The sequence below is a fragment of the Engystomops pustulosus genome, chromosome 5 (genome assembly GCF_040894005.1).
Source record: "Engystomops pustulosus chromosome 5, aEngPut4.maternal, whole genome shotgun sequence".
In the NCBI taxonomy this organism is placed as follows: domain Eukaryota; kingdom Metazoa; phylum Chordata; class Amphibia; order Anura; family Leptodactylidae; genus Engystomops; species Engystomops pustulosus.
The window spans coordinates 18,202,745-18,346,923 of record NC_092415.1 but is presented as its reverse complement, the minus strand read 5'-3'; the positions used below and the strand labels follow the sequence as shown (position 1 = coordinate 18,346,923).

General features: G+C 45.2%; 2 protein-coding genes across 3 annotated transcripts; both read left to right on the top strand.

The window, feature by feature from the left end:
- Positions 1–43,581: 43,581 nt before the first annotated feature.
- On the top strand, positions 43,582–106,559 carry COLEC10 (collectin subfamily member 10). 2 transcript variants are annotated; one of them, XR_011855660.1, is made up of 8 exons: positions 43,582–43,691; positions 54,099–54,265; positions 65,626–65,697; positions 76,762–76,833; positions 87,025–87,078; positions 87,786–87,881; positions 103,819–104,274; positions 104,335–106,559. XR_011855660.1 is itself a non-coding variant. In XM_072151278.1 (7 exons), the coding sequence occupies exons 1-7, from the start codon at positions 43,675–43,677 to the stop codon at positions 104,208–104,210; spliced, it is 870 nt and encodes a 289-aa protein (XP_072007379.1). In that variant the 5' UTR covers positions 43,582–43,674; the 3' UTR covers positions 104,211–104,327. The 2 variants fall into 2 exon arrangements, 1 of the variants encoding a protein (XP_072007379.1); XM_072151278.1 differs by lacking the exon at positions 104,335–106,559 and having other exon boundaries at positions 103,819–104,327.
- Positions 106,560–119,221: 12,662 nt separating this feature from the next.
- Positions 119,222–139,468, top strand: MAL2 (mal, T cell differentiation protein 2). The gene is made up of 4 exons (XM_072151277.1): positions 119,222–119,492; positions 128,897–129,067; positions 136,099–136,251; positions 139,077–139,468. Exons 1-4 carry the CDS (start codon positions 119,364–119,366, stop codon positions 139,146–139,148), a joined length of 525 nt encoding a protein of 174 aa, XP_072007378.1. The 5' UTR covers positions 119,222–119,363; the 3' UTR covers positions 139,149–139,468.
- Positions 139,469–144,179: the final 4,711 nt, after the last annotated feature.

Here is a 144,179-nt window from a genome sequence, read left to right as displayed (position 1 = left end):
TGTAAGCCATGTGTACATGATGTGTAAGCCATGTGTATGTGATGTGTATGTGATGTGTATGTGATGTGTAAGTGATGTGTAATCCATGTGTATGTGATGTGTATGTGATGTGTATGTGATGTGTAAGTGATGTGTAAGCCATGTGTACATGATGTGTAAGCCATGTGTATGTGATGTGTATGTGATGTGTATATGATGTGTAAGCCATGTGTACATGATGTGTAAGCCATGTGTACATGATGTGTACGTGATGTGTATGTGATATGTGATGTGTACATGATGTGTAAGCCATGTGTACATGATGTGTAAGCCATGTGTATGTGATGTGTATGTGATGTGTATGTGATGTGTAAGCCATGTGTACATGATGTGTAAGCCATGTGTATGTGATGTGTATGTGATGTGTATGTGATGTGTATGTGATGTGTATGTGATGTGTAAGTGATGTGTAAGCCATGTGTACATGATGTGTAAGCCATGTGTATGTGATGTGTATGTGATGTGTATGTGATGTGTATGTGATGTGTAAGTGATGTGTAAGCCATGTGTACATGATGTGTAAGCCATGTGTATGTGATGTGTATGTGATGTGTATGTGATGTGTAAGCCATGTGTACATGATGTGTAAGCCATGTGTACATGATGTGTACGTGATGTGTATGTGATATGTGATGTGTACATGATGTGTAAGCCATGTGTACATGATGTGTAAGCCATGTGTATGTGATGTGTATGTGATGTGTATGTGATGTGTAAGTGATGTGTACATGATGTGTAAGCCATGTGTATGTGATGTGTATGTGATGTGTATGTGATGTGTAAGTGATGTGTAAGCCATGTGTATGTGATGTGTATGTGATGTGTATGTGATGTGTATGTGATGTGTAAGTGATGTGTAAGCCATGTGTATGTTATGTGTATGTGATGTGTATGTGATGTGTATGTGATGTGTAAGTGATGTGTAAGCCATGTGAACATGATGTGTAAGCCATGTGTATGTGATGTGTATGTGATGTGTATGTGATGTGTAAGTGATGTGTAATCCATATGTACATGATGTGTAAGCCATGTGTATGTGATGTGTATGTGATGTGTATGTGATGTGTAAGTGATGTGTAAGCCATGTGTATGTGATGTGTATGTGATGTGTATGTCATGTGTACATGATGTGTAAGCCATGTGTATGTGATGTGTATGTGATGTGTATGTGATGTGTATGTGATGTGTAAGTGATGTGTAAGCCATGTGTACATGATGTGTAAGCCATGTGTATGTGATGTGTATGTGATGTGTATGTGATGTGTAAGTGATGTGTAATCCATGTGTACATGATGTGTAAGCCATGTGTATGTGATGTGTATGTGATGTGTACATGATGTGTAAGCCATGTGTATGTGATGTGTATGTGATGTGTATGTGATGTGTATGTGATGTGTAAGCCATGTGTACATGATGTGTAAGCCATGTGTATGTGATGTGTATGTGATGTGTATGTGATGTCTATGTGATGTGTATGTGATGTCTATGTGATGTGTACATGATGTGTAAGCCATGTGTATGTGATGTGTATGTGATGTGTATGTGATGTGTATGTGATGTGTAAGTGATGTGTAAGCCATGTGTACATGATGTGTAAGCCATGTGTATGTGATGTGTATGTGATGTGTATGTGATGTGTATGTGATGTGTAAGTGATGTGTAAGCCATGTGTACATGATGTGTAAGCCATGTGTATGTGATGTGTATGTGATGTGTATGTGATGTGTAAGCCATGTGTACATGATGTGTAAGCCATGTGTACATGATGTGTACGTGATGTGTATGTGATATGTGATGTGTACATGATGTGTAAGCCATGTGTACATGATGTGTAAGCCATGTGTATGTGATGTGTATGTGATGTGTATGTGATGTGTAAGTGATGTGTACATGATGTGTAAGCCATGTGTATGTGATGTGTATGTGATGTGTATGTGATATGTGATGTGTACGTGATGTGTAAGCCATGTGTATGTGATGTGTATGTGATGTGTATGTGATGTGTAAGTGATGTGTAAGCCATGTGTATGTGATGTGTATGTGATGTGTATGTGATGTGTATGTGATGTGTAAGTGATGTGTAAGCCATGTGTATGTGATGTGTATGTGATTTGTATGTGATGTGTATGTGATGTGTAAGCCACGTGTATGTGATGTGTATGTGATGTGTATGTGATGTGTATGTGATGTCTAAGCCATGTGTATGTGATGTGTACATGATGTGTAAGCCATGTGTATGTGATGTGTATGTGATGTGTAAGTGATGTGTAAGCCATGTGTACATGATGTGTAAGCCATGTGTATGTGATGTGTATGTGATGTGTATGTGATGTGTATGTGATGTGTAAGTGATGTGTAATCCATGTGTACATGATGTGTAAGCCATGTGTATGTGATGTGTATGTGATGTGTATGTGATGTGTAAGTGATGTGTAAGCCATGTGTATGTGATGTGTATGTGATGTGTATGTGATGTGTATGTGATGTGTAAGTGATGTGTAAGCCATGTGTACATGATGTGTAAGCCATGTGTATGTGATGTGTATGTGATGTGTATGTGATGTGTATGTGATGTGTATGTGATGTGTAAGTGATGTGTAAGCCATGTGTACATGATGTGTAAGCCATGTGTATGTGATGTGTATGTGATGTGTATGTGATGTGTAAGTGATGTGTAATCCATGTGTACATGATGTGTAAGCCATGTGTATGTGATGTGTATGTGATGTGTATGTGATGTGTATGTGATGTGTATGTGATGTGTAAGTGATGTGTAAGCCATGTGTACATGATGTGTAAGCCATGTGTATGTGATGTGTATGTGATGTGTATGTGATGTGTATGTGATGTGTAAGCCATGTGTACATGATGTGTAAGCCATGTGTATGTGATGTGTATGTGATGTGTATGTGATGTGTATGTGATGTGTATGTGATGTGTAAGTGATGTGTAAGCCATGTGTACATGATGTGTAAGCCATGTGTATGTGATGTGTATGTGATGTGTATGTGATGTGTAAGTGATGTGTAAGCCATGTGTACATGATGTGTAAGCCATGTGTATGTGATGTGTATGTGATGTGTATGTGATGTGTAAGCCATGTGTACATGATGTGTAAGCCATGTGTACATGATGTGTACGTGATGTGTATGTGATATGTGATGTGTACATGATGTGTAAGCCATGTGTACATGATGTGTAAGCCATGTGTATGTGATGTGTATGTGATGTGTATGTGATGTGTATGTGATGTGTAAGTGATGTGTAAGCCATGTGTACATGATGTGTAAGCCATGTGTACATGATGTGTAAGCCATGTGTATGTGATGTGTATGTGATGTGTATGTGATGTGTATGTGATGTGTAAGTGATGTGTAAGCCATGTGTACATGATGTGTAAGCCATGTGTATGTGATGTGTATGTGATGTGTATGTGATGTGTAAGCCATGTGTACATGATGTGTAAGCCATGTGTACATGATGTGTACGTGATGTGTATGTGATATGTGATGTGTACATGATGTGTAAGCCATGTGTACATGATGTGTAAGCCATGTGTATGTGATGTGTATGTGATGTGTATGTGATGTGTACATGATGTGTAAGCCATGTGTACATGATGTGTAAGCCATGTGTATGTGATGTGTATGTGATGTGTATGTGATGTGTATGTGATGTGTAAGCCATGTGTACATGATGTGTAAGCCATGTGTATGTGATGTGTATGTGATGTGTAAGCCATGTGTACATGATGTGTAAGCCATGTGTACATGATGTGTACGTGATGTGTATGTGATGTGTATGTGATGTGTAAGCCATGTGTACGTGATGTGTATGTGATGTGTAAGCCTTGATAGTCCGCAGGCGCTTAGCCGTGGGGCTAATGACTGCCTGCAGGTTCAGGCGTGAAAATTTTGCAAGGTTTTCAGCAGGTGCAGCATGGCCCCTTTAAGAAAAGTTTGTTTATACCCTGGGTACATGGTCTACGTGACTGGGGGTGGGCTACAGGTGTGGGTGGTATCTAGGGGTGGGCAAAAGTGATAAAGCAGGCTGCAAGCCTGAGCTCACCCTCTTTCCTGCGGATCTTCCCACCCTCCCTTCCCTACTTGTAATCATATCCAATGTCACAGCTGGCGGTTTTTATATCGGGTATGTGACCTACATGCCCTCTAGAAGGCGGGCTCACGGGTGCCCGGGTTTATTTGTTATATGTTACAATGCTACTCTACGAGTAGGAGTTACTTATTATAAGTTTAATAAAGCTGTGGCCGACTCTCTAGTCATCATACCACAAAGTTTAAGGTTAAAACGTGTCTGTGGTCTTTTTTGGCTGAGTCAAAAGGGGACATTTGGGTGGGCCTATCTGGGTTTTGGGGAAAGGATATGCAGGCAGTCATGTGTATGTGATGTGTACGTGATGTGTACGTGATGTGTAAGCCATGTGTACGTGATGTGTATGTGATGTGTAAGTCATGTGTACGTGATGTGTATGTGATGTGTAAGCCATGTGTTCATCTTGTAGCTTCGGCCTATGGGAATTATTTGTACATCCACGTTACATCCTTGTATAAGATGTTTAATGAAACCGGATCCCAATTTCCTGCTGTTATATTACACTCTGAGACATGGACTCGTCAGGATTAGAAAGATCATGAAGAGGAAAACAAGGAAATCTAATTACAAGCGGGAATTACTGAGAATTACTGAGGGAAATGAGACTCATCCGTGACCTTTATAAGAAACTTTTGCTTTCATTTTTTACTTTTATGCTGTGCTTACAGTATATTACATTCACATGAATGTGATACGTCCTGGAACATTTGGGAATAGATTGACAACTGGGTGGAACCAAAGGGGTGTGTCCCTACACAGACTTAAGTGTCCTGCACATGAACATTGTATTCGCCCCTGCTGGATCGCACACTTCACATGAACATACTGGGGACTGATATCCTACAGCACCATTTGCAGCTGGATATCGGTCCCCATTGATGCCTATACCACCTGGTCGCATGCACGGATATAGTGTACATCCTATATTTCGCTGTGTTACAGCGCCAGCGACTTAATTCTGGCCCATTGTTGCACTGAAATGATCACAATCTATAACCATCTGTGAGGAGTTGAGTTCCTGCCTCTTATTAATCACCTTACTTTTGGCGCAGTTTAGGCGCAATGTTAGATTCAGGCTCTTTGATGTGATCCTTCTACAAGCTCCTCTCTGCTTCTCTCCCGCACCCCAGCATCAGAATGACCCTCATAGCAGCACCCAGATGTGTGACACCCTACACCCAGTGACCTCCTCAGCAGTGGCTTCTCCTGGAGGGGATCCCCCAGCGCTGATCTTTTGATGCCCCCCTGTAATTCTGGCCAGTATCCTCCTTAGACACCAGTGTGATCATCCTGCTACACAGGGGACACTTCTCTGTACTGTCTGCAGCTCCAACAGACTTCTCTTCTATCCTGCTACATGGGGACACTTCTCTGTCCTGTCTCCTCCCAACTCACTTCTCTCCCAATCTCCCTGTTCTTCTGTCCTGCTACACAGGGATACTGCTGTCTGGAGTTCCCACACAATACTCTTCTATCCTGTTACACGGGGGACACTTCTCTATACTGTCTGCAGCTCCCACACACTTCTCTTCTATCCTGCTACATGGGGACACTTCTCTGTCCTGTCTCCTCCCAACTGACTTCTCTCCCAATCTCCCTGTTCTTCTGTCCTGCTACACAGGGATACTGCTGTCTGGAGTTCCCACACGATACTCTTCTATCCTGTTACACGGGGATACTTCTCTGTACTGTCTGCAGCTCCCACACACTTCTCTTCTATCCTGTTACACGGGGATACTTCTCTATACTGTCTGCAGATCCCACACACTTCTCTTCTATCCTGCTACACGGGGATACTTCTCTGTACTGTCTGGAGCTCCCACACACTTCTCTTCTATCTTGTTACACGGGGACACTTCTCTGTACTGTCTGCAGCTCCCACACACTTCTCTTCTATCTTGCTCTGAGCTTTTACTTTTGCAGATTGTTTTTAAATAGAATGTTGTGAACTGTAAACAGAGGGAGGGCGGGGGCTCTCTAAACAGACGCTTCATGATCCCTATGTGCTATGAGATGCTGTGTGCTGACAATTAGTGGTGGGAATTCCGGCTCTTCTTAGTGAGCGGGCTCTTTTGGCTCAGCTCACTAAGAAGAGCCCTCTCTTCTGTCTCCAGAATGGCTCCCTATTAAATATATAATAGGGAGCCGCAGTCCAGTCAATCATCCCATTCCACACCACTTTTAACCCGATTGTATTGGGGTAAAGGGGGCATGGTGAGCCGGTTAGGGACGGGGTTAAGTGAGCCATCGGTTAACTGAGGAAAGTCTGCTCCTGTCGTTCACAAACAAGAACTGGCTCTTAGAGCCGGCTCGTTCGCGAACGACACATCACTACTGACAATGTGCTTAGATTATCTGGGTACAAGGTTTGCATATACTTTTATTTGGCTTCTGAACATTCACTAGTGTCTGACACATAGAAAAAGAGAGATGAGACGAATCAGAGATGAGAGATGATGAGATCCATGATATGGATATAACACACAATGACAGTCTTCAGTACTGCTAGTTCAGTGATATCACGCACAGGCAGCTCTGCTGTACCTCCTTCCCCTGATTTAAAGATCTTATCTTGCCTGTAGCTTGACACTATTCACGCTGCTATTTGCCGGCAGGAAGTGTGAGAGTTTGAGTGTATTTCTGAGCTGGTCTTGTAATGCAGAGGGAGGGGCACGAGGCAGAGAGAACTGCAGTGTGCAGACATGAGAAGCTATTCATGAGATGAATCTACCCTGCTAGACCCTAAAGTCAGAAGATTTACGGTCAGATCCCAGGGCAACCAAAATTGTATACACCAAGACTGATTCCATCAATTCTCGAATAACGAGCCCCATTGAAGTCAATGGGAGACTCGAGCATTTTTCAAAGGGGCCATGGTTTGGGAATAAAATGTGTTATTTAATTGAAAAAGAATGTCTTCTGATAAGTTATCAGATGTATGCAAACATCTGCAATCTATTCTTCACTGTTCTGCGAAGAACAGTGAAGAATAGAATAAAAACAGTGAACACAGGATCATTTAAAGAGAACCCGTCATGCAAAATAACCCCCTAAACGAAATATATTTTCATAAACTGCCATTAGAGAGCATTGCCTCTATCTCTTCATAGTCCCTCTACATGCCTGTAAACCTAAGCAATGAGGTCCTAAAGCTGTATGCAAAAGACCTGTGAAATGTCCAATGAAGCATTAGCATATTCAAGCTGTCCACTCTATTCATGAGTGGGAGGCACAGCCACACCCCCAGTGCATGACTGACAGCCTGTATAATGATGTGAGGCTGTATAATGATGTGCTTCCTGGTGCTGGTGGCCACGCCTCCTGCAGCCTGTGTGTGTGTATAGGAGAGATACAGCCGCTCCAGGCAGCCATGTTACAGCAGAACATGTCAGATTCATGTGTAGCTGATGTCTGTGTCTCTCACCTGTATATTAGGAGGATGCAGCATGTCAGCAGATGCAGCACACACACTAGCCATGCTTTACTATACATTACACACAGTCAAGAGCAGGGGGAGGAGAGGGGAGGGGGAACAAGGGTGACATCACTGCCTCTGACCATGTGACCAGCCTCATTTACATGATAAAGAATAGATGATTTTACAATGAATAATGTATGAAATAACTAGATAAAGGCTGGGATGGGATCCTTGTGAGCTGCTCCAACAGGTAGAGGTGACAGGATAAGTGACACAGACCTGATGACAGGTGTCCTTTAAGTGAAAAACGCAGTGAAAAACACAGTGAAGAATAGATTGCAGATGTTCGGTACATCTGCTTACTTGTCGGGAGATACGCTGTCCCGGGATCTGCTCCTCTTCTTCCACTGAAGTCTCCCCGATGCTTCTGCGCTGCTCCCCGATGTCTCCGTGCTGCTGCTACCTGGTGTCTCCGTGCTGCTGCTCCCCGGTGTCTCCGTGCTGCTGCTCCCGGGTGTCTCCGTGCTGCTGCTCCCCGGTGACTCTGTGCTGCTGCTCCCCGGTGTCTCCGTGCTAAGCAGATGTGCCGAACATCTGTAATCTATTCTTCACTGTGTTCTTCACTGTGTTTTTCACTTAAATGATCCTGTGTTCACTGTTTTTATTCTATTCTTCATTGTTCTTCACTGTGTTTTTTTAATTAAATGCTCGATCTCGAGCAGGGGAAATACTCGTCCGAGCAACGCGCCGTTTCGAGTACCTTAATACTCGAACGAGCATCAAGCTCGGACGAGTATACTTGCTCATCTCTAAACAGGATAAGTGTTGTGAGCACGGTCATTCTTCTCTGGTCCCCTATGCAACTGATGACGACCTACCTGTAGAACCTGAGTGAAGTTGCCCCCCCCTCCCACCTTGTTCAAATCAAACAAAATTGGTGTCAAAAGTTTGTGCTACGTTTGTGTTGGTTTGTGCAGCAGAAATTTTTGTTTGTGCCGCTATCGTTTTTAAGATATTAATGTAAGTTTCCAGAGGTCAGCAGAGGTCAACCCCCCCCCCCACATTGCCCAAATCAAACAGAACTGGTGCCGAACAATTCTGCTACGTTTGTGCTGGTTTGTGCTGCTCAAATTTTTGTTTGTGCTGCTTTTGTTTTGAATATATGAACACAAAATTAAAGGTCAAAAGTTCAATCAGCCCCCCCCCCCCCACATTAACTGAATCAAACAGAACTGGTGTCAAAAATTTGTGCTACGTTTGTGCTGGTTTGTGCAGCAAAGATTTTCATTTGTGCCGCTATCATTTTTACGGTATGTTCAGGTGTTTACATAGGTTAAGGTGTTTAGGATGAACTGGTAAAAAACAAACCTAGTGACACTTCCCTGGTTTGATCACCAGGGGGAGCTAGCAAACACATTGCCCTTTGGAAGAAATGAACTCTGATGGAACCTCTGGAAAAAAGTATGAGCATATTAAAAATGATAGCGGCACAAACAACAAAAATTTTTTGCTGCACAAACCAGCACAAACGTAGCACTAACATTTGACACCAATTTTGTTTGATTCGGTTAATGTGGGGGGGGGGGGGGGCTGGTTGAACTTTTGACCTTTAATTTTTTGTTTATATATTCAAAACAAAAGCAGCACAAACAAAATTTTGAGCAGCACAAACGTAGCAGAATTGTTCGGCACCAGTTTTGTTTGATTTGGGCAATGTGGGGGGCTCTGATGACCTCTGGAAACTTTCATTAATATCTTAAAAACGATAGTGGAACAAACGAAAATTTCTGCTGTACAAATGTAGCACGAACGTTTAACACCAATTTTATTTGATTTGAACAAGGTGGGGGGGCCAACTTCAATCAGGTACCTGTAGAATGTGTCATAATTAATGGATCATCATCGTGGATGCACCGGCCAGTCCATCTTCTATACACTGGAGGGGTTGGAAGCTAAGGCTCTGTCAAGTGTATAGCAGTATTACTGAGGAATAGGAGCTAAGATAGAGTCCTCTGTGACACTATACAGTAGATGGAACCTTCTTCTTCCTCGTTTTGGTTCTAGGACCGCACAATCGGTCTTAGGTCTAGGTGTTGGATCCCAGTCAATAGATCCAAGATCCAAAAGAGCAGAAAACTCCTTTAATGGTCAGCTAGTTATTGGTTCAACTAACAGCTCCCCAATGGAGGTTAATTTAGGTGAAAGTTCTTTGACCGGTAGCATTGTTAGATGTCGGGCCAACTGGGTTATATCCAACAAGTTTCTCAGCCTTCGCGGAGATATATTACAGAGCTTGTGCAGACAATTGAATCCTTGCCATGTGTGGAGTAAGCACCCACAACCCTACTTTACATCTTTGGCCTAAAATATAACAAAGAACCCAAAGAGATTTATTCGTAAACGGTTGAGTAATTTTCCCACCAAAATATTCACTTGTTTTGTGATTCTTTCTTTGTCGTGGAATCCAAGAGGCAACGGGCAAAAAAAACTCGATGTCTTTGACTCATTTTCCGGCTGCGCCCTAAACCTTCCCACGTTAAACAGCAAAGTTATTCTGCAGCGATGAGAACCTATAATTGAAGTCTATGGCACCAAGACACAAAAGCCAAATAATTTTGCCAAAAAAAGCTGCAAAATCAAATATAACGCAAGTCCACCTACCAGTGCGGCTGTATTAGGACATCTCACACGTCTGGGTCTCGCCTCTTTCACTCTCACATGTTTTGCTCATTACCGGGAATCTGTCCTATGCTTGACTTATAACCAAACTGACTGAAATAGAAGGTAGGAAACGAAGACCGCGACCAAAGAGGAACGCCAAAAATAACCCATGATGGGCGTATGGGGATTTTAATTAATAGGGAAGGCCACATTAAAGAGGGGGTAAGAGCATAATTAAAAGCTACTATGTATAATGGGGGCATCAATGAGAGACCAACTCTCTCAACTTTCCTAAATATAGGAAAGGTATTTTGATGATTATTTTGCAAATGTTATGATTTGGAAAGGAGGTTCAATAAATGGTACAATTCAAAAAGTCTCAAACTTGCACTATTTATCCTCCTCGGAACATAGTGGACCCCACAGGAGCAGTAGTGGATTATAATATAGGCGGCTCCAAATTTTATCTTGAGAAGGACCTTCACCCATGATATCCTCATACATCTGTTCATGCTCTCAATTCACATGTACACAAGAGCCATTCCAGAACCTTTGAAGGTCATCCAAAGGTCCTGAACCGCAGATTGAAAGGAGCAGAAGGGACACATCCTCCATTCCCCAAGAAGCTGATTCTGGTACCAGATGTAGGAAGTGACTCCAGACTTGTAGGGGATATAATATTCAATCAGTCTCGGCACAGGAGAAACTAAAGTCCAATGTAAAGTTTTGGGAGAGAGAGAGACAAAGTGGTTGATGCCACGAGGACTGTGTATATATTGTAGGGTTTCGGGGTAACTTAGCATCAAAGGTAGAAGCTTCTGGACCTTACAGGCGACTTTTGTCGTGCTGAGCACCAAAAACAGTAACGTAGGAGCTTGTAGCAATCCAAAAGAAAACGGCTTTATTCAGCTTTACAACATTTACAGGAACACAAATAATAAACAGCTTAGCCTCTACATAGGGCACTAACTCACTTCTCGAACCCTAACTCCCTTCTAGGTTCAAGGAACACTGCTGGGGTTCCTCCTCAGCGCTCTGGCTCTTAGTGAGCTCAAACAAAACAATGTCCTTACTGGATCCCAGTCCTTTTTGGACAGACCACCTGTCTGTCTCCAACTGGTCCCAAGTCCTCCTGCTGACTGCAGGACACACAGCACTGGCCGGCTGTGAGCTCTCCCTCTGGAGAGCCAGGGATGGGAGTGGTCAAGGTCCTTTTCAACCCTGGTTGTGGGTCACTCTCCAGCGCCCCCTAGGTGCACACTCTTACAATATGCAGAGGGCAGCATGGTGAGAACAGAGAAAGGCTGAAGCTTTCAAATGAGGCAAAGGCACAGGTACATATACATGCAGAGACATGTCTCATGGAAGATTTTTTTTATTGAAAAGTGGCCAATCCCTTTAACTACATCTGGTGGGGTCAGGTTTGGCTCAATCCAAGGCCCCAGAAGTCAAACTAAAGCCAACCCAATTAGGAGGCTTTTAGGATTTACTTCCTAGGCGTTGATGGGGGTCACATGTCACATGTAATCAGTAGGAGAATAAGTTCCAGGTCTACCCAAGGAAACTGGAAACTGCAGACAAAAGGGGAGTGGAAAGCTGGAAAACATCCACTCATTTGGGGGACAGGTGTCACGCCCTCAACCAGTTTTAACTATTGGCCTGTCCTAAGTCTTGGGTGACCCCACTTACGCCAGAATGAAAATACAGGCAGTCCCTGACTTAAGGACATCCAACTTACAGATGACCTCTAGTTACCCCTAGGACCTCTCGTCCTCTGGTGAAAATCTCTGGATGCTTTACCATAGTCCCAGGCTGCAATGATCAGCTGTAAGGTGTCTGTAATGAAATTTTCTTGATAATCCATGATCCTTGGCAGCACAAAATATTGAAATTCCAATTGTCAATGGGACAAAAAATTTTTTTGTCTGGAGCTACAATTATAAAATATCCAGTCCCGACTTAAGAACAAATCTTAACCCCTTAACGACTTGGCCTTTTTTAGTTTTTTCACTTCCATTTTTCACTCCCCAACTTTTTTATTTTTCCACATAAAGAGCTCTGTTATGGCTTATTTTCTGCGTAACAAATTGCACTTCGTAGTGACGGTATTCAATATTCCATGGCGCGCACTGGGAAGCGGGAAAAAAATTCCAAATGCAGTGAAAATGGTGAAAAAACACATTTGCGACACTTTCTCGTGGGCTTGGATTTTACAGCTTTCACTGTGTGCCACAAATGACATGTCTAATTTATTCTTTGGGTCGGTACGATCACGTGGATACCAAATTTGTATAGGTTTTATAATGTTTTCATACATTTAAAAAAATTAAAACCTCCTGTACAAATTTTTTTTTTTTTATTATGCCATTTCTGGCGGCAATAACTTTTTCATACTTTGGTGTACGGAGCTGTGGGTGGTGTCATTTTTTGCGACTTTTGATGGCGTTTTCATTGCTATCATTTTTAGGACTGTGCGACCTTTTGATCACTTTTTATAAATTTTTTTATATTTTCCAAAATGGCAAAAAAATGCCATTTTTGACTTTGGACACTATTTTCCGTTACGAGGTTAAACGCAGTGAAAAACCGTAATTATATTTTGATAGATCGGACATTTTCGGACGCGGCGATACCTAATGTGTTTATGATTTTTACTGTTTATTAATATTAATATCAGTTCTAGGGAAAGGGGGGTGATTTGAATTTTTAGGTTTTTTTATTATAATTTTTTTTTTTTTAACTTTTTTTAACTTTTACTATTTTTCAGACTCCCTAGGGTACTTTAACCCTAGGTTGTCTGATCGATCCTACCATATACTGCCATACTGCAATATGGCAGTATATGGGGATTTTAATGTGCTGATAGCACATTGTAATGAATGGGTTAAAACGAGACTGCTTCGGGCCTTAGTGAGACCCGAAGCTGTCATGGCAACGGATCACCGCTCCCCGTGACGTCATCGGGGAGCGTCGATCCGCGGCAAGATGGCGGCCTTTTTGGAGCCTCCGGCAGCATTGCCGGCGGCGATCGCCGTGAAAGCACCCGCGATCGGTGCTAGCACCGATCGCGGGTGTTACCGGTAAGCCTTTGCTGCAATATGCAGCAAAGACTTACCGGCTATGGAGAGGGCTCGGCCCGCGAGCCCTCTCCATGCACCGGGACCCGGCGCGTCGGGAAGGGGTTAAGAACCGATTTTATATGTAACCCAAGGACTGCCTGTATGGACCTTTTTGGGGTATGTTCACAGATGGGTAGGGGTCCCCTATTTTTGTGACAATTGTCCACCCCCCCCCACCCCCCCCCCAGTTATTTTTAGAGAAGGTTCCACCATTAGTTCTGGTAGGAACAAACAGTGGGACAGGCTGTGCGTCACTAGAGTCCTCGGCGATCCGCTCAAGGAAATTTGCAGACCGCGGAGGACACCAGCAGTACCGCTGTGATTCGCGGCACTGCACTGCACATACACCGATTGTAATTGACAGGGGGGATCGAAGTCAGAGGCGCTGTCAGGTAAATCTCGGGTCGCGTGTCGCTTTGCGACTGAGGCTGCCGGCTGAGATAACCTCTCGTCGCGCTATCTCTATGATCCAGCTTTGAAACCAGGTGTGATTCTAACGCTGTCCCTCTGATGTTATATCCCTATGCTATGGCCATGGATACTGAACGTATGTCCCAACACGTGTTTCACCGGGATTACCCGGCTTCTTCTAGGGGCGGGGGCGGCCGGGTTCGGGTGCCTTTTATATTGAAGTCCGTGATTGACAGCTTCATTGACCAATTAGGTTTGGATGTTGATTCCATATATGAAACAAAATAGCGAGAGTTTATTTGTTGTGAATTATTATTGATGTACTCATTAAGTATTACACAAGTGGTATGTTTCCTATTTCTGTTATATTTTTGTATAATGGAGCGAGTTACTGCTCCAGCTTTTTAAATAAATTCTTTGTATTTGTAGATGAAAATATCACTCTTTTTGTGCATTACTGATTGACGGAGATTAGAGTGATCTTTAAGACATCTGTATGTAGCTTAATTTTATCAAATATACTTGACATCGAAACGTCTAAATATCTGATATTCAGGTGTAGAATAGATCTAATTTTCTAAGTGGCGATTTATTATGAACGATTTTTGGTTTTGGGGTAGAGAATACGTTTACAGGAAGCAACCAAAGCCAAAATTGGCTAAAGAGGCCTAAATGACAATTTTGGCTTTGGTTGCTTCCATTCCAAAAAGCCTACGTGTGTATGTACCCTCTATGTCATCATATCACCTGTATCTATGTATCTATAGTTCCCTGTAAAAAGGTATAAAATATCATAAAAACATCTGGAAAGATTTGTACCATTACACCACAGCTAATATTCTCAATTTAAGCAGAATTCTTCATCATCCATAAAACAAGAACATAATCAGAAATTCATCGATATTTGTGTGAATTTATTTCGCGGACAATGACACAAGCTGACACCTGGGACCAGAGTCTAATTATCACCCCGTCTTCACCAGAGCCCACCGCAAAGCGGGTTGGATTTGCGGCAGCGTGGTACCACCAGGTCGTTCCACAGGTGCGACTTTGTCCGCGGTGCCAGCCAAGGCGAGGTAAAGAAATGGACGGTTTGTTGTCAGGGATAGGCAGGAGGTCAAGACAGGCGGCACAGGTTCAGGGACGGAGGCAGAGCAGAAGGTCAGGCCTGGCAGCGGAGGAGCGTAAACGGGAACAGGTTCAGGTCACAACGGGAAGTAAATATACTGATGCAAGGCAAGGAAACACGTTTTATCGACAGCATAGAGCACGAAGATTCGGCAGGGTGTACAGGGAAAGGCAAGGTTAAATGGTCTTCTGGGAAATGGCCAGCGCCAATTTCCCCGAAGACCTTTTCTGGCCCTGTAAATCGCACTTACAAGCACCGGGAAGAAGAAGGTAAACTCTGGCGGACCTCAGCGGGGAAGTGACAGATGCAGGAACTCGGACGCACGAGCTACGTGAATTGCGCCAGACTTCGTCTTCGTCGGACCATGCGGATCGGGGATCGCGACAGGACCGGGTAAGTAAATTTGCCCCAATGCAAATTTGTGTGTACTCACCGGGTCTTGAGTACACACAATAATTAATGCTATTCTGTGTAGTGCCTTTATAATACTATTACTATATTTGGCTTACATATAGTTAACACTGCATTAGTTTATTGTGTATTATTGTATTTACACTCCCATCAAGTACCAATACTGTATACAGGAAACATAAAACTGTAATACCAAAATATAGTATTGGATGCAATAATTTGACAATGAATATAGAGCATTTCTCCATCTGTCCTTCCTTATGTAGTATAAATGTGAATCAGCATTGTGTAATACAGAATTCCCCCTGCGGGGGAGCTGTAGGGCAGTAAGACACCTGCTAATGATTGTGGGTGGCAGTGTGATCGGCTTACAGTGACCCTTCTAGTGCTGTTGCACCTTCTCTCCAGGAGGCTTATAATTACCATCCCATTATACGTGTATATGTGATATTCTAGGTGGTTTTGTGATCTACTGTACATACAGTAAGTTATTTGTAAAGAAATCACTTTGGGATTTTCCAAATATGAATCATGTCCCCCACCTGATACCCGCCATTCACAGCGATGCACCAGTGACTCAGTGTAATGCGTCTTATACTTTTAATTCTGAATTTAATCCGTGTTTTTTTTTCATTCCATGGACCTTGTGGTTTTGTTGTTTGATGGCTGCAGAGTACAGGAAGCCGTCCTCCTCCTCCTCCACGTGTTCTCAGCTGCTCGTAATGGACAGAAATTGCTCGCTCGCCTTATTCCACCAACTCCGAGATTTGATAGAATATGTGAGCTCATAAGATGACGAAAATGATCTGTGTTTACTAAAAAATTAGGTAAAAAATAGAGATGAGCGAACATGCTCGTCCGAGCTTGATGCTCGTTCGAGCATTAGCGTACTCGAAACTGCTCGTTGCTCGGACGAATACTTCGCCCGCTCGAGAAAATGGCAGCTCCCGCCGTTTTGCTTTTTGGCGGCCAGAAACAGAGCCAATCACAAGCCAGGAGACTCTGCACTCCACCCAGCATGACGTGGTACCCTTACACGTCGATAGCAGTGGTTGGCTGGCCAGATCAGGTGACCCTGGGATAGACTAGCCGCTGGCCGCGCTGCTCGGATCATTCTGTCTCTGGATGCCGCTAGGGAGAGAGCTGCTGCTGGTCAGGGAAAGCGTTAGGGTGTTCTATTAGCTTACTGTTAGGCAGGAGTGATTCTCCAAGAACCCAACAGCCCTTCTTAGGGCTACAATAACGTTCTACTTTTTTTTTTTTTTATTTGCATCTAGTACCATTTTGTGAGGAATTAGCAGGGGGACTTGCTACCGTTGTGTTTAGCTCTTAGTGACACACATATCCACCTCAAACACCAAAGTGGGAAAATTTAGTAGGGGTTGGATTTCAATTAGGCACAGTCTGCCATTTGTCCTTTTTTATTTTACGTTTATTTTGTTTAATAACTCAGCGTCATCTCATCTGGCATAGCAGTGTGCTTTCATACTTGGCTAGAAAATAGCCATAGGAGAATACAAACGGCTTACTTACGCCTACAGTAGCGTTATATATTTGATTTCTGGTTGATCTGCTGGTGGCTGTACTTGCTGCAGTGCATCTACTAGCCAATTGTGAGCAATTTGTAGTGAGACTTGCGACCGCTGTGTTTTGCGCTTAGTGACGCACATATCCATTGCAAAGACCGAAGTGGGAAAATTTAGTAGGGGTTGGATTTCAATTAGGCACAGTCTGCCATTTGTCCTTTTTTATTTTACGTTTATTTTGTTTAATAACTCAGTGTCATCTCATCTGGCATAGTAGTGTGCTTTCATACTTGGCTAGAAAATAGCCATAGCAATAGGATAGCATCGTTTGGGTTTAAAAACTCAAAAACACACAAAAAAAAAAAAAACACAAAAAAAAGTTAAAAAAAAATTAAAGCTATAACTCTCATTTTAAAAATGTTTAACCCGAGGGCTAGGGGTAGAGGACGAGGGCGGGGACGTGGGCGTCCAACTACTGCAGGGGTCAGAGGCCGTGGTCCTGGCCGGGGTGAGACACCACCAGCTTATGAGGGAGCAGGGAAACGCCGCAGAGCTACACTCCCTAGGTTCATGTCTGAAGTTACTGGGACTCGTGGTAGAGCACTGTTGAGGCCAGAACAGTGCGAACAGGTGATGTCGTGGATTGCTGACAATGCTTCGAGCAATTTGTCCACCAGTCAGTCTTCCACGCAGTCCACCCATGTCACCGAAATCGCCACTCCTCCAGCTCCTGCACCTCAGCCTCCTCCCCCCCAGTCTGCCCCCTCCCAGGAAAATTTGGCATTTGAACCGGCATACTCTGAGGAACTGTTTTCTGGACCCTTCCCACAGTCACAAACCACTTGTCCGGTTGCTGCTGAGCAATTTTCCGATGCTCAGGTTTTCCACCAGTCACAGTCTGTGGGTGATGATGACCTTCTTGACGTAGTGGAAGTGTGTAAAGAGGTGTCCGACGATGAGGAGACACGGTTGTCAGACAGTGGGGAAGTTGTTGTCAGGGCAGGAAGTCCGAGGGGGGAGCAGACTGAGGGATCGGAGGATGATGAGGTGACAGACCCAAGCTGGGTTGAGAGGCCGGGTGAACACAGTGCTTCTGAGACGGAGGAGAGTCCTCGACCAGAACAGGTTGGAAGAGGCAGTGGTGGGGCCAGACGGAGAGGCAGGGCCAGAGCTGGTGCATCAGCGCCAAATGTGTCAACTAGTGAAGCTCCCGTGGCGAGGGCTCTTGCGGCGAGGGCTAGATCTTCAGAAGTCTGGAGGTTCTTTAAGGAAACACCGGATGACCGACGGACTGTGGTGTGCAACATTTGCCAAACCAGGCTCAGCAGGGGTTCCACCACTACTAGCTTAACTACCACCAGTATGCGCAGGCATATGAATGCTAAACACCCCACTCAGTGGCAACAAGCCCGTTCACCTCCGGCCGTGCACACCACTGCTCCTTCCCCTGTGTCAGCTGATAGTCAGCCCCCTGCCCAGGACCCTGCCACAAAAACCCCATCGTCGCCTCCACGATCCTCCACAGCATCCACCAGCGTTCAGCTCTCCATACCCCAGACGCTGGAGCGGAAACGCAAATATAGTGCAATCCACCCGCACGCCCAAGCCCTTAATGTGCACATCTACAGATTGCTTAGCCTGGAGATGCTGCCCTATAGGCTAGTAGAGACCGAGGCCTTTCGCAACCTCATGGCGGCGGCCGCCCCTCGGTATTCGGTCCCCAGCCGCCACTACTTTTCCCGATGTGCCGTCCCAGCCCTGCACCAGCACGTGTCAGACAACATCATCCGTGCCCTGACCAACGCCGTTTCTGACAAGGTCCACCTGACCACGGACACGTGGACGAGTGCTGCCGGGCAGGGCCACTATATATCGCTGACGGCACATTGGGTTAACTTGGTGGAGGCTGGGAGCGAGTCTGACCCTGCGGCTGGTCATATACTGCCGACGCCGAGGATTGCGGGGCCTACCTCGGTCCAGGTGTTTCAGGCCTACTATGCCTCCTCCTCCTCCCACCCCTCCTCCACCTCCTCCTCCGAACTACCATCCGTGGGCACGGCGCCATCAGTCGGTAGCTCTAGGCACAGCAGCAGTGCCGTCGCTAAGCGACAGCAGGCGGTGCTCAAACTGCTGAGCCTAGGCGATAAAAGGCACACCGCCCAAGAGCTATTACAGGGCATCACGGCGCAGACTGATCTGTGGCTGGCACCGCTGAACCTGAAGCCAGGCATGGTTGTGTGTGACAACGGCCGTAACCTGGTGGCGGCTCTGCAACTCGGCAGACTGACACATGTGCCATGCCTGGCCCATGTGTTAAATCTGATAGTTCAGCGTTTCCTCAAGACATACCCCAATCTGTCAGATTTGCTCACGAAGGTGCGCCGCATCTGTGCGCATTTCAGGAAGTCCAGCACAGATGCTGCCACTCTCAGGGCAGCGCAGCGCCGCCTCCAACTGCCCGCTCACCGACTGTTGTGCGACGTGCCCACGAGGTGGAATTCAACACTGACCATGTTATCCAGAGTTTACCAGCAGCGCCGAGCGATTGTAGACTGCCAGATGTCAACTTCCACCAGAACTGGTAGTCAGGTCAGTCAGCTTCCTCAAGTCTACAATGAGGAGTGGACGTGGATGTCTGATATCTGTCAGGTGCTGAGTAACTTTGAGGAGTCAACACAGATGGTCAGTGGCGATGCCGCCATCATCAGCCTCACCATCCCGCTGCTTGGCCTGTTGAAAAACTCTCTGATCAGCATGAAGTCGGAAGCTTTGCGCTCGTCACAAGAGACGGGGGAAGAAGATTCCCTTGTTGATAGCCAAAGCACCCTCAGGTCTGTTTCTCAGCGCATATCGGAGGAGGTGGAGGAGGATGAGGAGGAAGAGGAGGAGAATGTTGGCGAGACACAAGAGGGGACCATTGTTGAGTCCTTCACTGTTCAGCGTGTATGGGCAGAAGTAGAGGAGTTGGAGGAGTTGGAGGAGGAGGAAATGGACAGTCAGGCCAGTGAGGGGAGTGAATTCTTACGCGTTGGTACTCTGGCGCATATGGCAGATTTCATGCTAGGCTGCCTATCCCGTGACCCTCGCGTTCAAAGAATTTATTCCAGCACCGATTACTGGGTGTTCACTCTCCTGGACCCACGGTACAAGCAAAATCTTTCCACTCTCATCCCTGCAGAGGAAAGGAGTGTGAGAATGCATGAATACCAGCAGGCCCTGGTGCACAAGCTGAAACAGTATTTCCCTTCTGACAGCGCTAGCGGCAGAGTGCGTAGTTCTGCGGGACAAGTAGCGAGGGAGAGTAGGCGAGCAGGCAGCTTGTCCAGCACTGGCAAGGGTACGCTTTACAAGGCTTTTGCCAGCTTTATGTCACCCCAGCAAGACACTGTCACCTGTCCCCAGTCTCGGCAGAGTAGGGCTGATCTTTACAGAAAGATGGTGAGGGAGTACGTAGCTGACCATACCATCGTCCTAAATGATCACACAGCTCCCTACAACTACTGGGTTTCAAAGCTGGACATGTGGCACGAACTGGCGCTGTACGCCTTGGAGGTTCTTGCCTGCCCTGCCGCTAGCGTCTTGTCCGAGCGGGTTTTCAGTGCAGCTGGTGGCATCATCACCGATAAGCGTACACGCCTGTCGACTGACAGCGCTGACAGGCTGACGCTCATTAAGATGAATAAAGCCTGGATTTCTCATAATTTCCAATCTCCACCAGGTGAAGGAAGCTCAACCTGAATAATTTATCCACTCCTCCTCCTCCTCATTTTCCTCCTTCTCCTCCTCTTTGTACAGTAAAGCAGAGGAAACTGGCTATTTTTTGACAGGGCCCACTGGCTCTAGCTATAGTACTTTATGCATTTAATTTTTCTGGAGGGCCACCTACCCGGTCCTCTGTTTTAAACAATTTTTGGGAGTGCCACATACAGGCACTCAATCTATTCAATTTTTCTGGAGGGCCACCTACCTGCTCCTCTGGTTAGAAAAATTTTTTGGACTGCCACATACAGGCACTCAATCTATTCCATTTTACTGGAGGGCCACCTACCTGCTCCTCTGGTTTGAAAAATTTTTGGGACTGCCACATACAGGCACTATCCAAATTAAATTGTCTCCATAGCAGCCTCCACACGTTGTCTCCATTGCTACCTCCAAAAGTCGTCCATATAGCTGCCTCCATACATCGTCCCTTTATCAAACGAGGTGTGTCAGGCAGAAATTTGGGTTGTTTTCATGGATTCCACATCAAAGTTGTTAACTTTGTCGCCACCCAGCTGTGTTATCCACAAAATATACTGACAAACTTTTATCATTTACCAATATTATTTCAGCGCTTCTTGCGCATCTGTTTACATTCCCCTCACCCGGCATATCCTAAACTTATAAGAACGCTACTACACTTGATCTTATACAAAAGGTTCTTAGAAGTGCTGTTTGGGGAGTAGCCTAGAGACAGGGGCTTGGATTGGCGAAAGCTCGCCTGGCAGCGGAGCACCAGCTCCATGCGCATCAGCCGCTTCTTGCGCATCTGTTTACATTCCCCTCACCCGCCATATCCCAAACTTATAAGAACGCTACTACACTTAACTTGGTGCAGGCTGGGACCGAGTCTGACCCTGGGGCTGGTCATATACTGCCGACGCAGAGAATTGCGGGGCCTACCTCGGTCCAGGTCTCAAAGGCCTACTATACCTCCTCCCAACCCTCCTCCACCTCCTCCTCCTCCGAATTACCATCCGTGGGCATGGCGCCATCAGTCGGTAGCTCTAGGCACAGCAGCAGTGCCGTCGCTAAGCGACAGCAGGCGGTGCTCAAACTGCTGAGCCTAGGCGATAAAAGGCACACCGCCCAAGAGCTATTACAGGGCATCACGGCGCAGACTGATCTGTGGCTGGCACCGCTGAACCTGAAGCCAGGCATGGTTGTGTGTGACAACGGCCGTAACCTGGTGGCGGCTCTGCAACTCGGCAGACTGACACATGTGCCATGCCTGGCCCATGTGTTAAATCTGATAGTTCAGCGTTTCCTCAAGACATACCCCAATCTGTCAGATTTGCTCACGAAGGTGCGCCGCATCTGTGCGCATTTCAGGAAGTCCAGCACAGATGCTGCCACTCTCAGGGCAACTGCTGAGCCTAGGCGATAAAAGGCACACCGCCCAAGAGCTATTACAGGGCATTCCACATCAAACTTGTTAACTTTGTCGCAACCCTGCTGTGTAATCCACAAAATATACTTGCAAACTTTTATCATTTACCGATATTATTTCAGCGCTTCTTGCGCATCTGTTTACATTCCCCTCACCCGGCATATCCTAAACTTATAAGAACGCTACTACACTTGATCTTATAAAAAAGGTTCTTAGAAGTGCTGTTTGGGGAGTAGCCTAGAGACAGGGGCTTGGATTGGCGAAAGCCCGCCTGGCAGCGGAGCGCCAGCTCCATGCCAAGATCCAACTAACATAGTTTTAACTGCAGCACCTTTAATCTACTACTAGTTCACTGCCTCCATACATGGTCCCCTTATCAAACGAGCTGTGTCAGGCAGAATTTTGGGTTGTTTTCATGGCTTCCATGTTAACTTTGTCGCCACCCTGCTGTGTAATCCACAAAATATACTGGCAAACTTTTATCATGTACCGATATTATTTGAGCGCTTCTTGCTCACCTCCTTTGGTTCCTCTCTGCCACCCATTGGTTTGAAGCCTGAGTCCATTTAGGGTATGTCGCCATGACACTCTCTAGCCTGCTGCCGCTGCCTCTGCATGCCGTCCCCTATAGTGTCAGGGTCAATTATTGGATGTTTTAGATGCTATCTAGCTTCATTCTGTCACTCTGTCATGGCCATGCTGTTGCCCATAATTTTGGCATAATGTTGCGATTATGCAGCCTCAGAGGCATCCATGCATGCTGCCCCTGCTGTTTCCTGTCCATTTCCGTGGTGTTTCCATCCTTTTCTGAGGTTCCCAGGTGTTTGGCCAAGCTTCCCTGTGCAGAGCCTTGGTCCCCTTGAAAAATGCTCGAGTCTCCCATTGACTTCAATGGGGCTCGTTATTCGAGACGAGCACTCGAGCATCGGGAAAAGTTCGTCTCGAATAACGAGTACCCGAGCATTTTAGTGCTCGCTCATCTCTAGTAAAAAACATTAAATTGTCTGAAAAATGTGTCCGTTCTGGTGACGTTGAAAGTTATTCTGCTTTACTATCACACTATGTACTTTTTTCAGTTGTTACCCTTTTGTTTTATCCCTCCAGCTATATCCTTGGTAATGTTCAGCTGAAAGAACCTTTTTGGGGGGCACTTGTTTTTTGCAGGAAATATTTATTTTCTACTGTCATCATGTAAAATTCACTTTTATACACGGTAATGCTGAAACAAAATTTCGATAGTCTATTTATTTGTTTTTTATGTTTTTTATGCACTTGTTTCAAATTATGCTCATGGGGGTGTTAACAAAGCCCCTCCATGCTGCAGATTCACAGGCTACTACATTTTTTTAAATTAATTATTTGTCTGGTCTGGGGTCTAAATTATTATTTGTCTACATTATTTGTCTACATTTTTATTAAATGGGAATCTTTTATTATTAAAAGATCCCTGGGATCTTCATTATTATGAATTGTCTGGTCTGAGGACTTCATTATTATTAATTGTCTGGGGTCTTAACTATTATTAATTGTCTGGTCTGGGATCTTCACTATTATTAATTATCTGACGTCTTTGTTATTATTAATTGCCTAGCCTGGGGTCTTCATTATTATCAATTGTCTGGTCTGGGGTCTTCATTATTATTGTCTGGGATCTTCACTAATATTAATTGTCTGGTTTGGGGTCTTCATTATTATTGTCTGGGATCTTCACTAATATTAATTGTCTGGTCTGGGGTCTTCGTTATTATAAATGGTCTGTTCCAGGGGTCCTCATTTTTATTAAATGTCTGGGTATTCGTTATTATTAATTGTCTGGTCTAGGGTCTTCATAATTGTCAATTGTCTGGGATCTTCATTATAATTAATTGTCTGGTCTGGGGTCTAAAATATTACTAATTGTCTGGGGTCTCCGTTATTATAAATTGTCTGGTCTGGGGGTCTTCATTATTATTAATTGTCTGGGATCTTCATTATAATTAATTGTCTGGTCTGGGGTCTCCGTTATTATAAATTGTCTGGTATTCGTCATTATTAATTGTTTTAGATCTGCCTTATTATAACTTGTCTGAGGATCTTCGTTACTATTATTTGACGGGCCTGGGGACTTCATCATTATAAATTGTCATGGGGTATTCGTTATTATTAATTGTCTGGTCTGTGGCCTTTGTTATTAATTGTCTGGTTTGAGATCTTCATTATTATTAAATGTCTGGGGTATTCGTTATTAATAATTGTCAGTCTGGGGTCTTCGTTATTAGTAATTGTTTGGTCTGAGGTCTTCATTAGTATCAATTGTCCAGTCTGGGATCTTCATTCTTATTAATTGTCTGGGATCCTCGTTATTATATTTTGTCTGGTCTGAGGTCTGTGTTATTATTAATTGTCTGGTCTTGGGTTTGCATTATTACCTGTAGCCTGTATTAGGGTCCACATTATTATTGTCTGGTTTGGGGTCTATATAATTGTCTGACTGACGGTGGTATATTTGTTTTGTGCTTTACCCTTGTTGGGTAGTTGTCGGTTCTTTACTGATGGCCTCGTGCACACGACTGTGTGTACAGTACATGCCGCAAACAGAGGAAAGTTTGTGGTCCGTATTGCACTGGAGGACACTGCGTCCATGCCCATAGGAACTTATGGTCCATATGGGCAGGAATAGGACCTGCTCTATAATTAGTTGTGTCCCTAAGGCCTTACGGAAACGGATCCCTTTTTGAAAAGCTATATAAAACCAGTATGAATATACAGATAGTGTATAGGGTAAGTCAATAATTAGTTTGAGGTGTCTTCTGTAACATTAAGGCGACATACATATGAGATTTTGGGGGCCAACATCCAGCCACTGCACTGTTAAAGAACATTGAATCTGAAGTAGTTGACTCCATATTTCTGTACTAGGTGGAAACCACAACGGTGGTGGTCTCCATTAAGAATGGATGGTTACTAGAGATGAGCGAACACTAAAATGCTCGGGTACTCGTTATTCGAGACGAACTTTTCCCGATGCTCGAGTGCTCGTCTCGAATAACGAACCCCATTGAAGTCAATGGGAGACTCGAGCATTTTTCAAGGGGACCAAGGCTCTGCACAGGGAAGCTTGGCCAAACACCTGGGAACCTCAGAAAAGGATGGAAACACCACGGAAATGGACAGGAAACAGCAGGGGCAGCATGCATGGATGCCTCTGAGGCTGCTTAAACGCACCATTATGCCAAAATTATGGGCAACAGCATGGCCATGACAGAGTGACAGAATGAAGCTAGATAGTATCTAAAACATGCAATAATTGACCCTGACACTATAGGGGACGGCATGCAGAGGCAGCGGCAGCAGGCTAGAGAGTGTCATGGCGACATACCCTAAATGGACTCAGGCTTCAAACCAATGGGTGGCAGAGAGGAACCAAAGGAGGTGAGCAAGAAGTGCTCAAATAATATCGGTACATGATAAAAGTTTGCCAGTATATTTTGTGGATTACACAGCAGGGTGGCGACAAAGTTAACATGGAAGCCATGAAAACAACCCAAAATTCTGCCTGACACAGCTCGTTTGATAAGGGGACCATGTATGGAGGCAGTGAACTAGTAGTAGATTAAAGGTGCTGCAGTTAAAACTATGTTAGTTGGATCTTGGCATGGAGCTGGCGCTCCGCTGCCAGACGAGCTTTCGCCAATCCAAGCCCCTGTCTCTAGGCTACTCCCCAAACAGCACTTTTGTATAAGATCAAGTGTAGTAGCGTTCTTATAAGTTTAGGATATGCCGGGTGAGGGGAATGTAAACAGATGCGCAAGAAGCGCATGATGCGCATGGAGCTGGCGCTCCGCTGCCAGGCGAGCTTTCGAAAATCCAAGCCCCTGTCTCTAGGCTACTCCCCAAACAGCACTTTTGTATAAGATCAAGTGTAGTAGCGTTCTTATAAGTTTAGGATATGCCGGGTGAGGGGAATGTAAACAGATGCGCAAGAAGCGCTGAAATAATATCCCTAAATGGTAAAAGTTTGCCAGTATATTTTGTGGATAACACAGCAGGGTGGCGACAAAGTTAACAACTTTGATGTGGAATCCATGAAAACAACCCAAATTTCTGCCTGACACACCTCGTTTGATAAAGGGACGATGTATGGAGGCAGCTATATGGACGACTTTTGGAGGTAGCAATGGAGACAACGTGTGGAGGCTGCTATGGAGACAATTTAATTTGGATAGTGCCTGTATGTGGCAGTCCCAAACATTTTTCAAACCAGAGGAGCAGGTAGGTGGCCCTCCAGTAAAATGGAATAGATTGAGTGCCTGTATGTGGCAGTCCCAAAAATTCTTCAAACCAGAGGAGCAGGTAGGTGGCCCTCCAGTAAAATGGAATAGATTGAGTGCCTGTATGTGGCAGTCCCAAAAATTGTTCAAACCAGAGGAGCAGGTAGGTGGCCCTCCAGTAAAATGGAATAGATTGAGTGCCTGTATGTGGCAGTCCCAAAAATTCTTCAAACCAGAGGAGCAGGTAGGTGGCCCTCCAGTAAAATGGAATAGATTGAGTGCCTGTATGTGGCAGTCCCAAAAATTCTTCAAACCAGAGGAGCAGGTAGGTGGCCCTCCAGTAAAATGGAATAGATTGAGTGCCTGTATGTGGCAGTCCCAAAAATTTTTCAAACCAGAGGAGCAGGTAGGTGGCCCTCCAGTAAAATGGAATAGATTGAGTGCCTGTATGTGGCAGTCCCAAAAATGTTTCAAACCAGAGGAGCAGGTAGGTGGCCCTGCAGTAAAATGGAATAGATTGAGTGCCTGTATGTGGCAGTCCCAAAAATTCTTCAAACCAGAGGAGCAGGTAGGTGGCCCTCCAGTAAAATGGAATAGATTGAGTGCCTGTATGTGGCAGTCCCAAAAATTCTTCAAACCAGAGGAGCAGGTAGGTGGCCCTCCAGTAAAATGGAATAGATTGAGTGCCTGTATGTGGCAGTCCCAAAAATTGTTCAAACCAGAGGACCGGGTAGGTGGCCCTCCAGAAAAATGGAATAGATTGAGTGCCTGTATGTGGCAGTCCCAAAAATTGTTCAAACCAGAGGAGCAGGTAGGTGGCCCTCCAGTAAAATGGAATAGATTGAGTGCCTGTATGTGGCAGTCCCAAAAATTCTTCAAACCAGAGGAGCAGGTAGGTGGCCCTCCAGTAAAATGGAATAGATTGAGTGCCTGTATGTGGCAGTCCCAAAAATTCTTCAAACCAGAGGAGCAGGTAGGTGGCCCTCCAGTAAAATGGAATAGATTGAGTGCCTGTATGTGGCAGTCCCAAAAATTTTTCAAACCAGAGGAGCAGGTAGGTGGCCCTCCAGTAAAATGGAATAGATTGAGTGCCTGTATGTGGCAGTCCCAAAAATGTTTCAAACCAGAGGAGCAGGTAGGTGGCCCTGCAGTAAAATGGAATAGATTGAGTGCCTGTATGTGGCAGTCCCAAAAATTCTTCAAACCAGAGGAGCAGGTAGGTGGCCCTCCAGTAAAATGGAATAGATTGAGTGCCTGTATGTGGCAGTCCCAAAAATTCTTCAAACCAGAGGAGCAGGTAGGTGGCCCTCCAGTAAAATGGAATAGATTGAGTGCCTGTATGTGGCAGTCCCAAAAATTGTTCAAACCAGAGGACCGGGTAGGTGGCCCTCCAGTAAAATGGAATAGATTGAGTGCCTGTATGTGGCAGTCCCAAAAATTCTTCAAACCAGAGGAGCAGGTAGGTGGCCCTCCAGTAAAATGGAATAGATTGAGTGCCTGTATGTGGCAGTCCCAAAAATTGTTCAAACCAGAGGACCGGGTAGGTGGCCCTCCAGAAAAATGGAATAGATTGAGTGCCTGTATGTGGCACTCACAAAAATTGTTTCAAACAGAGGACCGGGTAGGTGGCCCTCCAGAAAAATTAAATGCATGAAGTATAGCAAGAGCCAGTGGGCCCTGTCAAAAAATAGCCATTTTCCTCTGCTTTACTGTACAAAGAGGAGGAGAAGGAGGAAAATGAGGAGGAGGAGGAGGAGTGGATCAATTATTCAGGTTGAGCTTCCTTCACCTGGTGGAGATTGGAAATTCTGAGAAATCCAGCCTTTATTCATTTTAATAAGCGTCAGCCTGTCAGCGCTGTCAGTCGACAGGCGTGTACGCTTATCGGTGATGATGCCACCAGCTGCACTGAAAACCCGCTCGGACAAGACGCTAGCGGCAGGGCAGGCAAGAACCTCCAAGGCGTACAGCGCCAGTTCGTGCCACATGTCCAGCTTTGAAACCCAGTAGTTGTAGGGAGCTGTGTGATCATTTAGGACGATGGTATGGTCAGCTACGTACTCCCTCACCATCTTTCTGTAAAGATCAGCCCTACTCTGCCGAGACTGGGGACAGGTGTCTTGCTGGGGTGACATAAAGCTGGCAAAAGCCTTGTAAAGCGTACCCTTGCCAGTGCTGGACAAGCTGCCTGCTCGCCTACTCTCCCTCGCTACTTGTCCCGCAGAACTACGCACTCTGCCGCTAGCGCTGTCAGAAGGGAAATACTGTTTCAGCTTGTGCACCAGGGCCTGCTGGTATTCATGCATTCTCACACTCCTTTCCTCTGCAGGGATGAGAGTGGAAAGATTTTGCTTGTACCGTGGGTCCAGGAGAGTGAACACCCAGTAATCGGTGCTGGAATAAATTCTTTGAACGCGAGGGTCACGGGATAGGCAGCCTAGCATGAAATCTGCCATATGCGCCAGAGTACCAACGCGTAAGAATTCACTCCCCTCACTGGCCTGACTGTCCATTTCCTCCTCCTCCAACTCCTCCAACTCCTCTTCTTCTGCCCATACACGCTGAACAGTGAAGGACTCAACAATGGTCCCCTCTTGTGTCTCGCCAACATTCTCCTCCTCTTCCTCCTCATCCTCCTCCACCTCCTCCGATATGCGCTGAGAAACAGACCTCAGGGTGCTTTGGCTATCAACAAGGGAATATTCTTCCCCCGTCTCTTGTGACGAGCGCAAAGCTTCCGACTTCATGCTGACCAGAGAGTTTTTCAACAGGCCAAGCAGCGGGATGGTGAGGCTGATGATGGCGGCATCGCCACTGACCATCTGTGTTGACTCCTCAAAGTTACTCAGCACCTGACAGATATCAGACATCCACGTCCACTCCTCATTGTAGACTTGAGGAAGCTGACTGACCTGACTACCAGTTCTGGTGGAAGTTGACATCTGGCAGTCTACAATCGCTCTGCGCTGCTGGTAAACTCTGGATAACATGGTCAGTGTTGAATTCCACCTCGTGGGCACGTCGCACAACAGTCGGTGAGCGGGCAGTTGGAGGCGGCGCTGCGCTGCCCTGAGAGTGGCAGCATCTGGGCTGGACTTCCTGAAATGCGCACAGATGCGGCGCACCTTCGTGAGCAAATCAGACAGATTGGGGTATGTCTTGAGGAAACGCTGCACTATCAGATTTAACACATGGGCCAGGCATGGCACATGTGTCAGTCTGCCGAGTTGCAGAGCCGCCACCAGGTTACGGCCGTTGTCACACACAACCATTCCCGGCTTGAGGTTCAGCGGTGCCAGCCACAGATCAGTCTGCGCCGTGATGCCCTGTAATAGCTCTTGGGCGGTGTGCCTTTTGTCGCCTAGGCTCAGCAGTTTGAGCACCGCCTGCTGTCGCTTAGCGACGGCACTGCTGCTGTGCCTAGAGCTACCGACTGATGGCGCCGTGCCCACGGATGGTAGTTCGGAGGAGGAGGTGGAGGAGGGGTGGGAGGAGGAGGAGGCATAGTAGGCCTGAAACACCTGGACCGAGGTAGGCCCCGCAATCCTCGGCGTCGGCAGTATATGAGCAGCCCCAGGGTCAGTCTCGGTCCCAGCCTCCACCAAGTTAACTCAATGTGCCGTCAGCGATATATAGTGGCCCTGCCCGGCAGCACTCGTCTACGTGTCCGTGGTCAGGTGGACCTTGTCAGAAACGGCGTTGGTCAGGGCACGGATGATGTTGTCTGACACGTGCTGGTGCAGGGCTGGGACGGCACATCGGGAAAAGTAGTGGCGGCTGGGGACCGAATACCGAGGGGCGGCCGCCGCCATGAGGTTGCGAAAGGCCTCGGTCTCTACTAGCCTATAGGGCAGCATCTCCAGGCTAAGCAATCTGGAGATGTGCACATTAAGGGCTTGGGCGTGCGGGTGGGTTGCACTATATTTGCGTTTCCGCTCCAGCGTCTGGGGTATGGAGAGCTGAACGCTGGTGGATGCTGTGGAGGATCGTGGAGGCGACGATGGGGTTTTTGGGCCAGGGTCCTGGGCAGGGGGCTGACTAGCAGCTGACACAGGGGAAGGAGCAGTGGTGTGCACGGCCGGAGGTGAACGGGCTTGTTGCCACTGAGTGGGGTGCTTAGCATTCATATGCCTGCGCATACTGGTGGTAGTTAAGCTAGTAGTGGTGGAACCCCTGCTGAGCCTGGTTTGGCAAATGTTGCACACCACAGTCCGTCGGTCATCCGGTGTTTCCTTAAAGAACCTCCACACTTCTGAAGATCTAGCCCTCGCCGCAAGAGCCCTCACCACGGGAGCTTCACTAGTTGACAGTGGCGCTGATGCACCAGCTCTGGCCCTGCCTCTCCGTCTGGCCCCACCACTGCCTCTTCCAACCTGTTCAGGTCGAGGACTCTCCTCCGTCTCAGAAGCACTGTGTTCACCCGGCCTCTCAACCCAGCTTGGGTCTGTCACCTCATCATCCTCCGATCCCTCAGTCTGCTCCCCCCTCGGACTTCCTGCCCTGACAACAACTTCCCCACTGTCTGACAACCGTGTCTCCTCATCGTCGGACACCTCTTTACACACTTCCACTACGTCAAGAAGGTCATCATCACCCACAGACTGTGACTGGTGGAAAACCTGGGCATCGGAAAATTGCTCAGCAGCAACCGGACAAGTGGTTTGTGACTGTGGGAAGGGTCCAGAAAACAGTTCCTCAGAGTATGCCGGTTCAAATGGCAAATTTTCCTGGGAGGGGGCAGACTGGGGGGGAGGAGGCTGAGGTGCAGGAGCTGGAGGAGTGGGGATTTCGGTGACATGGGTGGACTGCGTGGAAGACTGACTGGTGGTGGACAAATTGCTCGAAGCATTGTCAGCAATCCACGACATCACCTGTTCGCACTGTTCTGGCCTCAACAGTGCTCTACCACGAGTCCCAGTAACTTCAGACATGAACCTAGGGAGTGTAGCTCTGCGGCGTTCCCCTGCTCCCTCATCAGCAGGTGGTGTCTCACCCCGCCCAGGACCACGGCCTCTGACCCCTGCAGTAGTTGGACGCCCATGTCCCCGCCCTCGTCCTCTACCCCTAGCCCTGGGGTTAAACATTTTTAAAATGAGAGTTATAACTTTTTTTTTTTTTTTACTTTTTTTTGTTTTTTTTGTGTTTTTTTGTGTTTTTTGTTTTTTTTTGTGTTTTTTGTTTTTTTTTGAGTTTTTAGAACCAAACAATCCTATCCTATTGCTATGGCTATTTTCTAGCCAAGTATCAAAGGAAGCACACTACTATGCCAGATGAGATGACACTGAGTTATTGCTGTCAGGTTCGCTAGGGAGATTGCTGGGACTTCCGGTTCTTCTGGTGGTACCAGAAGCGTTCTCCGAACCCCGGCGCGTATCCGCGCAAACTCCACCTCTCGTCCTGGGCAGCGGCTGCTAAGATCTCGCGCTGTCTAGGAGTGGCTGGGACTTTGAACCTCTGCTTGGTGCCTGGTTGTTCTGCACCATGAGGGGTTAATTCCCAGATGCTGTCCAGCTCCTATCAGGTTGTGGAGGTGGAGTTCTGGCTGCATAAATTGCAGCTTCACTAGTCACCTGTGCCAGTGTTTGAAATCTCTTTCTCCACTTGCTTGCTGCACTAGGTTGTATTGCTCTGTATCTGTATTGTTGTTACCTCGGCTAGTTTTTGACATTGACTATTTGCTTACTGACTTTGCTATTGACGTACCCTCCCGTTGTGACTCCGGCTAGTTTACTATTCTTTTGTGTTTTATGTTTGTCAGTCTGTTTGTGATTCCCTTCCCCCACTTAAACCAGTGTATTCCGAGTCTTCAAGTAGTCGCCCCACGGTTTAGCGTGGGGGGGCTATAGGAAGGGACAGAGGCTGGGGCAAGCTCAGGGCACACTATCCCCTGTCTTTTGTGTACCCAATCCTAACAGAAACACTGGCCACTCACAGGTCTGCATCCTGTATCCGACCTGCTACATTCTCTCCTCCCATGGAGCCTTTGTCAGCTGTGGTCGCTCAGGTCCAGACCCTAACTCAGCTTGTTCAGGATCTAGCTTCCCGTCTCCAAATTCAGGAATCTATGCAGGTTCCACGGCAGACATCACCGCAGGATCCACTGCCACCCACGCCTGAACCTAAGGTTCCTCTCCCTGACGTGTTTTTTGGTGACCGTAAGAAATTTTTTTCATTTCGGGAGGGCTGTAAACTTTACTTTTCTTTACGCCCTCGTTCATCGGGCACAGAGATTCAAAGGGTGGGCGTGGTAATTTCCCTGTTGCGTGGGGATCCGCAAAATTGGGCTTTTTCTCTCCCACCTGACTCTCCATCCCGTTCTTCTCTTGACGCTTTTTTTTCTGCTTTAGGCCAGATTTATGACGAACCTGACCGGCGAGCACTTGCAGTTTCCCACCTTAGATCTCTGTGTCAGGGAAAACGGACAGCAGAAGATTATTGTGCCCAGTTCAGACAGTATGTGACTGACTCGCAATGGAATGACTGCGCCCTAAAAGACCAATTTATGTCCGGACTGTCAGACCGAGTACAGGACTTAGTCTTAGCTTATGCCGAGCCTCAGACATTAGATGATGCTATGATTCTGGTCATCCGAGTTGATCGTCGCCTAAGATCCAGGCGATCACCTCGGGTGTCCTCTGACTGTCAGCCAGCGGCCAATCTGTCTCCGGGTAGTCCAGAATTGGAATCCATGGAGCTGGATAGCATCTCTCCTGCACAGCGGAAGCAACATCGACTGAGACGTCATCTTTGTTTCTACTGTGGAAGTCCTTATCATCTGGTCAACACCTGTTCCAAGAGGCAGCAGCAGGAAAACTTCCGCTCCTAAGCAGTAGTCGGGGGGACTGCTTAGGAGCTCAGGTACTCCCAATTGTGTCTAGAATGTATTTACCTTGTACTATTAAGTTTCAGTCTGTTTCCTGCACTGGTCGCGCCTTTTTGGATTCAGGTGCTGCGTCTAATTTAATTGATTATAATTTTGTCTCTCAGTTTCGCATGTCATTGATTCCATTGTCCACTCCTATCCAGATGTCGGGTGCGGATTTGACCCCTCTACAGGCAGGGTTGATTAAATTCCGAACCCCGCAGATAAAACTTATGGTAGGAGCTATGCATGTAGAATGGTGTTCTTTCCTAGTTATGGAAAACCTGTCTGAAAATGTCATTCTTGGTCTACCCTGGCTCCGGATCCATAATCCGGTAATTAATTGGGAAACTCTGGAGCTGGTTCATTGGGGTCCTCACTGTAAGGATCACCTGTCCAGAGTTTCATTATGTACAGTAGTGGCGGAAGATCAGAGTCTTCCAGGTTTTCTCTCTGATTTCTCAGATGTGTTTTCAAAACCCTTATCCCAAGTACTTCCTCCTCACAGGGAGTTTGATTGTAAAATTGACCTTCTTCCTGATGCTAGATTGCCAAAGGGTCGTATATATAACCTGTCGGTACCTGAACGGGAGGCACTGAAGAGTTATATTGATGAGAGTTTGGCAATCGGACATATCCGTCCTTCTGAGTCGCCCACTGGGGCCGGGTTCTTTTTTGTTGAGAAAAAAGATGGTGGTTTACGGCCGTTTATTGATTATCGAGAATTAAACAAGATAACGGTAAAAAACTCAGGTCCTCTCCCCTTGGTCCCGGATCTCTTAAATCAGGTTTCTGGGGCCCAAGTTTTCTCTAAATTAGATCTCAGAGGGGCTTATAACCTGATTCGAATCCGGGAAGGGGATGAGTGGAAAACCGCATTTAATACACCTTTGGGACACTTTGAATACCTGGTTATGCCCTTTGGTTTGAGTAATGCCCCAGCGGTTTTTCAAGGGTTTATGAACTCCATCTTTCATGATTACATCGGTGTGTTTATGGTGGTTTATCTAGACGATATTTTGATTTTCTCTCCTGATATGGTTTCTCACCAGCAACACCTCCGCCAAGTACTTACCAGGTTGCGCAAAAACCACCTCTTCGCTAAGCTGGAAAAGTGTGTTTTTTGCGTCCAGAAGGTTTCCTTCTTAGGTTATGTTGTGACTCTCTCTGATGTACAGATGGATCCGAGTAAGGTTCAGGCGCTCACGGACTGGGTTCGGCCTACCAATCTTAAGGCCCTACAACGTTTTTTAGGTTTCGCTAACTATTATCGGAACTTTATAAAGAACTTTTCCGTGATCGCCAAACCCCTCACGGATCTAACCCGTAAGGGTGCTGATCCGAACAATTGGTCCCCTGCCGCTTGCTCAGCGTTTGAAACTTTAAAAGCGGCATTCTCGTCAGCCCCAGTCTTGGTTCAACCTGACCTCTCTCTACCGTTTGTTGTGGAGGTGGATGCCTCCGAGGTAGGAGTAGGTGCAGTGTTGTCTCAGGGGTCTTCCACTCTCACCAGACTTAGGCCCTGTGCATATTTCTCTAGAAAGTTTTCCTCTTGTGAGAGGAATTATGATATTGGTAATCGAGAGCTCCTTGCCATTAAGTGGGCATTTGAAGTCTGGCGACACTTTTTGGAGGGAGCTCTTCATCCGATCACTGTGCTCACGGATCATAAGAACTTAGTATATTTGGATACTGCTAAACGCTTGAACTCACGTCAGGCTAGGTGGGCCTTGTTTTTCTCTCGCTTCAATTTTGTGGTCACCTACCGACCTGGGTCAAAAAATGTGAAGGCTGATGCCTTGTCCCGTAGCTTCGGGACTCCTGAGCTTCCAGAGGCTACTGACAGTAATATTTTGTCTCCAGGTGTTGTGCTGGCAGCTGTCTCCTCCCACCTCTCCTCTCAAATTTTAGCAGGACAAAGATCTGCACCTAAAGACCTTCCGGAAGGCAAATTATTTGTTCCTCTTTCTTGTCGTTTGAGAGTGTTGGAGGAGACGCATTGCTCGGTGTTGGCTGGTCATCCGGGAATGCGGAGTACCTTGGATCTCTTGAAGAGAAGTTACTGGTGGCCTCACATGACTAAGGATGTGCACGCATTTGTCCAAGCCTGTCAGGTCTGTGCGCGAGGAAAGACTCCCAGGAGACGTCCTGAGGGGCCTCTTCTTCCGCTTCCAGTTCCCACCAGGCCGTGGTCTAAAGTGTCTATGGATTTTGTCACTGATCTGCCAGCATCTCAAGGCTGTTCAGTGGTTTGGGTGGTAGTGGACCGTTTCTCTAAAATGGGACACTTTGTTCCATTAAAAAAGTTACCTTCAGCTGAAGAATTAGCTGAATTGTTTATACAGAATATTGTACGCCTCCATGGTATACCAGATGATATTGTGTCAGATAGGGGCGTACAATTTGTTTCCAAATTTTGGCGAGCATTTTGTTCTAGACTGGAAGTTAATTTATCGTTCTCGTCGGCGTTTCACCCTCAGTCTAATGGTCAGTCCGAGAGAATGAATCAGGAAATGATTCAATATCTGCGACTCTTTGTCTCGGACAGTCAGGACCAGTGGGTGAAATTCCTTCCGTTGGCAGAATTTGCTATTAATAACCACAGTAGTTCGTCCACACAGGTATCTCCGTTTTTCTGCAATTATGGTTTTCATCCTCGTTTCTCTTTTTCATCTGTGCCTGTCTCTAATATTCCTCGAGCGGAAGCTATTACATCCAAGTTGCGCACGCTCTGGTCACAGGTTCGGGGGAATATTCAGAGGGCACAAAATTCTATGGTCCAACAAACTGAAAGAAGGCGCACTAACTCCGATACGTTTGTGGTGGGGGATAAAGTGTGGTTATCCACGAAAAACCTTAAATTGAAGGTCCCCTCTTTGAAGTTTGCGCCCAGGTTTGTGGGTCCGTTTGTTGTTACGCATATTGTTAACCCGGTTTCCTTCAAGATTACACTTCCAGCAGGGTGGCGGGTCCATAACACCTTCCATAAGAGTCTTCTGAAGCGCTATGTTGAGCCTGTTTTGCCTCTTTCTGACCCTCCTTCTCCATCTATTGTGGAGGGGAATCTGGAATTTGAGGTGGAAAAGGTGGTGAATTCCAGATGGGTAGGTAACTCCCTGCAGTACCTGGTCCATTGGAAAGGTTTTGGTCCTGAGGATAGGTCTTGGGTTCCGGCTAGGGATGTTCATGCTCCACGGTTACTCAGGTTATTTCATCAGACCTACCCTCAGAAGCCATCTTTAAGATCTAGGGGTCCGAAGGCCCCCCGTCAGGGGGGGGGTACTGTCAGGTTCGCTAGGGAGATTGCTGGGACTTCCGGTTCTTCTGGTGGTACCAGAAGCGTTCTCCGAACCCCGGCGCGTATCCGCGCAAACTCCACCTCTCGTCCTGGGCAGCGGCTGCTAAGATCTCGCGCTGTCTAGGAGTGGCTGGGACTTTGAACCTCTGCTTGGTGCCTGGTTGTTCTGCACCATGAGGGGTTAATTCCCAGATGCTGTCCAGCTCCTATCAGGTTGTGGAGGTGGAGTTCTGGCTGCATAAATTGCAGCTTCACTGGTCACCTGTGCCAGTGTTTGAAATCTCTTTCTCCACTTGCTTGCTGCACTAGGTTGTATTGCTCTGTATCTGTATTGTTGTTACCTCGGCTAGTTTTTGACATTGACTATTTGCTTACTGACTTTGCTATTGACGTACCCTCCCGTTGTGACTCCGGCTAGTTTACTATTCTTTTGTGTTTTATGTTTGTCAGTCTGTTTGTGATTCCCTTCCCCCACTTAAACCAGTGTATTCCGAGTCTTCAAGTAGTCGCCCCACGGTTTAGCGTGGGGGGGCTATAGGAAGGGACAGAGGCTGGGGCAAGCTCAGGGCACACTATCCCCTGTCTTTTGTGTACCCAATCCTAACAATTGCCTAATAGAAATCCAACCCCTACTGAATTTTGCCACTTCAGCCTTTGCTATGGATATGTGCGCCACTAAGCGCAGAACACAGCGGTCGCAAGTCTCACTACAAATTGCTCAGAATTGGCAAGTACATGCACTGCAGAAACTAAAGCCACCAGCAGATCAACCAGAAATCAAATATATAGAACGCTACTGTAGGCTTCAAGAAGCTGTTTGTATTCTCCTATGGCTATTTTCTAGCCAAGTATCAAAGGAAGCACACTACTATGCCAGATGAGATGACACTGAGTTAGTGCCTAATAGAAATCCAACCCCTACTGAATTTTCCCACTTCAGCCTTTGCTATGGATATGTGCGCCACTAAGCGCAGAACACAGCGGTCGCAAGTCTCACTACAAATTGCTCAGAATTGGCAAGTACATGCACTGCAGAAACTAAAGCCACCAGCAGATCAACCAGAAATCAAATATATAGAACGCTACTGTAGGCTTCAAGAAGCTGTTTGTATTCTCCTATGGCTATTTTCTAGCCAAGTATCAAAGGAAGCACACTACTATGCCAGATGAGATGACACTGAGTTAGTGCCTAATAGAAATCCAACCCCTACTGAATTTTCCCACTTCAGCCTTTGCTATGGATATGTGCGCCACTAAGCGCAGAACACAGCGGTCGCAAGTCTCACTACAAATTGCTCAGAATTGGCAAGTACATGCACTGCAGAAACTAAAGCCACCAGCAGATCAACCAGAAATCAAATATATAGAACGCTACTGTAGGCTTCAAGAAGCTGTTTGTATTCTCCTATGGCTATTTTCTAGCCAAGTATCAAAGGAAGCACACTACTATGCCAGATGAGATGACACTGAGTTAGTGCCTAATAGAAATCCAACCCCTACTGAATTTTGCCACTTCAGCCTTTGCTATGGATATGTGCGCCACTAAGCGCAGAACACAGCGGTCGCAAGTCTCACTACAAATTGCTCAGAATTGGCAAGTACATGCACTGCAGAAACTACAGTCACCAGCAGATCAACCAGAAATCAAATATATAGAACGCTACTGTAGGCTTCAAGAAGCTGTTTGTATTCTCCTATGGCTATTTTCTAGCCAAGTATCAAAGGAAGCACACTACTATGCCAGATGAGATGACACTGAGTTAGTGCCTAATAGAAATCCAACCCCTACTGAATTTTCCCACTTCAGCCTTTGCTATGGATATGTGCGCCACTAAGCGCAGAACACAGCGGTCGCAAGTCTCACTACAAATTGCTCAGAATTGGCAAGTACATGCACTGCAGAAACTAAAGCCACCAGCAGATCAACCAGAAATCAAATATATAGAACGCTACTGTAGGCTTCAAGAAGCTGTTTGTATTCTCCTATGGCTATTTTCTAGCCAAGTATCAAAGGAAGCACACTACTATGCCAGATGAGATGACACTGAGTTAGTGCCTAATAGAAATCCAACCCCTACTGAATTTTCCCACTTCAGCCTTTGCTATGGATATGTGCGCCACTAAGCGCAGAACACAGCGGTCGCAAGTCTCACTACAAATTGCTCAGAATTGGCAAGTACATGCACTGCAGAAACTAAAGCCACCAGCAGATCAACCAGAAATCAAATATATAGAACGCTACTGTAGGCTTCAAGAAGCTGTTTGTATTCTCCTATGGCTATTTTCTAGCCAAGTATCAAAGGAAGCACACTACTATGCCAGATGAGATGACACTGAGTTATTGCCTAATAGAAATCCAACCCCTACTGAATTTTCCCACTTCGGTCTTTGCTATGGATATGTGTGCCACTAAGAGCTAAACACAACGGTAGCAAGTCCCCCTGCTAATTCCTCACAAAATGGTAAAAGATGCAAATTAAAATAAAAAAAGTAGAACGTTATTGTAGCCCTAAGAAGGGCTGTTGGGTTCTTTGAGAATCACTCCTGCCTAACAGTAAGCTAATAGAACACCCTAACGCTTTCCCTGACCAGCAGCAGCTCTCTCCCTAGCGGCATCCAGAGACAGAATGATCCGAGCAGCCAACCACTGCTATCGACGTGTAAGGGTACCACGTCATGCTGGGTGGAGTGCAGAGTCTCCTGGCTTGTGATTGGCTCTGTTTCTGCCCGCCAAAAAGCAAAACGGCGGGAGCTGCCATTTTCTCGAGCGGGCGAAGTATTCGTCCGAGTAACGAGCAGTTTCGAGTACCCTAATGCTCGACCGAGCATCAAGCTCGGACGAGCATGTTCGCTCATCTCTAATGGTTACCAATTACAGCTTTTGCCCGATACAAGGACACTGACTGAACCAACCGCTTCCGAATCTGTGACCCTGTATGAACAATTCAATGAGCACAAATCAGTACGTGGGCCATTTAAAGCTGCGTCATATCTGATTTTAGTACAAGTTCACCGCCTGTTATTGGTTTCCAATCTACAGTTCTGCCAGTAATGACACGTCAACCACACACTCTTGGTCTGTCGCCATCCACCTGCGTTCGCGTACAGTCATTTCTTCCTATGTTGCTGCTAAAGACATTGAATTCCAATAATTGTTGTGTTTTTTTGGTAAAAATGAGACTGTTTAGTTATAAGTCAATGACCTGAGATGGAAAAAAGATTAAGTGAAGATTTGATGAGAAAAACACAAAGTATTCAAGAAAGCACACGAACAATGAATGAGAGAACAGCCAGGGTCTACTATAGGCACAAGACTAGTTAAAGAGATGATTTAGGATTGGTAAAACATGAAGCCTTTCCTGGGAGGTCAGGGCAGGGGTAAAAATATTCCACCACCATTAACTTTCTCTGTTAATTGCTAGAAAACCTTTGAGCCCCCTCCGGTACCAGGAACCATGTCTCTTCACCAGCCGTAGCAATGTTCACACATACTTTATACCTCAACATATATAGTATAGTTTCTTGGTGTTTCTTGGTGTTGCCTACTAGGGGATCCTATATCCCTATTCAGGAATGAGACATACTTTATAAATCTAGTGTCCAGTAGAGTCTGGGATTTCAATGCCACCTTATGGTGTCCAAGAGAATTGCTATAAATTGCTCAAACTACAGTATTTTTATGGTGTCTGAATTTGGATCAATGATTCGAAGACTTCAAAGTCTGATAATGAAGGATCTGTCTAATGATGGACAACTATGGATACCAAGGGATCTACCACTGGTCATTACATTATGATAACAATCATGTTGCTCAATGGACTCAACAACACCTTGAAGTACAAATCCATTCAGGGTCACAATGCCACGGCTTTTCATAGGTTGCAGTATACACATGGAGGACAGATGTGCAGAAAAGAGGTAGGAGATGAGGAAGATGAGAGATGGATGCAGAAAGAAGGTGGACGCAGAAGAATGAAAGCATTAGAAAGATTGACATTGAATTGAAGCAGAAGAAGAAAGGTTGACATTAAGTGGAAGCAGAAGGCTGGTGGAGTTTGGATGGTGGCAAAAAAATAGGGGACATTGGGTGAAGGTGGAAAAGAGGTGGACATGTTTTGGAGGAAGAAGAGAGGTGGACATAGGATGGAAGCAGAAAAGAGGAGGACATTTCAGAAGAAAGGTGGACATGGGATGGAAGTAGAAGAGAGGTAGACATGGGATTGAGGCAGAAGAGAGATGGACATGGGATGAGATAGAAGACAGGTGGACATGGCAGAAGAGAGGTGGACATGGGATAGAAGTATAAGAGAGGTGGACATAGGAAGGAGGCAGAAAAGAGGTAGACATGGGATTGAGGCAGCAGAGATGAGGCATGGGATGAGGCAGAAGAAAGGTGGACATTGGATGGAGGTAGAGGAGAGGTGGACATGGGATGAAGGCAGAAAAGAGTGGGACGTGGCAGAAGAGAGTCGGACATGGGATGGAGGTAGAGGAGAGGTGGATATGGGATGAAGGCAGAAAAGAGTGCGACGTGGCAGAAGAGAGTCGGACATGGGATGGAGGTAGAGGAGAGGTGGACATGGGATGAAAGCAGAAAAGAGTGGGACGTGGCAGAAGAGAGGTGGACATGGGATGGAGGCAGAAGAGAGGTGGACATCAGAACGATGTGGGGAGGACATCAAACAAAAGCAAAGAAAACTGGTGGACATGAGGTGTAAAACAGACCCATTAGATAAAAAAACCCTTCTCAATTGCAACTTAAAGAATACTTTGCATATTTGATGCTAATTAATTATCCCAAATTGTAAGAATTTCCCCTTTTAAACTATCATTTCCTTCTAGCTGTTTAGAAAAGTTTCCTCCACGAATTGCTTTCACAGTAATTTTTCTCAGGAATTTGAGGTTGTTGATTCTCTCCCTCATAACGGAAGAAAATCAATTTCAGAGTTGGACAAATAGGTTTATAAAAATAAATTGCACACAATTTGCGCGGACGCCTCGTAAAATTATTATGCTGCTGTTATTTTTCAAGGGTCAAAATTTCATGTGGACCAAAACATCCGTCACGTTGTGATAGTTTTTTTTTCTGCTTGTAGTATGTGTAATGAATTGCAGCGTGATTTATACCAGAGGAGCCGCGCCAAACTTGACCACTACATTCCTTACTAGAAAGCATATAGGAATGTATCCGAGCGCTTCCATCTTTTTTCAATTATCCTCTCGGCCACTAAATGATGTAAGTGCTGTTCCTTAATAGGACTCTCTGTCTTCTCAAAGCCTTGATGTATGTACTTGGAGCGTACTTTCCACTCTTATGGACACTTCAGTTTCTTTGCACAATAGTATCCTCCTACAGAACCAGCTACAGAGTCCATAGTATAGGCTTTGAGTGCCATCTGACCTAAGTGGGCCCCAAGCCCCCATAGGAGTGGTACATGGCAGCATACACTCCCTCTACTTCATACTGCTATATTATTATGAGTCATAATCTCCTGCTGCAGCTCCTCCTATTCATCAGTGCTCAGACATGTAAACAAAGATCCACAGAAAGTTTGCAGACAGCTGTAAAGTAAGTAGCAGGTATGCAGAATCACTGAACATTCATTAAGGCTGTAAACGAAAATGGAAAACTTATGTACAAAAAAGTGGCCAACTCCTTTAAGATACCGTGATGTTTAGTTTCATAGTTTCTAGAAACATGCTTTTGTGTCATATCAAAGATAAGAATCTAATTTTTCAGAAGGCATCAGGCGGGTGGTTCTGTGAGCTACAGAACCAAAGATACAGGAAGCTAAAGAAACAGGCAGAAGCTGGATCTTTATCTTCAGTTCATACAACTATACAACCAAAGATAGGGGCATCTAAAGCTCCACTCCCCCTTTGGCCGCTAAACTTGACTATTTCGAGTGCTCCCTTAGATACAGGTGGAGAGATGCCATGCTGGTGTGGTCACTATCCATCCAAGTATAAAGGGGTGAAGGCAAATAGCCTCAGCGAGAGGCGGATTAACACTGCCATGGACCCTGGGCTGTATGAATATTATAGCCCCTTCAAGTCCAGTCCCAGAATCAAGCTTCTTGGGGAATGGAGGATGTGTCCCCTTCTGTCTGCTTTCAATCAGCGATTTCAGGTCCTTTTGAGGACCTTCAAAGGGCCTTCCTGAAATGGCCCTTGTGTACATCTGTTTTGAGAGCATGAACAAATGGATGAAGATTGCATGGGTGAAGGTCCTAGTCAGTATAACATTTGGTGTGTGATTTAGGTGGCCATGGGCCCCGTAGAAGGCTTGGGCCCCGGGCTACTGCCCAATCCACATGTACTATCATCCACTACTGGCATCAGCTACTTTCAGCACTTAAGTGATGAAGGCTACAGGTGCACTGCACACTCTCTGCTCAGCCTTGGCAGGATATAGGGCCACCAGAAAATAGGTCTTTAAAAAGGGTATTTTCTACAATTACAAATAAAAACACAGAAGAGGAAAATTTCACATATAAAATGAAAAAGAAAAAACACATATACAGGGCATAAAACATAAAAACTTATATTAGGGCCACATATATCAGGGGCCACATATATCAGGGGCCACATATATCAGGGCCCACATATATCAGGAGCCACATATATCAGGGGCCACATATATCAGGGCCACATATATCAGGGCCACATATATCAGGGGCCACATATATCAGGGCCACATATATCAGGGCCCACATATATGAGGGGCCACATATATCAGGGCGACATATATCAGGGCCATATATATCAGGAGCCACATATATCAGGGCCCACATATATAAGGGGCCACATATATCAGGGCCACATATATAAGGGGCCACATATATCAGGGCCACATATATAAGGGGCCACATATATTAGGGGCCACATATATCAGGGCCACATATATCAGGGGCCACATATATTAGGGGCCACATATATCAGGGCCCACATATATTAGGGGCCACATATATCAGGGCCACATATATCAGGGGCCACAAATATCAGGGGCCACATATATAAGGGGCACAGTGGTCACCTCATGAGGTAAGTCCTTCAGAGTTTTGTACTTGGTGACTTCTCTTCTATCCGGAATCTCACAACTTAATAGAAACTGTTAGTAAAATAGCCGAATGTTTTTCCCCTAAAAGTATAAATCCTGCCAGACTCTTTCTGCTTATTTAACAAATGACTGTTCTGAGAAGTGAAAGGATCTCTTCTCCGATGTCTGGCAAGAATAAAGGTGTCAACATCGCAAGGAGTAAGAAGCTGAACTTCACTGCCGGAGCCGATGGCCGACGTCTCAGGGTGAGTCTTCTAGAACTTCTCAGACTTTTACAATGTTACGGGGTAATTAATAATAACCTGGGTCATATCAAGAGATTGTCCTGTTATAGGGCACCCCCAGCACCCGCTACATGCAGAAACCATCGGAAAATGCAGATATGGCTACAGGAAAACATCCACTTCTGACTACACACAGTCAGGGGGGGAGGGGGAATTAATGTATATTAGCAATGAGGACTATAAATGTCTCTATAGGTCTTGTAATAACTGTATATAGTAGAGACTATCATTGTGCTGTTTGTGGAGGTTCCCCCAACAATGTGAAGCATTAGAAGGATATAGCATTTGGGAACTCATTGCTTTAATGACATAGCGCCCTCTTAGAGGCTGTGCCTGGTACTGCAGCTTCGAATAAATCCAGTGAGTAAGGATGAACTGCAGTACGCGCCAAAATCCGATCGCGTGCGCCAAAATCCCCCGTTAAATGCGGCGCAAAACGAAAACCCAACGAAAATGCGCTCCGCAGACCCTTAGTAAATGAGCCCCACTATATATGTATACAATGCTTAGACAAATGGTACACTATACCCAAATGAATAGTATGCATACCCAGATAAAGAGCATACAATAATCAGATAAATAGTACTCTGTGATCAGATAGTAGACAATGACCAGATAAATAGTACTCAATGGGGCTCATTTACCGAAAGTGCATTGTCTGACGATGACGCACTCTGCCGCGATTCACTAAGATCATGCGCCCGATATCCTGCATGTGTCGCTTCCCCGCTCAGGTCCACAGGAGTTCACCTTCTTCTTCCCGGTGCATGTAAGTGCATTGTCTTGTGACACAATTTGAAAGTTAAATCCTGCGCTCAGTCCGAGTCAGTCGGATCGCCCGACGGCCCACCCCCCGATTTCTATTGCCTGCAAGAAGCTCAGCTGCGCCAAAATCTGATCGCGTGCGACACATTTACTTACCTGGTCCACGAAGTTCCCCAAAAGTGCGACACGATCCCCTGTTAAATACCTGTCACAGCGGCACAAATCCCAAAAACTTCAAAAATCCGACAAAAGTGCTTCCATGGACCCTTAGTAAATAAGCCCCATAGTATAATGTGCATACCCAGATAAATGGTCTGATAGTAGACAATGACCAGATAAATAACAAACATCACCAAGATAAAGAGGACACAATACCACGAAAAATAATGTAGCCAATGGAAATTAAGGGGGTAAATTTATGAGAAAATAAAAGCTTTACAGTTTGGTCTCCCAATAACCTGGTCATGTCTGGTGATAGGAGTCCTGCCTCCTGTGGGGCACCTGACCAATACTGAGAGTAAGAAACCCTTTCAAACCAAAGCTGATCTCATGGTGTCTCCATAAACTGTACCTACACATTCCTTTGTCTCATCCAGTGTCTGACAATTGTCAACCCCATTGTGAGCCGCGTTCCCGGGGCACAGTCTCTAGTTCTGTGACACTGTCTATGGGGGCATGTTTTGAAATGTTTTTAGGGACACTCCTCTAGTACTGGTTATAGAGGCACCATCGGCACCAGGGGGTTTATAGGGGCACCACCGGCACCAGGGGCTTTATAGGAGACCTTTGGCATCAGGGGGTTTATAGGGGACCTCCGGCACCAGGGGATTTATAGGGGACCTTTGGCATCAGGGGGTTTATAGGGGACCTCCGGCACCATATTAGGGCACCATCTGCTACTGTGTAGTGAGGACACTTCTTATTACTATTCATAGGGCACCTTCTGGTACTGTTAATAGGGGGCACTCCCCTGGTACTGTTAATAGGGGGCACTCCCCTGGTACTATTTATGGGGGGAACTCCCCTGGTACTGTTTGTGTGAGAACATTTCAGTAAATGTTTACTGGGGGACACATTTTTGGCACAGTTTCTAGGGGCAGCGTCAGGTCATTTTGCAGGGGTACATTCCCCTGGCACTGTTCCCCGAGGGCTCATTACTTGCCAATGTTATCAGGACACTCATCTGATACCTTCCAGCAATGTTAATGGGGGACAAGCCTCTGGTACTGTTTTGGGGAGCACATTACTCACACTGTTGATCAGAGACACAAGGATACTCCAATGGCACAAGAGTTTTCCTCTTCTAGCAATTTTTTATTGGGGCTCTTTAATACATATTTACGCCACCACTTAAGTCATTTGGAAACTCCTCTACCAATGTTTATGGGCTACACTTCTGCTAATATTTTTTGTGGACTTTTTGCTCACCCTATCTTTTGAGTAAAGGAAAATTACAATAAATAGATTTTTCTTATGCCGTACAGTGGTGGCGAAGGTGCACCAGCTATGAGGAAAGTCGAGCCTCTGGCCTCAGGCAGCATTGACTGCAAGAAGCTGGGGCGGCAGCATCAGGTGCACAGTCAGCAGGCCCTGACAATAAAAATTTGTGTCTCTTACCATCTGATGTCAGCGAGGGTGTGAGATACAATGGGGCACATTTACTTACCCGGTCCAGTCGCGATCCAGCTGCGCGTTCTCCGACGAGAATTCGGGTCTGCCAAGATTTACTAAGGTCCGTGCGCCCGATATCCACCAGGTGTCGCTGCTGCTCCGAGGTCCCCCGCAGTTCACCTGCTTCTTCCCGGTGCATGTGAGTGCTTGATCTTGCGACACAAATTCTTTTTTAAATTCCGCGCTTTTTCCGAATCTGTCGGGTTGTCCGACGGCCACACCGCCCGATTTCTGTCGCATCAAAGCCGGCCCCCGTTGTGCCAAAATCCGATTGCGTGCGCCATAATCCTGGGGCAATTCAGGGCAGATTGGAAATCTTCGGGAAACCCGACGAAATTACGGGATTCGGACCCTTAGTAAATGAGCCCCACTATGAAGAATCCAACTACTAAAAAAATAACCTGATTTATTACTATTGGATGCGCTGGAGGGGGCCAGGATTTACTAATAGCCTCAGGCGGCAGAGATTTTAGATTCACACCGGCGGTCAATATTGAGTGTTGCCGGCACTTGTGGGTGGGGGTTTCTGTGCAGTGCACTATGGGACATGGTCACCATAATTCTCCCTTAAGCTATATCTGGCAGGATTTTGGAAGCTCGGAAACAAATCCTAGGTTTGGGATATATTTTGCACATGGTTGTTCTGAAAGTCTGGAAATCGTAAACACTTCAGAGAACACCCTGCACTTTCATCTTTATTTAGCCGGCCAGCAGGGAGTTCCCTCCGGTGGTCACCAGCAAATTGTTTTGGTTTCGTGGAGCCAGGACTCGTAGGGCAGAATATTACAGAAGATGGGGACGGCGAGGGAAGCGCTCAGCTCCTGGATATAAAGTACAAAGACTTCTTCTCCTCTGCTTCTGCCCACATGAAAAAAACCCGGCAATTTCTTATTCTTCATCGCGTCAACTTTTTCCTTCCGAGGTGAAGGTTTCGTGTCTGTAATAATGAAACTCAAGATACAAGATTTAGTCACCAAACCGCAGGCTATATATTGTGTGAAATCCAAGTACCAGAAGTGCAGATCTATGGACAGAAAGGGCAATGTTTTTGCATCATGGAAACCAGATGGTACAAAATAAGGTTACAACCTTTCAGCAAGCGTGAGCATGTAGTACAGCAGCCTGCATGATGTATTGTCCCTGGTGAGATGTGGAATCAGACCTTTGTGTGTGTTTTTAGTAGCAGAAGGACTTTTCTCCAATGCATTGAGTGTCCTCAGCACAGCGGTGTGATCAGAGTAATCAGAGCTTACATACACACATCGTGCCGTGCACCTGTTTAACATAAAATAACCAGGGATATAACGAGCCGTGCACCTGTGTGACATCACACGACCAGAGATGTAATGAGCCGTGCCCCTGTGTGACATCACATGACGAGGGATATAACGAGCCGTGCACCTGTCTGACATCACATGATCAGGGACATAATGGGCCGTGCACCTGTGTGACATCACATGACCAGTGATATAACGAGTCGTGCACCTTTGTGATAATCACATGACCAGGGATATAACAAGCCGTGCACCTGTGTGACATCACATGACCAGGTATATAACGAGCCGTGCACCTTTGTGATATCACATGACCAGGGATATAATGAGCCGTGCACCTGTGTGACATCACATGACCGGGTATATAACGAGCTGTGCATCTGTATGACATCACATGACCACGGATATAACGAGCCGTGCACCTGTGTGACATCACATGACCGGGCATATAACAAGCTGTGCATCTATGTGACACCACGTGACCAGGGATATAACGAGCCATGCACCTGTGTGACATCACAAGACCAGGTTTATAATGGACCGTACACCTGTGTGATTTAACATGACCAGGGATATAACGAGCCGTGCACCTGTGTGACATCACATGAAGTGGTATATAATGAGTCGTGCACCTGTGTAATTATCACATGACCAGGGATATAACGAGCCGTGCACCTATGCGACATCACATGACCAGGGATATAACAAGCCGTGCACCTGTGTGACATCACATGACCAGGGATATAACAAGTTGTGCACCTGCGTGACATCACATGACCAGGGACTGGTTTCTTGTAGCATGCTTCTAAATAGAATGACAGCGAGTATTTTTACTGGAAGTGGACAACCCCTTTAATGGTTTGTTCTTATTTGCTTCCATATCCAGGAGAATTTCCAGTAAATCGGCCTTTGCAGCCGCTGTATATAGCTGCTGTATGTATTGTTAGCGGAGTATATATTAGTAGTCTGGGGATAATTTGTGGTTGTGGTTATGGAGCCTATAAAAAAGAGACTTTTACAGAATTTTGGGAACTAATATGAATCATCAGTTACCTGCATGATGTGCCATCGGCTCGTGTATATAAATCATATGGCTCTGGGTCTGTACAGCGCCCTATACTTAGCTGTCGGGGGCTGAGTCATGGCGGACTTGGCTCGGAGATGAGTGGGAGATGCCAGGACTTTGATCTCGTCTCTTGTGAATGGACGTTCTCACCAGTGACAGTGACTGGGGGGGGGGGGGGCGCACAGTTATTTCGGATATGTGAAATTATACAGGGAGGACCCTACAAGTCACACAGACCAGTGACTAAGACCTTTATAACAGACCCTCGCACGCCCACTATTATCCTTTGCTATTTTAGATTCTTATTTCACAAGACATTAATTGGGACTAAAATAAACTTTCCCTTACATCATAGATGGTGAGTTTTTTAGGGAGGCTGTAGCTCTGGTAGGGGAATGACTTAACATTTGGTGCCGTGTGTCGTCTAGGCACGACCTATCATGGGGTTAAATCTATCAGTATACCGTATTTTACGGACTATAAGGCGCACCGGATTGTAAGGCGCACCATCAATAAATGCCTGCCAAAACGTCTAGGTTTATATATAAGGCGCACCGGATTATAAGGCGCACCTGATTATAAGGATGAATGACCAGCAGGTGGCAGACCTGTGCACAGCTCAAGGCAGCTGTTGTCTGTAAGTACGGATCATATGTATGGCGCACTGGACTATAAGGCGCACTGGACTATAATTCAAAGGATTTTTTGTGCGCCTTATAGTCCGAAAAATACGGTATATCAATTATTTTCTAGAATTTCCTGTATACTGTGCTATTCATATGCCATAAATATTTTAGATGGGATACACCCCTGTAACTGGAGTCTATCCACAGTTTTAGTGTATTCTTATAGGGGTGTGATAAATGGATCTATATTGCTGGATTGGAGCTTCTCCAAGTGCACTGGGTTAGTGTCCTCACACTGCTGTGCTCCTTGCTCTCAGCAGACAGTGTTAGATATTGTCCCTGTAGATATGTACAATCATAGTTTTTTGTATAATGTTAATAGCAGCAGGACTGTGATAAATGAATTTATATTCCAGGATTGTAGATTCTCCAAGTGCACTGTGGGGGCATGTCCTCACACTGCTGTTCTCTGTGCTCTCACCAGACAGTGTTGAATATTGTCCTTGGAGAGATGTGTGATCAGACCTTTGTGTATGTTGTTAGTAGCAGCAGGACTGTGAAATGTGGATTTATATTCTTGTAGATTCTCCAAGTAGCAGCAGGACTGTGAAATGTGGATTTATATTCCTGTAGATTCTAAAAGTGCACTGGGGTTGTGTCCTCACATTGCTGTTCTCTGTGCTCTCAGCAGCGTTAGATATTGTCCCTGGAGAGATGTGTAATCATACCTTTGTGTATGTTGTTAGTAGTAGCAGGACTTTGAAATATAGGTTTAAATTCCAGGATTCCAGGATTGTAGCTACTCCAAGTGCACTGGGGGTGTGTCCTCACACTGCTGTGCTTTAAGCTCTTTGAAAATAGTGTTAGATAGCAACCCAGAAGAGCGGGGTAATCATACTTTTGTGTGTGTTGTGTGCAGCAGCAGGACAGTGAAATATGGATTTATATTCTAGGATTGTAGCTTCTCGAAGTGAACTGGGTCCTCACACTGCTGTGCACTTGGCTTTTTACAAAGAATTGCACTGCCCGTGATACCCTGAAAAGAGGCAATACAGACAGTTATGAAAAATATAGATTAACAATTCTATTGTACTACTGTATTATAATCTCATTAAAGCCATGTTAATAGAAGGGCAGATAAGAAAATATTTAAAGGGGACCTGTCACCAATTGAACACTAGTGAATGATACATTTCATGTCATTGCTGCTGTTTCCCTGATCAGTTTGGTGGTTGTTGTCTTAAAATCCGTCCATCTGTTCCAAAATTGAGTCCCCTGGAAGCTTGTATGTGAATAAGGTCATACTAACCAAGGGGGTGGTAACCTTTTATTTATAAACAGCACATGGGGACACGCCCAGAGGAATAAAAGGTTACCGCCCCCTTGGATAGTATCAGGTAATTCACACACAAGCCTCCGGGGGCCATATCTTTGGTACAGGTGGATGGATTTTAAAAATGCCAAAAACACCAAACACCAGTTTTCTTTAAGATAATTTCCTTTTGCATAATTATCATTTAGTACCTAAAATAGATACAGTGTAGGGTTTAAACTGGTAGGGGGCACATTTACTTATCCGTCCTGCGCAATCCCCAAAAGTGCATTGTCCAACCGGAATGCACATCTGCCGCGATTCAAGAAGATCGTGCGCCCGATATCCTGCATGTGTCGCTTCCCCGCTCAGGTCCCCGGAGTTCACCTTCTTCTTCCCGGAGCATGTAAGTGCTTGGCTTGTGACACAATTCTAAATGTTAAATCCCGCGCTCAGTCCGAATCAGTCGGATCGTCCGATGGCCCGCCCCCCGATTTCTGTTGCATGAAAACCGGCGCCGATGCGCAAAATCCGATCGCGTGCGACACAATCCCCTTTTAAATACATGTCCCAGCGGCGGGATCCCCAAAAACACCTGAAAACCTGATGGAAATGCGGCCGCGGACCCTTAGTAAATAAGCCCCAATGTGTAGGACCCAAACTGATCCAGGTGCAATTGCTCTGCAATATACATTGGGGCTCATTTACTTACCGTTCCTTGGAATTCACAGAAAGTGCATGGTCCGGTGATAATGCACTCTGCCGCGATTCACTAAGATCGTGCGCCCGATATCCTGCATGTGTCGCTTCCCCGCTCAGGTCCACCGGAGTTCACCATCTTCTTCCTGATGCATGTAAGTGCTTGGCTTGTGACGCAATTTGCATTTTAAATCCCGCGCTCAGTCCGAATCAGTCGGATCGTCCGATGGCCACGCAGACACCTGTTAAATACCTGTCAAAGCTTCACAAACCCCGAAAACAGCGCAAAGTCTGACGACAGTGCAGCGTGTGGCCCTAAGTAAATAAGCCCCATTATATGACCTTGATGTGCCATTAATGTCTTTCATCAGGGAATTTTGGAATATATATTTTTTCTTTTTCTTAGCATTTTGTTCCCGCTTTAGTTATCATTGACTCGGAGCCTTGGCTTTCAGCCAAATACATCAACTCATGTTCTACTGTATTGGAATAATGTATTCATGATATTGTACATGAATGTTTTTATTGCTTTTATGTCTTTGTTTTTCTTTCCATCTGACGTGAGATTTCTCTTACACCGATACTAGAAATATCTTTCGTATAATTATCGGTAAAGCGGTAGTTGGGGTTATTCATTATTATGGAATAGTAAAATCCCCCGAAGAAGAGTCCATTTTGGAGATAAGTAGTGTAAACAGCAGCGGCTGAGGAATGTATTCATGTTTGGAAGCAGAAACATTCGCTGATGTGCTGAGCAGTGGGAGATCTCTCCACCGAAACTGAGCTCTAACCCTCTGCCATGGAGACTAGGAACATATTTTTGAGGAACCCGAGGACATGTTTGGCCCAGATTTTAAGTATTCATAAAAATTATTGACGCATATCATTTTTGTAATTATGTACAAAATTGAATGGCTTATTATACATGATTATTTGTAATGTAATGTAATTAAAGGGGCTGTCCAGTCACAACAACTTAGCCCCTATCCATAGGATAAGGACCAACTTGGTGATCGTTGTGGGTCTCCGCGGTGAGACCCCTACTGATCATAAGAATGGTGGTTTGTTGTGTATCCACTGTACTTGCTTATCTCCATCCTATAGACATATCCACAGACATATCCTCTGTCCATAGACATGTCCTGCCGTGCAGTAAGTTGTCCCCTGTCCTGTGGATAGAGCCTACCTTGTCGTGACTTGACAACCACTTTAAAGGAGGTTTTCCAGGAATCTTGAAAACCCCAATGGGGCCGACAAAGGGACAACAAAGAAAGTGAAGTCCCCTGGAAAACCGAAGTGAGGTCCCATGGTCCGAGGAGGCCACTCATTGAGTGCGTTTTCATATAGTAAAAAACGCATGCGTTTTTGTCCGGTTTTCCGAATTTGCGCAATAAAAAACAGACGCATTATTTAGCGCATGCATTTTTTTACGATCTGAAAACGCACTTAGTAAAAACGGCCCAAAAACGGCTTAAAAACGCCACGTGTGTCCAGAACTTTGAGAAAACCAGAGGTCCTGGAGACATGCGGAAACAAGGGTAAGTGTAGCTCTCCGACCCCATTCCGATTCATGAAAAACCCTTTTAACCTGATTTTTATTTGAGTTTTTTAAATATATTTTTAAGTTGTGCTTTACAGCAACTTGACACAAAAGATGTATAAGTGCAACACATACTAAATCCAACGCTTTACCCTTTAGGAACCTTTTAGTTAGGAGGTCTAGAATACTACTCCCTAACAAAGTTTTATTATTTTCTGGTGCCAAAACTTTAAATTGCTTGAGTGTCCTGTGGAAGAGCGTGTAGTGCACATGGTACTCACCAGCTCTACTTCCCACATTGTTAATCAACTGGTCTGGAGAGCATTGGCTACAACCCAACTAATTGTGGGAACCTCAGGTCCACAAAAAAACTGAATTGGCTTGTGTGATTGAAAAATCCTCACCTGGTGTGTGATACAGATATATATGGTACAAACATTAAAAATATTTCCTAAAAGTCCTGTACCATGTTTTGGATATTTCTCTTAGCCCTATCTACCTGTATCAGTGGCTACATTGTCGAGATTCCATGTGGTGAAGGCGGTGGGGTCCTGTGTAGAGATGAGCAGACCCAATGGTCGGGTTTGGGTTCAGCCACCTGATCCGGACATATTGCCAGAATGGTGGACGAACAGCCAATCCAGCAAATTGATGCCCCTAGCAACTAGCCATGGCTATGATTGGCTAGGAAGACATAGCCATGGCTAGTTGCTAGCGGCGTCAATTGGCTGTTTGTCCACCATTCCAGCAATATTCCCAGGATCAGGTGGGTGAACCTGACCATTGTGGCATCCTTAGTCCTGAGTCTTGAGTAAGAAGGGACCCCAACTACCTGTGTTGTCCCATGACAATATATAATAAAATATTTCCAAAAAATGTGAGGGGTGCACATACTTTTACCCTATACAAATATCTCTATAGCATTTGGGCCCCTCAAACTCAAGATCCCTCTATTAGTTATAGCTAGGCCCCATCTTACTGAAGATCCGGCCTTCCATGTGAGTTGTGGTTATACTTTACAGCAGTCAACTTGACAATTTATTTTCTACCAGCCCAGTCGCCTTCATCGAACAATCGTAATCGCTTCAAAACACAAAAAAGTTTATCTAATTCTGCCCAAAGCTAAAACATATCACCTGACGTCCAATTTACCATTTTCTAGAAGACACTTTTACACTTTTACAATAAAACTTTCTATTAAAGATCCGAAAGTTGAAGCCGCTCAGGAAAACGGTAATTATCGTATTTTCCCACATACTTGTATCCGCAGCAGCAAATGCTCCATCATGTACAGATTAATGAATATAAACATCTGTCAGGCTGAGATAACCACTCCTGACACTGAGCAGACTGCTGGAAGATAATGTGTCGGCCATAATTGGTTAACACTAATTACTTGTCTCTCTTACAAACAGCTCCTCGGAAAGAACATATCTCAGAAGCGTCTCCAACATGTTGTGTCGAGTGACTCTATGTGTTTCTCTGCTTCTCTTCCTCCCGAGGGACATCTACTCTTCCGAGGCCGAGAACCGATCGGCTTCAGACGTCTGCTCCACGCACACGATTCTACCTGGACCCAAAGGTGAGATACCGACATTTCTGATCGGGGCGAATACTAATGTAATAGACTACTGTAAGGTCGGAGAGGAAAATCGGAAGTCAACTTTCATGGGTTTTCAGGTCTAGTCTTACTTCAAAATTGATGTTCTATCAAGAATTTGTAAATCATTTGTTTATTATATATTAGTACTGTCATATATAAAGATATTGTAGAGTAGAGTTTGTAGATATTGGGGCTCTTTACTAAGGGTACGAATGCCGCACTTTCATCGGGTTTCGCAAATATTTCTGTTTTGCGCCGAATTGCCCCAGGATTTGGGCACACGCGATGGGATTTTGGCGCATCGGCACCGGGTTGCACGCAACAGAAATGGGGGGGGGGGGCAGGCTGTCGGACAACCTGAAGGATTCGGACAAACCGCGGAATTTAAAAAACGGATTTGTGTCGCAAGATCAAGCACTTACATACATCGGGAAGAAGCAGGTGAACTCTGGTGGACCTCGGCACAGCACCGACAGATGCAGGAACTCGGACGCATGAGGTTAGTGAATCGCGCCGGACCTGAATCCTCGTCAGACAACGCACCGCGGGATCGCGATGGGACCAGGTAAGTAAATTTGCCCTATTGAGTCTCATCGATGGTTTTACAAAATTCTGTAGATTACAATATGGAGATTCTGGTTTTATATATATTAGTGGTAAACACTTTGGAAGATTATTCTTTAGAGGGATTTTAGATCGAAACCACCAACAATTCCGTTTTTGACACGGCTTTAAGCCTCCTATGATACCATCTAGAGATCTTCATGACCATCATGATGAAAAGGACTCTTCATTTGTTGGGGACCTTGGACATGAGCATTGCTAGGAATGAGGACTACCAAGTTATGTAGGGTACTTGGAAGTCACCCTACCCTGACCATGATGTTAATATATACAGTAGTGGTGTGGCCCAAAATTCAATCTTTGCCCCAGGTGGTGATAAGTTAAGCTTTGACTGTAATACTCCATTGTTTGACATATTTCCTTATATAGCGTCTTTAACTAAAAGGGTTGTCCCACCATGTGACCGGTTACCTTTCCACAGTGTTCACTTGCTAGGAGATCCATTGTGGGAACCATAAAATCACAACATTGGGGGTAATCCAATTTACAAGGAGCATGTCCCCTAAGGTAGATGATTGCTCATCTATTGGTGATTGGATCACCATCTACCATGGATGACCATCAATCTTCTCAAAAGGTTCCTCTTCTTGTGATCGGTGGGGGACACCATGATGTAGTCAGGAGGTGAATATCAAAAAATTCTCCTATTTCTTTACTCTGAAAGGAGAATGATTCTGTAGTTCTTGATGAAGACCACCCTATATGTCCTCAGGAGCCCTACTTTAAGGCTGGGAAACAGAGTTGAGTAAATATTTATGGGGAAAAAAAATTAGATGTTTTTGAAGACAGTATCCAGCACATGACTGTGTAAAATCTTGTGCCAGCCGCTCCCACTCACATATCAGCCAATGCCCTGCAGGACTTCCTCAGCACCAATGGGAGATCCAGTAAGGCCGGTTCCCTGGGTGACCAGAATGTTTTCTCAGTTTTATAATGAGGGCAAAGCTTTGTTATCTTAGGTTTTAGGTTTCTTGTGCTGTTTTGTAAGTGGTTGGACTGGCACTGGCTATTTAATTTTTGAGGAAGAAGAATATCTCAGAAGTTTTCTATGGTTGTCTATACTGGGCGTCCAGAACAATACTTTTGTATATACTGCTTTGAAAATCTGAAAAAAAATGAATTTACGGTAAATGTAAGAGCAAAAATGTCTCCAAAAAGATGGCGATAGGAAAATAATTGAGATTTTCTCTATACAGGCGGTCCCCTACTTAAGGACACCCGACTTACAGACGACCCATAGTTACAGACGGACCCCTCTGCCCACTGTGACCTCTGGTGAAGTCTCTGGAAGCTTTACTATAGTCCCAGATTGCAATAATCAGCTGTAAAGTGTCTGTAATGAAGCTTTACTGATAATCCTTTGTCCAGTTACAGCAAAAAAATTTTAAACTCCAATTGTCACTGGGGCAAAAAAAATTTTTGTCTGGATCTACAATGATAAAATATACAGTTTCGACTTACATACAAATTCAACTTAAGAACAAACCTACAGACCCTATCTTGTACGTAACCCGGGGACTGCCTGTATTAGTTTTTCTTCAGTAAAGTTGTAAAAATAGATATATTTATCAGGACCTCTGCGCCACCTCATGTTTTTCATGTGTGGAAAAAGTAGAACATTTTGAATTTTGAAAATCTAGAATTTTTCCAAATATCAGTTTTTTTCATAAATAAAAGCCACAAAAATGTTTCAGCTAACATGAAGTACAAAGTGTTCCGATATAACAATTTCAAAATCGCTTGGAAATGTTAAAGCGTTCCAAAGTTCTAACCACTTATAGTGACACAGGGCAGATTTGAAAAAAATGGGCCGTGTCAGGAAGGTGAAAAGTGGCTTCGGCGTTAAGGGGTTAAAACTTTTACACATTTCAGCAAATATTCAAGGTAATTTGCATTATCGTCAGACAATGCACTTTCGGTGAACTCCGGGACGGGGTAAGTAAATGTGCCCATTGGGGCAGATTTACTTACCCGTCGTGCGCGATCCCCGAAAGTGCATTGTCCGACTGGAATGCACATCTGCCGCGATTCACTAAGATCCTGCGGACGATTTCCTGCATGTGTTGCTTCCCCGCTCAGGTCTGCTGGAGTTCACCTTCTTCTTCCTGGTGCATGTAACTGCATTGTCTTGTGACACAAATTGAATCTTAAATCCTGCGCTCAGTCCGAATCGGTCGGATCGTCCGATGGCCCGCCCCCCCCCCCCCCGATTTCTGTCGCATGAAAGCAGCGCAGCCGCACCACAATCCATCCGCGTGCGCCACAATTTGATCGCGTTCCACACAATTCCCAGTTAAATACCAGTCAGTGTGGCGCAAATCCCTAAAACTTTGAAAATCCAGCGCGATTGCGCCAAAATCCGATCGCATGCGCCAAAATCCTGTCGGAATTCGGCGCAAAACAGAAAAATTTGGGAAACCCGGCGAAAGTGCGGCCGCGGAGCCCTTTGTAAATGAGCCCCAATGTGTTCTAAAATTAACAGAGCCGATTGTTTAGGGAAATATTTTAACCATAGAACACTTCAGGTAACACAACGATAGAAGTTGTAATTATACAAAAAATCCAGATGTAAAGTGAGTCCCACTTTACCCTCTATCACAAAAAGGCGGGGGTAGTAGTATCATAAACAACTGTAATGGTTGCGGTCACCTGGTTTTACGAATGATTCGAACTTTTAGACTTCTGACTAGCAAATGGCAACTATTGGAGCAGACAGGTTAAGCACAAATGTAGACAACGGGTCGTTATCGATGGGTAAGCAACAAGTTCATGGTGCAAATAGCAAGACCGAGACGGGGGAAGATCAAGTGACCCTCATGAGGCGATCACAATATAAATCCAAGACAAGATGCTCTCCAAGGGTTGATGCAGAAGAGAAGCTGTGATTCGGGAAAGGGAGGAGCTTTATCTCACAAATACACCAAGTGTCCGACTGGCACGTGTTGGGCCTACCTGAGATGGTGATCTTGAGCAGGGCCGGCTCCAGGTTTTAGTGGGCCCCTGGGCGACAGAGCCTTAGTGGGCCCCTCCGTGGGCCGCCCTCCAGTGGCCACACTGCCCCCCCTCCCCTGCGGACACACTGACTACCCCCCTTCCACCTGCGGACACACTGACCACCCCCCCTCCTCTGCGGACACACTGACCCCCTCCCTCCCCCTGCGGACACACTGAACCCCCACCCCTCCGCCTGCGGACACACTGACCCCCTCCCTCCCCCTGCGGACACACTGAACCCCCACCCCTCCGCCTGCGGACACACTGACCCCCTCCCTCCCCTGCGGACACACTGAACCCCCACCCCTCCGCCTGCGGACACACTGACCCCCTCCCTCCCCCTGCGGACACACTGAACCCCCCCCTTCCCCCTGCGGACACACTGAACCCCCACCCCTCCGCCTGCGGACACACTGAACCCCCCCCCCCTTCCCCTGCGGACACACTGAACCCCCCCCCCACCCCTCCGCCTGCGGACACACTGAACCCCCACCCCTCCGCCTGCGGACACACTGAACCCCCACCCCTCCGCCTGCGGACACACTGAACCCCCCCTCCGCCTGCGGACACACTGAACCCCCCCCCCTCCCCCTGCGGACACACTGAACCATCCAACCCCCCCCCCCCCTGCGGACACATTGAACCCCCGACCCCTCCCCCTGCGGACACACTGAACCCCCCCCCTCCCCCTGCGGACACACTGAACCCCCCCCTGCTGACACAATGACTCTCCCTGCTGACACACTGACCCCCTCCCCCCCCCCCCTCTCCCTGCAGACACACTGACCCCTTCCCTCCCCCCTCCGGGAAAGAAAAAAGAATTCACCTTTCCTGGTTCCCCTTGAGCAGCGCCTGCAGCACACGTGATCCGATGACGCATACCCTGCGGAGCGCCGCATCGTGAGTTTTAGATTCTGCCTCTATGCTGCACTCCCGACCAGCGCAGCATAGAGGCAGAAAAGTGATCGATCCGGATGGTGATCAATTGTACCAGTGTCTTATAGCGACACTGGTACAATTGATCCGGGCCCCTCCAGTACCCCGGGGCCCTGGCACTTGCCCGGGTTGGCCGGTTGCTGGCGCCGGGCCTGATCTTGAGGGCCCACCATAAAATACCATTAAAAAAAATCATATCATTTAGGATGTTTCATCAAAGAGATCTAATAATTTATAATATCAGATTTGTCCTATATGAAATAGATCATAATATCCAGTGATTACTCCATTCACTTCTAAATGAAGATCTTTGGGGCCCATTATAAAGTGTTAGAACCTGGGGCCCACCGAAGAATTCTCTGATGCTCTGGTGGGCCAGTCCAACACTGAATACAACACTGACTGTTTTCTGTACTTGCTCATCTTTATGGCAAGATGGAAGCAAGGTCCATAACATTTGGGTTTGGGTTACTTAGGAGCTGATTATACATGGGTGGGTTCAGAAGCTTCAGTCGATGACCTGGTTTAAGGGATCAATTGGGGAGTGGGGCCGGATTCTGTTCTGAATGCAGTAAACACTTTCGGTTTCCCCTGCTTTGTATCAAGCCGAGTTCCCCTTTAAACCTAACATTCTTACTCTTCAGTCTCCAAAACGCAGCGTCCAAACATCTCATACTGTGGGAGGCGGAACGTGCCAGGCGAGCCCACACTTCCTGGACAATATGTGATTCTGTTTCCCACATCCCGCAGAATTGTCAACCAACGTTCCTGTTCTGTGTCCTCTTTTATTCTTTCATCTGAGGAAAACCTATAATTTATAGAAAATTTTTATTTTGAATGTCCAAAATCCACAAATCCCCCCCCCCCCCCCATTAACTCATTGCTTCTCTTACCTCATAATATTTCCAGTAAACCGTCTTTTGGGATGGGGACATAGGAGATGTCCTGGTTTTACTCCGTGGAGATGACACCCTCCGGGGGAGAAAATAGATCAGGATGATAAAGTCACAGCACAAATAACTTTATAAATAGTGAAGAAGCAGAACTGAATGGGACACATTTACTAAGGGTCCGAATCGCATTTTTCTGAATCTTACCGTTTTACACCAAATTGGCTCAGGTTTTTGGCGCACATGATCAGATTGTGTTGCATAGGCGCCGGTTTTCATGCGTCAAAAATCGGAGGGGGGGGGGGGGGAGTGGCCGTCCGAAAACCGGACGGATCCGGAAAAATCGCGCTATTTATAAAAAAAATTGTGCTTACATGCACCAGAACTCCGGCGGACCTCGGCGCAACAGCGACACCTAGTGGATATCGGGCCCCAATGGGGCACATTTACTTACCCGGGCCTGTCGCAATCCAGCGGCGCGCTCTCTGACGAGGATTCGGAGGTTTCCGGGATTCACTAAGGTCGTGCGCCCGATATCCACCAGGTGTCACTGCTGCGCCGAGGTCCGCCGGCGTTCACCATCTTCTTCCTGGTGCATGTAAGTGTGTCTCAAGCGGCACTTTTTTTTTGTTAAAAGCATGATTTTTCCGAATGCGTCGGGTTTTCCGACGGACACGCCCCCTTTTTCGTTGCATGCAACCCGTCATCAGGTTTTATCTCACTAAACCACTATCCCCCTCAGGTAGGCGATGAAATGTCCTTTCTAGAATTCTCTCTTTTATGTGAAATCTCAGCCATTTACCGATAAAAAGTCAGGCAAATGTGACTCTTCTCACTTCATTTTCACAAGAGATGAGTCAAGTTTAGTGCCTGCAGGAGTAGTGTCACTTCAGAAGCCCCTCTCTTCTGTTCTATAGCACCTACAAACATGGTTTTTGTGTCATATTAAAGATAAGGATCTCATCTTTCAGACCACAGGCTTATGGATTTATGAGCTACAGAACCAGGGATAAAGACATAGTTGTAAATGCCAACTGCAGATAAAGATCCAGTTCCTGCCTATTTTTTAATTGCCTCTATGTCCAGTTCTGACCCTCACAGAACCGTAAGCTTGATGGGATATGAGAGAGAAAGATGTGATTTTTGTTGTTAATATAACACATAAAGCTTGTTTCTATGTATTGTAGAACCAAAGACAGTGGCTTCAGGAATGGCACTAATCCCTTCAACCCCTGAACTTGACTCATCTCATGGGAAAAAGGGATGAGAAGTGCCACATTTTCCTGACTTTGGAGAAGATTTTTTATAGGTAAATGTGTGAGATTTCACATAAAAGATGGCATTCAGAAAAGACTTTTCATTCTCTACCTGAGGAGCTAGTTGGGAAAACCTGATGACAGGTTCCCTTTAAATGGTACTTCAGTTTTTAATGTCGTAGCTGATTCCCCCTATCGAGACAGAACCATTTCCACATTATGTTATAGACCTTTTACAACCCAGAGTTATAGCATTTTTCTGAAACTACTTGTCAAAAATCTTTCTCAGTAGCAAGTGTGTGGAGTCTAACCTCTTCCTATCATTGCCATAGAACTGAGTCACCTGCATCCAGCCCTCACTTCCCATGATGCCTTGTGTACTCTCATGAAGAAAGTTAGCAAATCTAATAAGATTTCAATAAGTGAATCCACCGAGCACAGCATAGTCTGTACATATAGATCTTTATTGTAACTAGCCTGGGAGCTTTCATCAGGTGGAGGAGCACGGACCATGGAATAAGTAGTAGAAACCAGCAATGAAATTGTTACATTAAAATTGATAGTTTGTGCTGCGTGAGTACTAAGTGTTAACAACTTTGCTTTTGTGAAGATAGTTTCCAGGGAGAAGGGGCTGCAGAGCGGGAGAAAGAACGGAGAAACTGCTGCTCTGATGGGCTTAACTGAGGAGAATAGCAAGGAAACTGAACTGTTGGATGTAGGTAATGAAAGTAAAAGGGCAGAGTAGCCAGCATATTCTGGCAAATACTTTGTGGACCTAAACTTGTTCATGTATGGCCCATGGGAGTGTTGTAGGAGCCAATTATAGAATAGGTTATCAACATAAGATCACTTAGGGTCTGACACTCTGTGCCCCCAGCAGTCAGCTTTGAGTCAAGGACAGCTCCATTGTCTATGTAGTGGTTAATCTGTGTTACTGCAACCCAACTCCAATTCTTCTGAATGGTAGTAGAGCTGTACTCCTGGCTCTGTTCCGTGTGTGGATTCAGGCGTTGATGGCTGATCCTTGGTGGTCTCAGTAACCTACAGATAATTAATCTAAATAAACCATCCAGGGTCCCCTGTTTGCAGCCCCTCTGTCATTGTTTTGCAAGTGCCGCAAACTTGGGAAAAAATAAGTCCTGCTCAGCAGTGGATTATAATAAATACAGACAATTTGGGGAGGTAGCCCAGTGCCCAGGCCTTGTAGGGGGCCTTTGGCCACCCAAACCACCCACCAAATTTTATACTGAGAAGGAGCTTCATCCATGGAATCTTCATACACCTCTTCCTGCTCTTAGAGGGGTTGTCCGAGACCATAATAAAAACATTGGTGGCTAGGAGGGGGCTGCTTAAAAAAATAACATTTATTTACCTTCAAGGTCTCTCCCGACATCCTACACTGCTGTCTTTCCGGTCCATGCCCCTAGACACGGGAGCTACAATGCGCCCAGTTTCTGGCCACGGACATGGCGGCCCACCTCAGCCGGCCGGAAGCTGAGCGATGAACATAGCTTCCGTGCCGATGTTTGTTCACATAGAGCACAGACCAGAGAGATGGCATCGTGGGACACCGGGAGGGACCGTGGAGGTAAGTAAATGTTTATTTTTTTAAGCAGCCCCCTCCCGGGCACCAATGTTTTCTTTAGGGTCTCAGACAACCCCTTTAATACACATGTACACAAGAGCCATTTCAAACCTCAAAGGACCTCAAAGGGTCCTGAATCCGCAGATTGAAAGCAGGTCGAGGTGACTCGTCCTCCATTTCCCAAGAAGCTGATTCTAGTACCAGATGTAGGAGGGGATTCCAGACTTGTCGGGGATATAATATTCATACAGCCCAGGACCCATGGTGGTCTTATTTACCCCTATAATTTACAGCCTGGGCTGTCGGCTTATGTTCGAGGCTGGTGAATCCGTGGTCGTGGGCATGAGCCATTAGAAGCAGAAGGTGGCGTGAAACAATGGCTGGCACAGCGGCCGTGGGGCCTTATTGACTTCCCATTTCAGGAGACAGATCATATTTCTGCAATATCCCACAGACTTCTCAGGACACGGGTGACGTTCAAGACAAAAAAAATTCCGGAAAAAAACGTATTTACCCAAAACACATTCTTAGAATTTCTATCAAATTTATGTCAACATTTTTTCATTGTGTTTTGTCTTTTGATTCCAATGTTCGGTAAAAATCCCCAAAACCTTTAGATTACTTCACCCATCATAAAAATAGAACATTTCAGGTGCTTTCCTTCTAAAATAACAACATCTGACGGAATGAAATGTCTATGTAACAAAGGAGAAGCGCGGGTGATTCACAGCGGGACATTCTGTCTAGACGGAGGCCTGTCTTACGTGTCAGCACATACATCCCAAGTCAGGAGGCTTTAAAGGGAACCTGTCACCAGCTTTCACCCCATTAAACTACCACCCCCCGCAGGTAGGGGATGGAATGTCCTTTCTAGATTTCCCTCTTTTATGTGAAATATCACCTGTGGTCATACCGACCCAATGCATAAAGTAGAGGTGTCATTTGGAGAGAAAGTGAAAACCCAAATAGTAACTTGTTTTCAACAATTTCATCGTATTTGGAATTTTTTTTCCAGCTTCCCAGTAACTGGCATGGAATATGAAATGCTGTCACTAGGAAGTGCAGGTTGTCACACAAAAAACAAGTCCTCCTACAGCTCTGTAAACGGAAAAATTTAAAAAAAAAATTTAAAGACGGAGAATGAAAAATGATAACACAAAAAACAAAAATGGCTTGGTCCTTAAAGGAAACCTACCATTTGATGTGATGCAGTATGAAGCAAACATACCTTGAGAATGCTGTAGCTACACTGATGCAGGATCATATCTTGGTTAGTCCCTGAGCTGAGTGGTTTTGCTGATAAAACAGATATAACATTATGATAATGAAGCTCTGTCACTTCTATGGCTGCTCTGGCGCTTTCTTCCGCGCGTTTCCGGTAGCAGGAGAGTTTTTCTCTGCAGGATAGGATGATGCAATCACTATTCTCCCTGCCAGACAGAATAATCAATTGCTGCACCATCTCCCAGCTGCTGTGTATGAGTGATCCAGCTCAGGTTGATCAGTGCTTGACTAACCTGCATTTGTAATTACAAGCTCCCGTGTGTAATGTGTTTATCTTGGCAGCCATGCTGTCCCAGCTTTCCCAAGGTTATAATTGTTTTTTCAGCAAAACCAACTCAGGGATTAGGGATCAGGGACTAACCAAGATATGATCCTGCATCAGTGTAGCTACAGCATTCTCAAGGTATGTTTGCCTCATAATGCATCAAATCAAATGGTAGGTTTCTTTAAGGGGTTAAAAGAGTTTTGTAGCTTTCAGTTATATTTATGGTGTTCATTTTTCATTGTATCCTTCAGTTTCCTGATACAGAGATCCAAATCCCCTCCAAAGACTTAGCTTTACCGGTTACAGTAACATTGTGACTATCTGCAGCCACTAGAGAGGGATTACTGTATACACCGGAGTCCTCCGACCTCTGTTTGGAGGAAGATTGTTAACTTTTCATTCTCTCCATGTAGAGAATTTGAAAACAAGTGTAAAAAAAACTCCCAGTACATGAAGAAATTAAAGGCAGGCAAAAATGTATTTTTCAAAAACAGTTGAAAATGTTCACAAAAAAAGTAATGTTATACTGTCTCTACTACACGGTGGCTCAGTGGTTAGCACTACAGACTTGCAGTACTGGGGTCCTGGTTTCAAGGTCAACATCTGCAAAGAGTTTGTACGTTCTCTCTGTGTTTGCCTGGCTTTCCTCCGGGTCCTCCGGTTTCCTCCCACACTCCAAAACATACTGGTAGGGTGATTAGATTGTGAGCCCCATTGGGGACAGGGACTGATTTGGGAAAGCTCTGTGCAGCGCTGCGCAATATGTGTGCGCTATATAAATAAAGAATTACTATTATTATTACTTCCCACTTCCAATAGACACACACTGGTCGGGGCAATGATCCGCCTTAATCGCCGATTGGCTACCGGTATTTCCTGTGAGGGTATAGGAAACAGGAAGTAAAGACGGTCAGGGAATCCAGCAAGTATTGGATAGGGATGGATGAGTAGGAATTTTTTTTTTTAAATGTATCTGTTGTCTTAAAAAATAATGGGTTTGAATTGCAGGCAGAAAAGAAAATCATGCAGTTTAATGAATATGTGTCAACTGTAGATGTGAAAGAGGTCGTCCGGGATTATTTCTTTTTTAGTTTTTTTTTTGCAGGGGTTTATCTAAAGTTGCACAACTGCAGTGTTGACCGCAAGTTGGGGGCCTACGACAGTAGTTGAAAAATCATCGGCCTCAGCAGTACTGCAGCTGAGGCCGGTGTCTGGCTGCAGCGGGAGCCAAGTGTCCATGTGACATCGTGATGGGCGCCTTTAAGAATAAATGACAGAAGTCATGTGACATATACCTTTAAGGCTATTATCATTTCTCAGTGGGACGGATTGGAGGAAACTAATAACTTTCTGGAACATCCCCTTTAATTCTTCGGATGTGTGAGGGTCTCGTAAAATGATGGGATATTCTATAAATACGCAATCCCTTTTAGAAGATACATAAGTAAAGGAATTGTTATTATACATGATGCCATATATTGACCTGTTTGTCACTTATGTTATAGGTGACCCTGGTGGGAAAGGTGATACAGGCGAAACAGGAAAACAAGGAAAGGAAGGTCAGAAGGGGTTAAAGGGTAAGTGTTTTACTCCATTGCACCAGTTATTTTATATTGTACGTGTGGTGAGAGATCTTATTCTTACATTAAACCCATATATGTCCATCTGTGTCTATGTTGATTGCAGAAAGCATATGGGACAGCAGCGGGAGAGGATTGTTCTGGCCTTGATGGGGGCAGTGACCCGTCCACTGCTGTGAAAATGTTATGATAGACTAAAACATACCAGCAATGAAGACATGTAACCAGAGCAGGGGTGTAGAGTTAGAGAGACAGTAGTATATAATGTAATAAGAATGAAGAAAACAGCAGGAGAGGAGTATGCTGTCCTTGTGGGAGGCAGTGACCTGTCCACTGCTGTGAAAATGCAATGATAGACTAAAACATACCAGCAATGAAGATATGTAACCAGAGCAGGGGTAAGGAGTTAGAGAGACAGCAGTATATAATGTAATAGGAATGAAGACAACAGCAGGAGAGGATTGTTGTGGCCTTGATGGGGGCAGTGACCTGCCCACTGCTGTGAAAATGCTATGATAGACTAAAATATACCAGCAATGAAGATATGTTATCAGGAGTGTAGAGTTAGAGAGAGTCCTATAAGACAGCAGTGGGGGAGGAGTATGTTGTTGTTGATGGGGACAGTAATGTTGATGTAGACTAATATATACCAATAATGAAGACATGTAAACCATAGCAGGGGTGGCCATCAATTTGGAGCAAGAGAGTCGGACCTTCTTCTTTTCTTGGTAATTGTAGGTACAAACAGGTGGGGGCCTGCTGCACAATCTCATGATGTACACAGTGATGTCACAGTACAGGGATAATACACGCAGTGATATCACAGTACAGGAATAATACACACAGTAATGTCACAGTACCGGGATAATACACGCAGTGATGTCACAGTACAGGAATAATACACACAGTAATGTCACAGTACAGGGATAATACACACAGTAATGTCACAGTACAGGGATAATACACCCAGTGATGTCACAGTACCGGGATAATACACCCAGTGATGTCCCAGTACAGGGATAATCCACACAGCGATGTCACAGTACAGGGATAATACACGCAGTGATGTCACAGTACAGGGATAATACAGTGATGTCACAGTACAGGGATAATACAGTGATGTCGCAGTACAGAGATAATACACACAGTGATGTCACAGTACAGGGATAATACAGTGATGTCACAGTACAGGGATAATACACACAGTGATGTCACAGTACAGGGATAATACACACAGCGATGTCACAGTACAGGGATAATACACACAGTGATGTCACAGTACAGATATAATACACACAGTGATGTCACAGTACAGGGATAATACACACAGTGATGTCACAGTACAGAGATAATACACACAGTGATGTCACAGTACAGGGATAATACACACAGTGATGTCACAGTACAGAGATAATACACACAGTGATGTCACAGTACAGGGATAATACACACAGTTATGTCACAGTACAGAGATAATACACACTGCGATGTCACAGTACAGGGATAATACACACAGTGATGTCACAGTACAGGGATAATACACACAGTGATGTCACAGTACAGAGATAATACACACAGTGATGTCACAGTACAGAGATAATACACACAGTGATGTCACAGTACAGGGATAATACACACAGTGATGTCACAGTACAGGGATAATACACACAGTGATGTCACAGTACAGGGATAATACACACAGTGATGTCACAGTACAGAGATAATACACACAGTGATGTCACAGTACAGGGATAATACACACAGTGATGTCACAGTACAGGGATAATACACACAGTGATGTCACAGTAAAGGGATAATACACACAGTGATGTCACAGTACAGAGATAATACACACAGTGATGTCACAGTACAGGGATAATACACACAGTGATGTCACAGTACAGGGATAATACACACAGTGATGTCACAGTACAGAGATAATACACACAGTGATGTCACAGTACAGAGATAATACACACAGTGATGTCACAGTACAGGGATAATACACACAGTGATGTCACAGTACAGGGATAATACACACAGTGATGTCACAGTACAGGGATAATACACACAGTGATGTCACAGTACAGGGATAGTACACACAGTAATGTCACAGTACAGAGATAATACACACAGTGATGTCACAGTACAGAGATAATACACACAGTGATGTCACAGTACAGAGATAATACACACAGTGATGTCACAGTACAGGGGTAATACACACAGTGATGTCACAGTACAGGGATAATACACACAGTGATGTCACAGTACAGGGATAATACACACAGTGATGTCACAGTACAGAGATAATACACACAGTGATGTCACAGTACAGGGATAATACACACAGTGATGTCACAGTACAGAGATAATACACACAGTGATGTCACAGTACAGGGATAATACACACAGTGATGTCACAGTACAGAGATAATACACACTGCGATGTCACAGTACAGGGATAATACACACTGCGATGTCACAGTACAGGGATAATACACACAGTGATGTCACAGTACAGAGATAATACACACAGTGATGTCACAGTACAGAGATAATACACACAGTGATGTCACAGTACAGGGGTAATACACACAGTGATGTCACAGTACAGGGATAATACACACAGTGATGTCACAGTACAGGGATAATACACACAGTGATGTCACAGTACAGGGATAGTACACACAGTAATGTCACAGTACAGAGATAATACACACAGTGATGTCACAGTACAGAGATAATACACACAGTGATGTCACAGTACAGGGGTAATACACACAGTGATGTCACAGTACAGGGATAATACACACAGTGATGTCACAGTACAGGGATAATACACACAGTGATGTCACAGTACAGGGATAATACACACAGTGATGTCACAGTACAGGGATTATACTGTAGATTTTATAGCCGGGTGGATAAGTACAGCGGTTTCAGCAGCAGGGGAGGAGTGTGTTGATCTTACAGGAGGCAGTGACATAACTGCAGGTAACGTTGTGAGACCAGGACTGTACTGGGTGAGTATATGGTCAGGTAGTAACTAGAGATGAGCGAGCACTAAAATGCTCGGGTACTCGTTATTCGAGACGAACTTTTCCCGATGCTCGAGTGCTCGTCTCGAATAACGAGCCCCATTGAAGTCAATGGGAGACTCGAGCATTTTTCAAGGGGACCAAGGCTCTGCACAGGGAAGCTTGGCCAAACACCTGGGAACCTCAGAAAAGGATGGAAACACCACGGAAATGGACAGGAAACAGCAGGGGCAGCATGCATGGATGCCTCTGAGGCTGCTTAATCGCACCATTATGCCAAAATTATGGGCAACAGCATGGCCATGACAGAGTGACAGAATGAAGCTAGATAGCAACTAAAACATCCAATAATTGACCCTGACACTATAGGGGACGGCATGCAGAGGCAGCGGCAGCAGCGGCAGGCTAGAGAGTGGCATGGCGACATACCCTAAATGGACTCAGGCTTCAAACCAATGGGTGGCAGAGAGGAACCAAAGGAGGTGAGCAAGAAGCGCTCAAATAATATCGGTACATGATAAAAGTTTGCCAGTATATTTTGTGGATTACACAGCAGGGTGGCGACAAAGTTAACATGGAAGCCATGAAAACAACCCAAAATTCTGCCTGACACAGCTCGTTTGATAAGGGGACCATGTATGGAGGCAGTGAACTAGTAGTAGATTAAAGGTGCTGCAGTTAAAACTATGTTAGTTGGATCTTGGCATGGAGTTGGCGCTCCGCTGCCAGGCGAGCTTTCGCCAATCCAAGCCCCTGTCTCTAGGCTACTCCCCAAACAGCACTTCTAAGAACCTTTTGTATAAGATCAAGTGTAGTAGCGTTCTTATAAGTTTAGGATATGGCGGGTGAGGGGAATGTAAACAGATGCGCAAGAAGCGCTGAAATAATATCGGTAAATGATAAAAGTTTGCAAGTATATTTTGTGGATTACACAGCAGGGTGGCGACAAAGTTAACAAGTTTGATGTGGAATGCCCTGTAATAGCTCTTGGGCGGTGTGCCTTTTATCGCCTAGGCTCAGCAGTTTGAGCACCGCCTGCTGTCGCTTAGCGACGGCACTGCTGCTGTGCCTAGAGCTACCGACTGATGGCGCCATGGTAACGGATGGTAATTCGGAGGAGGAGGAGGTGGAGAAGGGGTGGGAGGAGGAGGAGGTATACTAGACCTTTGAGACCTGGACCGAGGTAGGCCCCGCAATTCTCTGCATCGGCAGTATATGACCAGCCCCAGGGTCAGACTCGGTCCCAGCCTGCACCAAGTTAAGTGTAGTAGCGTTCTTATAAGTTTGGGATATGGCGGGTGAGGGGAATGTAAACAGATGCGCAAGAAGCGCATGATGCGCATGGAGCTGGCGCTCCGCTGCCAGGCGAGCTTTCGCCAATCCAAGCCCCTGTCTCTAGGCTACTCCCCAAACAGCACTTCTAAGAACCTTTTGTATAAGATCAAGTGTAGTAGCGTTCTTATAAGTTTAGGATATGGCGGGTGAGGGGAATGTAAACAGATGCGCAAGAAGCGCTGAAATAATATCGGTAAATGATAAAAGTTTGCAAGTATATTTTGTGGATTACACAGCAGGGTGGCGACAAAGTTAACAAGTTTGATGTGGAATGCCCTGTAATAGCTCTTGGGCGGTGTGCCTTTTATCGCCTAGGCTCAGCAGTTTGAGCACCGCCTGCTGTCGCTTAGCGACGGCACTGCTGCTGTGCCTAGAGCTACCGACTGATGGCGCCATGGTAACGGATGGTAATTCGGAGGAGGAGGAGGTGGAGAAGGGGTGGGAGGAGGAGGAGGTATACTAGACCTTTGAGACCTGGACCGAGGTAGGCCCCGCAATTCTCTGCATCGGCAGTATATGACCAGCCCCAGGGTCAGACTCGGTCCCAGCCTGCACCAAGTTAAGTGTAGTAGCGTTCTTATAAGTTTGGGATATGGCGGGTGAGGGGAATGTAAACAGATGCGCAAGAAGCGCATGATGCGCATGGAGCTGGCGCTCCGCTGCCAGGCGAGCTTTCGCCAATCCAAGCCCCTGTCTCTAGGCTACTCCCCAAACAGCACTTCTAAGAACCTTTTGTATAAGATCAAGTGTAGTAGCGTTCTTATAAGTTTAGGATATGCCGGGTGAGGGGAATGTAAACAGATGCGCAAGAAGCGCTGAAATAATATTGGTAAATGATAAAAGTTTGCCAGTATATTTTGTGGATAACACAGCAGGGTGGCGACAAAGTTAACAACTTTGATGTGGAATCCATGAAAACAACCCAAATTTCTGCCTGACACACCTCGTTTTAATAAGGGGACGATGTATGGAGGCAGCTATATGGACGACTTTTGGAGGTAGCAATGGAGACAACGTGTGGAGGCTGCTATGGAGACAATTTAATTTGGATAGTGCCTGTATGTGGCAGTCCAAAAAAGTTTTCAAACCAGAGGAGCAGGTAGGTGGCCCTCCAGAAAAATGAAATAGATTGAGTGCCTGTATGTGGCAGTCCAAAAAAGTTTTCAAACCAGAGGAGCGGGTAGGTGGCCCTCCAGAAAAATGAAATAGATTGAGTGCCTGTATGTGGCAGTCCAAAAAACTTTTCAAACCAGAGGAGCAGGTAGGTGGCCCTCCAGTAAAATGGAATAGATTGAGTGCCTGTATGTGGCAGTCCAAAAAAGTTTTCAAACCAGAGGAGCAGGTAGGTGGCCCTCCAGAAAAATTGAATAGATTGAGTGCCTGTATGTGGCACTCCCAAAAATTGTTTAAAACAGAGGACCGGGTAGGTGGCCCTCCAGAAAAATTGAATAGATTGAGTGCCTGTATGTGGCACTCCCAAAAATTGTTTAAAACAGAGGACCGGGTAGGTGACCCTCCAGAAAAATTAAATGCATAAAGTACTATAGCTAGAGCCAGTGGGCCCTGTCAAAAAATAGCCAGTTTCCTCTGCTTTACTGTACAAAGAGGAGGAGAAGGAGGAAAATGAGGAGGAGGAGGAGTGGATAAATTATTCAGGTTGAGCTTCCTTCACCTGGTGGAGATTGGAAATTATGAGAAATCCAGGCTTTATTCATCTTAATAAGCGTCAGCCTGTCAGCGCTGTCAGTCGACAGGCGTGTACGCTTATCGGTGATGATGCCACCAGCTGCACTGAAAAACCCGCTCGGACAAGACGCTAGCGGCAGGGCAGGCAAGAACCTCCAAGGCGTACAGCGCCAGTTCGTGCCACATGTCCAGCTTTGAAACCCAGTAGTTGTAGGGAGCTGTGTGATCATTTAGGACGATGGTATGGTCAGCTACGTACTCCCTCACCATCTTTCTGTAAAGATCAGCCCTACTCTGCCGAGACTGGGGACAGGTGACAGTGTCTTGCTGGGGTGACATAAAGCTGGCAAAAGCCTTGTAAAGCGTACCCTTGCCAGTGCTGGACAAGCTGCCTGCTCGCCTACTCTCCCTCGCTACTTGTCCCGCAGAACTACGCACTCTGCCGCTAGCGCTGTCAGAAGGGAAATACTGTTTCAGCTTGTGAACCAGGGCCTGCTGGTATTCATGCATTCTCACACTCCTTTCCTCTCCAGGGATGAGAGTGGAAAGATTTTGCTTGTACCGTGGGTCCAGGAGAGTGAACACCCAGTAACCGGTGCTGGAATAAATTCTTTGAACGCGAGGGTCACGGGATAGGCAGCCTAGCATGAAATCTGCCATATGCGCCAGAGTACCAACAGCGTAAGAATTCACTCCCCTCACTGGCCTGACTGTCCATTTCCTCCTCCTCCAACTCCTCCAACTCCTCTTCTTCTGCCCATACACGCTGAACAGTGAAGGACTCAACAATGGTCCCCTCTTGTGTCTCGCCAACATTCTCCTCCTCTTCCTCCTCATCCTCCTCCACCTCCACCTCCTCCGATATGCGCTGAGAAACAGACCTCAGGGTGCTTTGGCTATCAACAAGGGAATCTTCTTCCCCCGTCTCTTGTGACGAGCGCAAAGCTTCCGACTTCATGCTGATCAGAGAGTTTTTCAACAGGCCAAGCAGCGGGATGGTGAGGCTGATGATGGCGGCATCGCCACTGACCATCTGTGTTGACTCCTCAAAGTTACTCAGCACCTGACAGATATCAGACATCCACGTCCACTCCTCATTGTAGACTTGAGGAAGCTGACTGACCTGACTACCAGTTCTGGTGGAAGTTGACATCTGGCTCTGCGCTGCTGGTAAACTCTGGATAACATGGTCAGTGTTGAATTCCACCTCGTGGGCACGTCGCACAACAGTCGGTGAGCGGGCAGTTGGAGGCGGCGCTGCGCTGCCCTGAGAGTGGCAGCATCTGTGCTGGACTTCCTGAAATGCGCACAGATGCGGCGCACCTTCGTGAGCAAATCAGACAGATTGGGGTATGTCTTGAGGAAACGCTGAACTATCAGATTTAACACATGGGCCAGGCATGGCACATGTGTCAGTCTGCCGAGTTGCAGAGCCGCCACCAGGTTACGGCCGTTGTCACACACAACCATGCCTGGCTTCAGGTTCAGCGGTGCCAGCCACAGATCAGTCTGCGCCGTGATGCCCTGTAATAGCTCTTGGGCGGTGTGCCTTTTATCGCCTAGGCTCAGCAGTTTGAGCACCGCCTGCTGTCGCTTAGCGACGGCACTGCTGCTGTGCCTAGAGCTAGCGACTGATGGCGCCATGCCCACGGATGGTAATTCGGAGGAGGAGGAGGTGGAGGAGGGGTGGGAGGAGGAGGAGGCATAGTAGGCCTGAAACACCTGGACCGAGGTAGGCCCCGCAATCCTCGGCGTCGGCAGTATATGACCAGCCGCAGGGTCAGACTCGGTCCCAGCCTCCACCAAGTTAACCCAATGTGCCGTCAGCGATATATAGTGGCCCTGCCCGGCAGCACTCGTCCACGTGTCCGTGGTCAGGTGGACCTTGTCAGAAACGGCGTTGGTCAGGGCACGGATGATGTTGTCTGACACGTGCTGGTGCAGGGCTGGGACGGCACATCGGGAAAAGTAGTGGCGGCTGGGGACCGAATACCGAGGGGCGACCGCCGCCATGAGGTTGCGAAAGGCCTCGGTCTCTACTAGCCTGTAGGGCAGCATCTCCAGGCTAAGCAATCTGGAGATGTGGACATTAAGGGCTTGGGCGTGCGGGTGGGTTGCACTATATTTGCGTTTCCGCTCCAGCGTCTGGGGTATGGAGAGCTGAACGCTGGTGGATGCTGTGGAGGATCGTGGAGGCGACGATGGGGTTTTTGTGGCAGGGTCCTGGGCAGGGGGCTGACTATCAGCTGACACAGGGGAAGGATCAGTGGTGTGCACGGCCGGAGGTGAACGGGCTTGTTGCCACTGAGTGGGGTGTTTAGCATTCATATGCCTGCGCATACTGGTGGTAGTTAAGCTAGTAGTGGTGGAACCCCTGCTGATCCTGGTTTGGCAAATGTTGCACACCACAGTCCGTCGGTCATCCGGTGTTTCCTTAAAGAACCTCCAGACTTCTGAAAATCTAGCCCTCGCCGCAGGAGCCCTCGCCACGGGAGCTTCACTAGTTGACACATTTGGCGCTGATGCACCAGCTCTGGCCCTGCCTCTCCGTCTGGCCCCACCACTGCCTCTTCCAACCTGTTCTGGTCGAGGACTCTCCTCTGTCTCAGAAGCACTGTGTTCACCCGGCCTATCAACCCAGCTTGGGTCTGTCACCTCATCATCCTCCGATCCCTCAGTCTGCTCCCCCCTCGGACTTCCTGCCCTGACAACAACTTCCCCACTGTCTGACAACCGTGTCTCCTCATCGTCGGACACCTCTTTAGACACTTCTTCCACTACGTCAAGAAGGTCATCATCACCCACAGACTGCGACTGGTGGAAAACCTGGGCATCGGAAAATTGCTCATCAGCAACCGGACAAGTGGTTTGTGACTGTGGGAAGGGTCCAGAAAACAGTTCCTCAGAGTATGCCGGTTCAAATGCCAAATTTTCCTTGGAGGGGGCAGACTGGGGGGGAGGAGGCTGAGGTGCAAGAGCTGGAGGAGTGCCGATTTCGGTGACATGGGTGGACTGCGTGGAAGACTGACTGGTGGACAAATTGCTCGAAGCATTGTCGGCAATCCACGACATCACCTGTTCGCACTGTTCTGGCCTCAACAGTGCTCTACCACGAGTCCCAGTAACTTCAGACATGAACCTAGGGAGTGTAGCTCTGCGGCGTTCCCCTGCTCCCTCATAAGCAGGTGGTGTCTCACCCCTCCCAGGACCACGGCCTCTGACCCCTGCAGTAGTTGGACGCCCACGTCCCCGCCCTCGTCCTCTACCCCTAGCCCTCGGGTTAAACATTTTTAAAATGAGAGTTATAACTTTAATTTTTTTTTAACTTTTTTTTGTGTTTTTTTGTTTTTTTTGTGTTTTTTAGTTTTTAAAACCAAACGATGCTATCCTATTGCTATGGCTATTTTCTAGCCAAGTATGAAAGCACACTACTATGCCAGATGAGATGACACTGAGTTATTGCCTAATTGAAATCCAACCCCTAATAAATTTTCCCACTTCGGTCTTTGCAATGGATATGTGCGTCACTAAGCGCAAAACACAGCGGTCGCAAGTCTCACTACAAATTGCTCACAATTTGCTAGTAGATGCACTGCAGAAACTACAGCCACCAGCAGATCAACCAGAAATCAAATATATATAACGCTACTGTAGGCGTAAGTAAGCCGTTTGGATTCTCCTATGGCTATTTTCTAGCCAAGTATGAAAGCACACTACTATGCAAGATGAGATGACACTGAGTTATTAAAAAAATAAACGTAAAATAAAAAGTAAATGGCAGACTGTGCCTAATTGAAATCAAACCCCTAATAAATTTTCCCACTTTGGTGTTTGAGGTGGATATGTGTGCCACTAAGAGCTAAACACAACGGTAGCAAGTCCCCCTGCTAATTCCTCACAATATGGTACTAGCTGCAAATAAAAAAAAAAAAGTAGAACGTTATTGTAGCCCTAAGAAGGGCTGTTGGGTTCTTTGAGAATCACTCCTGCCTAACAGTAAGCTAATAGAACACCCTAACGCTTTCCCTGAGCAGCAGCAGCTCTCTCCCTAGCGGCATCCAGAGACAGAATGATCCGAGCAGCGCGGCCAGCGGCTAGTCTATCCCAGGGTCACCTGATCTGGCCAGCCAACCACTGCTATCGACGTGTAAGGGTACCACGTCATGCTGGGTGGAGTGCAGAGTCTCCTGGCTTGTGATTGGCTCTGTTTCTGGCCGCCAAAAAGCAAAACGGCGGGAGCTGCCATTTTCTCGAGCGGGCGAAGTATTCGTCCGAGCAACGAGCAGTTTCGAGTACGCTAATGCTCGACCGAGCATCAAGCTCGGACGAGCATGTTCGCTCATCTCTAGTAGTAACATAACAAATGTAACTGAAAAATCCTTCTAAATTGTGAATGATCTAAAATCCTCCATGTTTTCTGTGCTGTGTGAATGAAGTTCTTCATGTGTGTGAGTGGAAGGAGCCCAGAACCGTGACCCGACCCACATGATGGAAGCCCCGGGGATGTTCCAGGTCCTCAGCTATTACTACAGATTGTTGATGGGATTTATACTACAGTTTGGGACAGACATCAGAGGGTCTTCTTGTTCTGCCAAAAGACCACCAAAAAAGTTGGCAGTTCCTAAGACAGAGATGCTACTATGTTGTGTTTATCAGGGCAATAGCTTCCCTCCATAATGCGTCTTTCTTAAAGGGGCGGTACCATCATGATGACTCCTGTACCAATATCTTATTATAATGAATGGGTTGGACCAGAGGACTTTCCTATTAAATGGGTTGTACAAAGTTATATTGTTATCCCTTATTTTACTCCACGATTGTAGCTTCTCCTGGGGGCGTGTCCTCACACTGCTGTGCTCTTGGCTCTCTGCATTGATCAGTTTCCCTCTTTTCTGAGTATCTACTAGTTTGTAATGGAAAGTTTTGAGCGGTTTGTTGCATTCTGCTGTATTTTTTGGTGGAGTCAACAGTATAACCTGTAGTCTGCCTCAATTTTTAGGTAGTAAGGGAGCGCTCGGTGATGTGGGGGATCTCGGACTTATCGGTAAAATTGGTCCAATTGGAGGCAAAGGTAAGTGATGACTGCATCATCTGAAACCAGATCTGCTGTGGGGAAGGATGAGCGGTATTTAAAGGACATCTATCACCAGGATGAAGGATTGTAAACCAAGCACACTGACATACTGGTGTGTGCCAGGATCTGCTCTTCTTTTAGCTTCTTATGCCCTTGTTTTTAAGAAAAAAGGGCTTTTAAAATTATGCAAATGATCCGCATGGGCTCCAGGCTCCATAGGAGTTAATGGAGCCTGAAGCCCCTCATTTGCATCATTTTTAACTTTTTTTTTTTTTGTTGTTGTTGTTGTTGTAAAAACCTAGGCATAAGAAGCTAAAAGAAGAGCAGATCTGGCAGAGTGGGCACACATTGGTATGTCAGTGTGCTTGGTTTACAATCCTTCGTCCTGGTGGTAGATGTCCTTTTAAGCACTAAATACCTGTGGGGCTGTATACTGTATATTATCATATATATTACATTGCACCTTCATGACCAGTCCAGTATTACACAGACTGAGCGGATCCCGGTGTCATACAGAACCAGAAACTTTGTGTAGTTGTGACAAAACTTTTAATCCTTATAGCGGTGACTTGGCTCCATCTACTGACTAATCACGGTATTGTCTCATGTTTTAGGAAACACAAATTCAATCTCAATTCTATCCGATTAAGTTTGGATAAAATTTTAAAAAATGGCAGCGCAGACAAAGCTAAAATAAAAACTCTGCTTCCTCTAACCTTTAAAGGAAATCAAAATCCATCCTGATAAACCAGGGACATTACTCATAGATCCAGGCACCGGGACTGCAGTAATCTTCTTATATTTGTTATCCATGGCCTCCTTCCTTCTAAAATCAACTTTTTAAATTATACTAATGAGGCAGAAGGGCTCCGGGGGTTTTACTAAAGCTCCTCCATGCTGCAGAATTACAGGCTGTTACGTTAGGCAGAGGGGGGAATACTGAGGGGGCAGGGGAAAGGAGACAGTGTAACAGCTTGTGAAGCTGCCGCACAGAGGGGCCCAAAGGATAACAAATACAAGAAGATATCACAGTCACAGTGCCTGGATCTATGAGTAATGTCCCTGGTTTATCAGGATGGATTGTGATGTAGATTTCCTTTAAGTTTGGATAAACTGAAAAAAAATTGGCATCAAGGTCAAAGTCAAAATAAAAGCTCTGGTTCATCAAACCTCTAAGCCCTTTTTCACTTTTGCGTTTCCGTTTTTTACTCCCCAATTTTTCAAATGCCTGAACCTTTTTTTTCCATTTACAGAGCTGTGTGAGGGCTTGTTTTTTGTAGGACCAATGGTTCTTCCAAGTGGCAGCCTGTTAATATTTCATACTGGGAAGCTACAAAAAAATTCCAAATGCAGTAAAACTGGCAAAACCGCACCTGCGCCATTACGAGCCTGGTTTTTACAGCTTTTGCTTTGCAGCCCAAATGACACGTCACCTTTTATTATTTAGGACAGTACAGTCCATCCAGATTCCAAATTCATATATTTCTACTATTTGAAACTTTTTTTTTAATTTGCTGCTTCGCCATTTCTGACACACATCACTTTATTTTCATTCTTTGGTGTAAAGAGCTGGGTAAGGGGTCATTTTTTGCAGGACGAGCTGCTTTTTTCATTGTTGCCGCTTTAGGAAGTGCAGGACCTACTGATCACTTTTTGATTGAAATGGCAAAAAAAAATTAGCGATTTGGAGGTTGGAAGTTTTTTCCTTGGTTTTTGGGACAATTATTGTAACGTTTTAATTGACTTTGAATTAATTTTTTTGAATTTGGGGACACCTAATATGTTTAAAGGGCATCTACCACCAGGATGAAGGACTTTATGCAAATGAGCCTGAGGGTTCATTGATTAATCTGAGCATTTTAAAGAGGAAAGAGGGTGATTTAAATTTTTTCTTGTTCATTTTTAAGGGTCCTTGTATACTAGAACCATAAGAGGTCTGATTGTTCATACAAGGTTAATACTCAGAATTTAGTGGGGCCTGATTGACAGCTATAGGAACCTCTCAGAGACTCCCGCTGCAATAGCAGCCAATTGGTGCCCAATAATCAATTGATTGAGGGGTTGACAATCTCCAACTTATGTTGCCCTCTCCGTACAGGGGTAACAATGGCAAGCTCCATTTCTCAGAGTCTGAGCAGAAAATATTAACCCTTTGCCACCCTAGAGCAACATGGACAAAAGTATAAACCCACTTTGGATCTTAAAGAAAATTACGATTTTCACACCGAGCTGCACCAGTGTGTATGTATAGAAATATCTACACATACTGTATACGAGAAAAATTTGTATGGGAATAGTGTGTGGCTCACCCGTTCTGAAGGTTTTTCAGTGAAGGCTTCCAATCAAGCAGGACGGATCTCCACGTGACCAGCGTGTCCAATGAACAAGAAATTCCCGAAGGAAAGAAAGGTGATCCAGCGCATACGATAAAAAGATGCCACCAATTTTAATGACAAGTTCCAAATACAGCAATACGTGCAAAAACGCACTACAACACTGCGTCCAGATGGTGGGCTACAAGCGTGAGCCTACGCGTTTCGAGCGTTTCACACGCTCTTACTCATGGCTAGTACACATCTGAATGCGGGAGACTGAAATAGTATGCACGGAAGAGACGTCAAGGGGGGAGGGAGCAAAGTCACACCCCGAACTGTGACGTGGTATAGGTTGAACGTGCAAGTCTGCCGCACAGGTGTGTTTACATCTTAATGCTTTAAAAACACATTTATTAGTACATTCCTTAAAATAGGCACCTTTGTGAGCGAAAAGCATAACAACATTAAAATGTAACAATGTAGCATGTAGTTATAGAGAAAAGCAAAGTATGGAAATTACACATACTTACAAAGGTAAAATAGGTTGAAAATCTTATTAACAAGCATAGGACAATAATAGTGGCGACCTAGGTAGACATAAGGTGTAAACTAGTTCATGTGTATATACGTTGTGGGGAGAGTTTTAATTTTACTGGTTATTATTATTTTTATGAGCACGAGAGGAAGAGCCGGTGCGCGACCTATCATATATGTAGAGACGTGTTCAGACCTGAAGATGAACCTGTATATGAATATAGTTTGAAAAATGTGAGAATCTTGAATATGGGCTAATAGTGGAACATAAATTCATGTTTGTAATTCATCCCTTTAGGGAATCTGGTATCGAGATGCAGTATCCAAAACGCTTCCCTATCAAAGAGGTTTTTGCTACGATCTCCTCCTCTTGTATTTTGACAAATTTGTTCTATGCCATATGCTAGGAAGCCCGTAGTATTACCCCCATGTTGTTCAATAAAGTGTTTGGAAGCTCCCGATATGGTTTTTTTACGGGTTGAATTATTAGCTCCGGTCTTGCCTATGTCCCCCAGGTGTTCAAGGATGCAACATTTTAATTAGCGAGTAGTGGCCCCTACGTATTTGATATTGCATATCATGCATTCTATAATATAAACAACGTGGTTACTATTACAGTTGATATACATTTTGATGTCAAACTTCTGTGAATTATCTGAATTTGAAAATTGTTTTTTAGTCTTGACCACTTTACAGGTTTTACAAATTTGGGCTCCACAGTGGTAAAAACCTTTATGTGAGAGCCAGGTAGAATTGGGTTTAATGTTGTGTTTATAGCTAGGTGAGATCATGTTGCCTATGGTTAGTGCTTTTTTTGATACAACATTGCAACCATTTTTGAGTATTCGTGCTAATTTTTCATCTTGGTAGAGAATGGGTAAATGTCGTAAAATCATGTTTTTGATATCATCAAATTGGTTGCTGTATTGCAAAACCAGAAAAGGATTATCATTGTACTGGTTATCCTGTTTTGTTTTTTCTATCAGTAAATCCCCTCTTTGTTTTTGACTGACTATACTGCTTGCCCGATTTAACATGCGATCCGTGTAGCCCCTTTTAGATAGCCTCCTTTTAATGTTTCTGGACTCGGTCAAGTAATCTTGCTCCGAGTTACAATTCCTCTTTGCACGCGTTAATTCACCCACAGGTATTGACTTGATAGTATGCCTGGGGTGTAGACTACGTGCGTGCAAGATGGTGTTCCCAGCCACTTTCTTTCTGAATGTATTAGTATTAATATGACCCTCATCCGTATGAAGATTCAAGTCCAAAAACACCATATGATCCTTGTTGCTTGTACAGGTAAAAGTAAGGTTACATTCATTATTATTCAAAAAATCAAGAAATTCTGGTACGGCAGACACATCGGCGCGCCAAATAAATAGCAGGTCGTCGATGTATCTGCCGTACCAGAAGATGCCATCTGTAAAGGGGTTGACATCGCTGTACAGGTAACACTCCTCCCACCATGCCATGGTGAGATTGGCTATGGAGGGTGAAAATTTGGCCCCCATAGAAACCCCCTTGGTTTGGAGGTAAAATGTTCCATTGTAGAGAAAAAAGTTGTGGGTCATTAGGAACCAGAGGACATCATTAATGTAATGCGCTGGATCACCTTTCTTTCCTTCGGGAAGTAAATGTACGGCAACATTCTCAATCTGCATATTTCCAGAAAAATAAACCAAATAAAGCGACAAAAAACGCAAAAGAAGAGGTGGCAGAAAACACCCGAAAAAAAGATCTGGAAGTAGACCGCAGCCTGAGGCACCAACAAAAACAAAAATCGACCAACAAATAACTGATTCTTCTAAAGACAGTGAGGGAGTAAATGTTCTCAATCTATCAAATAAAAAGCTTTCCAGGGATCAAATCGATGTTTTATCGCTGGGTCTGAATTTTGCACCATCCACAAATTTTGATCTCTTCTCTACTCTTAAAGATATTAACAAATTTATTCGAAATTTAACAGTCAAGAGACACTTTATGGATGCTAACAGTACAAACGATACTATGAAACAAAACAACCACAAACATGAATCATTTATAAGAATCTTACCTTTCAGGAACAACGAACGCTCATGACTCTACAGGATTTGGACACTCACCAGACCCTAGATAATGTACCTGTACCCCAACCAGGACACATTAGAAATTCCAACTTCTACCCTATACAATCTAGGACAAACTCTATGGATATATTCCAAGATGTTATGGAACGAGAACTAAAAAAACTCTCGGATACTAATAAATTCAAACACAAACAGAATATGAGCCATAAAATGAGATGTGCCCTCAAAGAACTTAGGGAAGACCAGGGACTAACTATCAGAATGGCAGATAAAGGGGGTACAGTGGTAGTAATGAACACCCAAGATTATGTCCAACAAGTAGAAAACATGCTACAAGACAGTACCACTTATCGCATTCTCCCCTCCAACCCCACAGAAATTTTCAGTAAGAAAATCACAACTCTAATTCAGGGGGGTTTTCAACTGGGAGTTATTGATATGAAACAAAGAGATCATATGCTAGTTGAAAACCCAGTCACCCCTATTTTGTATACCTTACCCAAAGTTCATAAGGGGGAACGTCCACCACCCATGCGACCCATAATCTCGGGGATTGGATCGCTGAATGAGCCCCTATGTGAATGGTTGGACACACTCCTACAGCCCCTGGTCACCAGCAAGTTACCTAAAAGATACGGGGGACGTCCTCAGAAGTCTCAATAATATTGAATGGTCCGATCAGTTTACTTGGGTCAGTTGTGATGCAATATCACTGTACACGTCCATTCCCCATGAGAAAGCCATGTTAGCCCTTAATTTTCACCTCAACAAATATAGCATGTACAATGCTGATCTTAAGAATTACATTAATGATGTCCTCTGGTTCCTAATGACCCACAACTTTTTTCTCTACAATGGAACATTTTACCTCCAAAACAAGGGGGTTTCTATGGGGGCCAAATTTTCACCCTCCATAGCCAATCTCACCATGGCATGGTGGGAGGAGTGTTACCTGTACAGCGATGTCAACCCCTTTACAGATGGCATCTTCTGGTACGGCAGATACATCGACGACCTGCTATTTATTTGGCGCGCCGATGTGTCTGCCGTACCAGAATTTCTTGATTTTTTGAATAATAATGAATGTAACCTTACTTTTACCTGTACAAGCAACAAGGATCATATGGTGTTTTTGGACTTGAATCTTCATACGGATGAGGGTCATATTAATACTAATACATTCAGAAAGAAAGTGGCTGGGAACACCATCTTGCACGCACGTAGTCTACACCCCAGGCATACTATCAAGTCAATACCTGTGGGTGAATTAACGCGTGCAAAGAGGAATTGTAACTCGGAGCAAGATTACTTGACCGAGTCCAGAAACATTAAAAGGAGGCTATCTAAAAGGGGCTACACAGATCGCATGTTAAATCGGGCAAGCAGTATAGTCAGTCAAAAACAAAGAGGGGATTTACTGATAGAAAAAACAAAACAGGATAACCAGTACAATGATAATCCTTTTCTGGTTTTGCAATACAGCAACCAATTTGATGATATCAAAAACATGATTTTACGACATTTACCCATTCTCTACCAAGATGAAAAATTAGCACGAATACTCAAAAATGGTTGCAATGTTGTATCAAAAAAAGCACTAACCATAGGCAACATGATCTCACCTAGCTATAAACACAACATTAAACCCAATTCTACCTGGCTCTCACATAAAGGTTTTTACCACTGTGGAGCCCAAATTTGTAAAACCTGTAAAGTGGTCAAGACTAAAAAACAATTTTCAAATTCAGATAATTCACAGAAGTTTGACATCAAAATGTATATCAACTGTAATAGTAACCACGTTGTTTATATTATAGAATGCATGATATGCAATATCAAATACGTAGGGGCCACTACTCGCTAATTAAAACGTCGCATCCTTGAACACCTGGGGGACATAGGCAAGACCGGAGCTAATAATTCAACCCGTAAAAAAACCATATCGGGAGCTTCCAAACACTTTATTGAACAACATGGGGGTAATACTACGGGCTTCCTAGCATATGGCATAGAACAAATTTGTCAAAATACAAGAGGAGGAGATCGTAGCAAAAACCTCTTTGATAGGGAAGCGTTTTGGATACTGCATCTCGATACCAGATTCCCTAAAGGGATGAATTACAAACATGAATTTATGTTCCACTATTAGCCCATATTCAAGATTCTCACATTTTTCAAACTATATTCATATACAGGTTCATCTTCAGGTCTGAACACGTCTCTACATATATGATAGGTCGCGCACCGGCTCTTCCTCTCGTGCTCATAAAAATAATAATAACCAGTAAAATTAAAACTCTCCCCACAACGTATATACACATGAACTAGTTTACACCTTATGTCTACCTAGGTCGCCACTATTATTGTCCTATGCTTGTTAATAAGATTTTCAACCTATTTTACCTTTGTAAGTATGTGTAATTTCCATACTTTGCTTTTCTCTATAACTACATGCTACATTGTTACATTTTAATGTTGTTATGCTTTTCGCTCACAAAGGTGCCTATTTTAAGGAATGTACTAATAAATGTGTTTTTAAAGCATTAAGATGTAAACACACCTGTGCGGCAGACTTGCACGTTCAACCTATACCACGTCACAGTTCGGGGTGTGACTTTGCTCCCTCCCCCCTTGACGTCTCTTCCGTGCATACTATTTCAGTCTCCCGCATTCAGATGTGTACTAGCCATGAGTAAGAGCGTGTGAAACGCTCGAAACGCGTAGGCTCACGCTTGTAGCCCACCATCTGGACGCAGTGTTGTAGTGCGTTTTTGCACGTATTGCTGTATTTGGAACTTGTCATTAAAATTGGTGGCATCTTTTTATCGTATGCGCTGGATCACCTTTCTTTCCTTCGGGAATTTCTTGTACATACTGTATACACCTATAGATATAGGGCTGATATTTCACATGATGCATACTATGGAAATGGATGGTATACATCATGTCAGAAGGACTTGTCCTCGTCTCGCCTTCTTACGACATCCCTCTATTATCCTGGCACTTACATGAGTGACCGTGCCACACTGTGCACCCTCTGCAGAGTATATACGGTATATCTGTGCACGCTGGGCTCAGCAATGCTTATCCTGATGCTGCACATAAAGGAGCTTCAGATTTATGCTCCAGATTGTCAGACGTTTCTATGCAAAACTGCTAGAGTTGTAGTTTTACAATGTTACCACTAGAGGGCACAGCACACCCTGTAGTCAGTGACTGATGAGTCTGTTCTTCTGGAGCGGCCACCAAAGTCACCTTTTAACTCCTTACAAGTCCCCACTGATTTCTAAGCCTCTTTAACATCTGTGGGTTGAATCCTCCATTATTTTCACCCTTGACACCCATTGGTGCACTGGGTGACTGTCCAAAACACGTCTCTTCTCCAGTCATTGCCTTTGATCTGCTGTGCATTGAGACTACATTGTAGATGATGTCTCCTGGTGACTCAGATCCTGACCTACATAACCATTAAAGGGAACCTACCACCATAATTTCACCTGTAGAGCTGTCCGAGTACCCGGTAACTGTGGCGTTCTGTGCATGTGCAGTAGCTCCGGCCTCTGACTGTGGCCACGCAGCTGCAGGCCTGCATTCTGTGCATGCGCAGAACGCCGGGTACTTGGACAAGGGCGCGTAGCTACGAGGAGCTGCACCGAAGATTAAATGGTAGGAGGAGCAAAGAGGCTACTGGGGCGTGGAGTAGTCGCGACTTGTAGCCTCATGTCCGGCTACTCCACGCCCCAGTAGCCGCTTAAAAAAATGTACATATCAGCGGATTGAAGTTTTCTGAAAGATAGCCGGAATGTGAGGATTAGCCCAAAAGTGCTATCCTCATGTCCCATTCACCCACCTACCACCCGATCTACCTTTATAGGTAGAATCGTGGTGGTAGGTTCCCTTTAAGGTCACATGGATAGATGTCCATGGTCCCTAAAGACAGGATTTTGGACCCTGTAGAGACCTGTTCAATACCAGGCAGAGAATATTGAATATAGGTGAGCTCGAAGTGAGAAATATTTGATCCTCCCCAATGACTCCATAAACCGCACACATTTGGGGCCACATTTATCACTTTTGTGCGCCTAAGTGTAGTAGTTGCGCCTAAATTCTGGCGCACTGTTTTGCCAGAATTATCACAAGCTACAACCATCTGTGATAAGTATATTTTCTGCCTCTTATTAATCACTTAACTTTAACACAGTTTAGGCGCTATTTTGGCGCAGTTTAGGCGCAATGTTAGATTCGGGCAGTTACATGTGATCCTGCTACAAGCTCCTCTCTGCTTCTTCCACATCCCAGAATGGAGATAACACTCACAGCAGCACCCAGGTGTGTGACACCCAGCACCCAGTGACCTCCTCAGCAGGGGCTTCTCCTGGAGGGGATCCCCCAGTGCTGGTCTCCTGCTGCACCCCTGTAATTCTGCACAATATCCCCCTCAGACACTGTGCAGAATTACATGGGGGACACTTGTATGTCGTATCTGCAACATTCTGCAAACTTGTGCAAACTTCTCTTGCTGTGAGCTCAGGAGTTTGCAGAATGTTTTGTAAATAGAAGGTGATGAACTGTAAATAGAGTCTGCAGCTCCTGTCTGCAATGTATCTCATGTCTGTATTATATGTTCTAGTGTCTGCAGTGTCTGGTTGAGCTCTGCTGCTAGAAATGAGCTCTTCTGCAAAGGGGCTCAGTGCTTTCTTCTCAGATAACGCCACCTTCGGGCTGGAGTGTTTTTGCGCCCGTTTTTTGCGCCTAAATGAAAACGTTGCAAGTGATGAATATCATTAGGCGCAGCAAAACATCTGGATTGGTAAGATAGATGAGGGAAAGCTGGTTATTTTTGCTGCGCGGCTAGTTTGGCGTTTAATAGCAAAAATGTCGCAAAAACGGTGCGCCTGAATGAAAAGGCGCAAAAACAACAGAAAAAACAAGTGATACATGTGGCCCATAGTTTTCTGACTGAATCCTAAAAAGCCTTATCTGGTCCTCCAGATGCGGACTCTGTCAAAGTCTACGCAGCAAAGCTTAAAAGTGAGATGCAGAACACAGGAAATAACTTTAAGTGTGTAAAAGGGAGTCCATAGGGCAACTGGGCCGGGACCGATTAAGTTCTCCAGGATTCTTAGACATCCCTTTAAATGTAGTATGCTGTATGCTCCAAGGCTCCCCCTACTGGTCACCTGAGGAGGCTACAATTTCCATACAAAGGAGGTTTGGTGCTTTATATCCTGTGCTATAGTATTTTTTAATGCTTTGTATATGTATTTCAGGTGACAAAGGATACAAAGGTTTACCCGGATTGCCAGGAGGAAAAGGGAAACCAGGTACAACATCAATAGAGCAATGTATAGTGCACACTCACCGTCCGCTTTTGTCTCAAATATCCTATAAAATATAACATCAAAAATACTACATCAAACCAAACAGTCCTTGTATTCCATAAAAGTACCCCAAACAATACATACAATAAATATCACAAATTAAAATGATGATATTACATAGATTGTTCCACACAGAGGAAGGTGTGAGCTCCTATCACAGGTACTTCTGATGATAAACACTTATTATACTGGAGAAGATGACAGATCAGCTTCCTCACTGTGTACTTTACAATCTTTTTGATTTTTAAGAGGTTAAAGAGAGAAGAACATTTACAATGTCCCCCGCCAGGCAGAGATGGTACAGTCCATAGCTGCCCATGTGATGCTCTGCTGAGGTATTATAGGATTGACACCACAGAGATGGAGAAATCTGATCAGAGCAGAAATGAGTGTTACTCTGCAGTATTTTTATAATTTTATTTCTGTTTTATCCCTTTAAAAAAAAAAAAAGAGTAAATTATACATAAAGCTTTATATGCCTTCAACAATGTGGAATTTTCACCCTTACAATGTAATGTGAAATCAATAAACCAATATCGTCTATTTTCATAACTCTGTGACAGATGTGAGACAGAAACGATAATGGAAAATGATTGAACCGAGAACATATTCATCACATATTTCATATGTTGATTTGTTTTTCCCCCCAGGGACCTTTTGTGACTGTGGAAAATACCGCAGAGCAGTCGGGCAGCTGGATGTGAGAGTCACCCAGCTCAAGTCATCCTTACAATTTGTAAAGAATGGTGAGTGCACCGGCGACATCGATATGTAAATGATAAATGTGTGAGCCCCTCCCCTTCTACCTGGCCACGCCCCTAAGAACAGTTAAACCAGACCGTTTACGGTTCATGCGGCAGAATTTCATGCAGATTTTGTGCAGTCTGACACATTTTCCATGTTCTATATCTGAACCAACTCTGATACAACGTAGCGCAGGTCTCTTCTTTCCTATAAAAGCTGAAAAAAACAATAGTCTAACAAATCAATTCCAAAAATCACTGTGTGAACATACGCTGAAAGGAGGATTTAAAAAATTTCACTCACCACCCCCAGAAGACAAGGATAGATAATTTAATTTATAATTAATAATAAACACAAATAGATCATTAATTTAAAACCCAGTTTATAGAGCCCTCCGCTTCTCTAGGGGCGGCTCCCACCAGCTTCCAATCCCATTGGACGAGCATTGCCGTCATGTTTACTGTGTGCACGGCCAATAGGCCAATCCCTGGCATTAATGAACACCATGGGCCTCATTTACTAAGGGTCCGTGGACCGCGATTCCGTCGGGTTTCCCGAATATTTCTGTTTTGCGCCGAATTTCCCCTGCTTTTTGGCGCACGCAATCGGATTGTGGCGCATCGGTGCCGGCATGCATGTGACAGAAATCGGGGGGCGTGGCCGTCGGTCAACCCCACGGATTCGGACAAACCGTGGAATTTAAATATGGAATTGTGTCACAAGATCAGCACTTACATGCACCAGGAAGAAGAAGGTGAACTCCGGCGGACCTCAGCACGGAAGCGACAGATGCAGGATACCGGGCGCACGACCTTCGTGAATCCCGGCAGACCCGAATCCTCGTCGGACAAGGTACCGCGGGATCGCAACAGGACCGGGTAAGTAAATCTGCTCCTATGTGACCATCACATGAACAGTTTATGTTGAATCTACAGGAGCCTGGGCTGCAGAGAGACGTCCCATGTATATATATTTTTATTTCTTTATTTATATAGCGCATACAAATTACTTCTACTAGTTTTATCCAAAACTTTCCCCAAAGTTTTTTTTTTTGAAGATTCTTGAAATACTCCTATTATAAAAATGAATCAATGATAATAATAATTAATAATAATAATTAATGATAAGAATTCATTAAATAGCTCCCACTGAAGCATAGGAATGATAACTGCTACTAATCTACCCAGTCCTGTGCAGGTTATACTTGGATTCTACTACACATGTCAGCTGCCTGCATCTGGCTTCTTCCATACCTCTGCTGCGGCTCCAGCCAATCCGATAATTTCCTACCTGCTTATTATGGACTATTCTGGAACATAACATAACAAGCCAAACTTATTGTGGGCGCGAAATGCAGTAATGATACAGCTGTCAGTGTCAGACATGTAAATCATATACTCCAAGCGCATGTCACAATAAACATTCACTAAAATACTGTTATTCAGCACAGCATTACAGATACGGAGGCCGCATCACACAGATCACACTGATTACCAGGACTGGTTACCTGAGATCACAAGTTTTGTAAATAGTAAACACTACTGATCCAGAGTTACATCCTGTAGATCTTTTATTTTATATAAAAGTAAAAAAACATAACAATACAAACAAAACATAATATACAATATATACAATATCTTACCTGCTGTTCCAGCCCCATTCATACCTAGCAAAAACAATAACTTAAAATACACCGAAATGAATAAACACCAAATACCACAACCCCCACCCAACCGATTATTAAATCAAACCAATAAACAATGGCAAGCCACACCCACAAATAAACAAAAATGACCATGAATATACATAAACCCACCCCACACCCTCCAATAACAAACCACCCCACACCCTTTTTTTTTTTTTAATATATAATAACAAATACACTACACTAAACTAAATCCCTCGCCCGCACCCTTCCCCCCAGACACTGGTCTAACGTCCAAAGTTTGCGTTAAGTAGTCCAGACCAGTGCCCAGGGTCATAGAGTCCAAGGTCAGTTCGTAAATCCCACCACCATCACCCCCCTCCCAACCTAACACTGTGTCCCAAACCCAACTATATACAATATATACAATATATACAGTATTTACAACATAACATAAAGAAAAACAGAATACAAATAAAATAAAATCTGAACAACATCAATCAAAACCACATAAAGCCCAGGTTCGGCGCCTGCAGCCCCTACATCACTACATGTCCAGAACACAAAACAAAAATCTACAGTGCAGCATCAGCTCAACACCAGGAGAGGAGATGACAGACTAAGGGACACTGAAGGAGAACCCCCTCCAAAGGAGAGAGGCCCTCCCCGTGCCCAGCCTCTCATACTCCAGAGAGCGCCCCTTCACCAGGTCACCCACAATGTTCCTAACCACCTCATCCACCGGGAGGGTTTTACGCTGCGTCGACACTAAACACCGTGCGTTCCACGTGTGGTACCTGACCACTAGACTAGAAATAACGTGCAGCGGTCCCGGCCACCCAGGCCTCTGAATGCTCCATAGGCCCACTCCGCATAGGAGAGACCGGCCAACCCGGGCCAATGGATGGAAGCTCCCACCCGGTTGTACACCTCTGTGTTAAAGGGGCACTGAAGCAGGAAGTGGTCCATGCTCTCCAGCAGGCCACCGCACTCCTCCCGGGGACAACCCCTTTCCTCAGAGCTCCTACACTTCAGATTGTCCCTCACACACAGCTTTCCATGGAAGCAGCGCCAAGTCACATCCCAAAACTTCAAGGGGATCCTGATGGAATTCAATAAACTGAAACCCACCCCAAGATCCCAACTTGGGCAATCCCTGAGGGCCAGAGGCTTCTGGAAATGGGTCAACAGAACCCTCTTGTCAAGGATTTTCCTCGAAATGGTCCTGATCTCCCACATTCCCAGACCCCACCGGCGAATCACCTTCAGAACCGGGGTAGCGTAAGCCGGAAGATGCCCATGCGGTGTACGAAGATCCTTCACTTGCCCTCCTGTCTCCCATTCCTGGAAGAAAGGCCTAAACCATCCCCTACAGGAGTATACCCACGGAGGAGCCCTCTCTTTCCAGAGGTTTGCTACATTGATCTTAAGAAAGGTATTTACTAGGAACACCACAGGGTTGACCATACACAACCCTCCTTGTCTCCTCGTGCGGTAAGTAACCTCCCTCTTGATTAGGTTCAGTATATTCCCCCATAACAGCTGGAAGAACAGACTGTAGACCCAAGTCCAGAGGGGTTCTGGCAACATGCACACACTGCCCAGGTAAATCAGCAACGGGAGCAGGTAAGTTTTAATCAGGTTAACCCTTTCTCTGAGGGTCAAAGACCAACCCTTCCACTGGTCCACCTTCTGAGCGGCGATCTTAAGCCTGCCTTCCCAGTTTTGCATGGGGTAATCCTCCTGGCCAAATTCGATGTCAAGAACTTTGGCAGAGTCCTGGGGCCCTGGAAGAGTGTCCGGGCGATCAAACCCTGGATCCCCCTCTCCCAGCCAGAGACTCTCACACTTATCCCGGTTGATCTTGGACCCAGAAGCCTCTGAGTAGCGGTCAACCTCTGACATCACCCATTGCGCCTCCCCTCTCGAGGACACAAAAACGGTGACATCATCGGCATACGCTACCACCCTTAGAGTGGCTTCCGGTGCTGCCCGATCCATCCCGACTCCCACCAACGGCCCACGATCAACCCTCCTAAGGAATGGGTCAATCGCGAACACGTATAAAAGTGGGCTCAGAGGACAACCCTGGCGAACACCAGACCCGACCTCAAAAGAGCGGCCAATCCAACCGTTCACAAGCGGGAAACTCTCTGCCCCTGCGTACAAAACCTTTAGCCAATTGACAAACTCCCCCGGCAGGCCATACCTCAGAAGGACAGACCAGAGGTACTCGTGGTTAACCCGATCAAACGCTTTTGCCTGATCCAAGGACAGCAAGTACCCCTTCCAGTTACCAGCCCTGCCCTGCTCCACTGCCTCCCGAACACAAAGCACAGCACTAAATGTACTCCGGCCTGGAACAGAGCAGTGCTGGGTCCCCGAAAGGAGCCGGGGTGCAAACTGCACCAGCCGATTAAACAGCACCTTTGCCAAAACCTTTCTGTCCGTATTGAGAAGCGCTATGGGACGCCAGTTCTCAATACGAGATCGGTCCTTACCCTTTGACAGGATGATCAGGGCAGACCTCCTCATTGACTTCGGCAGAGCGCCCGAGGAAAGACACTCATTGAATACCTCAGTCAAGAGGGGAACCAAGGCGTCCTTAAAGGTCTTATAAAACTCAGATGTTAAGCCATCCGGACCTGGCGATTTCTTGAGGGCGAGCCCTTCAATCGCCAGGCTGACTTCCTCTTCCCTGATCATCTCTGTCAAAACATCAAGAGAGGGGTCTACTCCTGGCTCAGGGACAGTTTCAGCCAGAAAAGACGACATCACATCCCGATCTAGATCCTTCCGGCCCAAGAGGTGCGAGTAGAAAGATCTGACGACCTCCAGAATCCCTGATCTGGACCTTTTCAGGGATCCCATACTGTCAACCAGTCCTGTGACAACTTTACCATTCACTGACATCTTGCAGTTTCTGTAAGGGTCGGGCGAGCGGTATTTCCCGTAATCCCTCTCAAAAACCAAAGATGCGTGTCTATCGTACTGACACCTCTTCAGCAAGGATTTCACTCTGGAGATGTCCTCACGACTACCTCCAGTCGAGACGAGATGCTCGAGTTTCCTCCTCAGGCCCTGATACAGGCGGTACCTGTCCAGGCTCCTGAGGCTCAAGAGCTGGCGGATGAATCTCGCCACCCTTTTCTTGAGCATCTCCCACCACTCTGACTTACTGCTACAAAGGCCCAGCAATGGTACCTGGCTCTGAAGAAAGTCCTCAAAGGATTGTCTTATCTCCGCTTCTTCCAGGAGAGATGAATTGAGCTTCCAGTAGCCTCTTCCCATCCGGGGGGTCTCTGTAACATTCAGAGAAAACAAAATTAGACAGTGGTCGGAGAACTCCACCTCAACAACGGACACTGCTGAAGAAATGGCTTCCTCCTTTAAATAAAACCTGTCTATTCTAGACCTACAGCTACCCCTATAATAGGTGAACCCCGCGTGGCCTGGGGTGTGCCGGATGTGGACATCCACCAGGCGAGCCTCACTAGCTATGCTATTAAGAGCGACGCTATCATAAGTCAGCTTGTCTCTGGAACCTCCCCTATCCCGGGACCTCGTGACAGCATTAAAGTCCCCTCCAAAGACCACCTGCCGACTTGTAAAAAGGTAGGGCTTGATCCTCATAAAGAGACACTTCCTGTCCCACTTGGACTGGGGACCATAGATGTTAATTAGGCGCAGTTCTTGTCCCTTCATGAGGACATCCAGGATCATGCACCTCCCCATTTCTAACTCAATAACTCGTCGGCATTCTACCGGTGCGGTAAAAAGGACCGCCACTCCGCTATACGGCTCGGCCGCAAGAGACCAATAGGAAGGCCCGTGTCTCCATTCCCTCTTAGCTTTAAACACGGCCGCCAAATCTGGCAGCCTGGTCTCCTGCAAAAATAAAATGTCGGCTTCAACACGGCCGAGAAAATCAAAGGCCGCAAATCTAGCCGCATCAGACTTAATGCTGGCGACATTAATGGACGCCAGCGTCAACGGAGTGGGTGCCGCCATCATGAGTGATTGAGTTAGATGGCTTTTTTCTTACTACCTCCCTTCCCTCTACTGTCCTCTGAGGATGATCTCTTTTCCCTTTTCCCTTCAGAATTGGGGCAACTTCTTTTTAACGAAATTGAGGTGTCCATGTTATTACTGGCCCCCAAGGACCCACCCGGACCACCCTCTCCTTCGTCCTTGTCTCCTGACTCTGAGTCAGTCTCCCACTCTGAGGACCCAGCATCCCCAGAGGATAGAGACTCGGCGCCCCCTGCAGGCTGCTCCGCCGCCACTTCCAGAACCCCACCCTCAGCCTCTCCTTCCGAGGAGGCGATCTCATCGAGGGTGAGGAACTGGTTGGAAAGCTCAACCAGAGGGGAGGAAGTTTTCCCTTCCTTAGGTACCTTAGATACGACGCGTTTTTTCTTTTTCTGCTTGCGCTTATTTTCTAGCCAAATCCTGTTATCCTCATCCATACTCTCATAATGGGAGGACGTGGAGGACATGGCACCTTTCTCGCGCTCCATCCTCCTGACCTCCTCATCCAACTCATCATCCCTCAGGGCCTCAGTAGCATGACCAGCTCGTTCTTTGCCAGCTCATAATTCGACCAGAAGAGCTCTAAGCCCTCCGGCCGAACAAAGCTGACATCGAACTCCGGGGTACCATAAGGATGTATCAGGGCAAAGATGTCACTAGCCCTGAAGTTCATCCTCAGGAGGAGCTCCACCACCCTTGACCTGGGTGGGCATGCGTCACTGCCCCTCCAGCGAAGACGAACCACATTCCTACGGGAAGCTCCGGGCCCGGTTGTGGGTAAAGACCATACAGTCTCCCCCCCCCCCTTTTCTCTTGGAAGGCTGCCAGGCCATGCCTGTCTGTCCAGAAGGACAGATCAACCTCTCTCCCCTCTACAGTGATTGACTTTTCCCCTCTCCTGAGAGCCTCCAGAAGACGCCTTTGCAAAACGCTATTCCCAGAGCCAGGAGACAAGGAGTTAACCCCACTTGCCCCAGCGGTGACACTCGCATAGCTCCTTATGGGAGCGGCCACCACTGGGGGTGCAGATGGATCAGCACAAACCACATGATTAACCCCCTCAGCACCATCCACCACTCCCACACTCACCACACTATGTACATTACTGCCTCGCTTCCCTCGCTTCCTTGCATCACTCACACCAGCTGGGCCAGGAGGACCTGGGGTTGCCTCAGCGTCACTGGACACTGGGGGTAGAGCCACCTCCATAGCTGATTCAGCCTGAGAAGAGGCAGCTCCAACCCCGATCTTACTTGTGCCCTCTGCCTCATTGTGATTGTGTGTTTCACATTGAACTGTTATACTGCTGCCACGTGCTGTCGAGCGCCGCTCCAGCACTCAAGAGGTTAATCCTTGCAAGAACTGTACCAGCTCTGCTACATCCGGCGCTGCCGTGCCTGAAGATTTTTACCTGAGAAACTGTGGCGTAGCAAATAATTCAAGCCCGCCAAAACCTTCACTGGCGGGAAACCCAGATGACGCATCAAGCTCCACCCACGCGCGAATGGCGCGAACCCCGCCTCCTGTGGCGCAGGAAAAATTAGAGCCCGCCACAGCTCTTGGCGGGAAGGACTTGGACTCCTCCTACTGGCTAGAGGCGGACTTCCTGCCCCGCCTCAGAGAAACGCCAGAACTCGAGTGGATTCTGGACAGTGAGGAGAGCATCATGTGGGGTCCTCCGCCCTTCCCTCCTGTGGAGCGTCCTGAGTTCTATGAAGTACTGGAGACCATGGTGGTGGTCTCTGCGCAGCCGGTCCGGAGGCCCTTTGCTGGGCACCGACTGCATCGAGGACTGACCCGAGCATTCGTCACCCGGAGGTCCAGACGGTGACGGAGTGCCAAGTACCACCCGGGCGGTTCCTCGTACCTATCCCGGTTACCATACCGGTACCGCAGGCCCACGTGGAGGCGCCACGTGGGGAGGTCCCGACTCCTGTCGAGCCAGCGCCTGGGCCTACTGCTGCTGCGCCACCTGCTCCAAGGCTACTGTCCCTGTTGTTCGGCCTGCTAGCCCTGCTGAGACGGTTCCTGATCCTCCGGCTGCTCCTGCTCCTGTTCCGGCACCTACCCGACCAACACGGAGATCCGAGCCTGCACCGGAGCCACGAGCCCCAGCACCGGCACCTCCGAAGCCTCGAGGCCGAGGTGAGGCCGCCCGCCAGCGACTCCGGGACGCTGTCTCGGAGCAGCGGCGCTGCGAGAAGGAGGCCCAACGCTACATGGCCGGCCGGTCTGCAGCTGGAGCCTGGGTAGAAAAGAACCGCACCACCGGCATGGTCCGGTACTTTGACAAACAGCGCGGCTATGGCTTCGCCACCCAGGACTACACCGGACGGGAAGTATTTATACCCCGCCGGTCTGTCAAGAGGCCTGATCTGCCGGAGAGCCAGCACAACCTGAAGCCAGGCGAGTGCATTGAATTCTCCCTGCAAGAGGGGCCCCGAGGACCCTGGGCGGCTGGTGTGATCCGGATCCCCGACTCCGATGAGGACCGCTACTTCCCGCACGACGACTGGTATGAGGACGACGAGTGGCCGGAATCCCCGAACACCTCCTCTTCCTCGGCTGCGAGTCCCCGGGCGGTGACCCACGTGAATGCCCCATCCACGGTAATCGTGAGTACGGGTCCCATTGCCATCCATGGGCCGGGCATGATCCAGGGCGCCACCCCCACCGTTTCCCCTGCCGGGAGTATTGCCAGGTCCCGCGGCTCTTCTGTGGGAGAAGACATCCCGGCTAGCGAACCTTGTCCGGAGGTTCCGTCTAGGCCCACATCTCCCCTTGCCGGTTATCAATGGGGTGATGACCCGGCCCCGGAAGAACCGGAGCTGGAAGGAGCTGCGGCGCTGCCGCAGGTCCCAGTTTATTTCTTTCTGGACCCCTCCGTGGTCCCCGGCTCAGTTGAGCCCCCGGCTGGAACAGCCGACACCCCGGGCGACAGTGCTCCTCCCCCTGAAAGTCAGGAGGATGTTGCTGCACCTGCAGTACCCGCAACTGCCACCGGGTGTCCCCAGCCGGAACCCACTCCTGCTGAGGATGTACAGGATTCCCTGCTGGAGCCGGATCCTGTCTTTGCTGAACTCAGCGATACTGAGTAACCCCTGATGGGCTGAAAACCTTCTTCAGGTACTGTGTACATATGTATATTTATTTCTGCCCTACCCTATAGAGCCAGAAACTGTCCTGAGACTCTTACCCTTATTTATCTCAGTCAAGAGATTATACACTGCCCTGTGCTATGATAGCACCTCTTCCTCTGCCACAGCAGAGATTCCTACCAAAGGACTCTGTCCCTCTACACAAAGAGGAGACCCTTTGCTTCTCAGTGCACTTTTCCCCTCATCAAGGGCTGTACCCAGAAGATGGACTTTGTCACTAGACACCTTCTGAGAGACTTTGGCCAGATACTCCAGGGAAAAGTTGCTATTGCTATTGACTACTATATTGCACTTAATGCCTTCCTTTTAGGTACGGACATTATGTTTGCACTTTTTATGCCTTTTCTTTGCAGGAAAAGAGACATTTATTATCGTGCTACCTTGAGTAGCCTATCTACCTCTGTAACGTTTGTAACGTTCAAGATGTGTACCCATTGGGCTCCTAAGCCAATGTGAATTTACAACCTGTTGCACACTGTCATATCTGCCAGTAGTCTGCATTAACCCTTTCATAGGCTTTTCAGGTTGTAGTGTGGCTGTGTCGGACCGTCTTTTATGTAAAACACTGACCGTTACCTGATCCCTCAAACCGAGGTTTGCACATGGGGGTAGTCCGTAAACTGCAGGTCCTACGGGGACCGGGGGTGTTACAAAGATAGCACCTGGATGCCACCCATACATGGGTAAGGACGTCAGGAGGTACTCGTGTCGCATATGCTAATGCAATGCAGATATATACATTATATAATTGTCGCCAGGGAAGAAGCGTTGATACAACAAATATACAGGCCTTGGTGCAAGGAGTGGATTACAGGACATGACACCACACCTTTCCTACTGTACAGTTCGGTTTAATGGCGTCAGCGACCAACTGTCATACAGCTACATATTTTTGTCTTTAGTCCGACACCAACCCAGGTGCCTGTCTCCAGGACCATGGGCGGTTTGTCCCTACACCTCACATAGCCTGCACTTCCCAGAAGTGCCCTTAGCCCCCTCTGTGCCCCAAAACATCTGTAGTCGAGCCGAGGGCGGCTCTTTCAATTGCCCCCGGGGTATGCAACACCCTCGCCGATGCAATGGCGAGGGAGGGTTTGCGAATACGTCCCACCTGCATGTAATCACCTTACACTACATGGTCCTGATAGGACATAGGGTATATTGCAGTGGTGAATCCTGCCTGGCAAGGCAGAGGTTAAGTATTTTGTATGATGCAAGATGCTGTTGTCCAATGATATGTGTTACATCCTGTCCTCTGTAAGCTGAGATGTGATTGGAGGAGCAGCCACCACCTGACCAAAGGGAGGTAATAAAACCCCCTGGCCAGGAATGTTCTGGAGATCTAAGAGAAAGGAGTTAGTGAGAGAAGTCTCTCCCACAGGAGAAGATCTTGTAGACTTAGAGTGAGTGAGTGAGTGAGTGAGTAATCTCTGTCTAGCCCATACCAGAGCAGGAAGAGCCTAGCCCCTGCCTCTGAAGAGTGGAGCATTAGACTAGAGTTAGTGTAGTGAGGAAAAGGGGTATCATCTTACCTTTAAAGGTGATACCTGAAGCCCTACAGGACAAGCTGAAGCTTCCTACCAGGACACAGCTGCCTCCCAGCCTGCCCTCTACATCCAGGCTGGTGAACTATCTCCTGAGGCTCCCTCCAACTCACATCTCAGCACTCCATCTACCTGTTAAAGGCGCGTTGCTGCGGTTCCTGCCGGTTCAAATAAAGAACTGTAAGTTGTTTTCTTCAACTTCTGTCTCCGTCTGGTCCCTGCTAATACGGCTGCCTTCATCACCGGCACCCTGTCCATCACCCAGAGACTCACACTCGGGACATTAAGGGGTTGCCCCAGGGAGATCCGCTATAGCAGCCTCTCCCTCATCATTTCTTGCCAACACCACCCTGCTGGAGACCTGCCAGGCTGTAGGACAGCCCTCCGGTTCCCCCGTACCAAGCACCGTGACCATAGCGTGCAAAGGCCGCAACCGCCAGCCACTCCGGTACCGCGGGCCCCGGCTGTCACCAGGCCTCACCTCAAGGGCTAGGCCCCGGTGGGGGATGTTGCACTTGGCTCCGGGCAGATCTTCTCACCCCCTCCGCTTTGGCCGGTAACTTGTTTTTCCTGCCTCCCGCCGGCCTGGTCCGGGAGGCAGAAGCCTGGGATTTTCCTGGCTCACTCATCCCACAGAACCCACTCCCTCCCTGGGGAGGAGAGAGCAGGCCTGGGTGGATCAATCTTCCTCCAGGTGGTGCAGGAGCTCAGCAGCACACAACCACACCCACAGCAGTTCACAGCGGAATGAGCCAGCACGAGCTATTCTGCTGCTGGTGCAGTCACTATATACATACATGACATTACTTATCCTGTACTGATCCTGAGTTACATCCTGTATTATACCCCAGAGCTGTACTCACTATTCTGCTGCTGGTGCAGTCACTGTGTACATACATGACATTACTTATCATGTACTGATCCTGAGTTACATCCTGTATTATACACCAGAGCTGCAGTCACTATTCTGCTGCTGGTGCAGTCACTATGTACATACATGACATTACTTATCCTGTACTGATCCTGAATTACATCCTGTTTTATACTCCAGAGCTGCACTCACTATTCTGCTGCTGATGCAGTCACTGTGTACATACATGACATTACTTATCCTGTACTGATCCTGAGTTACATCCTGTATTATACCCCAGAGCTGCACTCACTATTCTGCTGCTGGTGCAGTCACTGTCTACATACATGACATTACTTTTCCTATACTGATCCTGAGTTACATCCTGTATTATACCCCAGAGCTGCACTCACTATTCTGCTGCTGATGCAGTCACTGTGTACATACATGACATTACTTATCCTGTACTGATCCTGAGTTACATCCTGTATTATACTCCAGAGCTGCACTCACTATTCTGCTGCTGGTGCAGTCACTATGTACATACATGACATTACTTATCCTGTACTGATCCTGAGTTACATCCTGTATTATACCCCAGAGCTGCACTCACTATTCTGCTGCTGGTGCAGTCACTGTGTACATACATGACATTACTTATCCTGTACTGATCCTGAGTTACATCCTGTATTATATCCCAGAGCTGCACTCACTATTCTGCTGCTGGTGCAGTCACTGTGTACATACATGACATTACTTATCCTGTACTGATCCTGAGTTACATCCTGTATTATACTCCAGAGCTGCACTCACTATTCTGCTGCTGGTGCAGTCAGTATGTACATACATGACATTACTTATCCTGTACTGATCCTGAGTTACATCCTGTATTATACTCCAGAGCTGCACTCACTATTCTGCTGCTGGTGCAGTCACTGTGTACATACATGACATTACTTATCCTGTACTGATCCTGAGTTACATCCTGTATTATATCCCAGAGCTGCACTCACTATTCTGCTGCTGGTGCAGTCACTTGGTACATACATGACATTACTTATCCTGTACTGATCCTGAGTTACATCCTGTATTATACACCAGAGCTGCACTCACTATTCTGCTGCTGGTGCAGTCACTGTGTACATAAATGACATTACTTATCCAGTACTGATCCTGAGTTACATCCTGTATTATACTCCAGAGCTGCACTCACTATTCTGCTGCTGGTGCAGTCACTGTGTACATACATGACATTACTTATCCTGTACTGATCCTGAGTTACATCCTGTATTATACGCCAGAGCTGCACTCACTATTCTGCTGCTGGTGCAGTCACTGTGTACATACATGACATTACTTTTCCTATACTGATCCTGAGTTACATCCTGTATTATACCCCAGAGCTGCACTCACTATTCTGCTGCTGATGCAGTCACTATGTACATACATGACATTACTTATCCTGTACTGATCCTGAGTTACATCCTGTATTATACCCCAGAGCTGCACTCACTATTCTGCTGCTGGTGCAGTCACTGTGTACATACATGACATTACTTTTCCTATACTGATCCTGAGTTACATCCTGTATTATACCCCAGAGCTGCACTCACTATTCTGCTGCTGATGCAGTCACTGTGTACATACATGACATTACTTATCCTGTACTGATCCTGAGTTACATCCTGTATTATACTCCAGAGCTGCACTCACTATTCTGCTGCTGGTGCAGTCACTATGTACATACATGACATTACTTATCCTGTACTGATCCTGAGTTACATCCTGTATTATACCCCAGAGCTGCACTCACTATTCTGCTGCTGGTGCAGTCACTGTGTACATACATGACATTACTTATCCTGTACTGATCCTGAGTTACATCCTGTATTATATCCCAGAGCTGCACTCACTATTCTGCTGCTGGTGCAGTCACTGGGTACATACATGACATTACTTATCCTGTACTGATCCTGAGTTACATCCTGTATTATACACCAGAGCTGCACTCACTATTCTGCTGCTGGTGCAGTCACTGTGTACATACATGACATTACTTATCCAGTACTGATCCTGAGTTACATCCTGTATTATACACCAGAGTTGCACTCACTATTCTGCTGCTGGTGCAGTCACTGTGTACATACATGACATTACTTATCCTGTACTGATCCTGAGTTACATCCTGTATTATACACCAGAGCTGCACTCACTATTCTGCTGCTGGTGCAGTCACTGTGTACATACATGACATTACTTATCCAGTACTGATCCTGAGTTACATCCTGTATTATACTCCAGAGCTGCACTCACTATTCTGCTGCTGGTGCAGTCACTGTGTACATACATGACATTACTTATCCTGTACTGATCCTGAGTTACATCCTGTATTATACCCCAGAGCTGCACTCACTATTCTGCTGCTGGTGCAGTCACTGTGTACATACATGACATTACTTTTCCTATACTGATCCTGAGTTACATCCTGTATTATACCCCAGAGCTGCACTCACTATTCTGCTGCTGATGCAGTCACTATGTACATACATGACATTACTTATCCTGTACTGATCCTGAGTTACATCCTGTATTATACCCCAGAGCTGCACTCACTATTCTGCTGCTGGTGCAGTCACTGTGTACATACATGACATTACTTTTCCTATACTGATCCTGAGTTACATCCTGTATTATACCCCAGAGCTGCACTCACTATTCTGCTGCTGATCCAGTCACTATGTACATACATGACATTACTTATCCTGTACTGATCCTGAGTTACATCCTGTATTATATCCCAGAGCTGCACTCACTATTCTGCTGCTGGTGCAGTCACTGGGTACATACATGACATTACTTATCCTGTACTGATCCTGAGTTACATCCTGTATTATACACCAGAGCTGCACTCACTATTCTGCTGCTGGTGCAGTCACTGTGTACATACATGACATTACTTATCCAGTACTGATCCTGAGTTACATCCTGTATTATACACCAGAGTTGCACTCACTATTCTGCTGCTGGTGCAGTCACTGTGTACATACATGACATTACTTATCCTGTACTGATCCTGAGTTACATCCTGTATTATACACCAGAGCTGCACTCACTATTCTGCTCCTGGTGCAGTCACTGTGTACATACATGACATTACTTATCCAGTACTGATCCTGAGTTACATCCTGTATTATACTCCAGAGCTGCACTCACTATTCTGCTGCTGGTGCAGTCACTGTGTACATACATGACATTACTTATCCTGTACTGATCCTGAGTAACATCCTGTATTATACCCCAGAGCTGCACTCACTATTCTGCTGCTGGTGCAGTCACTGTGTACATACATGACATTACTTATCATGTACTGATCCTGAGTTACATCCTGTATTATACACCAGAGCTGCAGTCACTATTCTGCTGCTGGTGCAGTCACTATGTACATACATGACATTACTTATCCTGTACTGATCCTGAATTACATCCTGTATTATACCCCAGAGCTGCACTCACTATTCTGCTGCTGGTGCAGTCACTGTGTACATACATGACATTACTTTTCCTATACTGATCCTGAGTTACATCCTGTATTATACCCCAGAGCTGCACTCACTATTCTGCTGCTGGTGCAGTCACTGTGTACATACATGACATTACTTATCCTGTACTGATCCTGAGTTACATCCTGTATTATACTCCAGAGCTGCACTCACTATTCTGCTGCTGGTGCAGTCACTATGTACATACATGACATTACTTATCCTGTACTGATCCTGAGTTACATCCTGTATTATACCCCAGAGCTGCACTCACTATTCTGCTGCTGGTGCAGTCACTGTGTACATACATGACATTACTTATCCTGTACTGATCCTGAGTTACATCCTGTATTATATCCCAGAGCTGCACTCACTATTCTGCTGCTGGTGCAGTCACTGGGTACATACATGACATTACTTATCCTGTACTGATCCTGAGTTACATCCTGTATTATACACCAGAGCTGCACTCACTATTCTGCTGCTGGTGCAGTCACTGTGTACATACATGACATTACTTATCCAGTACTGATCCTGAGTTACATCCTGTATTATACACCAGAGTTGCACTCACTATTCTGCTGCTGGTGCAGTCACTGTGTACATACATGACATTACTTATCCTGTACTGATCCTGAGTTACATCCTGTATTATTCTCCAGAGCTGCACTCACTATTCTGCTGCTGGTGCAGTCACTGTGTACATACATGACATTACTTATCCTGTACTGATCCGGAGTTACAGCCTGTATTATACTCCAGAGCTGCACTCACTATTCTGCTGCTGGTGCAGTCACTGTGTACATACATGACATTACTTATCCTGTACTGATCCTGGGTTACATCCTGTATTATCCCCCAGAGCTGCACTCACTATTCTGCTGCTGGTGCAGTCACTGTGTACATACATGACATTACTTATCCTGTACTGATCCTGAGTTACATCCTGTATTATACCCCAGAGCTGCACTCACTATTCTGCTGCTGGTGCAGTCACTGTGTACATACATGACATTACTTATCCTGTACTGATCCTGAGTTACATCCTGTATTATACTCCAGAGCTGCACTCACTATTCTGCTGCTGGTGCAGTCACTGTGTACATACATGACATTACTTATCCTGTATTATACTTCAGAGCTGGACTCATAATTGACTTGTCTCCAATAGTTATTGCAGGAATTCGGGAAACAGAAGATAAGTTCTATTACATCGTAAAAGAAGAATGTAATTATAGAGATGCGATGACTCAGTGCCGGATCAGAGGTGGGACACTGGCGATGCCCAAGGACCGACGCACCAACGCGCTGATTGCGGATTACATCTCCAGCCTGGGATTACTAAGGGTTTTCATTGGGATCAATGATATTGAGAAGGAGAAGCAGTTCATGTATGTGGACAACACTCCGCTCCAGACCTACAGCAGCTGGAGGAGCGGGGAGCCCAACGACGGCTCCGGATATGAGGATTGTGTGGAAATGCTGAGCAGCGGCGCCTGGAATGATGTGGACTGTCACCAGACCATATACTTTGTCTGTGAGTTTGTAAAAAAGCCAAAATAATCCAGATATGGAAAGGTCATACCTTTATGAGGGGGGCACTTACCTGTATGAGGGGGACACTTACCTGTATGAGGGGGCATTTACCTGTATGAGGGGGCACTTACCTGTATGAGGGGGCACTTACCTGTATGAGGGGGCACTTACCTGTATGAGGGGGACACACTGTATGAGGGGGACACTTACCTGTATGAGGGGGACACTTACCTGTATGAGGGGGCACTTACCTGTATGGTTTTTAAAAAACAATATAAACTAATAACAACATAAGTTATGTCCAACACAGTGAGTGGTCGCATAATAGCTCCCCCAAAAATGTGCCAGAAAGATATCACCTGGAGAACCACAGAACATTGTGCGACAAGCACGAGCCGTAACAATATTAGACACATTGGGGGTCATTTACTAAGGGCCCGATTCGCGTTTTCCCGACGTGTTACCCGAATATTTCCAATTTGCGCCGATTTCCCCTGTATTGCCCCAGGATTTTGGCGCACGCGATCGGATTGTGGCGCATCGGTGCCGGCATGCACGCGACGGAAATCGGGGGGCGTGGCCGAACGAAAACCCGACGTATTCGGAAAAACCGCCGCATTTAAAAACGGAAAACCTTCACTCAGCCGGCCTTGGTGAATTCCAGTGCGTTCAGATGCTTTTCAGCGCAGCAGCGCCACCCGGTGGACATCGGAGGAACTACCTTCATAAATCCCGGCCGGACCCGAATCCAGCGCAGAGAGCGCGCCGCTGGATCGCGAATGGACCGGGTAAGTAAATCTGCCCCCATATGTCTGATTTCCTGCATGTGTCGCTCCCCCGATCAGGTCCGCCGGAGTTCACCATCTTCATCCCGGTGCATGTAAGTGTTTGGATTGCGACACAATTTTTAAAATTCTGCGCGTTATCCGAATCCGTCGGATCATCAGAGGCCCCCCCCCCCCCCCCGATTTGTGTCGCATGAAAGCTGGCGCAATGGCGACACAATGGCCTACTAATTACATGCCCTAGCTTTAGAAATCGGGGCGGGCGGGCCTTCGGATTTGGACAATGCGCAGGATTTAACAATTAGCCCAATAAGCACTTACAAGCAGGTGAACTCCGGCGGACCTCGGCGCAGAAGTGACGGATGCAGGAACTCGGGCGCACGATGTTAGGCCCCTTCCACACTTGCGTTGCAGATCACGTCAGAGTCTGATCAGGGTGCGATCAGGGTTTGGTCAGTGAAAAACACGCATTTTGCATCAGAGTGCAATCAGTTTTCAGTCAGAGTTTGTTCAGTGTCTCAGTTTTTCACGCACGTTTTCAATGCAATTTCAATGCGTTTTTCGTGCGCAGAAAATGCGCGTGTAATGGACTCATGGCTGAGCTCTATCTTTTCTATGGCAATTGATGCGTGAAAAACGCATTGCACTTGCAAGTATCTCAGAGTGCAATGCGTTTTTGATGCGTCTCCATAGACTTGTATGGGGCGTTTTTCGCGTGACTTGCAAAAGTAGAGCATGTCGAGATCTAAACGCGCGTTAAAAAAAACGCGCGTGTGTGCGTGAAAAAAAATGCAAGTCTGAAAAGACCCACTGGTTACAATGGGTCAGAGTGCAATGCAAGTTCTGCACGTCAAAAGCACGCGCAGAAAACGCGCGTGAAAAACGCAAGTGTGAAAGGGGCCTTAGTGAATCCGGCAGACCCGAATCCTCGTAGGACAACGCACCGCGGGATCGCGACAGGCCCGGGAAAGTAAATCTCCCCCATTGCTTTATAACAGCACCATTGCCCCTTAACAGCCTCAGTGACCTGTGATAGTAGAGGCCACATGTACCCATAAAAGTATCAGACCAACCACAGAGACTCACAGCATTATAAAGGTGCTAGCCCATATAATAGTGTCCTCCCCAGTGCCCCCATAAAAGTCTCAGCTCAGTGGCCAGCGCCCCCTACCTTCTATAATACACCTGTAAGGGGATTGCTCTGCTACTCTTAGCTGCCCATTCAGATTTCTACTCTGCACTGATGAGTAGCAAAAACTCTGAAACAGTCTGCAGTCAGTCTCTGATCGACCTCTGACCCCAGTCTCTATGTAGGGTGTGACTCTGACTTATGCCACAAAACCTACCTATACAGCGGAGCACCCCCAGAATAAGAATGGCCAATCACCTTGGGGCGGATCTCCCTACATCTACTACTATGTGTGTATTTGGAGTCATAGTTACCCCTCTTGTATCAGAGATCTAGATTGACACACTTGTGACTTTTATGACACTTTTATGTTTTGCACGTTATACAGGAACCTTCTGCCTCTTGTACCATTTTAATTGTATGTTTTTATCTTCATTGCAATAAAGTTGTGCTTATACTTTTCCAGCGAGCATTTCCCTTTACTCCACACCAGCCCCATCTCCACTAAATACTGTACAGATGTTTTGGCGGCTTTACCGCTGCCTCCTGACACTGACTTGATGAACCCTTTTTTCATGTTTTGCTCTATAACATTACATTACATTCAATGACAATCTGCCCCATTCAGAGCGAGCCAAGTGATTGTTAATGATTTATCATCAGGATGGACCAGTTTTCGCAGATACATGAGGCGACATCTAAGCTGTCCTGGTCACATAAGCGGTGAGTGGAGCCTGGAGGAGCTTTACTCTTCTATTTACAGCAACTACTAGGAAATATAGAACTAGATTGTAATTACTATGCTGAATACATCAGTAACAAAGACAGTCCACTGATTATTAGGAGTGTGTAATACCTGATTTCTCCTGTGGGGGCACTAAAGGCATATTAAAGGGGTCGTCCACTTTAAGTAAAAAATGTATATTGTTTGTGTAATCAATTTTTCCAATATACTTTCTGTATCAATTTCTCACAGTTTTCTAGATCTCTGCTTGCTTTCTGTAGAAAGCTTCATTGTTTATTTCCAGTAGATAGAAATCTATCTCTTGTCATGTGATGTCACACAGGTGCACGGCTCGTTATATCCCTTGTCATGTGATGTTACACAGGTGCACAACTTGTTATATCCCAGAGAGTTATCGGGGCTTTGTGATTTAACAAGAAGTGCACCTGTGTGACATCACATGACCAGGGATATAATGAGCCGTGCACCTGTGTGACATCACATGACCAGGGATATAATGAGCCGTGCACCTGTGTGACATCACATGACCAGGGATATAATGAGCCATGCACCTGTGTGACATCACATGACCAGGGATATATAACGAGCCGTGCACCTGTGTGACATCACATGACCAGGGATATAATGAGCCATGCACCTGTGTGACATCACATGACCAGGAATATAAAGTGCCTTGCCCCTGTGTGACATTACATGACCAGGGATATAGTGAGCCGCGCACCTGTGTGACATCACATGACCAGGAATATAAAGTGCCTTGCCCCTGTGTGACATCACATGACCAGGGATATAGTGAGCCGCTCCACTGTGTGACATCACATGATCAGGGATATAACGTGCCGGGCACCTGTGTGACATCACATGACCAGGAATATAAAGTGCCGTGCACCTGTGTGACATCACATGACCAGGGATATAACGAGCCGTGCACCTGTGTGACATCACATGACCAGGGATATAATGAGCCGCGCACCTGTGTGACATCACATGACCAGGGATATAACGAGCCATGCACCTGTGTGACATCACATGACCAGGGATATAACGAGCCATGCACCTGTGTGACATCACATGACCAGGGATATAATGAGCCGCGCACCTGTGTGACATCACATGACCAGGGACAGATTTCTGTCCAATAGAACTAAACACTCTGCCCGCCCATACAATGTCCAATTCAGTGCACCCCTCCATATAGAGCCAAACACCCTGTGCCCTTCATAAAGTGATTTTCCCTAGAGTGGGGACCACAATGTACTGTACTGTGCCAGTCACAGGATGTTTCATCATATTGATGCCATTCATACTGTATCACTTTATCTCAGTGTCCTCTACCATAATGCCCCCCATCCTTATGAGGTTCCCCCTTTTGCCAATAATATGACCATGTTCAGTATATTATACATATAGGGCATGTGGGGAGGGGGTGTATTACTCATTTATACAGTAGCAGTAATAGTTTCTGCTGTGTAAATCATCATGTAATCAGGTCGTACAATCTCCATTCCCGCACAGGAGGCCTCACCCTCCGCACCACCCGCTATAACGTAGTGTTATCATCAGAGCTGGCAGCCGGCTCTGGGCACCATGCGTCTACTCTGCTTTTATCTTGCCACAACCAACTTTTCAGGGAAATATCTGCATCTGTGCCATGTTTGGGAAACACCTGGGACACAAGAAGCAGCATTGTATGAGGAAGCGGTGCAGCGCCTTAAGACTGAATCCAAAATATTTCAAGTGTTTGTAATGTCTCTGCCAAAAATAGAAAGATTGATGAGGCGGACGTCCGGCCTCTCAGGGTGAGTTTCTGGTACATTGGTTTCAAGGTTAGATTGTATAATACATGTCATTCCCCAAAAGATCAGGAATAATTCTGGCATTTGGGAAAAAAAAGAAGTCGTGATCGAGGGTGTAGTAGCCACGTGTCTGACACCTCTATCTCCCCTCTATGCTATGAGCATTGCCCCCCATATAAAGATTATATCAAGTTTATGTAACTATACTAACTTATCACAGAGTTTGTGAAGCAAGACATAACTTAGAAACCTCTTATTTGCTGGGACATCTCTCCTAGCCCAGACCCACCTTCTGCACTTCACACAGAATCCCTGATAACCTTATCAAGATTCAATGTATCCCCTCTTCTCCTTCACCCATAACTTGTGCTTTTGCCCTATGGAACGCCGTATTTATTGTGTGCAATAAACTACAATCTGTTCATGAGCTCTTTTTTCCAAGTCCTTTGATCTGCTGGCCATCACTGAAACATGGATCCAGCAGGATGACTCTGCCTCCCTCGCTGCTTTGTCCTATGGCAGCTTACACTTTTCTCACTGTTCCAGACCTGAGAATAGGCAGGGAGGAGGGGGTAAGCACACTCCTGTCTTCATGAAGCACTTTTCAGGTTATTCCTCCTCTAACCTTCCCATTCTCTCTTCGTGTGGCTGTAGTATACCGTCCTCCCGGGTCACACCCTATCAGTTCCTTGACCACTTTGCCTCTTGGCTCCCGCACTTTCTATCCTGTGAGATTCCAATTATCATTAAAACTCCGATCTCCCCTCCTGCCCCTCAGCTCTCATCACCAACTACCCCTCTAGGTCTTTCACATCTCTAGGATTCTCCCAATCGACTTGGTGTTCTCCAGACTTTCTTCAATATCTAATTTTACTAATTCTTCTTTTCTACTTTCAGACCATAATATTCTTTTACTGTAATAATCCTTCACCTTCTCAAAATCCATCCACCCATCGAACTTACAGGAACCCACGTGCCATGGATACTCACCAACTTACAGAAACCTTTCAGTCTTCACTGTCCCCCATGTCCTCCTTCACCTGTCTCATCCTGGCTACTAACCATTATAATCATACGGTCAGAGGCGTCCTAGATGAGAAGGCACCATAGACGCACCAAAAAAGCGCTTTCCCGAGGGTGGGGTAGAACCACTACTCACTGGCCATGGGACACGAGACACTGCTCTGCAGAAAGAAAGATAAACTTTCATCTAACTTTTCTTTTTATCGGAAAAAGACAATTTTATTATAAAAAACAGTTTGGCAATGTGTATACTATTCTCTATGGGGACAGAAAAGGGGCTCCTGGTGACAGGTTCCCTTTAAAAGTGCTCCCCTAATTTTTTGTATTAATTTTTTTATTAATTGCCCCTCTAATCAATTATTTTATATGTACTGCCCTCTAATTATTTATAGATAGTTCCCCTTCTAATTAGTTCATTTATTGTGAAACTCCCCCAATAAATTTTATACCTTACCTTATAATTTATTATTACCCTCCAAATCATTCATTCACCTATAATATAATAACAACATAAAAATGGATATAAAGTGCCTCCAACTTTTTTCATTTAACTCCACATTATTCAATTCCTTAATATATAGAGCCCCAAAAGTATTAATTCACATACAGTGTCCCCCAGATTATTACTCAGCATATGCTTCCACCCATAGGTTTTATCTATAGTTCCCGATCTCTCAGAAATCTGGCTATTAAAAAAAATAAAAAATCAGTTACTTACCTACGGCGTTGCCTGCGCATCCTCGGTCCTCATTGCTGGAGACAGATGGATGTGAAGGAAGGATAAGAGTGTGGAGCATGAACTCTGTGTAAATGGCATTTGTGCCTTAAAGGAAATCTACAGGGGGGAGGGAGAAACAGTGTAACAGCCTGTGAAGCTGTAACACTGAGGGCTCTGGTAATGCCAGGTAACTCTGGTCCTCCGGTTTCCTCCCACTCTCTAAAACATACTGGTAGATTGTGATTACATTGTGAGCCCCATGGGGACAGGGACTGATTTGGGAAACTCTGCGCAGCGCTACGTAATCTGTGCGCGCTATATAAATAGAGGAATTATAAATCCTCCCCAATAATCCTTGGAGTGTGGGAGCGAGACTTCACATGTAGTGGCGTCCTCCGGGGTGGCCGTATCCGGGTGTGTGTAAATACTGTACTAGGTGGGTGATTGCCTGGTGGTCACATGGTAACTACCAAACATGTACATTCTGTAGGTGTATGTGCTCCGTATTGTCCTACCATGAACATCTCAGTGGGTACAGAAAGTCTCAGACCCCTTTATATGAGTAATTTTTATTAGACACAGATTTTTTTTTTAGAAAGCAAATACAAATCACGGACATGTACAATATTACAAGCTCTGGGGACTCCATTGTTATTTTTCATCTGATCTGGGGTCTCTGTTATTATTTTTGTCTTCTCTGGGGGGCAGTAGTGGATTATAATATAGGCGGCTGGGGTGGTCTTCTAGGGGGCCTGTGGACACCCAAACCACCCGCCAAATTTTATACTTAAAAGGACCTTGACCCATTAAATCCTCATAAATCTCTTCCTGCTATTAATACACATGTACACAAGAGACATTTCAGGACCGTTGATGGTCCTCTAAAGGTCCTGAAAGCACAGAATGAAAGCAGCAGAAGCGACACATCCTCCATTCCCCAAGAAGCTGATTCTAGTAGCAGATGTAGGAAGTGATTCCAGATTGTAGGGGCTATAATATTCATACAGCCCAGATATTCCTCTTTTTCTAATGTGGGGGTCAGGTCTGGGGTTCCTTTTCTCTGTCCTGGGTCTCAGGATTTATTCTCTGCTGTGTGGTCTCCATAAAAATTGTCTAGTCTGGTGTGTCCATTATTATGCGGTTAAAGGAAACCTACCATTTGATTTGATGCATTATGAGGCAAACATACCTAGAGAATGCTGTAGCTACACTGATGCAGGATCATATCTTGGTTAGTTCCTGAGCTGAGTGGTTTTACTGAAAAAACAATTATAACCTTGGGAAAGCTGGGTCAGGCTGGCTTACATAAACACATTACACACGGAGCTATCAGTTATCAGTGTAGCTACAGCAGTCTCAAGGTGTGTTTGCTTCATAATGCATCAAATCAAATGGTAGGTTTCCTTTAAGCTCTTTCATTCCTGAACAACCCCTTTAAGCCCCTGAAGTTGATCACTAGATAGTGACTCTTGTGGCTTAAAGGATTGATAACCAATAGGTTTTCTTAACAATAACTATGGGTAAACTTAGAATAGAATACAGTATTGAATCAGACACCTATCACTGACACCTTGTAACTGTTTAGAGAGACCACAGTCTTTGGCTACCTCTTCGTTGTTCACCAAGCACAGCTCCATTCTTACATAGTGGCCGTGCTTGGTACTGCAGCTCATCCCTATTCACTTGTATGGGTCTGATCTGCAACCAGGTTATTTGGAAGTTATATCACTGGGTTGCATAGCTCTTATGGGATCTCCCTCTCCTCTAAATTGGTCATTTAGAAATGTATTCATTCATTTTCAAGAGGAATAACAGAGGGACATTACCCCCCCCCCCCCCCCCAAAAAAAAAAAAAGATATTCACAGGGGATAAAAGTATCTACTACTGTCCTGCCCTCCCAGCAGAACATACATAGCGCATGCTGCACTCACATGAGTCACTGCCATGAATCATACATTGCATAAAAGCAGCAGCTTTGGTAGTGATTAGAGACTTTACTTATGATATGTGATTAGATATTGGACAGGAGCATAATCATTACACAAGCAATGGCTGCTGGGAAGACTGCCAAGACCTGTAATAGGTGTGATATCAAATCCTCTGGAAATAGAAGAATGTCATTTCACAAAAAAACATACATAAAAAATATCTAAAGATACAAATTTTTGGTTTCTTAGGTGAATCTAGTTCTGAGAAAGCTGAGTTAAATGATAGAAGTTCCTGGCAGAGTATTAATAGAGTGAAATACATGTGTCATTGAGGAATTTGGAAAGCTGGGTGACAACTATGGAATGCATTGGTAATCCATTGAATTCCATTTGTATTGTTGCCATTCAGATAAGTGGGAAAGCTGGGTGACAACTCTTGAAAGATTCTCATCACTCATATTTGTGTTGAATGCATCAGGGGAATGTAGGTAGATGTTGCTATTTGGGAACCTGGGAAATTTGAATGACAATTACTGAATTCAAATAGACACTGGAAAAAAGTTTTGTTGATCAGGGCTGTAGGAAAGCTGAGTGATAGATGTGATAGACGCTGTAATGGTGGTCATAAAGTTATTAGCCAAATAATTCTGATTCTGGGAATGAGCACCAAGGGGGGACAGGGGATTCATCACTTGCACATATTAGAAGTCCTATTTGCCTTTCGCATACCTGGGAAAGATGGGTGTAACCTAGAATCCTCAGCCTTTTAAATAAGGACTCTAGAAAAGTTGAGGAGTAGCTTCTATATATAAACCATATCCCATAGTCAATGGGATTCTGTAATTGAATAAACATGAAAAGGCGACAAGCATATTTGCCATTCTGAAACCTGGAAAAGCTGGGTGACAACTCTTAAATGATTGCCGACCAGTAAAACTGGGTGATAATACCTGGTAAATCTGTAATATCTGCCAAAAAAGGACATAATCCAGATGAGAAAGCTGGATGGTTTAGATATATTTACCATTCAGGAACCTGGAAAAGCAGGATCACTATTATTAAACGCAAATATAATTTTCAGAGACGTGAATAGACAATTACTTGTTGATTGGGGTTGTAGGAAGGCTGGGTGTCAGCTGTTATAGATGATTTATCAGGGCTCTAGAAAAGCTGGGTGTAAGCCATTAAAGATGATTTATTGATCAGGGCTGCAGGAAAGCTGGATGACAGCCATTATAGATGATTTATTGATTAGGGTTGTAGGAAAGCTGGGAGTCAGCTATTATAGATGATTTATTTATCACGGCTGTAGGAAAGCTGGGTGTAAGCTATTATAGATGATTTATTGATTAGGATTATAGGAAAGCTGGGTGTCAGCCATTATAGATGATTTATTGATCAGGGCTGTAGGAAAGCTGCGTGTCAGCTACTATAAATGATTTATTGATTTGGATTATAGGAAAGCTGGGTGTCAGCTATTATAGATGATTTATTGATGATGACTGTAGAAAAGCTGGGTGTCAGCAATTATAGATGATTTATTGATTAAAGCTGTAGGAAAGATGGGTGTCAGCTATTATAGATGATTTATTGTTCAGGGCTGTAGGAAAGCTGGGTGTCAGCCATTATAGATGATTTATTGATCAGGGCTGTAGGAAAGCTGGGTGTCAGCCATTATAGATGATTTATTGATTAAAGCTGTAGAAAAGCTGGGTGTCAGCTATTATAGATGATTTATTGATCAGGGCGGTAGGAAAGCTGGGTGATGACTGTAATAGGAGTCATTATTGTCATTTTCTAGTCAAATTTAATTCTGGGAAGAAGAACTAATGAGATGGAGAGTCATCAATTATTGTAAAAAATCTGTTTAACCCTTTGATTTAGAAGTTTATTAAAGTGTTTAATAAAGAGACAATTTATGCAAAATCTCTTTCCTGTTCCACATCCAGACGGACGGGAGGGATATTTACTTACATCTATTTCCTGATATGCAAATGATACATAATCCAATATGTAACAGTTAATTAGTCTCTGCCTTATGCAGTCAGCCTGGTGCCAGTGCTGTATCTATGGAGTGATCCTGGTTATTATAATAACTCCCAACTGTCCTGGATTCTGCGGGACAGTCCCGGTTTTTGGTGCTGCACCCGTCCAGGTCCGATTCTAGTCAGAAAGTAGAAGCACTGATGAATTATGTAGTGTCTTGTGCAAAAGGGCGAACATTGCGTTTATTATTATTATTAATAATATTGATATGTATTTATGTTCTTTTATTTATATATTATGTGTGTGCATGTTGTTTTTTATATGTCCCCCATGAGGTCATAAAAGACCCCCTGGGGGACATTTCCACCTTTTTTTTGCGGTTTTCCCTTGGCAACTTGCGGTTTTCCCTTGTAACTTGGCAGCGCCACTTCTTCCGCCTCCCTATGGACAGCCGGAGACCCGGACCTCCCCCTGCGATTAGCGCAGGAGCAGGACAAACTGCAGCAATGTCGAAAGACTCCGGACCTGCACCCGCCGATGTCTAACATCAGTCCCAGAGCAGTTAAGAAAAAACCCAAGACAGACATCAAAATAAGGGAGACCCTAGAGACAAAAATGACCCCCAAAACACAGAAAAATGACAATGAGCAGAAGAAGAGCGATGAGTTATTGTCAGCTCCTGCACCAATGAGCGATGAGTGGTGGAGGCGCAGGGGCTCCAGTACTGCCCACACACTGGTGTCTATTGGGGCATTTACACGCCAAGTACAAAGCCGGGTACAGATGATAACACAAGATCCTCATCTCTTCCTGCCTCAGTAACTTCCATGCAAAAACCTGAATAATTAAACTTAATCATAGAGCATGAAAAGTTAAAGAATTTGGAATGTTCGGAAATGTCAAGTGTTCCCTTCTAGTACCCAGAAACATGGGTACATAGTAATGTAGCGGGAAAGCTTCGCAGTGTGTGGTGTAAAAGGTAACTGAGACAAAGATGTGTCCTACGAGAGGATTACACAAAGCACAACCGAAAAGTGACAAGAACCTAATATTCTAAAATAAACACCAGCAATTCTAACCATCTAAATAGTAACAAAACCAGGATTAACAATAGGAGTAGTAGTACTGTGCTGTGTCCATATATACAGGATAGGAGTAGTAGTACTGTGCTGTGACCATATATACAGGATAGGAGTAGTAGCACTGTGCTGTACCATATATACAGGATAGGAGTAGTAGTACTGTGCTGTGCCCATATATACAGGATAGGAGTAGTAGTACTGTGCTGTACCATATATACAGGATAGAAGTAGTAGCACTGTGCTGTGCCCATATATACAGGATAGGAGTAGTAGTGCTGTGCTGTGCCCATATATACAGGATAGGAGTAGTAGTACTGTGCTGTGCCCATATATACAGGATAGGAGTAGTAGTACTGTGCTAAGCCTATATATGAAGTATATGAGTAGTAGTACTGTGCTGTGCCCATATATACAGGATAGGAGTGTTAGTACTGTGCTGTGTCCATATATACAGGATAGGAGTAGTAGTACTGTGCTGTGCCCATATATACAGGATAGGAGTAGTAGTACTGTGCTGTGCCTATATATGAAGTATATGAGTAGTAGTACTGTGCTGTGCCCATATATACAGGATAGGAGTAGTAGTACTGTGCTGTGCCCATATATACAGGATAGGAGTGTTAGTACTGTGCTGTGTCCATATATACAGGATAGGAGTAGTAGTACTGTGCTGTGCCCATATATACAGAATAGGAGTAGTAGTACTGTGCTGTGCTCATATATGCAGGATAGGAGGAGTAGTACTGTGCCCATATATAAAGGATAGGAGTAGTAGTACTGTGCTGTGCCCATATATACATGATAGGAGTAGTAGTACTGTGCTGTGTCCATATATACAGGGTAGGAGTAGTAGTACTGTGCTGTGCCCATATGTACAGGATAGGAGTAGCAGTACTGTGATGTGCTCATATACACAGGATAGGAGTAGTAGTACTGTGCTGTGCCCATATATACAGGATAGGAGTAGTAGTACTGTGCTGTGTCCATATATACAGGATAGGAGTAGTAGTACTGTGCTGTGCCCATATATACTGGATAGGAGTAGTAGTACTGTGCTGTGTCCATATATACAGGATAGGAGTAGTAGTACTGTGCTGTGTCCATATATACAGGATAGAAGTAGTAGTACTGTGCTGTGCCCATATATACATGATAGGAGTAGTAGTACTGTGCCGTGCACATATATACAGGATAGGAGTAGTAGTACTGTACTGTGCCCATATATACAGGATAGGAGTAGCAGTACTGTGCTGTGCCCATATATACAGGATAGGAGTAGTAGTACTGTGCTGATCCCATATATACAGGATAGGAGTAGTAGTACTGTGCTGTGCCCATATATACAGGATAGGAGTGTTAGTACTGTGCTGTGCCCATATATACAGGATAGGAGTAGTAGTACTGCGCTGTGCCCATAAATACAGGATAGTAGTAGTAGTACTGTGCTGTGCCCATATATACAGGATAGGAGTAGTAGTACTGCGCTGTGCCCATACATACAGGATAGGAGTAGTAGTACTGTGCCCATATATACAGGATAGGAGTAGTAGTACTGTGCTGTGCCCATATATACAGGAAAGGAGTAGTAGTACTGTGCTGTGACCATATATACAGGAAAGGAGTAGTAGTACTGTGCTGTGCCCATATATAGAGGATAGGAGTAGTAGTACTGTGCTGTGCCCATATATAGAGGATAGGAGTAGTAGTACTGTGCTGTGCCCACATATACAGGATAGGAGAAGTATTAATGTGCTGTGGCCATATATACAGGATAGGAGTAGTAGTACTGTGCTGTTCCCATATATACAGGATAGGAGTAATAGTACTGTGCTGTTTCCATATATACAGGGTAGGAGTAGTAGTACTGTGCTGTGCCCATGTATACAGGATAGGAGTAGTAGTACTGTGATGTGCTCATATACACAGGATAGGAGTAGTAGTACTGTGCTGTGCCCATATATACAGGATAGGAGTGTTAGTACTGTGCTGTGTCCATGTATACAGGATAGTAGTAGTAGTACTGTGCTGTGTCCATATATACAGGATAGGAGTAGTAGTACTGTGCTGTGCCCATATATACAGGATAGGAGTAGTAGTACTGTGCTGTGCTCATATATGCAGGATAGGAGTAGTAGTACTGTGCCCATATATACAGGACAGGAGTAGTAGTACTGTGCTGTGTCCATATATATAGGATAGGAGTATTAGTACTCTGCTGTGCTCATATATACAGGATAGGAGCAGTAGTACTGTGCAGTGCCCATATATACAGGATAGGAGTAGTAGTACAGTGCCCATATATACAGGATAGGAGTAGTAGTACAGTGCTGTGTCCATATATACAGGATAGGAGTAATAGTACTGTGCAGTGCCATATATACAGAATAGGAGGAGTAGCACTGTGCAGTGCCATATATACAGGATACGAGTAGTTGTACTGTGCAGTGCCATATACACAGGATAGGAGGAGTAGTACTGTGCAGTGCCATATATACAGGATAGGAGGAGTAGTACTGTGCCCATATATACAGTATTGGAGTAGTATTACTGTGCTGTGCCCATATATACAGGATAGGAGTAGTAGTACTGTGCTGTGCTCATATTTACAGGGTAGGTGGAGTAGTACTGTGCTGTGACCATATATACAGTATAGTAGTAGTAGTACTGTGCAGTGTCCATATACACAGGATAGGAGGAGTAGTTCTGTGCAGTGCCATATATACAGGATAGGAGAAGTAGTACTGTGCTGTGTCCATATATACAGGATAGGAATAGTAGTACTGGGCTGTACTCATATATACAGGATAGGAGTAGTAGTACTGTGCCCATATATACAGGATAGGAGTAGTAGTACTGTGCCCATATATACAGGATAGGAGTAGTAGTACTGTGCTGTGTCCATATATACAGGATAGGAATAGTAGTACTGTGCTGTTCCCATATATACAGGATAGGAGTAGCAGTACTTTGCTGTGCCCATATATACAGGATACAAGTAGTAGTACTGTGCTGTGCCCATATATACAGGATAGGAGTAGTAGTACTGTGCTGTACCCATATATACAGGATAGATGTAGTAGTACTTTGCTGTGCCCATATATACAGGATACAAGTAGTAGTACTGTGCTGTGCCCATATATACAGGATAGGAGTAGTAGTACTGTGCTGTGCCCATATATACAGGATAGGAGTAGTAGTACTGTGCTGTACCCATATATACAGGATATGAGTAGTAGTACTGTGCTGTGACCATATATACAGGATAGGAGTAGTAGTACTTTGCTGTGCCCATATATACAGGATAGGAGTAGTAGTACTGTGCTGTGCTCATACATACAGGATAGAAGTAGTAGTACTGTGCTGTGCCAATATATACAGGATAGGAGTAGTAGTACTGTGCTGTGTCCATATATACTGGATAGGAGTAGTAGTACTGTGCTGTACCCATATATACAGGATAGGAGTAGTAGTACTGTGCTGTGACCATATATACAGGATAGGAGTAGTAGTACTTTGCTGTGCCCATATATACAGGATAGGAGTAGTAGTACTGTGCTGTGCTCATATATACAGGATAGAAGTAGTAGTACTGTGCTGTGCCAATATATACAGGATAGGAGTAGTAGTACTGTGCTGTGCCAATATATACATGATAGGAGTAGTAGTACTGTGCTGTGCCAATATATACAGGATAAGACTAGAAAGAAAGGTGGCCATAGGGCACATACACAGACTGTTATTGCCCCTGCACTTAGCTCTTGTGCTGTCAGGTTCCCTCTGCATCCTATGATCCCTCCTCTGCTCTTATACACAGGTATATAACATGACCCGTGCACCTCCTCCCACAGGCCCAGTGCTGGCTCAGGTACCGCCGCGGTTCTGGTTCCCATAGCTGGTATGTGGGCAGGGCCGGGGCTGTACCTGGCTGCCGGTCACATGACGCCCTCAGGTGTATCTGCCTGACACTGCATTGTGCTACCTGACAGCATGGCCGAGCAAGGAGTCCCCCCGGTGCCCAGCCCCGCCGCCATGTCCTACCCGGCCGCCTCCGTGGGGCTACCTACCGGCCCCGAGGTGCTGAGGACCTACACGGGGGCGTTCATCTGCCTGGAGCTGGTGAGTGACCCCCGGGTGTGGAGAGGGTCTGCAGGGTAATGTTACTCCAGCATCAGGTGTGAGAGCCCGGGGAGAGCCCACCTACCCCCATAGTCATAATCCATCTCTATGTTCCGGGCAGGTGTAGGCTGAGGATGCTGGGAGCTGTAGTCCTTGTGTACTAGGAGAGCAGCATCAACCAGAGGACAATGGCTGCACCTGCACCAGGTACAAGCAGGAGGCACCTGATCGTCTATATACACATCCGCAGGATACAGCCATAGTGATAAGTCTACTCCAATCCTACACAATCCTGATACAGCACAGTACTACTACTCCTATCCTGTATATATGGGCACAGCACAGTACTACTACTCCTATCCTGTATATATGGGCACAGCACTACTACTCCTATCCTGTATATATGGGCACAGTACTACTACTCCTATCCTGTATATATGGGCACAGCACAGTACTACTACTCCTATCCTGTATATATGGGCACAGCACAGCACTACTACTCCTATCCTGTATATATGGGCACAGCACAGCACTACTACTCCTATCCTGTATATATGGGCACAGCACAGTACTACTACTCCAATGCTGTATATATGGGCACAGCACAGCACTACTACTCCTATGCTGTATATATGGGCACAGCATTACTACTCCTATCCTGTATATATGAGCACAGTACTACTACTCCTATCCTGTATATATGAGCACAGTACTACTACTCCTATCCTGTATATATGAGCACAGCACAGTACTACTACTCCTATCCTGTATATATGGGCACAGCACAGTACTACTACTCCTATGCTGTATATATGGGCACAGCACAGTACTACTACTCCTATCCTGTATATATGGGCACAGCACAGTACTACTACTCCTATGCTGTATATATGGGCACAGCATTACTACTCTTATCCTGTATATATGGGCACAGCACAATACTACTACTCTTATCCTGTATATATGGGCACAGCACTACTACTACTCCTATCCTGTATTTGTGTGTGTCTTCCAGTCATTTCCGCCTGATTTAATTCCCCAGCTGAACCGCAAGTGATTTGGGTGTTATTTATGTGTCAGGTGGATGTTGTTGTACCGCCACATCACTGCATCCAATAATAGTCCTATACTACATGCCTATCCTAGTACACCCAGCTGTTTATCACCTGCAGCTCTGTCACATATGCTCATCCATCCCCCTGGTCCTAATACACATCTCCCTGTGACTGGACCAATCACTGATCCCCTGTGCGGTGTTCTAGAATCCATGCCACCGCCATACCCTGCAGTCTCCAAGGCGACAATATGATCTTTTATAAGAAGCGTATGAGAGGCGGGAGGTGCCGGCTGTTTATCTTGGCAGCGCTGATCTGTGTGAGGTGTAAATTGATCTCTTGCATTCAATCCCTTGTGTATTGTGTCAGAACTTTTCCCGAGGATCCCGGAATGTCTTGCAGGTTCTATAAATGTCTTGGAGTAAAGTTCAATGGCTTCTTGACACTGTGTTACTTCTCTGTGTAGTGTCAGGCGGGTGCTGCACTGGGTGCCCCAGGGTCTCCTTTTATTTCAGAAACAAAATGTAAAATGACCCCTCTGATGCCCCGGGAAGTAATGGATGACGGGGACTATCTTTTAGGTAGTCATGTAACACGTCCAGGAAGACTGCAATTGTATCAGAAATAGATTGTTGCAATCCGATCTGTAATGTCTCTAGTGCAGTGGTTCTCAACCTTTCTTATGCTGTGACCCCGCAATACAGTTCCTCATGCTGTGGTGACCCCAAACCATGCAACTCGCAGTAAAAACACAGTAAAATTTCGGCACCGATGGCTTTAGGCGACCCCCGGTTTTGGTTGTTCGACCCCCGCTGGGGTCCCGACCCACAGGTTGAGAACCACTGCTCTAGTGGTTCGGAAGTTATCAGCGCAAGAAGTTGCAACAACAAAGTTGCAACAAAGTTTCAACAACAACCGGGAACGTTCCCTGTGACGCACAGCTATGTGATGTGTTGTCCTTGGTGCTGAACACAGATCTGAAGGCGCTGGATCCAATCATAATACACTTACATGAGAATCTATGGAGAATCTCTGGATCATGTTTCCCAGGAAATCCCTTTAAAGGACATCTACCACCAGGATGGAGGATTGTAAACCAAGCACACTTACATACTGGAGGGTGCTCCCTCTGCCAGGATCTGCTCTTGTTTTAACTTCTTAAGCCATTGTTTTTATGAAATAAGATTTTAAAAAATTATGCAAATGATCCTGAGGGGCTTCAGGCTTCATTGACATCTATTGAGCCTGGAGCCCCTCAGGCTCATTTGCATATTTTTTAAAAACCTTTTTTCATAAAAACGATGGCTTAAGAAGCTAAAAGAAGAGCAGATGCTGCCAGAGGGGGCACACACCAGTATGTCAGTGTGCTTGGTTTACAATCCTTCATCCTGGTGGTAGATTTCTTTAAGTTCTCCTGGGGCTTCTGATACCTTCCTGGAGAAAGTGCTCCTTCCCCTTTAATTCTTATAGGAGATAGGATCTAATAGTTCAGTTCCTTCCCCCATGACGGCTTCAGGCATGAGAAAAATGTGACCGTCATCGGAGGCTGTGAACTTTATTTTGCGTCACTGGTGTCGCGGTTATTTTCGGCTTTAGAATTTTACAATAAATTTTTGTAATTCTTTTTGTATTTTTTTACGGCATTTCTGAAAAAATTAAAAACATTGGAGACCAACAGCACAGATGGGTGTGATGATCCGTGATCTCTGGGCCGGTGCCAGCGCCTTAGGGCAGGGCACCGCCGCACATCCTTCGCTCGCCTGCTGAATCCTGGTTGTTATGGGCGCGCACACAAAAGGCGGTTTAACTAGTTGTGGATCCCGGCTGTAAGGAGTGGTTTCTATTCACTGCATGTTGTCACATTGAGGGGCTGAGGCTCCATTATCTGGCGTGTAGGGTGTGTGGAGGATTGTGCAAGAACCATATGCTGCCTAGCTCTGGCTTGTATACAAGGCATCTGCTATATACAGACACAGCTCTCTCTATAGGAACATATAGGGGGGCACACACAGGACTATATTTACACTTTGCCTGACTTAGTTCAAAGGTTACAGGATGAGCACCCTTCCTTGTTTTCAGGGGATAATATATACAGGATAGGAGTAATTGTGCTGTGCCCATATATTCAGGATAGGAGTAGTAGGACTGTGCTGTACACATATATACAGGATTGGAGTAGTAGTACTGTGCCCATATATTCAGGATAGTAGTATTAGTACTGTGTTGTGCCCATATATACAGGATAGTAGTATTAGTACTGTGCTGTGCTCATATATACAGGATAGGAGTAGTAGTACTGTGCTGTGCCCATATATACAGGATTGGAGTAGTAGTACTGTGCTGTGCCCATATATACAGGATAGGAGTAGTAGTACTGTGCTGTGCCCGTATATACAGGATAGGAGTAGTAGTACTGTGCTGTGCCCATATATTCAGGATAGGAGTAGTAGTACTGTGCTGTGCCCGTATATACAGGATAGGAGTAGTAGTACTGTGCTGTGCCCATATATTCAGGATAAGAGTAGTAGGGCTGTGCTGTGCCCATATATTCAAGATAGGAGTAGTAGTACTGTGCTGTGCCCATATATTCAGGATAGGAGTAGTAGTACTGTGCTGTACACATATATACAGGATTGGAGTAGTAGCACTGTGCTGTGCTCACATATACAGGCAGGAGTAGTAGTACTGTGCTGTGCCCATATATACAGGATAGAAGTAGTAATACTGTGCTGTGTCCATATATACAGGATAGGAGTAGTAGTACTGTGCTGTGCCCATATATACAGGATAGGAGTAGTAGTACTGTGCTGTGCCCATATATACAGGATAGGAGTAGTAGTACTGTGCTGTGCCCATATATACAGGATAGGAGTAGTAGTACTGTGCCCATATATACAGTATTGGAGTAGTAGTACTGTGCTGTGTCCATATATACAGGATTGGAGTAGTAGTACTGTGCAGTGCCCATATATACAGGATTGGAGTAGTAGCACTGTGCTGTGCTCACATATACAGGCAGGAGTAGTAGTACTGGACTGTGTCCATTTACTGTACAGGAGTGGAGCAGTAGTACTGTGCTGACATGTACAGGAGTGGAGTAGTAGTACTGTGCTAGAAAAACTGTGATGTGTCTATATCTGTGATATAAAAGTAGTACTACACAAAGCACCACAATACAACACCTGGGACACCTACAAGTACTATACAGGGCATTACCTAGTATAAGGCTGGATCTTTATAGTAGACTATGCCCCAAAATTCATCTGTTGGGGGTCTCCTAACAGGGTTTCCACAGATGTCAGTGTATATAGCGGCATAGAAACATTTATTTTCTCCAGATCTCCAGCCTCATTCATGCAACGAATAATCAATAAATCTGATTAATGATAAACTACACCGCGGCTTATCACCAAATACACAGCCCAGAGGAATGTACAGGTTACTCACAGGGTAATGGACCTACACATGTATCCTATATACACATGACTCCTTTATCCCTATAGCAGGGATAATATAGGACAGAGCACAGGGGGTATATAGGTAATCCCATAAGATATATACCCTAGTAATCAGTAATTCCCACCAACACCAAGGACACGGACTAAAATGGCCTTCAGGACATTTAGGATACAGACCTCTGTTTTTTTTTTTTTTTTTTATTAGTGTTATTTATTTATTTTTTATTTTTTATCTGACATTTTGCGTTAAGATTTGTATTTTCCAATGGGTTAATTTTTATAGTAAAATAGCATGATGATTACAATTTTATTAACTCATAAAACAGCTGTTTGGACACTTGTGTTGTGTGTTTTTTTTTTTTTTTTTTTTTTTTTTTTTTTTCTTTTACGCAGTTTACTATACAGTACAGGTGTTTTTTTTTTTGTTGTTGTTTTTACTACTTTAGCAAATAAAAGCTACTTTATTAGGAAACCGCATTTGCCTAGATGCCTTTCTATTATATTTTTTGTGCATAAAAATTGCAACTTTTAACTTGTTTTTTTTTTTTATTATTCCTTTCACAATAAGAGTATAATAATGTTATCTCTGCTCGGCCAAGTTCACTACAGATGTGACTGTACCAGTTTTCTCAAGTGGGTTTTATTTTTCAACACAAAACAGAATTATATAGAGGTTCCCTCTATTTCTGCCCAATAGCTGCTGCTATTGGTCTTGATCGCAGCAGTTAAGGGGTTAAACTGCCCGGCAAGGAGAGATCTCTCTGCCGGGCAGATGCAGCAAGGACAAGGCTGTATGTAACAGCCGACCTGTCAGCGTCATCCGAAGGATGAAATAGATCGTCCTAATGTGGCAACGGGCCGCTAATTAGGACGATCTAGTTTGTCCCACGTTGTCAAGCAGTTAAGTCAACTTCTTCTGTGATTGTCATTTGAGGGAGTTATTGGACTCCATTAGATGATGGAGTTGGTGAAAGGTCCTCTTCAAATTGGCACTATATCATACTACATTTCTTCTGTGGGAGCTGAACAGTTTGAAACCCCAAATCCATGGATGAACACCAAGGCCACTGTGAGTCCTATTAAGCATATTACAAAAATCTCTTAAATGCTCCTTCGGTTTCTCAGTGGCACAACCCTGAAATCCATGTTTGTCAACTTGTCCCAATCCATCTTGCTTGTGGTCATCTTCTTCTCAAATTAGACTTTCCCAGATCTTTCTTACACCTTTTAGTCTGGTCATACACGGGTCAAGTAGTAAAATAGCCTTGATTTTGGAAAGGCTACATCAACCCAACGTCCAAAATATTTTCTTAAGCCTTCTGTGCCAACTTCATCGCGACAACACTTTTCTGATCATGGTCTTATCCAGGTTTTAGTTTCCAAAACAAACCAAGAATGTGTCTGCCGCGAAAACCAGGTTACAAGACGTTGTCCAAGTTAGAAGGTAAAGAAAGCTGTGTGTACATAGTCACCTGGAACCCGACCAGATATCTGATCTTTTGTAACATATTTCCTTAGTCCAAGCTCAATCATGTAAAAAGTAATGATCAGAGCTGGACGTTGGCAAGAAATGCCATAATCCATCGTGCGTGTGGTAGCGCCAAAGCTTTTGGTTTGGCTTTAAAGTGAATTGTGAGATGCTATGTTTGGCATATTATTTGTTACTTGTCTATGGTGGTTACCATAGAGAAGGGTCTGTGGTTTGGTATATGCTTCAGTAGTATACAGTTAATAGAGCTATTATTTAGTACAGTTGTGGCTCCAATTTCACCACATCCGGTATCTAGACTACCTTATGGGGCACATTTTACATACCTGTCCCTGTGCCTTGTCCGGCAAAGATTCGGATCTTCCGCGATTCACATAGCTCGTGCTCCCGATTTCCTGCATCTGTCGCTTCCCCGCTGAGGTCCGCCGGAGTTAACCTTCTTCTTCCCGGTGCATGTGAGTGCTGATCTTGCAACATAATTAGAATTTTATATTCTGCGGTTTGTCCAAATCAGTCGGGTTGTCCGACGTCCACGCCCCCGATTTGTGTCGCATGAAAGCCCGTGCCCATGCGCCACAATCCGATCGCGTGCACCAAAAACCCGGGGCAATTTGGCGCAAAAAGGAAAAATTCGGAAAAACCCGACAGAGTCGCGGTTCGCTGACCCTTAGTAAATGTGCCCCTATGTCTCCTTTGCGGGTCATAATTTTGGTCCTGTGATCCCTATGCTGAGCTTGGGATCTCCTCCAGTCCATAACTGGTAGATGAAAAAGGAAAAATTGCACCAAGCACCAATCCACGCTGTTGGTTAGATAGAGTATAAATGCACATAATTTATTAACTATAATGGTTAAGATACAATATATGCTACATCAAATAATACATCAAATAAAAATGCAATAATGCACCATGTAATGGTATGCATACCAGTGTATAACACCTTTATTATATCTCAGGCTGGGCTAAAAAGGGGCACAAATGGCACTATAGGGCCCGAGTGCGCATCTGTGCCTTTGATAAAAATTAGAATGAAAGTATAACTATAGTTATGTACCGTGGAGTTTGGTCACTTGGGCAGTTCTAATGTGCAAAACATGGATAATTGCCCTTGTTTACAGCATCCCTTAAAGGGCACCTACCACCACGATTCTACCTATAAAGGTAGATCGGGTGGTAGGTGGATGTAAGGGACGTGAGGAGAGCTCTTTTTAGAGCTAATCCTCACGTCCCCGCTAACTTTTAATAAACTTTATTCCCCTAACATGTAAATTTAGTTATGCGGCTACTGGGGCGTGGAGTAGCCGGGCACGAGGCTACACAGCGCGGCTACTCCACGCCCCAGTAGCCACGTTACTCCTCCTACCCTGTGGGTTCAGCGCGCGGCATCCGACAAGCCGGAGTTCTGCGCATGCGCAGTAGCTCCGGCCTCGGAGCTGTGGCTGCTCAGCTGCGTTCTGCGCATGCGCAGAACGCCAGCATGTCGGGCGAGGGCGCGCAGCTACGAGGAGCTGCGCGCCGAACACACAGGGTAGGAGGAGTAACGTGGCTACTGGGGCGTGGAGTAGCCGCGCTGTGTAGCCTCGTGCCCGGCTACTCCACGCCCCAGTAGCCGCATAACTAAATTTACATGTTAGGGGAATAAAGTTTCCCAAAAGTCAGCGGGGACGTGAGGATTAGCTCTAAAAAGAGCTCTCCTCACGTCCCTTACATCCACCTACCACCCGATCTACCTTTATAGGTAGAATCGTGGTGGTAGGTTCCCTTTAAGAACCATATAAGTATAGAGTAGATTTGGTAACACCCTTCAGACTCATTAGCATAATTTTAAAAGTTGATTTTAGAAGGAAGGAGGCTATGAATAACAAATATAAGAAGAATACTGCAGTCCCGGTGCCTGGATCCATGAGTAAGTGTCCCTGGTTTATTATGATGGATTTTCTTTACATGGCAGCTGAGCTCCGTGCTGTAATTACACTGTACAGGAGCATTCTCCCCCACTCCCCCAGTCTTTGTGCTGCAAGGTAAACATGACCTAGCAAATCTGTTTTATGTGTTTTGCTAATGCCACTTATGGTCTAGTAACTTTTTGCTTTTGTGTAAATTTTCTTTTTGTTATCCTCCCAGCCTAAAATATTCACGATCCTTAAAAAAAAAACTAATGGCCTTCTATAAGAGGTCAGGAAAGCATTAGGGGATATTTCTCTTCTAGTAAGTTCCTTTATTGAATGGAAAGAGACATATAATTAGGAAATGTGGCTCTGATAGGATGTCTCTTCCCCCCCCCCCCCCAATATAAGGAAACCAGTATAATAAACAATGCATTATAATTGGGGGCCTGGTTCCCAAACTTACATTGAGGATCAGCAGCTTCATAGCTTGTAACTTTAGGACCATATGAGTCCTTTATTTTCAGATATTTTTTTATCTCACTGTCACAGAAATGTAATTCCAATATAAAAGTATAACTTTCACATCAGTATAGTTGGATATATGGTCTTGTTTTATGTAGGAAAAGTTGAGGTGTTAGTGTAATAAAAAAATTATACCATTCTCCAATATACATTTTGTATGAATTCTGGTTTTCTAGATCTCTGCTTGCTGTCATTCGATTTTACTTCATTTGTTTACTTCCTGTGGATAAATACTGGTCATGTGAGGTCACACAGGTGCGCGGCTCGTTATATCCCTGGTCATGTGAGGTCACACAGGTGCACGTCTCGTTATATATCCCTGGTCATGTGATGTCACACAGGTGCGCGGCTCGTTATATCCCTGGTCATGTGATGTCACACAGGTGCACGGCTCGTTATATCCCTGGTCATGTGAGGTCACACAGGTGCACGGCTCGTTATATATCCCTGGTCATGTGATGTCACACAGGTGCACGGCTCGTTATATCCCTGGTCATGTGATGTCACACAGGTGCACGGCTCGTTATATCCCTGGTCATGTGATGTCACACAGGTGCACGGCTCGTTATATCCCTGGTCATGTGATGTCACACAGGTGCACGGCTCGTTATATCCCTGGTCATGTGATGTCACACAGGTGCACGGCTCGTTATATCCCTGGTCATGTGATGTCACACAGGTGCACGGCTCGTTATATATCCCTGGTCATGTGATGTCACACAGGTGCACGGCTCGTTATATATCCCTGGTCATGTGATGTCACACAGGTGCGCGGCTCGTTATATATCCCTGGTCATGTGATGTCACACAGGTGCGCGGCTCGTTATATCCCTGGTCATGTGATGTCACACAGGTGCGCGGCTCTTAGTCCAAGTCGGAGAACCCCAAATCTATAGAGTAAGCGATTAACTGCTTAAAAGGTGTGTAATTATCTAAGACAACGTTCACTTTACCTGCTTTTCATGTTTCTTCTGCATCTCCTGTCTTACAGATTTTCGGAGGTCTGGTGTGGATTTTGGTGGCAGCCTCTAATGTTCCGGTGCCGGTCGTACAAGGATGGGTGATGTTTGTATCGGTGACGGCGTTCTTCTGCTCTCTCCTGTACCTGTGTGTGTTTCTCTGCGGTCTGGCTCATAGGATCCCAACCAACTGGAATTTTGTGGTAAGTCTCAAGAGTTTAATAGGTGTTTTAAAGCTATGAAACGGAGGGGCTCTGGCAACACCCACAAAGCCCTTCAGGCTAATTGGCATAATTATTAAAGTTGATTTTTAGAAGGAAGGAGGCTATGGATGACAAATACAAAAAGATTACCACAGTCCTGTCGCCTGGATCTATGAGTAAGTGTCCCTGGTTATCAGGATGGATTTTGATGGTAGATTTCCTTTAAGTGGCAGCTGAGCTGCAGTTCTCTGGTTTGGCCACTACACAGTGGATGGAGTCTTCTACTTCAGGGGCTGCTGAATCAGCTTATCAGTGTGATTTCTGGGTGGTGGATCTTCAGAACACATGTAAGCTTAGACAAGCCATGTGTGCATGTGTTTTGGGGGGGTAGAAGGGAATAGCTTCCACCCACATTAGCATCTGTCTGACAGCTTTCTGCACCTTGCGTTAAGCCTCTTGAAAGGTTCCTGTGTATCAGTTTTGTAGACGCAGATCTCAGGACCTTCTTTGAGTGTTTGCTTTTAGAAATTCTTTGAATTCTCAGGCTCTAAAGTTTTACCAAGTGCAATGTGAGTCACTGACATTTTGGATTATAAGTGATAAAGAAATATTACCGTCACCAACAAATTATGTTCTCTCTATCAAAAACAAAAGTTAAAAATGTTTCTAATCTACTTGTATTAATGGAATCTGTGAGCAGGTTAGTGCATTGGGGCTTGTTCTCACACTGCTGTGCTCTTAGCGCTGTGCATTCTACTGCTCTGCAACCTCTCTGAGTGACTGCTGTAGTATCCAACCAAAATCCTTTTACATCTATTATTGGCAGCAGATGGGAGGAGCTGCGGAGAAGATCAATGTGGAGGACTAAGAGCACAGAAGTGTGAGGACACACCCAGGACCATTTTCACAGTACTGCTGTTACTAACTACATACACAAAGATGAAGCGGACACTGGAATGATCACACATCTATGTGTACTGTGTCGGACTGTGGACTCATTCTAGTTCCACCTATGGTGGATTTGCTTTGGGCCTGTCCAAACCCATTCAGGGAGCAGTTTTGGCCTGACGGACACCATTTATGTGTCCCTATCCCTATCGCCTTCGTATTATTAACCTCTTATCAGTATTCTTCATCCGGAGCTTTATGCCGCAGGATGCAAAGTTTATGGAGGTGTTTTCCATGTGACTGACCTTGTGATATAAGCCGATCCTTTATGACAGGTAATCGTACTGCTGCTAGGTTACATATTCTAGTGCCAAATAAATGGAAGTAATGATGGTACTGGTAATCTCCTTTAATTAAAGGGGTTATGAGATCCGATAAAATGAAAATCCATGCCCTTGACATGATGCGTTATTTTAGTAAACAAAATCTGGGTAAAGAAGAATAAAGAGCTCCTCCGCTCCAGCTCCGTTGTCCCTGGCCTCCCATCAGGTAGCAACAATGATGCCATATTGACAACACATTGTTGCAGCAGCCAATCGCTGCAGTAGTCACTTCTTGTGGATATGACATCACTGCAATCAAGTAAACAAAGGTGACCAATGAGGACCAGAGTGGTGGAGATGGAATTAAAGGGGCCGAACTAGCTGATCGGTGGGGGTGAGACCCCCACCGATCCCAAAAATGGGGGGTCTAATGGGGTCCCACGTACCTCTGTCGAACCCCTCGGTCCGTGGGACCCCATTGGACCCCTCGTTTTAGTGATCAGTGTGTTTGTGGGAAAACCCCTTTTAAGGAGGATCCACTAGGTAAGAATTAAATATTTTGTTTTCTTATAGAATATTTTTGTCAGTTTTTGTTTAATTTTTAGACCATACCTAAACTATAGGAAGACATAGTCCCGAATGTGCATTGTGGAAAATTATTCTGGCGAGCTTTGTGCAGCGCTGCGTAATGTGTGCGCTATATAAACAAAGGAATATTACTAATAAATAATAATAATATTATTGTTATTCTAATCCTGGTTGAAAAAGGGGGTCAGGTTGGGTCAAACCCCGCCTTAAAGTAACCATTTGAGTTAGGGTCGGGGTGGCCCCTGCGTCCAGGACCTATATAACTTATCCTGTACTAACTAAAAGTTGGAAGTTTACATTACAGACTTTTCATTCAGCTTTCCTTGACCCCTGAAAGTCATATCCCCTTACCGGTTTGACACGTATTGAGATACTGGGTGGTAAACTTCACAAAGGATATCCTCTTCAGTATCGCCTTCGGTTATGAAGTTTAGCTCCGGAGCACAAACTTCTGCAGTAATGTGAAACAGGAGAGGATAAGAATTTGTAAGCCTGTGAACGCTTTATGCTTTGGGTGGAGATGTGATATAACGTATAAGTTCACCTCTGTTACAGGAACGCTTTAGGTCATAATTGATGTTTAGTTAGAAGTGGGAGTGGTGTAATAACCAGTGTGTGCGGTCGTAATTTGCATATTAGATGCAGATGACCCTGATAAAGTTGTAAAGCAGTCGCTGCTGGGGGGACTGAACATGGACTTGGAGTGTAAAGGTAGAAGGCACTAGGTGGAGTGTAAAGGTAGAAGTCACACGTGATGTAAGTACCCTCTATAGCACATGTTCTCCTATTGCTAGAATCGGGAGATGCCTTTAAATGCATCATGTAGGTCATGTTAATAATATGTCTTACATACGTTCATGCATCCAAGTTAATTGTAACCTTTCTCCATTCTATAAGCATCAGAATCTATGGATCCTGAAGGTAAAAATTCTGCAAGTCAGGACATGATGCAGAAATTCTGGTTGGGTCTTCATGTTAGACAGGTCTGGTCCACCCAGTGTTTTTGGCAGAGACAATTACACCATAATGCTTAACAAACTATGAGTAATCTGCTATACCTGCCTTATTTATGTGGTTAACCCCTGCAAGACTGCATGAGAACTGCTGCCCGGACTACTTTCACATCCTCTTCTTTATTAAGTCATTTCATGTCATTTAAGTTGTGTAGCTTTTGGGTCATGGGAGTTAACCCTACATTAGGGCTACATGCCAATGATTTATGATCGCTCATTGTGCTGTATGTGATTACAGCACAACGTATGACATTCACAAAGGTAGAGAACATAAACTTGACCCCATGGAATGTGGATTACTGTCGGATTTGATGCTCCAAAATTTGTCAACACTTGGAAACATGACCTACTATAGAGGGAACGGAGAGCCAGCAAAGCCGAGAGCAGTGTACTGCAGATCTATGGAGAAAGCATCAGGACAGCCGGCTGTGTGCAGGAGTAGCACATGCACTACAACACAGAAACCGTAGATGGGAAATGTTTCCAATTATTGGGATGGCCAGGGATCAGATGTGATCTATGGGGTCTTCAATTCTCATGTAGACAAGAAGGAAGCATTATATACTGACTATGGACATGTGTGCTCCATCTATGTTTTATCTGGATGTGCCAAAATGGCTCAATGAGACTCCTATGGAGGAGTTCTGTGTGGGTTGATACATATCCGCTTTGGTTTGTCCAAAAAAATTATGTATTTATAGGAAAGAAAGATTGAGCACTATCAGGATCAGACTATATTATTCTATCAACTTTATCACATGATACGTTGTCACTAGACCTGCAGTATATGACTGCAGCCCAGGAGATAACTCTGCTCAGATGTGCTCATGTATCTGTATATAGCATTAGTCAGAGGAGTCACTTACAACATTCATGTGTGAATTTATTACATGATGAGTCTTGTGACCGGCAGGTGATCAGAGTTAAAGTTCTACATTTGTGCCATAGATACAGAAGATATGAGAGGGAGGTAGGTAGATACAAGATGGGTAGGTCATTTTAAAGGGAGGGGGAGGAGATAAGCTGTGACATCATCTATTGTCAGTAGTGATGTAATGATGGGTCAGTGTTATCTATATAGAGGACATTGTACAGGGAGCGGGAGCAGATAAGCTGTGACATCATCTATTGTCAGTAGTGATGTAATGATGGGTCAGTGTTATCTATATAGAGGTCATTGTACAGGGAGGGGGAGGAGATAAGCTGTGACATCATCTATTGTCAGTAGTGATGTAATGATGGGTCAGTGTTATCTATATAGAGGTCATTGTACAGGGAGGGGGGAGGAGATAAGCTGTGACATCATCTATTGTCAGTAGTGATGTAATGATGGGTCAGTGTTATCTATATAGAGGTCATTGTACAGGGAGGGGGAGGAGATAAGCTGTGACATCATCTATTGTCAGTAGTGATGTAATGATGGGTCAGTGTTATCTATATAGAGGTCATTGTACAGGGAGGGGGAGGAGATAAGCTGTGACATCATCTATTGTCAGTAGTGATGAAATGATGGATCAGTGTTATCTATATAGAGGACATTGTACAGGGAGGAGGAGATAAGCTGTGACATCATCTATTGTCAGTAGTGATGAAATGATGGATCAGTGTTATCTATATAGAGGACATTGTACAGGGAGGAGGAGATAAGCTGTGACATCATCTATTGTCAGTAGTGATGTATTGATGGGTCAGTGTTATCTATATAGAGGACATTGTACAGGGAGGGGGAGGAGATGAGCTGTGACATCATCTATTGTCAGTAGTGATGTAATGATGGGTCAGTGTTATCTATATAGAGGTCATTGTACAGGGAGGGGGAGGAGATGAGCTGTGACATCATCTATTGTCAGTAGTGATGTAATGATGGATCAGTGTTATCTATATAGAGGTCATTGTACAGGGAGGGGGAGGAGATGAGCTGTGACATCATCTATTGTCAGTAGTGATGTAATGATGGGTCAGTGTTATCTACATAGAGGAGACTTTGTCTGTAACATGATCCATTATTGCAGCCTGTCATGTTTTGCAGTGCCGGACACACCGGATAGCTCAACTTAATACTGGACCCTTAGTCAAAGCACCTTGGAAGATCTGGGTTTATCCTCAGTTTCCCTCCATGATGAGCTCATCCATCGGAACCTTTGTCGTCTTTATCTCACAAGTTATAATTTGTCGTCGACCTCGCTCAGACTGGAGTTTTGTTCTGTAGTAGATGCATGAAGTGCTGCCCTTTCCATGAACGAGGCGGCAGCGCTGGCCCAGCTCTTGGGTGTTGTCTCGTTGGGCGAGTTTTGTTGAGTTGTAATGACATGGGTGTGTGCAGGAGGGTTCACAATCATGGATCTAACTTATTACTAACCTCTGGAGGGTGAGGATCTTGAACTGTCTTTCATTATGGGACTTTTGTAACATTTATAGGAAGTAAAATCATCTTGTATCTACATACAGTATGTAGGAGGATCATACCATTACAATAAATTACAATACAGATAATTAATTTCGATGTGAACTGAGTGACCCTTCATTTCACCTGTGGTTATAGGTTCAGAATTATTCAGCAAAAGAACATTTGATTTCCTTGTAGCACCTCCACTGGTGAAGTGAAACATTGCCTGTATGTAGACTGGGGGGAGGAGATATATTGGGTGTTAACATGCCCAATCTATCAGGCTCTTTCATTAATTGTATCAAAAATAAGTAGGCATGTCCTAATACTCATAAGCTGTAGTGTATCTGACGTCGATGGCATAACCCAGGGACCATCACCTTTGTGATCTGGGCATTTAAGCATCATAAATACTTCTCCTTTTCTCTGTGCACTGATATTTGGGACATAGGCTGACAGAAGTGTCCCACCCTCCCCTTAGATCAGTGGTGGCGAACATATGGCACGGGTGCCGAAGGCACCACTCTGAGCCCTCTCTGTGGGCACCCAGGGCATAACCCCAGCATGAAGTTCACCAGACAGAACTCAAGGAATCTTCTTGCAGAATCTTCCTTCAATGATCTGCCCTCCTCCTTTCAACTGCGTTGGTGTCCTTAGGAGACTAAAAGACTGAAAGTTATCAAAGAACAAGGAGAAATAAATCACTGCTTAAATTGATGTGCTGGCACTTTTGGTTAAAGTTTAGGCACTCAGGCTCTAAAAGGTTAGCCATCACTGCCTTAGATCATTCACATTTTTATTTTCTGAAGTAGCAGTAGGCCAGTGTATAGTTAAGTAATGCCTACTATAGAGAAATATGCAGCTTCAGGTGTTGCAGTGTTCTCCTTTTACTCCATTTTCAATCAATGCATTTGTCTCCAGGTATAACTGGAGCGTGCTCACGTCTTACTCTCTGCAACTGTTATGTGGTTTAATCCCTATTATAAAGGTACCTAACATGCATAGAGTGGAGCTGCTGTATCTAAGCTGCTTTTACAGAGATACCTCCAATACATGTTTAAGCTGCCTTCATGGAGGTATCTATTATACATTGATCTGAGCTGCTGGTTTTAATTTGCCAATAGAGACTTATCTACTATATAACAGTAGCTAAGATATCATATGTAAGTTGTCATTATAGAGGTATACATTGAGCCAAGCTTGTATATGTAAGGTGCCATGTAGGGTGCCTTCTATACATAAGGTGCCAAGCTTCTGTATCTAAGATGCCATCATAGATGTATTGACCATAGAGATGAGCCGCTGTATCTACATTTCTATTTTGGAGGTATAAACCATAGAGCCGCTGTATCTAAGTTGCCATGTTGTGTTCAATACATATTAAGAGTTTTTGGGAAGTTGGGGGAGAAAGGGCAAAACATATCTGGGGTCTTCTGTCCCTATATATGGAAGATGGACCTTGCTGCTGGTGGCCTGATGGGTCACATGAGCTGAAGAAAGATATGGATGGGTCCAGCTTAGATCTGTATGGACACCTTATTTGTCCTTGAAGGAAAACTCTAAAGTTTTTTTGGGGTTAAATAAGAAAGTGAATTCAAATGTAAAGGGGCAGCACAAGAGAAGACTATAATAGGTTATAAGAAACCGGAACGGATGTGGAAGTTGGATATGTGCAGAAGTAAATGATGGTTAGTAAAGTATCAAAGCCGTAAACTTTCCCTCTCTCTCGTGGCCCATTGACCTATCTGCAGAGGGTGGGTAGATGTCTTACGGTCTCGTAGCTTGTAGCCTTGAGATATACCATATTAACTGTATTTTTGTTCTAATTTTCAGGACCTCGCTTTTCACTTCTTCGCCTTTGTGTTTTATTTCGGGGCCTTTGTTCTGGAAGCTGCTGTGTCCACTCTTGCAAATCAAATGAAGAATGGAAATGCAACGATTCTCCACCTCGATAACCGCAGGATTGGCCTAAATGTAGCGGCTACGGTAAGATCCCGGATGATACACTGACACTGATCCGGGGCACATCTGCACTTGGTGTTGGCCTGGCTGGTGCAGTGACAGTAGTACTGAATACTAGTCCCACAGGCCACTGCTTCTCTGAGTGTTCTCTCTCCACCACTCACAGATCACTAAACAGGTGAAGGGAAGGCGCCCCGAGTGATCTGTGATGAAGTAAACCTAAAACTAATTGCCAGCCAAGTCCAAGCCATAAGTTCCACCAATCCGTGATAGGACATTGCTGGTGGGGCCCCCTTATGAGTAAAGTGGTGGGGGCCCTGGGCTGCGCGCCCCAGGAGCTTTCCACATTATCTGGCCTTGAGACTGGATACAATTATATAGAATAGATTGCAGTGTATGAATTTGTACAGCAAACTCATATCTGCATAATGTTACAAAATTAAAGCACAAAGTATATTACAAGTTACAATATTACACCCTGAATGGGTGACTGAATCCAGGGCAAGATATAGTCATCCCCCACTATTCTGATACTGATGATAAGGAAAGGTAATTTTATAAAAAGTCCTGGAACATCCCTTTAAATTGCACACCTATACGTAGTAGAAACCATCAGATGAATACATTAGTAGATGCTATCATACATTCTGAATATATTGCAGTGATATATACATTGTATACTAAACAAAAGCCTCCCCTGTGTAAGATCCGTCCTGTAATTATGTATTGATTTTCCGGGCTGTGATTTATCCTGTGTATGTTCCTCACTCTTCTTCAGGAGTACAAGGTCTCGCAGTGTTGTGTAAGTGTTTTATACTCGGCGCTGGTATGCAGCTAGGGAATGCTGCAGATAAGGCTTCATTGCATTTCATTATTTGTAGTGTAATTACGGGACACTTGAGGATGACGTTGTATCAGCTGACAACCTTCAGAGGTTCCAGGGTATGAAAGTGTTAAAGGTGAAATGGGGCAGAACATTTTATCAAGGGGGAACTTTTATTGGCACGAAATGGGCTCTCCTGGAGTCATAGGTATTGCTATAAGCATGACCCAGTCCATGGGGACAGTTTAAGGCACAGGGATGGTTTTGGACAAAGTGGGCCTGAAAGTGAGCCCCCAAATGTTATGAACAGTCAGTCAGTAAGAGGCCCTGCTCAATAATAACACCTAGTTTAGTAGTAGCAGTAGTATAGTAAGCAATCTGTAATATGGGACTAGATATGAAATGCATAAATTATAGGAGATGGATAACTAGACGGATGGATGATAGATGTATAGACGGGAGATGATCAGCATCTTCCCCCGGGCATTCAACCATGTGGTATTTAAAAGAGCAATGCATCCTCTTCCCACTAAAATCCACATGCGGGGGGCCCCTATAGGACAAGGGGCCCTGGGTGAATGCCCAGTTTTCCGCCCTCTAACGCTGGGGCAGAGATGTAGAAAAAAAACCTTCTCCAACTCCCAGTTCCAGCATCTTGGCTTCTGTCTATTCACTGACACTTGCTCCTGTCTAGACCATCCGTGTCGATGAAATATATAAACGCATCTCAAAAAATAGAAGCTAATATTCCAAATTTCTCCTTACAACGGAGACGAGCTATCAGAAAGCGAGGTTAGTTTTCTGAACCTCACAAGGTCCAACAAATATTTGATAGCTGCTTTACTCCAGAAGTGTAAGCAAGCGTAGTTTAGGTCACCACACCCAGAATTAAAGACACAGGAGAAATAGTTTGAAAATAGAATGTGTCCCTTTCTTTTCTTCTTTGTTTCTCCAACACTGTTCACACCAGGCTCCACCTGTAATCCCAAGCGAAGAACGGAGGTCCTAAAGTGTCTACGGAGAAGCTAGAATAGACGCAAACACAGTCATTACTTCACTACTTTCCCCAGTCGAGTCTGGTGCACCCCCCCAGACTATGGCACTCTGCCCACGACGGACCATGAGTGTATAACGCAGGACATGATTAATTGAACTGTGCCTGGGTAGGGAATGCTAAAATATACTTATGGTCCAGAATTTTATTAGTCGTTACTTTTACAGGTGAAAATTACACTCTTTAACAGGGTTGGACTGGCCCAAGAGAGAATTAGTGGTTCCCAGGCTTTAACCCAATAGTGGGCCCCAGAAGTCAAGCAGAAGATAAACTCAACTCAATTGTTTTTTTTTTTTTTTCTGATGAATGATAACTGGGGGGTCCCCAATTAAAAAAATATTACCTGGTAGGCCCAATGAGACCCAGTCTGACATTTATGCAGGGTCTGGGAAAGACAGTAAGTCATGGCACTAAACCTTTTCCCAGCTGTCCCTAGCTTATTGCCCTACCTAACCTAAGTGGTAGGTGGCAACTAGTTGACGCGCCCTTTGTGCCAAAGAGCACACATATATACAAAGACAAAAATAGAAAGGAATAGTCACCAAATACTGGGGAGAACCAGGAGAACAATGTAGAACAAAATCACTAGGCAAATGGATAGTCAGAGAAACTGGCAAAAGGATCAAATTATACCTGAAAGCCGATGACCGCATAACCACAGCTCGTCAAGTACAAGACTATAGCAAGCAAAGATCACTAATCCACAAGAACTTGTATGAGATGCCAAAGCTGCAGTCCAGAAGATGATTGGATCAGTTCTCTGACATCAGACAGCGCAGCAATGCTATTGGGAAGAGGTTCTGTCAATCACAGTTGATGAACTAGTGCAGAGTTTGTAGGAGACAGATGGGTGTGGTGGAAATCAATCAAGGCTGCTAGAAAAATAACAAACCGGTGTTCAGACTAGCAAAAGACCTGACACAGCTGTAACAACGACACTGCTGACTCTTCTTTTTTGCTTTTTCTTCCCAGATTTTCGCCTTTGCGGTCACTGTTTGCTATGGATGTAGCATGGTCCTGGGATTCCGCAGATGGAGACAATAAGAACCGGGAACAAACTGGAGCAGACAGACCCACTAGAAACTCATAGCACTCAATGGATGACAAGAGCAGGAGTGTGCTGCCACCCGAGGGGAGCCCGGCCTGAGTGACATTACAGCCTAAATAGACTGACCACTTGTCTCCTACAGGCCAATGTACATCGCATACATAGTGTGGCCGCACTGCAGATCACGGGGAGCTGCGCATATTCTACATGTAATATAACCGGACCCCAGATGGACCTATGTTCCTGCGCTGGGAGGGGATGATGCACAAGGATATATTTGTATGGGAGTTTTACAATAAAAGAAAAATTCCACTCATTGCGGCCACTTGTCATTGAAAAAAGTCATAATTTTATCTTAAAACACTCACCATTCATCGTGGGTGGACATTTGTTTCTCTAAATCGGCAGATTTGCAAGATAACATGACTTCACAGCAGTGTCACAAAGTGAGATCCTTTAAGTAGCCATGCAATGCCATCTGGTGGCTGTGTTGTGAATTACATCCTGTCAAAGGTTTTTTTACCATGTCCTGATTTTAATGGACATTGGAGACAAATTTTAGCTTAGTTAAAGGCATATTCCAGGATAGGTGTTCAGTCAGCGCTAACAAATTCAGTTCTGCTACAACCCTATGAACAGCATTGATAAGCCCTCAATAAATCATTATGGATAACTCGTATAAAGGGATATTCAACCTATGTAGTATGTTTTTTAACATGTTTTCTCGAATTATTTCTTAATGTTTCTAGTTTCCATTTTTTGCGAAGGTTTTTTTTTTTTTTTCAAAAATCACACTAGAAACTTTATAAACGCAATAGAGGAGCCTTAAAAAGGATCGGATATTCAAGATAACATGACTTTACCACAGTGTCAGAAAGTGATATCCCAGATGTGTCATTGCCATCTAGTGGTCGGGTTGTGAATTACAATCCGGCAAAGATTTTGTTACTTTGTCACGATTTTTATGGGCACAAAAATGTGATCAAAAATAAAATCTTTCTAAAGTTCAACTTGGTCTACAAGCCAACAACGAATCGACTGCTACTAGGAATTGTAAATTCTGTAATCTTATTGCATAGCCCCATTGCCGGGTGTGAGGATAACTCACTAATCACTACCAATAGATTATGATGGGAATCGGGGGAAGATGAGGGTTAAATTTATGACCCAAGCAATGGTTACAGCCTGTAGGAAGTTCATCGATGTTCCAGAATGTGGAAGGATAATTTCTCTTTACACAATTTGGGAATTTTTAAGTTGCGACACAAAGACAAGGATGATGATTTGTTTTCCTGGGGCAGTGGCCCCGTCCCGGATGTACAGTAGGTTGCTCAAGGTGCCTTGGAGAATGGATTTTCCACATATGACAAAGGGGATGTCTTGAAGGGAACCTGTCAGCTATTTAGGACACTAAACCATTTATGGATTGGTGGTTATGTATACTATGAAAAAGCAAAGGCAGTAAAGCAAAGGTACTGCCCCAGTTTCACTAAACCACTGAGCAGACTCCGAGGCTCCAGAGATGGTTCAGATCTCTAACACCAGGCGAGAGCAGAATCTGAGCCCCTGATACTCGCCTTCCTTGACTCTTCTTTGCTCTTCTATGCGCCCCCTCTTAAGCGGACAGCAGGTGCTGTGGAGGGGGCACTGTAGCTGTCGGGGGGTGCACATGCCGAGTAGCATGATATCTCAGGTTATTGTTATTTAACAATATTCTCCGCTTTGTGGTTGCCTTAAAATGTCTCCATGTAATAGGGATGATGTATAAATGAAGATAAACATTCAGCCTCTTTAAAGGAAACCTACCACTTGAAGTGGTAGGTGTAAGATGGAAATACCGAGCACCAGGTCATGGTCAGCTGGTGCCGGAGCTTGCTTTCATTAGTGTCCTGAACCACTGCATTGCGGTTTAAACACTTTTTATTCTTTACAGCCGAAGGAGCTTCGGTGCACCATGCGCGCAGCTCCCCGGCATTTCCTATGTAGGCATGGTGCGCCGAAGTGGCTTCGGCTGTAAAGAATAAAAAGTGTTTAAACCGCGATGCAGTGGTTCAGGACACTAATGAAAGTAAGCACCGGCACCAGCTGACCATGAGCTGGTGCTCGGTATTTCCATCTTACACCTTACACCTACCACTTCAAGTGGTAGGTTTCCTTTAAGGCAACCACCAGGCGGATGTGGCCCAATGTGAAAATGAGTTTTGTTCCCCCCCCCCCCCCCCCCCTCCCTCCTGCTCTAGGTCTTATCTGGATTTTTTTATTATAACCACCAGACATCATTATATTTGGCTTCCAAACACTGCCCCGTAACATGATAAAGGCTACTTACCTTTTTTTTTTTTTTTTTCACCTGCCAATTCAGTGCTGCATCGGTCCCAGACTCTGCAACCAATCAAAAGCCTTTGTGGTGTTTGGATGTGACAAATTCCTCTATATACACCCCCAGATGTGTGTCCACTCTCCATTCAACACTATGGGAGACGTATGATGTTAAGTGGCTGCGCATGCGCTGTATACTGTCTGTTCAGGCGAAGAGGAAGAGGAAAGGGTGTCTGCGGACCTCTAGTGGGTGCGTAGTCTGTGCCAGCTCCAGGTTTTAGCGGACCCCTGGGCGACAGAGCCTTAGTGGGCCCCTTTTGTGGGTTGCCCTCCAGTAGCCACACTGCGGGCAGAAGGAAAGAGGCCACGCCACAAGCCCCCAATGCTTTTAAACCACAAGACGGGCCCCAATAAGCCCGCCCAATCCAGCCCCTTTTTGGGACCGCCTAAAGAAGGGGCCAATCGCCTTTTAAGCCGCCTTCTGCACCATCACCAGAAATCCCCTACAGTCCCCAGCCCCTTCTCTATGCGATTTGGGGCTAATGAGCCCTCCTACTAACCCCTTAACTGTCTGAAAGTAAGGAAAATAAAACCTGTTGGGGGGCTCCAGCAGAACTGGGGCCCATAAGCGTAACCCCCATCCCCCCTTTTGTATCCACAATGTAATTACTGCGTAACTAGGTAAATTCTAATGACTCACAAGGGGGGCTAAGTTTTTCTTCATTATTCCCATCTTATTGTATCAATAGATGTAAATCGATCCTAAAACTAGAAAGTTCTCTCATTATATTCCCCGTTATGATAAAATATGTAATAATAACCAGTTCAGCGCTGGGAATCAATAACTCATTATATTCACATATTATATTATTATCAGGGACTTGAGTTGTTTTAGTTTATTATTATTATTATGTGCAAGTGCTGCCCCCATGTGGAAGAAGTGTAACATCACATCTATGACTTACAAATAGATGTGTAAAGAAGAATTGCAGTAAATCATTTTATTCTTTCATTAGGTCTCTATTCCCCCGATATCTATGATTCAGCCAGTACTACCTTACTTAGTTTTTGTTTTTTAACTTCCCTTATGCTGGGTCATGTGATCCCACCCACGTGGCTAGAAGGGGTCAACATCTCGGGCTCCAGGCTTTATAGACACAACTGCATGGACTGTACCACACAGACTCTCCACAAGAGGGAGCACTAACATCACAGCTACTGCTGATGATTAGACAGGTTCCTGCCACACAGTTACAACATATGATAATGCAGCCTCCCTGACTGTATATTTACCTCTCTTATTAGAAGGATAATCTCACTGTCCCTACGGCAAGCTTAAAATGTGTCCAAATTATGGTTTTAAGAGGTTTATGTACTTAAACATTCTTTGTAGTGCACTTTTTTTGGCTGACATGTTGGCCCCATGTAAACCTATCACAATGTTACCATGTAAAGGCTTTGTTTGCATAAGCTGAACATTTCGATTCACCCCCCTATTCCCTGGTTTATGGAATGGCGTCATTGTGGGTACAGTTTTCACCTGCCGAAAACTCCACTGGATGTCCATGACCAAATTTAACTCTTCCTTTGCCAGAGTTGCTACATTAAGCAAATTAATTGTTTAACATTCATTTGCTTGGACACATAAAAGTTAAGCCACAGCAGTGTCGGACTGGCCCACCAGAGTATCAGGGGATCCTCCTGTGGGCCCCACCTTAAATTTACTACTGAGCCATGGCTGACCAAATATAACTTTATTTGGAGGCTACTAAGGTCTTTTTCTAGGGCTTAATGGATGATAAAGAACTCCAGTCCAACATTGGGTCATACATTTCGTAAGAGGAAGTGGTGCAAATCTATTGCTGCTCAACAATCAAATGAGTGATCAATATAAACATCCTGAAATATCACTTAAATCTGCTGTTGCTCCTTGAGCCTGATGTGTTATGACCGATGACCACCAGATGGCAGAGATGCTTCAAAAGATGATATAATACTGCACATCCCTGCTCTTGTAATACCGCTCTGTAATGTGACAGTAAGGCTCTGTTCACATACACTTTCCACATACAAGTGTGTTGGGCTTCTGATAATCTAAAACATCCCATTGTAGACAGTCAAGAAATATTTTATATGGGATGTTTAAAGAGTTAGTTAAGGGGGAGGGGTACTCTTGCACAGCACTGTATGTCAGATATATTATGCTGACACCATACAGCAGACTACGTACATCATGCTCCATGTCTACATTTCTCAGAGTGAGACTTGACCTTTCTGCAGGCACCTGGACTGTCAGCAAACAGTGAGAGGGGAAGCGGGCGATGTGCCCCACCATAGCAGGGGCCGGCCGCCCCATCCCCTCCGCACCACTGCTATCCCCCAGGATAATTACATTCTACAGTCTATAGACAGATGACACCTAGGTCACAAAACTGCAGGAAAATGGACTCGCACCAGAGTGATGAAAGAGAAGTATTCAAAGACGTCTGGAGCTTTAATGTTTCATATTTTATGACTCAAAATGTTTTGACAGGAAGACAACAAACACAAGAAATAAATGTACTGCCAAACGATGGCCAGAGTGTATACTGATAGTTATATTGTACTCCATAGGGGGAGTATTATAGTAGTTATATTCTTGTACATAGAGGGCAGTATTATAGTAGTTATATTCTTGTACATAGGGGCAGTATTATAGTAGTTATATT

Coding starts and splice junctions, on each gene's coding strand:
- COLEC10 (XM_072151278.1), top strand. Junction 76,834..87,024: donor TGGTCCAATTGGAGGCAAAG/GTAAGTGATGAC, acceptor TATGTATTTCAG/GTGACAAAGGATACAAAGGT. Junction 87,079..87,785: donor AGGAGGAAAAGGGAAACCAG/GTACAACATCAA, acceptor TTTTCCCCCCAG/GGACCTTTTGTGACTGTGGA.
- MAL2 (XM_072151277.1), top strand. CDS start 119,364: ATGGCCGAGCAAGGAGTCCCCCCGGTGCCCAGCCCCGCCGCCATGTCC. Junction 119,493..128,896: donor CGTTCATCTGCCTGGAGCTG/GTGAGTGACCCC, acceptor CCTGTCTTACAG/ATTTTCGGAGGTCTGGTGTG. Junction 129,068..136,098: donor CAACCAACTGGAATTTTGTG/GTAAGTCTCAAG, acceptor TCTAATTTTCAG/GACCTCGCTTTTCACTTCTT.